At 41.0% G+C, this 144,179-nt stretch overlaps 2 protein-coding genes across 2 annotated transcripts; one reads left to right on the top strand and one right to left on the bottom strand.

Annotated features, from left to right (window-relative positions):
• The first annotated feature begins 6,144 nt into the window (after nt 1-6,144).
• On the top strand, nt 6,145-17,485 carry LOC115797371 (cysteine and histidine-rich domain-containing protein 1). The gene is made up of 11 exons (XM_030753936.1): nt 6,145-6,425; nt 7,052-7,101; nt 7,193-7,249; nt 8,330-8,484; nt 8,749-8,849; nt 11,783-11,835; nt 14,176-14,246; nt 14,705-14,807; nt 15,295-15,414; nt 16,510-16,572; nt 16,910-17,485. Exons 1-11 carry the CDS (start codon nt 6,362-6,364, stop codon nt 17,336-17,338), a joined length of 1,266 nt encoding a protein of 421 aa, XP_030609796.1. The 5' UTR covers nt 6,145-6,361; the 3' UTR covers nt 17,339-17,485.
• Nucleotides 17,486-26,046: 8,561 nt separating this feature from the next.
• On the bottom strand, nt 26,047-122,834 carry LOC115797367 (diacylglycerol kinase eta). The gene is made up of 30 exons (XM_030753933.1): nt 122,711-122,834; nt 120,777-120,881; nt 61,577-61,687; nt 61,370-61,450; nt 60,360-60,464; nt 59,652-59,784; nt 57,937-58,043; nt 57,668-57,793; nt 54,440-54,542; nt 54,005-54,164; nt 53,748-53,856; nt 51,453-51,592; nt 47,925-48,012; nt 44,431-44,522; nt 41,866-41,965; nt 40,068-40,133; nt 37,854-38,025; nt 37,660-37,758; nt 37,399-37,483; nt 36,049-36,156; nt 35,192-35,288; nt 34,973-35,080; nt 34,770-34,883; nt 33,869-34,003; nt 32,977-33,140; nt 31,191-31,296; nt 30,761-30,850; nt 28,920-29,033; nt 28,609-28,723; nt 26,047-26,227 (listed from the first exon to the last, which is right to left on the bottom strand). Exons 1-30 carry the CDS (start codon nt 122,798-122,800, stop codon nt 26,175-26,177), a joined length of 3,276 nt encoding a protein of 1,091 aa, XP_030609793.1. The 5' UTR covers nt 122,801-122,834; the 3' UTR covers nt 26,047-26,174.
• Nucleotides 122,835-144,179: the final 21,345 nt, after the last annotated feature.

The following is a 144,179-nucleotide window of genomic DNA, read 5'->3' as shown; positions in this document are numbered from 1 at the left end:
CTTTCTGTGGACATTGGCTGCTTTTTCACTCATTTTCAGTCCATGTAACTGACTATATTCAGAAAAATTTTTTGTTTAAGCCACTTAAAGCTGACCTATGAATCATTCAAGCATAAAAATGGTTCCTAACTCAAGGGATGAAGCAATGTTGTTTCTATACATAACAGACAACTTAGCAAAGAACCTATTTTATTATTGTTTAAGCACTTAATGTTACTAGCAGCGTGTCACAAAAACACATTAATTCCCATTTATTTAGTTGAATCTATGAATAATGCTAAAGATAACAGTTTGGCTGGCATAAAATAGTATTTGCAGCAACAAGGTGATTCCCAAAGAGCTGTTATTCAAAAACGTGTCATATCTCAGCATGCTAGTGTATCCAGTGTATCTTCAAAAAAAAACTTGAGGAAGCTGGACAAGTGAAGGACAAAAAAAAAAAAATGAGTCAAACCTAAAAAGCTGTAGATGAACAATATGTGAAAGTCATGTCTTTAAGAAACCAGAACAAATCCAACAAAGGCAGGACCTGAGAGATGCATTTGGACCTTCAGCTAATCCATCTACTCTTCACTGAAGCTTCATCAGAAATGGTCTCAGTGGAAGGGTGGCTGTCAGGAAGCCATTCTTAAGGAAGGGAAACAGGCTGAGGTATGCCAAACTACACAAGAACTGAACTGAATATCAGCGGCAACAGGTCTGATGGAGTGATGAATCCATATTTGAAATTTTTGGTTATAGTCCTCAGCAGGAGGAGGTCAGGAGAGCGGAACAGCAGTGAGTGTCCACAGCCATCTGTAAAACACGGTGGAGGCTCTGTCATGGTTTGGGGCTGCATTTCAGCCAGTGGTGTTGGAGATCTTTTCAAAAGTGATGTAATTATGACTGCAGAAAAGTACCATGAGTTTGATCCACCATGCAGTACCATCTGGAAAACATCTGATTGTCAGCAGCTTTAGTTTTTAGCATGATGATGATCACAAACACACTGCCAGTACAGTAAAAGGTGCTGTCATAAAATTAGAATATCATGAAAAAGTTGATTTATTTCAGTAATTCCATTCAAAAAGTGAAACTTGTATATTATATTCATTCATTACACACAGACTGATGTTTATTTTAATTTTGATAATTATAACTGACAACTAATGAAAACCCCAAATTCAGTATCTCAGAAAATTAGAATATTGTGAAAAGGTCAAATATTGAAGACACCTGGTGCCACACTCTAATCAGCTAATTAACTCAAAACACCTGCAAAGGCCTTTAAATGGTCTCTCAGTCTAGTTCTGTAGGCTAAACAATCATGGGGAAGACTGCTGACATGACAGTTGTCCAAAAGACGACCTTTGACACCTTGCACAAGGAGGGCAAGACACCAAAGGTCATTGCTAAAGAGGCTGGCTGTTCACAGAGCTCTGTGTCCAAGCACATTAATAGAGAGGCGAAGGGAAGGAAAAGATGTGGTAGCAAAAAGTGTACAAGCAATAGTAATAGCTGCACCCTGGAGAGGATTGTGAAACAAAACCCATTCAAAAATGTGGGGGAGATTCACAAAGAGTGGACTGCAGCTGGAGTTAGTGCTTCAAGAACCACCACGCACAGACGTATGCAGACATGGGTTTCAGCTGTCGCAGTCCTCGTGTCGAGCCACTCTTGAACAAGAGACAGCTTCAGAAGCGTCTCGCCTGGGCTAAAGACAGAAAGGACTGGACTGCTGCTGAGTGCTCCAAAGTTATGTTGTCTGATCAAAGTCAATTTTGCATTTCCTTTGGAAATCAAGGTCCCAGAGTCTGGAGGAAGAGAGGAGAGGCACAGAATCCACGTTGGCTGAGGTCCAGTGTAAGGTTTCCACAGTCAGTGATGGTTTGGGGTGCCATGTGATCTGCTGGTGTTGGTCCACTGTGTTTTCTGAGGTCCAAGGTCAATGCACCCGTCTACCAGGAAGTTTTAAGAAGAAGAAGAAACAGCCTTTATTGTCCCACAGAGGGGAAATTTGGGTGTAACAGCAGCCGCAGTTATTATAAATATAAATAAAGATATAATAATTCACACTATTAAGAAAAGAATATATATAAAATCAACAAACAATATTAACCTTAATACTACTAATAATAATAACACTATATACAATGTGCATGATGTGCCGGACTATTTACAGTATATTATATATTATCCTACATTGTGTAGGCTATTGTGGTTTTTGTTGGGAGCAGTGATGGTTATAAAGTCTTACAGCTGCTGGGAGGAAGGATCTGCGGTAACGCTCCTTTGTGCATTTAGGATGCAGCAGTCTGTCACTGAAGGAGCTCTCCAGCTCAGCAACAGTTTCATGCATGGGATGGGAGACCTTGTCCATCAGTGATGTTATTTTGGTTAGAGTCCTTCTGTCTCCCACCACCTGCACTGAGTCGAGAGGACATCCTAGGACAGAGCTGGCTTTCCTGATGAGCTTGTCTATCCTCTTCCTCTCAGCTGTAGACAAGCTGCTGCTCCAACATACTGCTGCATAGAAGATGGCTGATGCCACCACAGAGTCATAGAAGGTCTTCAGGAGTGTCCCCTGCACTCCAAAAGACCTCAGCCTTCTCAGCAGGTAGAGTCTGCTCTGACCCTTCCTGTAGAGCGCATCAGTGTTATGAGTCCAGTCCAGTCCAGTCCAGTCCAGTTTTAGAGCTGCTGACCAACTTTATGGAGATGCAGATTTCATTTTCCAACAGGACCTGGCACCTGCACACAGTGCCAAAGCTACCAGTACCTGCTTTAAGGACCATGGTATCCCTGTTCTTAATTGGCCAGCAAACTCGCCTGACCTTAACCCCATAGAAAATCTGTGGGCTATTGTGAAGAGGAAGATCTGATACGTCAGACCCAACAATTCAGAAGAGCTGAAGGCCACTATCAGAGCAACCTGGGCTGTCATAACACCTGAGCAGTGCCACAGACTGATCGACTCCATGCCACTCCACATTGCTGCAGTAATCCAGGCAAAAGGAGCCCCAACTAAGTATTGAGTGCTGTACATGCTCATACTTTTCAGTTGGCCAACATTTCTAAAAATCCTTTTTTTTTTTTTTTTTTTTTTTTATTGGTCTTAAGTAATGTTCCAATTTTGTGAGATACTGAATTTGGGGTTTTCATTAGTTGTCAGTTATAATCATCAAAATTAAAAGAAATAAACATTTGAAATATATCAGTCTGTGTGTAATGAATGAATATAATATACAAGTTTCACTTTTTTGAATGGAATTACTGAAATAAGTCAACTTTTTCATGATATTCTAATTTTATGACCCACACCTGTACAGAGTGGAACAAAACAAACTTTGTAAATATGTGGCTATTGTTCACACTGCTGCAGTTCCTCTAGTGGCCTCTTGAGGCTCGCTCCAAAAGTGAGTGAATCACCGCAGACTCCCATGTAAAAATACTCAAACTACAGCAGAAATAAACATGATTACAGCACTTCTGGTCTCTATAACTATATGTATAACTCACTCATTTAAACTGTTTAAGCCTAAAAGTTGAGCATGATTAAGTCGTGTTGCCTTCGCTAACAGTTACTGAAATGAGCCATGTTTGCTATGCCTCTTGGAGCATTTTTAATACATTTATATGTTTTTTCCCCTCCTTTCTATTCGCAGCTGGACTCCAGCTAACCAAGCTCAATACAGCTACATTTTCTGCATTTCAGTCTGCAGCATCCTCACTTCTTAGCTTTGCTTAATTTTCCATCTGCAGTGTGCTTTCATTATATACCCGTGAGAAAAACCCATGAATTCCCGTGAGAAAAACATTTACCACACCGTCCAAATGTCCGTCACAGAAACAGGATTCACAATAATAAAACGCCTTCTGAGTCATTATTCTTGTAAATATACGCTTATGCTTGAACCTCATTGAAAAGATGCAAACAAACTTAAGCAAAGCCTTCAAAAGATCCCCAAACCGTGGGAAACCTTCAGTCACTGCTCATCTCCAGTTCCTATAGTTACTGTTTTTTATTTTTGTTTACATCTGATTACAGTCTATACCTCTAATCTCCTCTTGTTGATACATGTCGGCCTGAAATGCATCTGATTTGCTCTGCTATTGTCTGCTATTACATCAACACTCCCACAGTGAAGGATTTAGAAACAGGCTCCCACCTCCTGACTCCTGCTGAGCTCTGAATAATGAAACTGTTTGCGCACATTTGTCCCACAATCACATCGAGGGCTGCTCGCTGATGCCGCCGGTGATACATTGGGTCATATTTCAGTTTTTTTTTTCTTCCTGATCCTTAGTAGGAAATAAATCACTTAAAAAGTCAGACAAACAGCAGTGTTTTGTCTTGAGTGAATAATTTATTGTTGCCTGCAGTTGCTGGCAGTTTGTCTCCGCGTGCTCAGGATGAAAGATATTTTAGGAGCAAACTACAAAAGGCCAGCATATAAAATAAATGCCTTCCTGCACCATGTTAGCCAAGGCTACAGGGAATTAACTGTCCTCTTAGGAGATGTGAGTTTAGAAAGCAGGCTGTGCTGCCACGTGTGTACAGTTAGGTCCATAAGTATGTGTGTGGACAGTGACACATTTTGTTTGCAGCTTAGCCACCACAGTGGATTTTCAAACAATCAAGATGTGACTGAAGTGCACTTCCAGCTTCAGTTCAAGAGGTTTAACAAAAGTGTTGCATTGCTGACTGGACTCAAAACTAATTGGATAAACTGAATAATTTTAAATGTAAGGACTGGTTCCACTGGCAGCCATAATGCTCCCTCCACCATGTTTGTTAGATATGCTTCAGATCATGTTTCTCTCCTTCTGCATACTTTTCTCTTCACATCATTCTGGTACATCTTGGTTTCATCTTGTCCAAAGATATTTTTTCTGTGCCGGCGCTTTTAGACGTTTTCTGGCAAAGTCTAATCTGGCCTTCTTGTTCTTGAGTGTAACCAGTGGCTTGCACCTTCTTGTAAACTCTCAGTATTTCTATTCATGAAGGCGTCTCTTGATTTGTAGACTTCCTGTGAAGTTCTAATTCTGTCATCATCCACTTTAATTGTCTTCTGCGGCCTTTCAGGCTTTTTGGTGTTGCAGACCGGTCAGTGCATTCATTCCTTTCAACAATGAACCAGATTGCCTGAACTTTTACTTTGAAGATGAACAGCTCGTGTTGCACGTTCCACAGTTTCACTGCAGCTCAGAGAGCAGCTGAACAGTGTTTGCAGACAAGTCCGTCACGTCCATTCAATCTATGATCTCTGCAATATGCCAGCAACCAAAGCACTCACAAAGAGGTTTTTGCCAACTGGTTGGTGAATACACATTTTTCCTTATTGAAAGGTGAGTTGCTAGGTAAAAAATGGGGGTCACTGACCAGTCTGTAGACCTGTGTGACTGGGACTTCAGCAATCATTATTCCAGGGACTGCCATCAACTTCCAGCAAACACAACCAATTGGGGAATACTCATTTTTCCCTCCTGACCCGTGGTTGCCAGATGGTTGCAGATCGGTCTCTAGGCCTGTGTGACTTGGGCCATACTCACTTGTTCCTACACTGTCACCATGACTGGCACATCCAAAATGGTGGACAAGTTGTTGGCAGTCACAAATATTGAAGCAGGCATGGCATTGGGACACATTGGGATTTGGTCTTCCTATCTTATGGCTTCAGATCACATGTGGTTTAGAGCCCCTGGAGCTGGGCTCCAAAATGTGTTGGACAATCTTCCTAGAAGAGTACTAGCTGTGGTCAGCACTCTTCTTTAATGGTCACTGAGAGGCTCTACAGTCACACATGAAACACAACCACCTTAAAAATGTTCAGTGAGTTGTAGCACGTGTGTGTCACTGCACGTGGTGGAATTAAAATGTCTCACAGCATCTTGAGCATCTTTCAGGGAAACCGACCACTGATTCGCCCTCTCCGCAGTGGATCCAGCAGCACAAAGTGACAGAAAATCCAGGAACTGTCAGCCCCATTGTGGTGGCTGCCAGGCTGCACCAGGCCTGTTTGTGACAGGCGACACTCACCAGGAGGAATGTCAGCCCCCACCTTCAGATAAGTTTTGACAGCTGTAAATTGAGAGGGGGGGGATAGGAGGGAGGTGAGCTGCTATTTTTATCTTTCATTCAGCCAGGCCTGAACCAGAGAGAAAGGAAGACCCCCCTCTCTCTTTCTCTCCCTTCTCCAGAAGGCGACGAGTCCTTCTGGATCTCTCTTTCCTGCCTGACGGGAGAAACTTCTGGAGGCCCAACCGAGGCATTAAGACCGGGCGACACAGCCAGTTTGGAGGAAGATATCCAAACACAAGCGATCAAGAACAGACTGCAGAGTGACGAAGAGAAGAAGGAGACATCCACCACAAGGCCAACATGACTCTGCTGTGCTATAACAAAGGCTGTGGACAGAATTTTGACCCCGACAAGAACAAGGAAGGTAAGATCCTCCTGCATGTTTCTGCTCCATTACTTTAAACCTATTATAGAGGCACTGATTGGAGCTTTTCTTATTTTATCAGCAAGGTCCTAAAGCCTCAGTGGAAATAGAAGAAATAGGTTGTGAAATAAAAGGTTCAAATAAAGCCATTGATGGTGATGATGATGACGATGATGTCTAAAATGTATCTGAAATTAAGAAAAATGGTAGATTTTTCAGATACATTTTCCCAAAGACTTCAAAGCAGCTCTGAACTTTTATTTTGAAAGGGAGCACTCATGAATAGTTTAATGGAGTGTTTTGGCCTTGATGTGCAAATTAAATTCAAATTACGCGTGCAAAATATGAACAGCGTAGTGGTGGCGATATTAATCTGTGACCAAGGTGGATCGATAGATTAAATGGAGGTTGTGTCCATGTGAGAGAGGCAGTCTAGTCTGAGATAGCGTGGCTTTATCAGCCACGTTTCTCTGGGAGGATGACTGAGTGAGACAGCCACCCTCCTTCCTTATAAGGGACACACAGCACATCCAGACTGCAGCGACCCTGTGAACAGCTGGGACACCCTGCTGACTGTGTGCGTGTCTATATGCAGACTCATGCTGTCTTTCTCTCCCCTCTAAAAGATTCCTGCCTCTTCCACCCGGGAGTCCCCATCTTCCACGATGCACTGAAGGTAAACAGATCAAGCCCTCCTCTTAGTGTCTGATTCGATTGGGAGCCTAAAGCTCAACACTGATCGCATGTTTGTTTGTTTGTGTCTCCAGGGTTGGTCCTGCTGTAGGAAAAGGACGACAGACTTCTCTGAGTTTCTCTCCATCAAGGTAACACAACTCGGAGTCCAACCCTGCAGGAGTGTTTGTGGTAATAAATTACAAAAAACTGAGAATAAATTAGGTGAAAATATGCAGCTCCTTTGACGAATCTTTAATCAGGTGGAAGTAAAAAGCAGTGGAGTAAAACCTATTTCATGTAAAATGCACTCAGAGTTAATGCAAGGCAATACCAATATTTAATTTAAACCAACTAAAATCAGAGGACTGTAATGAAGTATGATACTTTTCCTGTGCAGGAGAGAGAGGTGAGCTCTGACTGATCAGGTGAGGACTTAATTAGAGGGAAATGTATGTTTATTTTATTTTAAAAAACAGTGTTAACCACTTAACCACAGCCCGTGCTGAAATTTGAACTTAACGATTGCAAAAAAAAAATTAAATTTTCCCCCCAGTGGCAGAAACAAGCTTCCATTCATTAAAGACCAATTACAAAGCTCAATACCATAACCCACAAACACAGTTACAAAAACTTAACACCCCAAATGGTATGGATAAGCAGAAGGAGATGGATGGATGGATAAAAGAACGATTAATGTGATTGTAGATAAAAGTAAAATATGTCCTGCCAGAGCATTGTAGAGGCTTGTTTCTGCCACCGGGAAACAAACAAACAAGAAAAAAACCCTTCATAAGTCAAAGTATTGGATTATTGTCTCGAAAGGTTATTAAGTCAAAATGTAGAGAAGATGACCCCAGCTGGGCCCCCCCCCCTCTGCTGGTCATTAGAAAGAATACAGGTTTAAGGCACTGAAGCCTTAAGTCTATCCGAACAACACAGAAACTGCATTAATTATGTTTTTATTGTTGGAGTTCACAAGACAAAAAGGTGAGAACCACTGGATTAAGCTTAAATGGGCTCAGACAGTGGAAGCCTAAACTAGGATGGCATGAACTCAAAGTACAAACTGACTGCTGAAACTGAGGATAGTGAAGTATTAGAGGTTTGTTTTTTTGTTTTTTTTGCAGGAAATACTTTATTATGTGTGAGATCCGGAATTGCATCCAAAGCTTCCGTCTCTGATCAGGGCTTCAACCGGACTGAAGTGACCTCTGTTGTTTTAAACACAGGGCTGCACCCGCGGGCGCCACAGCAACGTGAAACCCCAGGAGCCTCTGAGGCCGGAGGTGTCATCAGATAAGGGCGAGATTAAGAACGCCGACAGCCAGGAGATAATCTATCAGGGCCCCAAATCTGCAGAGACACTTCAGAGAGAGAGACCCAGGTGTGTGCTTGAGATCCACAGTCACCTCTCATTTATATCAGTTTTCTTCTGTTTCTAATACACAGTTTGCCAGTTTGCATGTACGTTCCTGTTAGTTACATCTGTGCACCTCCCACCTGCACATGTACTCATTCCCGGGGTTCAGGGTGAGGGCGGCTGCAGCGTAGCTGGAATAAATAATTCAGTGCGTAACTCTTTGTGTCAGTCTGCGGATGCTTCCATGTGTTCATTTTTCTGTTAACCCGAGTGTTTGTGTGTGCACAGCTCAGACGAGCCAATGACCAAACTCCCCCAAAAAGTGTCGCCGTCGCTGACTCAGGCGCTGGAAAAACTGGACATCGGCAAGAGAGAGACCGAGAAGAAAGGTGCACAAATCTTCAGCATGGTTTCTGACTTTAGAAGAATCACAAAACATATTTTTTCTGAACTTTTGGGTGTGTTTTTGTTTAGGGGCAGAGAGGGAGGCGTGTGTATCTTAAAGATAAAATATGAATGATTTCAAAGATGACCATATTAGGCATATCCACTCTGAGTGACGTCATACAGAGCCAAGAGTAGAAAATGGTGCCTGAAACCGAGTGTTTAGAGCAGTCTGACCTTTTCTCTCACACAGATTTAAACATTTAAATGTTTACAATGTTTAATATACACTCACTAGCCACTTTTTTGGTACCTTGCTCGTACCAAGTTGGATCCCCTTTTTGCCTTCAGAGCTGCTTTAATTCTTCATTGCACAGATTCAACAAGGTGCTGAAAACATTCCTCAGAATTTTTGCTCCACATTGACATGACAGCATCACACAGTTGCTGCAGATTTGTCGGCGACAAATCCATGATGTGAATTCACCATTCCACCACATCCCAAAGGTGCTGTAGTGGACTGAGATCTGGTCACTGTGGAGGTCATTAAAGCCGAGTTTCCATACGGGATGACTCGGCACAGGTCAACTCGGTCAACACAACTCGGCACGGTCATGTTGTGTTTTCACTGCAATTGAGGACCACCACAGTGTGGGTGGAGTCAATATAGCAGTGCGGGTAGTAGTCTCATGACGTGACTCGTGTGCGGCTCAAAACACAACACAACAATAGATGAGATAGAGGCAAGCTAACAGCTAATGCCAGTTTAATATCATCATCATGCATAAGTCCCCGTACAATGTGTTAATGGATGAAGGTTATCATTAAGTATAACCCTATACCCCTGAACACAATCAGCTCAGTGTACTTCAAAAGAGCCGCCGTACGCAGACTTACGGCAACAATTACCGTAATAACGCCGCAGTAATACCCTATGTTGGTTGTGAAGTGCAGTTTCTCAGTTTTCAGAAACTGCTTGAATTTTTCCGACAGGGCAAACGGTCGCGTTATTACGGTAATTCAAAGTTCCTTTGATCAGCCCTCCTGCCGGCTCTGTGCTAACCAGCTGTTCGGCTATTAGGGGCAGGTAACGGTGCTTCAGCGGCGATCGCCCGGCAGTATAGGGTTATAAATATGTATGCTGTGTGAGCGTTTCAGATGGCTCTCATGTTGCAAACCTACTGCTGCAAACTGTCGGTCTGGGGATTCAACCGGTGCTTTGCATGCCTCCAGTTTCTTGCTGTCCGGTTTTAAAAATGGCACGCTTGATTCTGGTGAAGGAGTTGCTCTCATGCCTCCGATAGTGACGACACTCCCTGGCCAATCAGTGGCATGCTGTCCTCCGCGTCACAGTTTTGTATCGCCTCCTATCGCTCAGAACCTCGGGTGAGTGGGTACGAAAAAGTACCTGCAAACTTGTACCAGTTACTCGAGGCGACCCGTGCCGAGCCGTCCCATATGGAAACATGGCTTAGGGTACAATGATCTCACCGACATGTTCAAGAAACCAGTTTGAGATGATCTGAGCTTTGTGACATGTTTTAGTATTTTTCTTTTTATGCTTAGTTGTAATGAGTGGTTATTTGAGTTATTGTTGCCTTCCTGTCACTCTGACCTCTGACATCAACAAGGCATTTTCACCCAGAGAGCTGCCGCTCACTGGATATTGTCTCTTCCTCAGACTGTTCTCTGAGATGTTTGTGTGGGAAAATCACAGCAGATCAGGAGTTTCTGTAACACTCAGACCAGCACGTCCGGCACCAACAACCACACCAGGTTCAATTCACTTAAATCACCTTTCTCCCATGCTCTGATGCTCAGCTTGAACTTAAGCTAGATTTGAGCTGCTGCCATGTGATTGGCTGATCAGATATTTGCATTATTGAGCAGCTGAACAGGTGTATCTATCAAAGTGGCCAGTGATTGTATATGAAGCATGCTAGGTCCATTTTAAGCAATGTTCAACACCATCTTAAAAAAAAAAAATAGAAGCTACTTTCAGTTGCTCCTTTGTCGCTGTACGTTTGACTTGAGTTTTACACTGGATGCCCTTCCTGATGCAAGATTTATGTCTCCAGCTGGAATTAAACCAGTGACCTTTTGTTTGCCAAATGAACGTGTAATCCACTACACTACAGCCACCTGTTCCAAGACATCTTAATGTTATGTATAATTAAGTCTCAAACCTTTTTGTATTTTACTGAAAACAAGTCAAAACAATCAGTGTCCCACAGACGTCAGCTTGCATTAAGAGTTTTCTGAAATTGTGCGTCTATATCTTTAAACTAGGCAAAATAAGGCAAGGTGTTGCACTGAGATCAGTAACAGTGAGAAACCCAGTTTATTTGTATTGGAAACACTGACGGTGCACTAGCAGGTGTAAAAGTCAACTTTTCAGAGTCAAGTAAAGATAAAATGGTAAGCAGAGTTTTGCAGAGCATGTTGTCCATCATTGCAGTGTGCAGGGTTTTGTGTTTGCTAATGCACACGGCTTCAGGAGTAAATGTGTCTTCCACTTACTTACCTTTGAAATCTGGCGCAGTGTGATACAGCAGCTCTTAATGGGGTGTTCAAAACATTAGCAGTGCTACCACCTCAACAGCAGCCGTATAAGCTTCATAGCAGAGCTGTTGTATTGGCTTTGATTGCACAGTGCACTGTGAGTGTAGCCTTTTAAGTGTGTGCTACACAATTCCCTGTCTTAAGATGTTTCTGTTTAAAAGTGTTTTTTAAAAATCAGTAGGGGTAAAAAAAAAAAACAACAATCTGTCAGTGCACTGAGAACCGTGTGACCTCTGCGCAGCAGAATTCGACACATCAGAGACACTGATTTCAAAACTATGTATTCTCGCTGCTCTGCTAGATCTTCTCAGGGAACAAAACTTGGATAAAACTGACTTGTTGGTTCTTCATGTTTTTTTTTTTATAAATCCAACAGAGAGCCAGTCTGTTATACATGGGACCCGCTGCAAAAACACAGGGTGCAAAACAGTAAGTGTCTGTTTGTCATTTGAGTATTTGTCTTTTTCTACGTGGATGTGTGTTTGTGGGTGGCTTCTTTGGCAGTTCTGCTGAGGTCCAAAAGCAGCTGATCGTCTGACATCAGCAGAAGTCGGCAGATTCATCATCCACACTGATGGGTGCGGCCTGCACGCCCCCCTCAGCGATCACTGCCTCAGTCTGAACCCCAAACCAGGTCTTAACCCCTTTAAAGTTCGTCCCCTTAGAATTATAAGGTTCTATCTGCATTCTGACCCATTTTGAGATATTAAATAACAGAACCTTATAATACCAAGTTAAAGCTTGATTTTGCAGATAGAACCTTTGTGAGTAAAATAGCCAAAGTTGTATATAATTTAAAAAAAAATCTCTTACATATTGTTGATTAGTGGTCAACGAATAAGAATATGACAATAAGTCAACTTCGTCAAAAATGTCAGATAGAACCTTATAATTCTAAGGGACGAGTTGTATTCAAACTGAGGCAGTAATCATATTTGAATGTGGGGATGAATCCCTCCCTCCAATGTTTAAGCCTTCCATTTATTCAACTAGAGTCACAGTGGGGTTGGAGCCTTGTAATATAAAAGGTTGTTGAAACACCCTAAAACTCAAATGGGGTCCTCCCAAAGGCAGCCATGCAATAACACACACACACACTTCTGTGCTTCCCTCAACCCTCTGCTTTGTTCTCTGTAAACCTTATTAAGAGCTCCATCTAGTGGACAAAGCAGAAAACAACACATTTGAGCCGTTCCTAAATTTGCCACTTCTTCTAACTTATTTGGCTCTTTGTTTCCTCTAATGTACAGAAAATATACAAAAGCAAAGCAGACAAACATGTGACTGGCTTATGAAATATGATGCTGAAAAAAACGTGCTGCTTCCTTATGAATACAGGTACAGGAGGCGCTTTCTGCCTAATGATTGATTTTTGAGTTTTTAATGGAGAAGTGAATTCAAGACTTTTACTCACAGTTAAGTGTGTGCGTTTTTTTCTTTTACAATATTAGAAGATGAGCACATATGGAGTTACTATTGTATTTTTTGCAATCAAAAATTTGAGCACCTAAATGTAGATGCTGTGCTCGAAAAACGGTTTTATTGCAAATAAAATGTGATTAAGATATGAACTGAATCTCTTCACGATGGTCACAGTCGGTAATGCTACAGTCACAAAACAGTGGCTGCCTTGGTTTCTTCAAAGACAGGGACCAGGTCTGCAACCGGTCGCAGTCAGTCACTGTCTTCAAGACGGCGTTGGTCAGTTGTTATCAAGCTGGCAGTCACACGCAATCTGTTGGTGATAATACGGCAATTAACTGTGATGATTCGGTGAAAATTGCAAATCTGTTGCCATCTGCATGCACAGAAATCTGTTTATTTCTAAATTATACAGCAGTTATTTGCAAACCTTCACCAAATCTGTCTGAGATTAATCTGCAATCAGTCCGAGTGGAACCACAATTGTTTGGAGATGGGTTGCCTCCCACCAGACAACTTGTGCAATAGTCTTGTGATTGGTCGCCCAGAGGATGACGGTGCTGCAATCTCAAGATGTTGCCATCCTATTTATTTATTTTAACTCTAGTGTGAGGGAGCCAGTGGAGAAACAGAGAAGTCAGCGCTCCCAAAGCTTCTGTATTTCATATTATTTTGTCAGCCTGTAGCAGATAATATGACCTTTAACCCCTTAGTTACTGTACAACACCACAGTTCATGCACCAGATCAAACATTTGCATTCACATTTTATTCTTTAATCTTTCAATAAAACATTTTATAAGTATCTCTAATTTTACTTTCAAATAAGTTTTGGATTTTAAACCCATTCAGTTTGATCGCAGGATAAAAGCACATAAATTACTCTGTACTTAGTACTATTAATACTTCAACCACATTGCTTAATCTCAGCTCTTGTTTTATTTGATTTATTTTGCAGAGATATGTTTAAATTTAAAAGATTTTTTTTTAAGTCTTGAATCTCATCCAGCATTTTCTCTGTAAAAGTAAAACATACACACAGGCAGCAACTCCAGTTTAAAGAAAAAAAAAATTCCTTATTTAATATTTAACAAGCGTTAACAAAAAAAAAACAAAACATCCTGTTGATCTGATCTGCCAACAATGCTGACATAACAGAGAGCCCCTTCACATCACTGTCATTGCCTTTTCACTGAACTCTGGTCGGTGCACAGAAAATATCACCACTCTTTAAATATCATCACCCTTTAAAAATTACAAAGAGCTTTTGTGCATAAATCTCCAAACCGCTTTGAAAAAACAAAATCGTCTTTACATTGTGATCGTTTGCGCTGTTTTTGTGTGTTTAGAGCTATCAAGGCCCACAGACCGACATGGAGGTCTGCATCCACCACCCTGGAGCGCCAGTCTTCCATGAGGGGTAAGAATAAAAACTTTACCCTGCCACTTGTTTACCCAAGATATTAAAAAGAAAACAGGCCTAATCCACTATAACAAAACCATAATTACATTCTTTATTTGCATAGCTCTTATCAAAAATGACAATTAGTCGACTTCTACAAAGGAGGAATATAAACAAAACAAAACTGAAGGCCATGCACGCAACGCAAGAAACATAAAAGCTTCAAGATAAGAGAGTTAATTAAAGATTGGTAATTAAAGCAAATCTGCAACATTAGGAACAGACTTTAGGAGCAAATTAAACTGCAAGCGCTCCTTAAATCACATTAAGTGTAACTCTGGGCTTCAGACTGCTGGGCAGCTTTCCTAACAAAACCTGAATTAGTCTCATTTCACGGGGATCAGTTAGGTTGTTGTTTCCCAAATAACACCTCTTGTTAAAAACTGTGACCTTTTTCTTTTTTTTTTTTGGTTTAGGTACAAGTACTGGAGCTGCTGCTGCATCAAGACAACAGATTTCAACGCCTTCCTGGACCAGAAGGGCTGCACCACAGGGAAACACCGCTGGATCCCAAAGCAGGTACATGCATCACCTGGAGAATGTACTAGAGAAACGGCAGGTGGGACATCGGGGATCGGATCAAAGTTTGCAGAGAAAAAGAAAAACAGATCTCAAGGGCTGGAAAAAAAAAAAAAAAAAAGCTTTAAAGTGACCTACTTTTGTGTGCATGGTTCACTTGTTTGTGGCAGGAAACCTTTTGATCGCTTAAAAAAAAAAAAACTCCACCGGGACGAATTATCTGTGATAGATGAAAAGAAGTCAAACTTCAGTGGGTACAAATCATGTTTACCACAAATTCAAATGGCCTCGAAGAGAGCTAAAGTAATCCAAACCATCAAATCAGGACAGGAGTAAGGTTTCTCTCATTCTGGGTTATTTTGCTGTACATTTCATATACTGTCAACAACATCAGCTTTTGAGCAACTTGGTCACGTTGCGGTACAGTCTGGCCACACATATCTCAGCGCAGCTCACTGTTGTATGCGTTCATACGCGTGTTTTGCAGGACAAGAAGAAGGTGGCGTGTCGATATGACTGGCATCAGACTGGCAACAGCGTTGTCGTGTCCATTTACGCCAAGAACGCAAACCCGGACTTTTGCAGTATAGAGGCCAACCGGACAGTGGTGAGTATAATGAAAATAGACTGAATACTGTGTATAAGGCAGCAACCTTTAGAAGCAGTTTATGCTAGTACTCAGTGGCTTTATTAATAATTAATTAATAAATCACTTTTCATCACAGGAACAGACATCAATAAGAAGACAGTTTGGGTTTAGCTCAACTTTCAGTTGAGTTACAAGAATTAGTAATCTATTACAACACTGCAAGCCCTTCCCAGAGGGTAAGCTGTAATAAAAGCTACAAAGAGGACACAACCATCTGTTGACATCTACATAATTCACAAGAACTACTTACATTCAGAGTCCAGCCAGAATCTCAGAGATTTGAAACTGAAATCTCTTCACAAATAGTGATGCAGTTGCTACAGGATGGTGATTGAAGTGCAAAATGTAATTCACTTTAATTCATTTTTAATTCACAACAACAGTCACCTCAAGGTGCTTTATATCGTAACTTAAAGACCCTGAAATTTTAGAAAGAAATTCCAACAATCAGATGAACCCCTATGAGCAAGTACTTGGCAACAGTGGGAAGGAAAAACTCCCTTTTAACAGGACGATACCTCCAGCAGAACCAGGCTCAGGGAGGGGAATTTGTCCCTCTATGTCCCATGCTGGCTGTTCACTGTTGATATACTTAATGTGGCTTAAAAGGAAAAAGAGTTAATTTTGTTTAATCACATGTTGTTAGCCAGTGAAGAACAATACAAAGACTGGCAGCAACGTAGCAACCAGAGAGCATCGAAAGTCAATGAAATTCAGTGACTTGTAGCAACAGCAGGTGAAATAACCGTTAGTAACACAAAGTGGGCGGGTACCCAGTAACCGCTATATGTGGACAGGGCTGTACGCACTTTGCTTCAGGAAGTTGAAATGTTCTAAAAGGAGAAACGGTTAGCAAAATAGGCATGTCAAGCTTCTTCAAATCATTACAAGGATTTTTAAAATTCTTTAAAAAAAATTTTGATTTTTAACCTCAGGTAAGTTCAAGTACTAATTAACATGTTTTAACTCAACAGATTTTTCTCAAAAGTCAACACAACAACTATTTATGCAATAAAACCTACATTGTTTCTTTTTTTTCCATCCTCTCTGTAGGTCTCATGTCAAATCCAGTTTGAGAACAGTAAGATTTTCAAGAGAGACTTCCACCTCTGGGGGGTAAGTATCTGCTCTCTGCTAGAAATTACCTTTCCCATTTTGCACTTCAGCTGGTTATTAAGAAGCAGTGAATGAATCACTGCACTGAGGTTGGAGGACGGTGGGTTCATAAAGCTCATGACTCCTATTTGGCAGGTTTTGCATCCACACTTTTTGCCTGTGGTTAGAAAACACGTTTGAGAAAGAAAGAAGTAGATAGAGACTCTGAATCCGAGTAACTGTGGACGTTTTCTGTGCTAGACAAGATGATGAGTTTGCAGGTTTTATGACGGTTACGTTTAAACGAGAACGTGCTTGGATTTCTTCCATTCGACGTTTTGATTTCTCTTACCTTTAGGTGATCGATGTGAAGCACAGCTCAGTCAGCATGGTCCCGTCTAAACTGGAGATCAACCTCTGCAAGGCCGACCAGGTGGCCTGGGGCAAACTGGAGGACCCAAACTACAAACCTGAGCCAGAGCCTGTAGATGACGACTTCATCGAATCCAATGAGACGCAACAGCCCGACTGGGACATCGACGACGACGACATTAGCGACGAGGAGTGGGCCTACGACACGCCGGAGAATAAAAAGAAGGAGGAGGTCGCCGGAAATCAGGAGGAGAACAAGGAGGAAGAGGCGTCGAAGTTAAAAAGGAAGGAGGTGGAGGAGGAGATGAAGAAGGTGCTGGAAGAGCGGTTGAAGGCAGAGGAGGAGAAGATGAAGCTAGAAGAGCAGAGGAGACAGGAGGAAGAAGGATACGAAGACATGCCAGATCTCGAGTGAAAAGGAGCTGATTTTTAGAAATAGAAAATGAGAAGACAGATTTTTATAATGTAGAAGGACATATTTATTTCTGAAATAATTAGATTTTAACTCTGTTTTTGAGCTTTTCAGATGTGAAGACAAAGATGTACCTTCGGTAAACGAAATAAAGAGTCCATTTCTATGTCCTGTGTCCGTTTCTACTTATGGACATCTGTTGTTTTCTTCTCTTGTACAGACTGATGGCATTTTACCACCGCTGACTCAAATCATCACAGATAAATAGCTGGATCAATGATATAAAGACTTGATATCCATCGCAGGCCCCCCGGGCAATAAGCAGAAAGATTAATGATTTATTTAAAAGCCTGTAATGAATCATTAGCTTATCCACTGGTGCTGTAAACAAAACAGTTTAGGTTGGACTAGCCTGAGTCATGCTGATATTCTCACACTTTGTTTTCATTATTATAAGCCTATTGTACAGCTGTGAGAACAGCCTACACAGTATTACTCACTGACCTGCTTTACTACAGCCAAACAAAGAACATACAGCATGTGGGCTAATTGTTTTAAAGCAAGCATGGCTAGTAAACATGACTGAAACTGTAGTCTTAAATCCTCAGTGTTTAAAGCCTGATATTTGATGGAAAGGGTTCAATGGAGCCTTGCATTAATGACATTCCCCACAGTAATTAACAGTTGCTGTGTTTAGTTTCATATTTTGATATGTAGGGGGACTTGCCTAACTGAAGAGGGGGGTGATATGTGAAGATTTATTGAGGATGTTACCTTTTCTCAGAATTCATGGACTGTACAGCATCTGTTGCCATTTCAAAATGTATTTCCCATTTTGAAACGTGTCAGTCTTGGCACAGCTATAGCAAGTGATGCTTCAGACAGCTCAGTGTGGAGCAACGGTGCTGACTATGTCTCATTGTGTCAGATGATTCAGCAAGCAATCGTGTATTAAATACTAAGGATAATCATAATCAGACTGAATGGTGAGTATGAGGGCTTTCGCCATTAGATTTTTGCTCAATAGCTATTTGTGGGGTCATAGTGAATTCTGATGGTGCAGGGTGTCAAAATATGGATGACAAAAATGACAAATAATGCAAAAATAAAAAAACAAATATACAGTCAGCAGCCTCTTCGTTAAGTACAACTGCTTGTTAACACAAATATCTAATCAGCCAAATGCATCTATTCACATAGACGTGGTTATAACCCACTGAAGTTCAAGCCGAGTATCAGAAAGGTGATTTACAGTTGTGTTCAAAATAATAGCAGTCCAATATGACTAACCAGATCAATCAATATTTTTGGTAGAAATCATATTACTACATGGCAAATAATTTACCAGTAGGTGTAGTAGAGTCCTAGAAAACCAACAGACCCAACATTCATGAGATGGATGCTCCTGAGTCTGTGTAATTGAATAATTAATTGAAAGGGGCGTGTTCAAAAAAATAGCAGTATAGAGTCCAATCAGCGAGGTCATTGATTCTGTGAAAAAACAGGTGTCAATCAGGTGGCCCTTATTTAAGGATGAAGCCAACACATGTTGTACATGTACGTGTCTCACTGAAAACCTGAGAAAAATGGGCCGTTCCAGACATTGTTCAAAAAAACAGTGTTCTTTGATTAAAATGTTGATTGGAAAACATATAAAGAAGTGCAGAAAACAATAGGCTGCTCGGCTAAAATGATCTCCAGTGCTCTAAAATGAAAAGCAAAGCCAGAGAGACGTGGACGAAAACGGAAGACTACCATTCGAATGGATCGAAGAATACCCAGGATGGGAAAGACTCCAGGGCGATCAGAGACAGTCTGATGTTACCTGTGAGTACTGTGACAATTAGAAGACGCCTGTGTGAAGCTAATCTGCCGGCAAGAAGCCCCCATAAAATCCCACTGTTAAAAAAAAAAAAGGCATGTGCTGAAGAGGTAGCAGTTTGCCAAAGAACACATCGACTGGCCTGTAGAGAAATGTAGAAACTAGAGCTGCAGCTATCGATTATTTTAGTAATCGAGTATTCTATCGATTATTTCATCGATTACTCGAGTAATCGGATAAGAAATACTTATCTGCACTTTAACTGTACTGCAGTTTTCCCCTGTGTGAAACAAACAGGGTGGATGAAGCAGCTACAAAGTTCTCTTTTCTTCACTTACTGATCAGGTGGTTGATGAAGGACCTCCAGCTGTTTCCCAGTAAAGGTTTAATGGTGGTTACAGGGGGAAAAAGTTTCTTTTGGAAGCTTCTTTCCATCTGAACTCGCCGTCTCCGGCAGACTGCACGTAGAACAGCTGACTGCTGTCGTTGTATTATCAATGTTTATGCTGAAAAACTGGGGGCTGCAAGAGCGCAATGTTGTAATGTTTTGTATTCACAAGCATTATCCTAAACACGTTTCTACTGCAGGTCTACATTTAGTCACTGATGAGGGATTAAAGTATGATGGGGGAAGGGGTCCTTCCGGTACCGGACGTTCGCTAGTGCTAATGGCGGCACTCGCTAAACCGCGGTTAAACTGGAAGCTGAAGTAGAGAAAAAAAACAACAGCGAGCACAACACACAAACATGGTAGAGAGCGGTGGAGGCGTGGAAAACCATGTCAGCCATGATCCACTTTAAGTGTCAAAGGTTAATCCGTCGCAGCGACTGAGAGTTTTTTAGAATCTGTTTTTTTTAAACGCCTGATTCACACTCCAGTCCAGTAGGTGGCGGTAACGCAGCTCTAAGCTGGGTTGTCTACCGCCATTAAACCCACAAGAAGAAAAAGACAACTACGGAGAACTGTAATGGTGCTGATGCGGGTGAAGCGCTCCATTTACACGGAGATACCTGAGCGCTGCAGAGTTTAAACGAAGCGTCGAAGCAGAAAATTTGAGTCGAGGATTTGTTTTATAATCGAGTTACTTGATGAATCGTTGCAGCCCTAGTAGTAACATTTTGTGGACTGATGTAAGTAAGATTGTTCTTTTTGGGTCCAAGGGCCCCAGACAGTTTGTCAGATGACCCCTAAACACTGAATTCAAGCCACAGTACACAGTGAAGCATGGTGGTGCAAGCATCATGATATGGGGATGTTTCTCTTACTATGGTGTCGGGCCTATTTATCACATACCAGGGATCATGGATCAGTTTGCATATATCAAAATACTTGAAGAGGAAATGCCCTTGAAATGGGTGTTTCATCAAGACAAAGACCCCAAACACACCAGTAAGCAAGCGGCATCTTGATTCCAGACCAACAAAATTAAAGTTATGGAGTGGTCAGCCCAATCCCCGGACCTTAATCCAATAGAAAACTTGTGGGGTGACATCAAAAATGCTGTTTCTGATGCAAAACCAAGAAATGCAGAGGAATTGTGGAGAGTTGTCAAATCATCCTGGGCTGGAATACCTGTTCACAGGTGCCAGAAGTTGCAGAACAGCCCAACATTAATTTTTCTTAATTTCCTGTAAAGTAGTTGGAAAATTTATACATTTTTCTACACGTTTTGATTAAGAATATAATGCGCAGTGTCCCCAATGCCTGTAAATGAAAACTATTATAAGGATTCTGAGCTTTATTCATGTTTTTGAATGCACTGCTGTTATTTTGAACACAACTGTAAGTGACTTTGAATGTGGCGCGGTTGTTGATGCCAGATTCGCTGGTCTGAGTATTTCAAAAACCGCTAATCTGGTGGGATTTCTACATACGGTCATCTATAGGGTTTACAGAGAATGGCCAGAAAAAGAGAAAATGTCCAGTGAACAGCAGTTCTCTGGGAGAAAATTCCTCATTGATGTCAGAGGAGAATAACCAGACTGTTTCAGGCTGATAGGAAACCAACAGCAACTCAAATAATCACGTTACATCCCAGGTATGCAGAAGAGCAAAAAATACTATTAACTGTGTTTCTCCCCCCCCAAAAAATTAATAAACTGCTCCACAAACTAAAGGAGATCACTTCATTTATCCAGAGATATCAAAGTGATTTTGCAACTATAAAAATACACACACACACACACACACACACACACACACACACACACACACACACACACACACACACACACACACACACACACACACACACACACACACAGAAAGCAGTCATCCTCTAATACAGTACTCAAAAATTCAGTGGTTACACAACAGTGAAAAAACAAACTACCTTAAGTTGTGACCTATTTTGAATAAAGCCCACTGTGGCCTTTACTCTTCTCTCACCTGTAAGAGAAACACTTGAAGCAATAAGAGCAACAAAATTCATACAGTTACAAAAAATTAACCAACAAACTGCACGCGCACACACAGACACACGCACACACACACACACGAGCGTCACACTTTGATAATTCATTTAATCTCCAGAGGGTTGCACTGACTTTGTCTTTGTTACAAACTGCACACGATAACACAATAAAACACCTCGCAACATACAAGGTCGTGCAACATCTAGTCTGGCTTCCAGCACTGCGCACACAGTCTCAGGCTGTTCAGAATCAGGGGTGCGTTCACAAATGTCATCTATGGAATACTGTTGCACAAACATGGTTGAGTGTTTGTAATCTGTGGATTCATTTTAGCTCCTCGGTTAGCATTTTTCTTCTCAGCTCCACAGAACTCCTCAGGAAGAGTTTCAGTCTGTGACATTTGAAAAACAAACAAAAGAAAAACCCCAACAACAAACAAATGCTTTTAAAAGAAGAAAAAAGTTAGGAAATATTTGATTAAAAGAGCAATAAATAAGCAATTACTTGTCCCAAAATGGCTTCCATATATTATGTTCCCCAATAATTTTCAGCACAACAAACACAAATCCAAACATTATACACAAAAATTTCACCAAAAAAAAAAAAAAAAAGCCTTCACACAAGCTGAAGATCTCTTTTTGTGTCTGTATGTAAATAACACTGGAGAATCTAAATAACTTTGGTTTAAAGTTAGAATAAATTTAATATTACTTATTTTCTTTGTTGGGGACGGCATACAATTTGTGTAAGGATGTTTTAATGACTCCTCTGTGATGGTAAAATGACACAACCACATAGAATAACATTTAGGTCAAATGGCAGGTGTCACACTGCTGTTGGAGGAATTGTACATTTACGAATGCAATTTGTGTATACATCTCCGTATATGTCATCACTTTTTTATGACTGGTTACATATATTAGTTACACTTTATCAGAACACTTGTGGCCGTACACATTTGTTATAAATAAAAAGATTCCATTCATTAAATCAATTTAAAAAAAAAAAAGAAAAACCTTGTAAACACACAAAATATTACACACACACACACACACAAGTACACGTGACCCCCCCCCCCCCCCCAATCAAGTTAACTTCTTGATAAAGTGCAAGGCAAGAGACAGTAAACTTTGAAATGTATGACATAACTTCTGCATCTGAAGCACACGTAAGCTCTCTCGCTCTCTCACGTGCACCTTAATGTATGTCTCGTAACCCACAAAAGTACAAACTTGGCACAACACCACAAAAGCCTCTAAGGTGTAGAGCGTAAAGCTGGCACACTATGGATACAGTAGCACAATCCTACATCTACAACGCCTCACAGTTACTCTGTCTAGTTAAGGATTAGTTTGATAAATGTGAAAATAATGTCCAAACTCAACAATCAACCACTTATATGAATATGAAGAAGTGTAAATGAAAGCTTTAGCCTAGTTCGCGGATGTGATTTCTGAGGCGATGCTCAAAACAACTTTAACAGACCTGAGTCAAAATGAATGTAAATGTTTGTCCCTTATTTACTTTTCAAAGTACTTAAGTTGTATCACAAATGAGCATTATGGAAGCTGCATATGAAAACACATTTAACAACCACTGCATCATAACATTAGCTTGCATTAAAAAAAGGCTAGTATGAGCTAGCATTAGCTAGTATTTCATTTAAATTTAATTTTTAGAATTTTGCCTTACTTCCTCATTACAATCTCTCAGTAAAATATTTGACGGTTACTATGGCCCATGGTATGGTTTAACTAACGAAATATAAAAATAATGGTTTCATTTAAGAATCAAATATTTGATACCTGAAACAACTTTGTTCTCCATTTTTAACAGACCTGAGTCTAAGTGAATTTATGAAAGCTCTTTTTTTCCCTCCTGCCCTTTCTTCAGTTATGTCATAATATCTTCTAACTATATAAGCTGCTTATGAAAAGATGTTTTACAACTGTGTAGCTAATTTGCGCCACATTTTTAAAAGCTAATATTAGCTTAAACTTACACTAAAAGTTGTGTAAAGTTTGGCTAGTGAATGTTGCTCCATTAAATTCTGGTTATAAAATTATTAAATTAACAGACTGACATTTTATGAAATTGATCTTTTTGCTATGTTATAGAGCTGTTTTTCAGTACAATTAGCTTCATGACAAATTTAGCCTAGCTTCTGACAAAGATTGTAAAAAAAGTAAAAGAACCAAGCTCTGCCAAAAAAAAAATAACGTTTTTTTTCTAATGTATTTGAATACTTAACACAAAGAAAATGTTTAAGTAGCAAAAATCTGAGCCACTACTGCTGTATCTTGTACAGATGTATGCGACTAGACATTTAAATGGTACTTGCCTTGCTAACAGGTGCCAGAAATACTAGTGTGTTAAATGGATTATTCATTTTCTTAATGCACAATAGCGCCCGAACGAGTATTTTTCCACACTCATACCATGATTGAGGAGCATTTCTCCCATCACTCCTTTTTTTTTTTTTTTTTTTTTTTTTAAATTTTCACGTATGAGCCATTATAACTGCTGATACTAACATACTTGCAAATGCCTAATAGATAGCCATTCTACAGTAGCTACATCATCCAGGCTCTAATATACAGCAGCAGTTACTAGTTGAATACAAGGTTGCACTCCCTCTGTCTGTCTGTAAGATGGAGATAGTAAACAGATGTCAGCTGTTCTGCAGAACTTTGATGGAAAAGGAACATCCATAGTTTTGGGACAGCAGACACAAAACTCCAGATCATAAAATACATGCAAATAACAGATTTTTGGTGTTGCTAAATAATGCATTTTACTTTTTAGGCTACTACGAAAGAATGTTTTCCAGTTTACTGCCAATGTTAAACGCGTTCTCAGTTTCACTCCCATAATCTTCTAAGCTGACTCAAATTAAAATAGCAAATGAGTGAACTTCTGTTGGTATATTGCAAAGGAAATACTTTAGATTTTAGGGATTTACAAAAAGCAGAACAAGAATTTATGTACTCACTTTGGCACTAGTTTGATCAAATATTACATTATTGATATACTGCTAAGAGTAACTTTACAATATGCAGGATGTAAGTATCTGACTAGTGTTTTATTTGCTAAATTACCTCCTGATTTGCAGCTAAAACCCAAGTAGTCTGGTTTAAAACAAAACCAACATTCATAAATGTTGCTGGTCAGAACAAACATGCAATAACTTAATAAAAAAAAAAAAAAAACTTTTATGAGGCAATATCCACTGTGAGGCGAAGGAAGGCTAAGTATGCATGCAGGGACACGCGTAACGATAGTAATTGGCTTTGATTATATGTATGGTGGCCAAAGAGTTTGTCAAAGGGGGAAGCAACAAAGCCAGAACAGCTTCACAGATTACCATTGGGAAAATAAGATATACAAAAAAATAGATATACATTTGTAATGTTAATAACAATAATAGCTTTTAACCACGACAAGGCAAAGTCAAATATCCACCGACTCATATATTACATATACAATCATGAATATGGCAAAGTATTCATAATATACTGAGTAGCTGTAATGTTTTGTTTGTGTGTGTCCTTGATGCTTCCTCCTTCTGTAAACGCATTTACCAGACACTGCCAAAAATATTTCATCTTATTGAGTCACTTCATCTAGTACCGTCCCTCACAGTGGTTCACAGAACAACTGAAAAGCTGCACAGTGGGAAGAAATATTTAACGCCTACATAAGCCACATTTTAGACCTTGATAATAACTGAGTGAGCGTACTTTTAAAGTCCCACAGTCGGATCTTTTCACAGGGCTGAATGCCAGATGAAATGACTCACGGTAAAGTTCATTATTTTTTTTTTTTTGCAGCGTTGCTGCATAGCCTCGGACCACACAAGTCACACGACAGCCTATTAAGAACCACTTTAGAACCACGACAATAGAACCTCTGTAAAATCATATACGATTTATCATTTAACATTATCATTATTCACAGGTTAATACAAGTCCACACAAGTACATTCCTTTTTTTTTTTTTTTGCAACATAGAAGAGATTCTCCAGTTCAGTAGACGATCAGGTCGAGATGTTTCAGTTTGTTCATTTTGCTGATTTGTTGCGTTGGAGTTCTCATGGCAGTAGCAACACGGGATAAATATTCAGTCTTACTCGAGGTCTAAAGGCGATTCGAGAAGTTCGGAAATAAAACGATTTAAGTTAAAAGATTGTTACAACTTATGCTCAAACATATAAAATAATATGGCTGCACTCAGCATGCAAGGAGAGCACCACATAAAAACATTTCTTGGTCACAAACAAACAAAAAAAAAAAAAGAAACATAAGCGAGGAAGGACGTCGTTGCTCCGCGCCTGCCTTGCTTTCAGTTTGATTCGCTGCCGGCCACATCTACAGAACCAAAAGCAGAACGCCAGAGGTGACGCAATGCGAGGAAAATCCTTTGAAAAACAAAAATTAAAAAAAAAAAAAAAAAAAAAAAAAAAAGATGACTAAGATGTAAAACAGCGAGGACACCTCTGTCAAGCCACTGGGCCTTGCGGTTAGAGAGAAGGACAGGAGGGGTGCTCCTCACACCTGGTTTTCAGGGTATCGGCATCAGTGATAAAGCACCTCATGCAGATCTTCAGTTGCCGGAAGAATCTGCCTCAGCGGCCGCACCTTTGATATCCCAGGCTCCTGTGGAAGAGACAGAAAACAATAAAAATACCAAACTGTACCTGCAGACAAAAGCACATAATTCCACTTTATCAAATTAAAAAGAGGCTCTGAACGGACTAACGCCTCTTCTTTTAGATAGTTCTTGGAGTAAACAAGGCTCTCTGCCTCTCTTTTTGTTACCCACTGATGTGTATTGAAGGAACACGCTAGCTGCTGTTTGTTTTGCAAACTTGATCCTTTGTGGTATGGTTCCAGTGTCAGACAGAGTTAGATTATGTGGTTAAAAACAATTAAAGGGTTTGCACAGCAGGAGTCACCACAGAGAACAGAAAGTAAATGGCATGAATCCGACTCCATAACCGATCCGCCAGAAAATGAGCCGAGCCCCGCAGACTTGCAGACCTTTCTCCTTCTTGTGAAAACAGAAGTTTTATAGTTTGCTTAGTTACGGTGACTTTGAGACATGACTACAGAACATAATGAGTGAAACGCCCAAAGCAAAGAGAACTGAACATGGATTAGGTTCAGTGTAAACTGATACCAAGCAAAGAAAAAGATTAACAGCTCATTTTAATTGCAACACAAAAACACATCCGTTTTTCAGATCTGCCTCACAATAGACAGAACCTGTTCACTACTGTACTGTGTGCATTATTATGCTTAAAAGGTCACCTTTTTTTGTGGTGAATAAAGAAGAAAAACTGGAGTACCGCAGTTACTCCACTCCTCTACTACTTTGTGGTTTTGGCTCAGCACCTGGAGTGCTTTTTTTTTTTTTTGTTTTTTTTGGTGTGTATGTGCTGTTCTAGTTTGCATTAATACTAGACAATTAATAAATGTCTGGACTGGACTAGAAGATCAACTCAGGACATCATATTGAACTTTATTTTTGATCAATGATTATGAAAAGATAATAGCGATAAATGATGGATTCATTTTGTACCTTTTTTCTTTACCTACTCCTTAAAAGCCTGAAGTCAGTGACTGTTTATTTCACCTCAAGCCAAGATAATAAAACAAGAGTGTTCCAGAGAACCAAGGTTATGGTTCTTGTGCTCTGCAGTTCTCTTCAATATGTATCTATCCTCCAAGTTTGAAGTCAACATGTTGCAGTTACTGCGATACTGAAAGTGTGACGGACAGACAGATGGACGGATGAGTGTCTCCCTGGTTTCCATGCACGTCCCCTGAAGTGACAGACTTGACAGTCACAAACACCCCTTCTCTGGGTCTCTCCCCAAGCCCGAGGAGTCTTTTGCCTCTTTTCCATTAGTACCTACTCAGCACGACGGGCAGAAGTCACTTGATGTAACCATGGTGTGGGTTTGTTTGTCTCTGTTTCCCTTGCTGTCGGGGTTTAAAAATGACACGTTTGCTTCTGGCGAAGGAGTCGCTCTCATGACTCAGCTAGTGACGACACTCCCTGGGCAATCAGGGGCATGCTGTTCTTCGACGTGACATTTTCAGATTGCCTCAGATCGCTTGGAACCCCAGCTGAGCGGGTACTAAAAAAGTACCTGGACCAAATGGGAAATCCTACAACCTGTGTCGAGTCGAGTCGCACTGAGTAGGTACTAGTGGAAATGTGGCATTTGTGCTCCACCTCATCTTTTGGTTACTTTATTAACTTATTTTTCTGTTGAATTGTATTTGAAGTTCATGGAATTCCACTGTTAAAAAAAAAAGAAAGATCTTTTTTTGTCAAAATTATCTTGACTATATATGTATTTTTTTTTCTTTTACCATAATTGAGAAGTGCTACATCGTAAAATCAACTGTTTGCTGTTATTGACAAAGGACAGGAAAGCACGAGCCTTACTGCACAACACACTGAGGACTATTTATATTCTAGTTTTAGTCCTATATAAAAGCAAGGTTACAGAGCACACACGTCATTTTGCAATTAAATCATTATCCTATGTCATTATTTGCGATTATTTAGGAATTTCCAAATATCTGAAATTTAAGAGGTTCTGAACTGTTATGTTAGTAAATGTGAATGGAGACAGAAACATATTTGCGGTTTTTGATGATTCATTGCAGTTAATCAACAATCATCAAAAACAGACTGCATGTACCTGCCAATAACACCATTCAATCGCACACTCACACTGTCTCATCACCGTCTCGACGCACAAACATCACTTTGAAGATGGCAGCTGACAGCGAGTGGTCACAAACCTACTCCCCATTTTCAAAGTAACCATTGCAAAGACAAGGATATGTGAAATGGTCGCACACGGTCACAATAATTTTGTTCGTGCTGCAGTCTCTAACCACTGTTTTCCCAAGTGTGACTGCAGCAGAAGCTAACCGTCCTTCATCCTTTCGTTAAAAGGGGTCATATGATTTGCATAGAGTGGAGCTAAAGCATGACTGGAGATGCTGAGATCTTTTACCTGAGAGGGAACTGTTGGACTTCTGCTTGTGAAGCTTCTCTCTCTCCTTCTTCCCCTTAGGTATGATCTTTAGCTTCATGCTGCTGCTGCTCTTACTGCTGCTCCTCACAGAGTCCTAAAAATACAAGCAGAGATTGCTGGGTACACAATGAGGAATATTTTGATATTTCAAAGTTGTCAGTGAGGGCAGATGGGCTGCTATGAGTTAGGACTGAGCAACAGAAGTGACACTGTGGCACTTTGCTGGTTGTTAGTCTGCCATAATGCCATAGCTTCTCTCTGAGACAAACAAACACAGCATCCCATCCCACCTCCTCAGTGCACTGCATGAGCGGGCAGATCCAGTGGATGTCATCCAGCTTGTGGAGCTCAGCGCTGAGGCTGTTCAAAGTCGAGCGAAGCTCCTCTCGCTCCGGAGACTCCGACTAAGAGAGAAGGGGAACAGGAGATGAATTATAATCAGAATCTGACATGCGATCATATAGACAGCTACTGTTGTGCAATATTTTTCCTACAGACTGACATTAAACATCTGTAAGCCAACATCTGTTCTGTGTTGATATCCATTTTGACCCCTTCTGAATATTGTGTATATTCACAGTTGCGTGAATACCTGTTAACGTGTCAACAGTGGTTATTTTCTTTGAAATTAATTTTGCATGTTATGCTAATACATCCTCTTTGCTGCACTGCTTAATCTGCGTGATCATCACATTTCATTTCATCTCTCTCATCAAAAAAAGTTTAAGGAAGTAAAACCACTACCTGTGGTTCACCATTCACTGTTAAAGGAAGTGAAAGTCACACCCTGTTTATTAACTATACTTCAAAACAGGAAGCAGATAAAATGCATCTCCCTGTTATCACGATTCCCTTTTGGTCGATTTTAGAAACATCCATCAGATAAAAATAGCTCAAAACATTTTGGTCATTTTTCATAAAATTCTCTTCATCTGATGAGCTGATAAGTGGATAATAAAATACAAGTGTTAAGTGAACTAAAATAGCTTAAAAGTGCTTTATGTAAGATTTGCCAAAAGGATGTGCAGAAGGCTATCATCTGAGCCATTGGCCATTGCAGTCTGATAGAAGCTGTTATTAGCCGATTTACTAAAAATGCAGGAGAGTTTGGAGCTTCGTTTTGGATCATTTTCCAGTTGTAGGAGGAAACTGGCACTTCCACAGGGTACGGCTCACGTTGAAATATGGAGCATTACCCTTCCTTGTTCAAAATTCATTTATCTTATACAAACCGTCCTCCTTACCACAACCAAACCATCATATTTCTCCACCATGCTTTATAGTTATTGTTAGGCCGCCTCCATCACCTATTTGGTTTCTTCTACATCTCACAAATGCTCTTGTTTTTGAACATAACACCGCAAACTTTAGATTGATGCGTCCATAAAGCTGTTTTCCAGTCTTCCTCCATTCAGTGTTTTTGAAACTATTTATTTATGGGAACTATTTACTGAAGCTGCCACTTGAGTCACTTCTTTCTGTTCTTGTTAGAGCTCGTATGCATGTTTCTGTGAAGGGATTCCTACCTTCCATTTTTTTATCAATTTCCAGCATGCTGCAGTCTTTATATCTTAGCTGGTTGCACACAGGAAAAGCAATATAGTGACCAGAGAACATGCAATGTCAAAAAAAAAAAAAACTTCTAGCAATTCCAGGCAAAATAAGTAACGTCCACTTTAAAGCTACATCCACAGTGGAAGTGATGTGACTGCAGTGACGTAGTGACCAGAGACCACAGAAACTATGACAATGAGCGAAACAAGCGCCACAACGGGAGGTGGGCGGGGCCTGAGATAAACTTTTCTTTACTTCCAGGTGAGTGACTGAAGAGACTACCAATGAGAGTGAAGGATACCTTAGCCTAGACTGTCTGGAAGCGATCAGACATGAGCTTCCAATCAAATGAGCTCTCATTAATTTGCTCTTCTGCACTGCTGAAAAAGGTAGATTCCCTTACAGAGTAAGTAAAGTTGACAGCAAACACAAAACTGAACAAATACGCTGAACGGCAGAAGCTGAAATGTAAGATGTGAATGTTCGAACAGCTTTGGGAGAAACGAAGGAACGAACACAAACAAGATGTATGCAAAGAAAACAACAGAGAAGAGAGGGATAAACCGTCGGGGTGTACCAGCAGTTTTCCATCGAGCAGCATCCTGGTCTCAGCCTGGAGGACTTTACTGCTGTTGACAATTTCCACCGCCGTGCTGCGACTCAGACACTAAAACAAACAAACAAAAAAAATCATGTGGGGTTTTTAATCATCTAATGTCCTGTGATGAAACACGGGGATTAAGCAACGTACTGCAATAAAACTGTACATTTCATCCCTCTAATATGTAATAATTTCAAAATGACTCTTATGAAGACATACAGTGTCCTTGCAGAGACATCACTGATGCACTTCAGGTTAACAGGCTGCAAATGTAACAGCCTCTAAACTGACATGAAACCCGAGCATACTGCTGAAAATCTGGACGTTTTACTTCTTCAATCAACTCGCCCATCTGCCCATTCATCTGTCCCTGTTTCTTCCTCTGCTCTCCGCCTCGGTTTCTTACCTCGGGGCTGGACAGTTTGGCCTCCGTGAGCACCAGGGCGGTGGCGTTGACGGCGTGAGCCAACTCCTGCTCTACCAGCTTGTGGGTTTTGGCTGCCTCGCGGATTCTGAGGAGGATAAGGCAGGAAATCATCAACTTGAAAGAGCCGTAATTATTTTTTCGACATGTTGAAAAAGCACAATTATGGTAGTTGTTCAAATAAGTCACTGTAACCTGTTGATAGGGCGGAAGGTGCATTTACACCGCTCTTCTTATCCCACCTTTAACTTCAGTTTCAAATCTTCATCATAATGAAAATAAAACAAAAATCCTCACTTTAAGTTAACATTCAAACTTTCTCTTCTCAGATATAATGGCAGCAGGTAGAAGCGTTCACATCTTCTATCGCGCTCTTAAATTATTTGTAACAAATCTCCCGAAAAGAAATTCCCTTTATGAGCATTTCTCCACATCTGAGGCAAGTTTACAAGTGTAATTAAAATATTTATCATCCTGAAAGGAAGGCAGTTTTTAAGACATAACTGAAGACATCATCATAATCCAAGCAAACTGAGGCAGGTAGAGGAAGCTGCAGAGGGACACTACCTGTTTCTAAATGTGAAAAAAAAAGAAGATGGACTGGCTCATCGTGCAGCAGAGACAAACTTAGACCAACTTTGCAGATAAACTAGTTAATTGCAGTGGGATGAGAGAAATACCCCTTAATGAGCTTCACACAGATCAAACAGCCTGCTTTTCTGTCCTGTAAGATGGAGATTATTCGAAGCTGTTCTTAAAACAAATAATCAACCATGCCTTAACATATTTGAGGCAAACTTATTATATATTAGATACCAGAATCTATGGTATTTTAAGACAAACAGCAGACCTTACAGAGTGTTTACATCAACAACAAAAACCAAACAAGAATGATACCCCCCCCATTTGAATCTTTCCTTTCCTACAGGTATTTAGCCTTCAAATGGTGCCTTCTCGTTTTTTTTAAAGGGTTATAATCTGAAGGAAGAGAGTTTTTTTTTTTTTTTTTCCCACTGAGCTTTAGAAAGAATGATAAGTAGAAACTGCTGATCCTACACAGCCATCTCTAGGGTTTACAGAGAACGATCAGAAAATATCCAGTGGGCGGCAGTTCTCTGGGTGAAAATTCCTCACTGATGTCAGAGGTCAGAAGAAAACGGACAGACTATATATGTATAGTCAGGAGGGAAACAATCGCTCAAATAACAACCTGTTACAACCAAGGTATGCAGAAGAGCATCTGTGAACACACAGCAGCAGAAGACCACACCAGGTGTGACTCCTGTCAGCTACGAACAGGAAACTTGGGCTAAAATTCACACAGGCTGGTGAAGACTGGACAACAGAAACTTGAAAAAAATGTTGCCTAATATGAAAAGTCTCAGTTTCTGCAGCAGCATTTGGATGGTAAGGTCAGAATTTGGTGTTAACAACATGAAGGCATGGATCCATCCTGCCTTGTATCAACGGTTCAGGCTGGTGGAGGTGATGTAACGTCTATCCCTTTATGACCACAGTCATAAAGAAAAACAAGTTAAAAAAAAACAAAAAAAAAAAAAAAAATGCCCTACTGTGTGGTACAGCCTGTCCAGGAAGCCTGCGCTCCAGTTTTGGAGGGCAAAATTTTTATTCTGGTGAAAAAAAAACCAAGATGGCAACAACATCCAACTTTTCTAAAAGGTGTGTGAAATCAACACACAGTTAGGCTGATTATCCAAGAACTGTAGAACAGTTAAGACAATGAGAGACAAGATAAAGTGCCGCCTACTTGTTGATGAGCGTGTCAGCCACGATGCCCAGCTGCTGAACCTGAGCGCACTCTTCCTCGGTCAGGTACTCCATTGACTGCTGGGAGTTAAGGCGGGGCCTCGTGGCACGGTAGCTGTCAATCTTCCTCTTGTCCTCCCACGACTTTAGCGTGCTCTCAAACGCCTGGTTGTAAAGAGATGGAAAAGATCTTTTGAACATCTAGGAAAACACATCTAATAAACCTCTAGTGCTGCTGAGCCCATCTCAGTCCGTAATTCAAAACAAAATCAAATCCACGAGCCACCTGACGTCTGATTTGAGGGGTTTCCCTCTCAGGTATTGTGCGTGTTGTGGGAATAAATCTCAGGGTGCGTTTCAGCTCATGTCTAGACTAATATGCATGAGGAAAATCATCTTTTTTTTTATCTCACGAAGGAGCAAAGAAAGAAAAGCGTTTCATTATGAACTTAATTTAACAACCTGCCAATGATCATGCCTCAAGCCGGCATCCAGCAGGGAAAACATTTACCCGAGGCATAACTGTCACTATTTCACTGAATAAAAGCCAGATTTAGGAGGATAAAACCAGCGAGCCAACTCTGTGGTGCTTAAGGAGGGGAAACCATGGAAACAAACTGCCCAAATGTGCTTGGCTCAAGAGAGCTCTCAGAGGTTTGAGCAGCATGAAGGGAGAACAAACAGTGGGTATGGATGTGATTTAAGAAATCCCAAAATAGAAAGAGTCAACAACAGAGGCAGAGAGCTGAAGCTGAGGATCTGAGGGCGGATTTTCAGCTGCAATGTTTCTGAAAGGGAGAGCATTTTAAGCCAGTGCTGGTTTTCACATGCACACAGCAGACATATGTATGCAAACTGTCAGATAGCAGTTTACTGTGTGTGTCGGAGCTTACTCTGTCTCTCGTGAGCATCTGCGCACGGTTCTTGTGGACGATCTTGACGATGCCGGGCGGTTGGATCCACGCTTCCCCGTCCACCTGCACGGGAACCCCCTCCTCCCCCAGGATGGTGATCTTCACCTGGCGGCACTGAGAAGCGGCAGAGCGCAAAACAGCAGCTGTCAGATGGAAGGTTTTTGAGTGCTTTTTACCAGCTAACCCCTTCACTTCACCTCCCTCTGTCATCTACAGAAACACCGAGCAATTCATGTGAAAACCTGCAATTTGAAGAATTAGGAGCGAGGCATACTGGGTGTTGATCTTGAATTTTCTTTTTATTACTAAGGCATGGCTCTGCTTCTGGGCCTCATCTTGAATGCTTTGAGAGTCGGTGTGTCTGAACCAAGTGACCGCCCCTCCAGGCTCGGAGTGAAGTACTCTTAACTCTTAGTAAATCAAGAGATTTTCACAGCTTAACAAGACTTTGTGACCAATCACAAGCCAGTTCTCCTTTTCTAAATCACCAAGACCGTACAATCTGTGTTAACCAGGAAACCTGACCAACCAAGAAAGAGCTGTTTTTCATCAATCATAATAACAGTATGTTATTTATTAACTTTAATTGACATTTCCTGAGAGGAGGAGCGTCTACAACACACTGTCTTTTTTCCCTACAGGATCTAAAAGTCTCTCAAACTGGTGAGCTAAGATTCTTTTTTGTATGTAGCTTGTCTTTCATCTCCGACATAATTTTGACTTTGGTTGTAGATAGCTATTGAGTTACAGCTACTGATGCCTTTGAAAGAGGATAATAAAAAAAAAAAAAGATGCTGATGTAAACCAAAGCAAGAAAGTGGTTTTAAAAACAGTCTATCAGATATTATGAAGGTAAAAGCGTTGTATGCGTGCGCGGTACCTGTGCAATGCGATGGTGCTGCAGGTTGATGACTCTGGAAACAGCCATCTGCATGCTGCCGAACACCGCCACCACCTCCAGCTTCTTATCGTCAAAAGACGGCGCGCCAAAGTTCTGGAGGTGAAATCTTACATCAGCAAATTTGCTTGTTTGTTTTTTTAAATTGAGGATGTGTCTTGAAGGGCCCGTTGCACAACACTCACATTGTCCTCCTTGGTGCCTCCCCAGAAGTTGATACCGCCTGCATAGCTGGGGATGTTGAGGACGGCCAAGCCCTGCAGACTCGGCAGAGACATGGGAACCCCGTCACACTGTGGAGAGAGGAGAGGGAAGCTTACACGGCAGGTTTGAGGGAAACAGCTGATAGCTATTTGTTTCCCAAAACAGAACCTGTTAAGAGTGTGTGTGTGTGTGTATTTTACCTCCAGCTGAACTCTCTGCTCCAGGTTCTTGTACGTCTTCTGGACCAGCTCTTTGGTTCCCAGGACTCCGTACCACATCATGTTCTTGGTGCGACTACTGCAGAGGGAAAACGAAACCAGTCAGGACTGAACACGATTCTTGTTTACCACATTTTATCCATCAGTAATAAATATTACTGAGTGAACTAATTTGTCACTTGACAAATTGTATGAATAAATAACATAAAATCCCAAACTGAGTTCAGTTTGGGATTTTATGTTATTTATTTTTATTTTATACAATAACAGCTATTCATACAACAACCAGCTAGTTTTTTGCTTCCACCATTAGTAGGGCATTATTGGTGGGCGTTTAAGATCTCTGACTGGATGTTTCTCGCTGAAAAACACCTTTATTTACAATTATTAAGGGTGGCTGTAGCTCAGGAGGTAGAGCAGGTCATCTACTAATTGAAAGGTTGGTGGTTTGATCTCTGGCTGCTCCAGTCTGCAAAGTATCTTTGGGCAAGATGTCGAACCCCCGAGTTGCTCTCCGATGCATCCACTGGATGTTAGATAGAAAGCACTCTGAGTGCTCAAAGTAGAGTAGGAAAGCGCTATACAAGAACCATCCCATTTACCATTTACCAAGTATTGCTGAGAATATCATTGATTAATAGGTCGTATATGGTGTATGTGACATTAAACTAATGAAGGAACAAATGAAGCGCACAGAATGATTACCTTCACCTTAAACTCCGAACAATAAAAATCTTACAGTAAGTGTTGCAGTGAAAAGGTAATAAGAGGTAAAGAATATAACTGCACATGAGGAAGGCTCTGTGAACATGTCAGGGTTGTGTGTCTGTGTGTGTTACCTGCATTTCTTCGGGTGCTCGTCTCTCTTGTTGTTGAACTCAAGGGAGATTTTGGCGTCTAGGCCGATGCCGAAGTAGTTGTTCATCACGCACTTCTCTGAGCACTGCCTGCAGACACAAAGCATGTGGACTAGAGGTGTCAAACTCAGTCACAGGACGGGCCAAAATTGAAGACACAGTCTGAGTTGCCCAACAGTATTAAAAATAATAATTTTTATCAGCAATATGAATCTGAATGGCCAGAATACAACAACTTTTTCCAACACATTAAATAAAATATAAAATAATATTTTTCTTCAAAAATAGCATCAGGAAAAATGAATATATTTAAAGCAGATGAAAATTTGCAAATTTTTAAGGTAAAAACTGAATTTCTGCACTTTACAGTCAGAAAAACTCAGCAAAAAGCGCAGCTGGAAACACAGCGGTGGAGACCTGATCTAATTTTTTTTTTTGTTTTTTGGGCAATCACTCGCGCGATCATGCACTCCCATCCCTGAAGCTGCACGGACGTATGAAGATGTTTCATTACGTCGCAGAGAAAGGCCGACTCACACAGCCACCTTTCATCCCGGAGCCCTGCTGAGACTTTTACTTTACTTTTCATGAAGTTGACAGATATCCTCGGGCAGCTCATGGCACCTGTGTGATAAGGCACGTCGCCAAATTCAGAAGTTATTTCCTCCAAAACCACCAGTGATTTAAACCTTTGCCTCTTAAAAAGTTCACTGTCTGTGTTACGGTGCTCATGACGGGTTCTGTCTTCGGGACTTTGCTGCGCAGCGTTTCCTCGTGTGTGACGCAGTGATGCACTGTCAGCTCACCTGTGCAGGCCTCCCTCTGCATCTTCTACCGTATCCGTCCCACCAATCTGCACTTTTCCCTGAACATCGCAGGCGAGGAAAAGAAGTACGGTTTACCCCCGATGTCAGCGTTCAGGTCCTCTGCCTCCCACCCGTTTGGAAAATCCCTATTTCCACTTTTCATTTGGCCATTTTTGGGGGTCAGGCAGCTTAAATGTCACTGTAAAAAGTGCTGACCGCTGTTTTTATCCACTGATCACTGATCAATGTGTCATTGGCAACAGGGAAAACAGGTTAGTGCGCAGGTCTTGGCCTGTGCGGCAGCTGCAGTGCATTGTGGGATTTGTGGTATAAGTGGTGGGAGCGCTATTTACCCGTGGGCCATTAATAATAGCTATATGAAATCATCTTGCGGGCCTTGAGTCTGACACGTGGTGTAGACAGTTTAATGCCTGCCTCTGTGTGTGTGTGTGTGTGTGTGTGTGTGTGTGTGTGTGTGTGTGTTCAATCCTCCTTGCGCTGTGCTTCTGTTAATGTGCAGACTTACACAGAGTCCTCGCTGAAGGTGACTGTGTTCAGGCTCTCTGCCTTCTCCAGGACGATGGGAGAGGTTGGACTCAAACTTCCTTGACCTGGACAGAACCGAGATAGTAAAAACATTTTTTTTTTCCTCTTCAGTTTTTGTTTTATGGTGTGACTAAACTTCAAAGCTTTTCAGACAAAATACAGCGGTTTTGAATATATGACGTGTGAACCGACAGCATTCTGGCGTCCCTTCTCCTCGTATCCCTGCTGTGTTCAAACTTACGTGGCTCGGCATCCTTCAGCTCCTCGCTGTTTTCTCTTTTGATGGAGGTTGAAGACGACATCCTCTGGACCTGCGTGTGCCGGTTCTGCTCGTCGACCACTGAAAGGATGAGCGATTGATGAACTGCATGCGGCGTGGTCATTTTTATAAATCAAGCCGGCCCTGATGTGCATTAAATGACGATAGCAGCTCACCTTTCTCGGCCTGCTCGATGATCTGCCTGAGCGCTTTCTTCAGACTGTTCGCCCTGAGCATCAGCTGCTCTTTGGACCGGTACGTTTTGCCCACAGATCCCAACTCACTGCCACTTTCACTAGGGCTCGAGCCGCCGCTCTCCTGAGTGGGCACTGTACCTGCCGGAACCATCTGCATGAAAGCACAAATAAAAAACCTATGAAACCTGTAAAGATATACCCTGGTATTCTGCTGTTTAGTGGCTTTTTTTGTGGAATGTTACCCAACTTCCCCACATAATCTATTACATTTTAGGAGCAGCAGTAGCCCTGCAGCACCATCAAAATATCACCAAAGCAGCAGTATTCAACCTGAAAATGTCTCCTCATTCATAAATTTTTACAATTCCTGCTTTGCACACTCGATAGTGGTGCAACAGCGACAGAGGCAGCAGGGCAGCAGTTATTATCCGTTTAACGGCAGAACTGTGGATACACACAGAACCTTCAATCAAAGGTAAAATTCAATGCACTTCCTCTTTTACTGAGCAGAAAGTTTAAATCATGCTGACAGTTTGAGGGCTGTGCTGTTTCTTCTAAAGCAATAACATCAATCTGTGGATAAAAGACTCCATAGGGTGCAGAGAAACAGAAAGGTAAATGATGTTTTGCTTTTTAGCTCCTGTGAGGAAACTTGGCATGTGTGCAAAGCCTTCTTTTTTTTTTATTTTTTTTTTTTTACTTGAGCTCATGTAAAGAATCAGGTCGGTATGGAGGAACGGGGCTGTACTTTCAGGCCCCGACCCTGCACTGGTAGTGACTGCGCTCCGATGTCCTCCAAGCACTAGGAGATAAGAACAATTACTCCTCATCTATGGTGTCTGCAGCTGCTGGAAGATGGCCTGTCTAGTCGCAGGGATGGATGTTCATAGGATATAAAGGCAGGTGGTGCTGCCTGGAAGCTGCACTTGGAGCAGGAAGAAGCAGTCTACGACCTCACCTCAGCTCTGGGCCTCTACAGATGCTGCTTTTATGTTTCGGACAATCCTTAGTTCATCTTTGTAATCCTTATTTTCAGTTTAGTCTGAATCCCTGGACACTGTGTGTGTTTATTACTTGAAATAACTTTTAATTGCTTTATTTATTTGAACAACTCCCTGGGTGGGTTGCATCAGGAAGAGCCTGCATACACGCCCCCCCCCCAACCAGCCATGGCAGATGTCTGCGCCTCCCTGAGCCTGGTTCTGCTGGAGGTTTCTTCCTGTTTGAAAGAGGAGTTCTTCCTTCACACCATCACCAAATGCTTTCTCATAGGGGATTGTCTGAACATTGGGCTTCTCTCTCTAATACTGGGTCACCTTACAATATAAAGCATCTTGAGAAGAGTGTTGTTGTGAACTGGTGCAATATAAACAGAACTGAATTGAACTTTTAACACTATGTAGATTCCAATGACAGCTACTTATGAATTATAACTGGCCCTGTATCAGGTGCCTCTCAGTTTGAGGACAGAAGAGAACAGAAGACACTGATTATTTCACAGCTTTAATTGTGCGAGCAGACTATCATTTCCACACTGCTGTGTCTGCTTCATGTAACAGCAGGGTGACACACTGGATCTATACACCGAGCACCCCCCGGCATAAAAAAAAACAAAAAACGACTGGATTGGTATTTTCTCTAATTTCTTTCACTTGATGGTTTTTTTTATACTTCCATGCTTCGTATTTCTTATCCTTGGAACATTAAGTCGGGGGCTGTATTATTCTGTTCTGTTTCTGGCATGAACTTTTGGCTTTGATGAGCTGCTTAGCTTTTGTGTTTTCTCACAGCTGTCACACCTTAAAAAAAAAAATGTGCATCTGCCCTGGCAGTTTTTAATTTTTGTAACATTAAAGTGGTCTGTGTTTCTTTTTTCTCTCTTTTTTGATTAAGAAATTTAAAAAAAAGAAACATTTATAAAGCCAAAGCTGAAGATACAGAGAGAATACAGAGAGGAAAAATATAAGGATTAAACTCAAAGTAGTGCAGGAATGGCGGTGGATGAAAAGCTACATAAAGGAGAGGAACTGGTTTAACCTACAAGAACCCACACGCATGTTATTCAACTATTAAACTAGTGAGAACTGCACACACGATCTGGGTCGACTCATTGGCTTTGTTATATCTTTGTCATTGTGGAAATGTTGGTCTGTTTACACAGTTTAAGTCTCTTATGGCCAGTTTTGTCATTACCTGGGCTTCGGCTTCTTCACTTAAGGCCTTGACGAGGGAATCGAGCTTCTCATTCAGCAGTGCACACTGGGAGAGGAACAGAGAGGAAGAGATTTTTATTATCTCTGTTGCTTCCTTTCTCACTTCAAAATTACACGAGCAGAGTGTAAATTTGGCGGTGCAGAAAACATCAGTGCTGGGCAGAACCTCTGAAATTGTCACTCTGTGAGGCTGCAGCAACACCTCAAACCAGCGTGAAATCAATACTCCCTCTTATTCAGTGAACACAGGACTTTCATTTGAAGAAGTACAAGGCAAATTTCCTGCCAGGCATCAGCATCGCATCATATTATTTGGAAAATGACGGGTAAACAGGAAGGTTGGGTGGAAGTTGAAAAGATTTGTCTTATTTTTTTTTTTGAACTCTTTTGCCCCTCGGAGTGATTTTCTATGGAGTTTCAAACCTCAGCACCAATTTGTCCTGAATTCATGTCATTGTTGAAAATAAACCTTTATTAAAAAAAAAAAATAAATGAAAACATTAAACACTGAAACTCCTTGAAAAGTGACAGCAGCTGTTTTGTATTCCAGTTTTACAGTTACGTGACTGTTGGCAAGTGTTGCCAGGTGAAATCGTTCGCCAAGAGGGGACTGCACCTGTGGTTGCTTTGGTCACTAGCAGACTGCCGCAGTCATTGGTAGTTTGCATGAAAGACCGACAAACACTCACCAACTACTTGATGAGTTTGTGGCGACACAAACCGGAAATCAAGACTGTTCACCTGTGAAGTAAAAGTTGCTCATTTTGAAACATGTTGGTTGCAGCGATGAGGCATAGCTTTTACTTTGAAAGTGAACATTCTCTCTTTCCAGTGTGCATCACACTTGTTCCAGTTTCACTATAGCCTGAAGAAAGTTTGCAGACAAGTGAGTGTCTTCCATGCAAACTAAGGGCAACCAGAGCAATCTGCCATGGACCAGAAAAAGCAGAGGGAGGTTTCTGGCGCAGCACCCACTTTATGATTTCACCTAGCAACTGCGAGCAACCAGCAACCACTTGCCAACTGGTTGGGGAATACACATTTTTCCTTTAAGAGTAGAGGTTTGCAGATGGTCAGCGGCCGGTCTCTAAGCATGTATGGCTGAGGCCTAAGTGAGTGATAAACCTGCTAAACATTAAACATAAATTAGAAAGTATGACAACCATGTGTGAAAAAAACAAGTGCATATACCCTCAATAAGTCAAAAATTTGTATGCTTAGACTTTTGTGTGGTATACTGGATGTACAAGTATGCAACCTAACACCTGTGAGACCCGTAATATGTATGTTATTCAGTTATATATATATATATATATATATATACTGTATATATATATATATATATATATATATATATATATATATATATATATATATATATATATATATATATATATATATACTGTATATATATATATATATCCTGTTAGGAAATTAGTCCTAAAGTCATAAATAATTCAGAGAATAACAAGAATCAGTGTTTACCCACTAAAACAGAGTGACAGAGAGAGGAGTGACTCTGTCTCTGCCTCCCTTTAATGCTCGTATTCAAACTTCCAGCTTCAGTGTCTCTATTCAAATTCTAATGAAGAGTCAAATAACTCAGCAAGAAGAAAACATGAACCGCCAAAGGCGCAGAACACTAAAGGAGGGAGTGATAACACTGAACCTTCAACTATATTTCACACTTTCAATTATACACACACCTACACTTGCCCACTAGTTACTGTTATACAAGCTCTTACATAACCCACACGATTGCACACATAACCATTTACCTTCTTTGCCATGGCATCTGCCTCCTCCTTGTTCTCCGTGGCTCTCTCATACGCCTTCCCCACCTCCGCCACAAAATCATTCACCGTCCCACACAGAAACCTGAAAGGGAGGGGGTGGGGGGAAGAGAGGGAGAGAAAAAAAAAAAAAGGACGTGAAGGTGAAGGTTGACGTGATTAACACTGAGAGCGAATCAAATTATACGGCTAACAAGTTTCAGATTGGGTGATTCACTGTGCAGTTACTGTATTGAAGATTACACACACACACACACACACACACACACACACACACACACACACACACACACACACACACACACACACACACACACACACACACACACACACACACACACACGTAAGCAGACGCGCACACGCTCTTGTTTTATTGCCACCTACCTGCCCGTCAGCTACGTCGCCTCCACACAGTCACTATTTACTCACAGCTGTTACATTGCTGCTGCATGACTCAGCGGGGAGGCCTCTCCAAACACACACAGTCCTCGTGTTTTTTAGCAAATATTGGATACTGTAAAATCACCACTGCTCACTTTCTGCAGAAATGCACTGTCCTGTTTATGTCCTCCACTGCAGCTCAGAGAATTTATTTTTTATTTCCGTAGTAGATATCTGAAAATTACACGTCTCAGTGCACCTTTAATGAATTTTCGCTGGCTCTTTAAAGGCACAATTTAAAGCTGGTAGCGCTGCTGAGTATCATACAAATGTCCTTTCAGCATCAGCTGGGAGTAAAACAGCAGAAGTGCTACAATCAATCATGTACAATTGCTCAGCAGCTGCAGGAGCTGTTAGACAGTTAAGACAGCATGACGCAAGACTATTTTTGTTCTGGATACAAACTCACATTGTTATCTCTGAAAATCTAGCAACCAGTGATTCTAAAGTTGTCAATAAAGGATATAAGATAGACCTTACAAAAAAAGCTTGCAGATAAAACTGTAAATACTTTTATGTGATTAGGTCTTCAGGAATATTTCTTCATATATTTAGGGAGTATCTGGGAGTCATCCCACTTTTAAATTGTAGGAAACATTATGAATAGCATGCACATTAGATTGTGATATAGTTTTTTATTGAAGATTGTCATTATTCTTGGAGGTAGAACAAAGAGTTTTATTACACTACAATATCCTGGATTTATAGTATCTGTATGCAATGGCTTTTGGAAATGATCTTTAACATGGCAAATCTTTCCTCTCTCCCCATTTGTGTGGACAACAGCTTACACTTGATTCACCTGAGGCTCCAACAGGATGTTTGCCAGGTGGCAAGACTTGTTCCTAGAAGGATACAGTTCATAGATGTTGCCTCCCATTCACTACTGGCAGATTAACTTAAACTGATCAAGCATAACATTATGACCACTGACAGGTGAAGGATCACCATTCTGACACACTGGATGCGATCCGGCCTGCATTGAGGAGGTACAGCTACCACAAACACAGCTAGCAATGAACGGGAGTCAGAAGCGGACTTCGAGGGGGCGATCAGAGTCACACTGAAAGCAGTGCAGAGGTGCACAAAAAGAATGATAGTGAAGGGGAGACAGGCTAAGGTTTTTGATTTTTGTATGCTGATTCACAGAACTTTCTTTAATCTTCATCCTTAACCCAGCAGACGTGTGGCTATTTTAAAGTCACCTTTTAACAATAATAAATCTAGCTCACTTCCTTGTCTTTACCTTCCCTGGCATGTCAGTTGGAAATCATTGTTAATGTGTAAAGCGAGCCATTAGAGGGTGACAGCAGTCTTACATTACTTACTCCTCCTTTAATGTTTCGCTGGCAGAATGACACCACATTTTTCACATTAAACCACAGCCCTATAGAGGAGGTACACTAAACTAGATCTTTGTTTTCTGTCAGATTTCTCTGATACTAACTCCCAGTAACGAGCAGAGTCAGTTCAGTTAAAGAAAATGTATATCAGAGTAAAAGGGAGAACGGCATCGAGCTGAACTTCATGAATTAAATTTTAATGTTGTTTCATACTTGAATTCTGTTCATGCGTCGCGCTGTTCTCTCGACCCTTGGACAATTGAAACCTGTTAAAATTCTGTGAGCGGCTTTCACATTTTAAAAAAGCAGACACATTTTCTTTGTCAAGCACCAGTGTTGTGCTTATTAGAAAATCCACTTTGAATGTGTCCTAAAGCCCCCGAGGTTTTTTTTTAAATGTGCTGCAGGTCTGAACTACAATGAGCATTGTTTAAAAAAACAAAAAAACACATGCAGAGCGATGGAGGCGAGTCCCGCTGCGCTCCTCCCAAAGGGAGACTACAAAGGTAATAATGCACTTAAGATGACCCTTAAACATTGATTCATGTCTCTTTCACTCACAGACACACGCACACACTCGAGTGTATGTGTGTTCTTAGGATGATATATATAATTTATTTTTAAAAATATCTATAACCGTTGCACAGACAATCACTCTACATCCTTGTCTCATCTTCACCTCCTCTTTATAATCATTTAACCCTCCCTTCTCCTCCTTTCCTCCCCTTTTCTCATTCCTACTTTTGACAACATTCATGGCACGTACTTGGCAGAGGAAATGACATCACTGTGTTTGTCCGAGTCCAGGATCTTGGCGAGGTGGGAGGCCACAGAGTCTGCATACTGAGTGATGTGGACCTGAGAAGAAGCGAGGAAGGTTTTAGTTAACAAGAGCCAGAGAAACAAGACCTGTAGTAGTAATTATATTAAGATGACTTAATATAATTTGATCCACAGTTTAATCAAACTCAAAACACATGGTTTATTTTTTTTAAAAAGTGAAAAAATATATTTTTCTCTTTCGTCTGGAAACAATATGTTATTAGTATTAGCACTAATTATGTGAGCAAAAATGAACTTTTCTTTATTCTTCGTAATGGAGGGTGTAAAGAAAAAAAAAATCATCTACTAGCATATGCCTAAGTCGTTTTATTTTAATATCTTTTTATCTTTTTTAATTAGTTTAATTGGAAAAATATCAGTAACATGATTGGATATAAAAAGTGCATCTTGGAGAGGCAGAGGTTCTCTTCTGGTTCACCAATCTGCAAAAACCTGTGTCTACAGATTGCAGAACAATTTTAGAATAATGCTCCTTAGTGTAACTTTACAAGACTTTGAATATCTCATCATCTACAGTACACAACTTCATCAAAATATTCTGAAAAAGAAAAAAAAAAAAAGGCTGAAAATCAATATTGGATCTTCAGGCCCTCAGGTGGCACTGCATCAAAAACAGACATGACTGTCATGGAAATCTCAGGAACACTTCCAGAAATCATTGCCTGTGAACACAGCTCACTGTACCATCCACAAATGCAGGTTAAAGTTCAATCATGCAAAGAAGAAGCCACATGTGAACACAATCCAGAAACACTGCCGTCTTCTCACAGCCAAAGCTCATTTAAAATGGACTGAAGCAAAGTGGAAAACTGTTCTGTGGTCAGACGAATCAACAATTGAAAATTTTCTTTGGAAAATATAGACTAAAGAGGAGAGGGATCATTCAGCTTGTTATCAGTGCTCAGTTCAAAAGACTGCATCTCTGATGGTATGGAGGTGCATCAGTGCCTATGGAGTTGGCAGCATGCACATCTGCTAAGGCACCCACCATCAATGCTGAAAGACATACACAGGTTTTAGAGCAACATATGCTCCCATCCAGACGAGGTCTTGCATATGCAAGGCCTTCCCTGAAGGCCTTGCATATGCAAGACAATGCGACTGCATACAGCATCTATTACAACAGCATGACTTTGTAGGATTAGAGTCTGGGTGCTGAACTGGCCTGCCTGCAGTCCAGACCTTTCACCAAGTGAAAACATTTGGAGCATCATGAAACAAAAAAAAAACATTTGACAAAGCAGACCTGGGACTGCTGAGCAGCTCCACTATCAGACAATAATGGGGCAACATTCCTCCCCCAAAAGTCCAGCAGCTGCTCTCCTCAGTTCCCAGATGTTTACTGATTGTTGTCAAAAGAAGAGAGGATGCTGCACAGTGAGAAAAGTTATGATACAATGTCCCAATTTTTGAGACGTGTTGCTACCATCAAATTCATAGCTGATATCTTTCTTAAAGTGGTGCATTTTTCTGACTTTAAACATTTGATATGTTTTCTATGTTCTAAAATATGGGTGGATGTTGCACGATGGGCAAGGTATCCCTTTTCATATGTGCCTGCCTAACATAATTGACATGACAAGGCACAAATCACCCACTCATGTTAATCATCTAAAAACCTTCCCAGAATGCACAAGAAATTCAATCAAATTCTTCAGAAACAAAGTCAATCCAACAGATTTACAATTTGTACAACAAATCCTTCTCCAGAATGGGGCAAGAGAAGTGCACCCAATGATTCAGTAGCATGTAGAACCACCTTTAGCAGCAATAACATGAAGCAATCATTTTCTGTCACTTTATCAGTCTCTCACATACTGTGGAGTAAATTTGGTCTGCTCTTTTCCTCCCACAGTCCAAAGACATGCAGTTACTGGGGTTAGGTTAACTGGTCAATCTAAATTGCCCATAGGTGTGAATGAGAGCGTGAATGGTTGTCTTTTCTCTCTGTGTTGGCCCTGCGACAGGTTGGCGACCTGTACAGGGTGTACCCTGCCTCTCGCCCTATGACAGCTGGGATAGGCTCCCCCTGCGACCCCGAACAGGATAAGCGCAAGAGAATGGACGGATGGATGGTTGGATGGATCTTTACAAAGTTGCTTCAGTTCATTGAGGTTTGCGGACATCCGCTTATGCATCTCAACATTTCAGTCAGGTTGAGGTCTGGACTTTGATTCTTTTCTTTTTTTGCCATTCTGTTGTAGATTTGCTGCTGTGCTTGGGATCATTGTAGCATGACCCAATTTGAGCCAAGCCTTAGCTGTTGGAGACATGGCCTCTGTATACTTTAGTATACAGAGAAGTTTCATGGTTGCAGTCATTGAGTCATGGTTGACTCAATGACTGCAAGGTGCCTAGCTCCTGTGACAACAAAACAAGCCCAAATCATCCCCCCTCCATCATCGTGCTGACAGCTGGTATGAGGTGTGATTGGTTTTCTCCAAACATGTTGCTGTGCATTCTGGCCAAACATCTGCTCTTTGGTTTCATCTGTCCAAAGGACATTGTCCCAGAAGTCTCGAGGTTTGTTCAGCTGCAGCTTTGCATGTTCTTTATAGAGAGAAGAGGCTATCCCATATCAGTCCTGCCAGACAACCCACCCTTGTTCAGTCTTTTTCCAGTTGTGCTGTCATGAACTTGAACATTTAACATGCTAATTGAGGCCTGTGGTGCCTGAGATGGAGCTCTTGGGATTTTTGCATTGCACGATCTGACCTTGGTGTGTGTGTGTGTGTGTGCTTACACACACACACACACACACACACACACACACACACACACACACACACACACACACACACACACACACACACACACACACACAAATTCTCCAGATAACTGCAGATAAAATGCAGTTATCAATGATCAGCTAATCAATAGCAACTTATTAGCAGCACCTGGCTGCTACTTACCCTGTTAATTCTGAGGGAATCAGTAAGGGTGCTGGCCGACTGGAGTGAATCCCCATTTACTGATGAACAAAAACTCCCTTTTGCCTACCCAAGTCCACTCAAGCTGTCCACAGGATTATTAAAGTGGAACCAATGACATTTCTTTGGAATTTTACTAGAAATCGCAAAATAATTTAGTAAATTAAAAGAACTGATGTATGCAAGTGAAGATGATTTTAACACGTTAACCACCATCTACTGAATATCTGGCATTTGAGAAGCAGTGCTCAGCTTGAATTGAAAACACAGAGCTGCCCTCTGTCGATATCACCACCGCTCCCTGCGGCTTGAGTCTGATTGCTTTGGTTTCCAGCTGCCAGGCTCAATTGATTCTCAGCGGATGTTTTCCAAAATAATTTCTGAGAGCTTGTAAGTTCAGCCATTCATGGACACCAACTGTCGAGAGGCAGACAGCCTCTAAAAAAAAAATAAAATAAAATAAAAAGAGTTCTGCAGGGTAATTTACCTGTAGAGGAGAATCAAGGCAGTCCTCTTCCTTCACTATCGGTGTCTGTTTATTTGTGGTGGGCACCTCGTATGTCATCACGCTCCATCTAAGAAACACAGATACAAAAAACAAACTGTTATCAGATAATCAGACTGAGATAAGAGCCTTCTTATCCTGTTCAACCTGCAGATAAGCGGTCAGTGAAGAAATAACCTGCAGTTCAAGGTAAGGCCAAAGAAAAGTTTGACATCTGCTGCCCGTAAAAAAAAAAAAAAAAAAAAGTTTGCTTTACCACTTAAAGCTTCAAAGTCTTCACAGCAAGCAAAAATTGAAATCTTTGCAGCATGTGGTAAAGGCCATGCTGTCCATTAGTTGCCATTTACTCCAGAATTGTTTGTTTACTTGAAAGAAATAAAAAATAAATAAATAAAATCACAGCTGCAACAACAGCTGCGATAAGGGGCAACAATTTTCATCCTTCAAAAAAAAAAAAAAAAAAAAGCAACTACTCATACTGAGCAGTTTTAGCTTTTATTGGCTGCACCATTATTTGGCATAATGAGCTTTTTAAGTCTTTGACAGTGAATATATACTAAATGAGTCGCTGCCATGGATTTTTTTTTTTTCAGCATGTTGATGCTAAGTAATTAAACAAAATACACCCCACACACCTGGCTGAAGGAAGTAAGGCATTTTATCTACATCATCACCCACATGAAGAACGAGCCGTTGCAGAATGAGGAAGACGCTGACAGCTAACTGAAGACATATTTTCATGGGCTGTAATACACACCTGAACAGTTACGACCGGTTATGTAATCTATGCTCCATCAGTTTCACATTCCAATAGAAGTCCAATAAGCTTCAAGGTATTTGAAGTGGCAACAAGGGGTCGTGTCCACGTGGTGGCACCACCCACCCTGACATATGTTTGGTTCTTTATGGTGCCAGTGCGACCGGATGAGAGTGTGGATAGGATAGGGTCAACAGGTAGAACGTTACTTCATTATTTTACTAAATCATCATACACTCCCAAACCCTGACAGTGGCTAACAGCAGTGTGCATGTCAGATTTTCAAAGTAAAAGCTCTGTTTCTCAATGGAAGACCAGTGTGCTTTAAATTTTATAGAATTTTTAAAAAATAAATGCCTCATTTAAAGATAGGACGTTATTGGGCTCACTACAGCCATGTCTGATTTTCAAAGTAAAAAAATCTTCAATTATTGATTAGATGATATCGAGAGGCTTCAATGGTGGCTCCATAGTGTAGTGTTTACACATTCACCTAACAAGTTAGAGATCCACAGTTTGATCCTGGGAGGAGACATAAATTCATTGGGGGTTGCCTGATGAAGGGTATCCAGCATTTAAAAAAAATTTAACTCTGCCAAATCAAATATGCAGGGTTACCAAATATGGTGACCTCCTGTGTGACCTCCATAAATAGCATTTAGTGTTTTGAAATTTTCAAAATAAATGCCCTCAGTTAGTTATGGAGGAGTTTGTCACCATGCTTTCAACTGGTAGATTTTCAAAATAAAAGCCTACTATTTAGTTTTTTATTTCAAGTTTTTTATGCTGCTCTCTCCCTTCAGCTTTTAGGCCAGGGGTGCCCAAACTCGGCCTGCGGGCCGCTTCCGGCCCTGCCCCCTACTTCCGGTCCGTGAAATTAATGTCAAAAATAACATAATTTGGCCCTTAAATTACTTTTTTGACATTTCGCCTTCCTCTCCAATTAACAGGGTTAAGCGAAATGTCAAAAATGTAACTTAATGGGCCAAATTGTATGCTATTTTTGACATCAATTCGCGGACCAGAAAGGGGGTGGGGAAGCGGCCTGCGGGCCCCAAGTTTGGGCACCCCTGTTTTAGGCCAAACTATTCACCTCCAACCCTTTAGCAGCATAAACCAAGTCTGGCAGCAGCAACAATCTCACCACAAACACAGTCTAGTTAGTTTATTTAAATATAGTTTTATGTAGTTGCACTTTATTGAAGTATTTCTATATTATGCCATTTTCTTCTACTCCACAACATTTAGAAGTAAATATTTTACTTTGTAGTCCAAATCATTTATTTTAATACTCTAGTTACTTATTATTTTGCAGACTTTAAAATGTAAATGTTCTATATTATGCTATATTCTTATAGATAAAGTTAGCAGCGTATAACTAGCTGCAGGACTGAAGTGATACACAGATAAAAGAATATGATCCTATAATATAATATTACATATATGACTGAAAAAGGCTTTTTCTACAACTTTAGAAACCGTAACTTTCATTTTCTTTATGCTAAAACTTAAGTATGATAATGACTCCTAATTTTAAGTCTAAATTGTTGTTTGATCACTTTGAAAAACAGTTATTCAATAGAAAACTTGTGTTGTTTCACTTTCCATGCAATTCATCTGTATTAAATCACAGGGCCACCCAGGGGCCTAAAAATCACACTCCGTGTCTTCTATCCCAATTTTCTGATCACATATTCTGTTTCTTGCTCCTAGAAGCACCTCTGAGCAGCAAGTGAGGCCAAAATAAACATGTTTGCAGCCATAATTAAGTAACAGCTGTGCCAACACAGCCACACGAGCTGTCTGCTGGATGCCACCTTAGATAATTGGAGTCACTGAACCTTGAAGCTGTGTTTTAGTGTTGGTAATGCAATTATCTGACAAATAGCCCAACAATCTGTACTCACAAAATCTTAAAAATGTGATGTAGAAAGTAGAAAGGGACAGTTAGGAGGTCACTGTGGGATTGTTTAGATAGCTGAGGTTAAGAAATTCTGTGTTTGAATCACATGTGACCAACAAAGTGTAAAGAGCCAGCTGCAGCTCATTTTCTGGTTTTAATCAGGACTATATGAGGTGAACACACACACACACACACACACACAAAAAAAGACCTTGTCCAAAGGTAATATAAAAAGGTGTTTCCAATTTTGTGTGAGGCTCAGAGGGCTCTGCATAAATTTGTCCACACACAGACCCGTCTGCAGCTGATCATGTAGGAAATTACAAAACATCAGCAGCCAATTGTGCACTCAAGCCGTTTCATTTTGTGCCTATCGCTGCTGAACTCCATGGCATTAAAAGTTATTTTTAACTTTATAAATCTTTCTCAGGGGTACAGACAGAAATGAATAGCCTGTAGGACTTTCATTCAATTATTTTTATTGCTTTCAGTACTGGCTGCTCCTGCCTGCTGCCCTTCAATGAACCTAATGTAGTGAAATGTAAAAACCTAACAGGACCAGATCTGTTTTGCCATTAATTCATTCATCTGGGACTTCCTCCTCCAGCAACCTATTTCAAGAAAACACCCTGAGCTGCTCTCGTCTCCGTCTCAGAGCCAAAACAGATAAATTAAACCTCACATACTTTACACCAGCAGTGACAGGGAAAAGCACTTCAGTCTGGATTTTGCAAGTATGAGTTACATGAAACAAACATTGACTTGGTTTGACGCTGAATTTTAAAGTGACAAAACAGCTCAAACCAAAATGCTGCCCAAAGTTTTCCACCCTCCTTCCCTCTGGTCCTACCGGTCCAGCATTTTGGTGGTGGCTCTCTCCAGCTTCTCCAGGATCTGTAGGAGCTGAGCATCATCATCACAGAGGCCACCCCAGCCCAGAACACGAGCCAGGTCGTTACCTGTGCCCAGAGGCAGCACGCCCAGCTGGCACTACAGAAACACAGAGAAGTGAGCCTTAGAAAAACTGCTGCAAAACACAATGCGATAAAAAGCAAACAAACTGATTACTATAACTGAGTCTAGACCACTTTAGCCCACTGCAATAATTAGTTTTTACAGTATGGAACCTCCTCACCCTTCCTTGTGCATTTATGGAAAGGCTAAGGTGGGAGAACAGCACCAACTGTGTGCACAAGTTTGAATTTATTTTGGGTTTTCTCCAATCCACACAGGGCCAAATATGCATACAGGCTCAAATATATACACACACCCCCCACTAGTGTCTCTTAGCAAGCTGTACCTCAACCAGATGCTTTTGGTAGCCATCAACAAGCTTCTGGCATGATTCTGGCTGGATGTCTTACCACTCTTCTTGCTTCATGACAGAATTGGTAAAGTTCATTTAAATTGGTCCAAACTCAGCTTTTAAGTACAGTCCACAAATTCTCAATAGAGTTCAGGTTGGAGCTTTGGGAAGACCATTCCAGAAGCTTAACATCAGCCTGCTTTATCCATTCAAAAACCAGTTTGGATGTGTGTTTGGGATCATTGTCCTGCTGGGACACCCAACTGTGTCCAAGTTTCAACATCTAGCTGTTGATTTGAGGTGGAGTTAAAGAATTTGGAGGTAGTCCTCCTTCTTCATTATTCCATTGTATCAATGTACCAGTAACACTGGCAGCAAGACAGCCCCAGAGCATGATGTTACCACCACCATGCTTGACAGCTGTACAATGTCCTTAGGTTTGAAAGCCTCACCTTTACTCCTCCAAACAAACCTCTTGTCATTGTGGCCAAATAGCTCAATCTTTGTCTCATCTGACCATAAAGCTTTTCACCAGAAGGCATTTGGCTTGTCCATGTGGGCAGCTGTGAGATATCCAGGAAGAATTATGCCAGCAACTTGTGCATACATTTGAGCCTGTATGTATAATTTTGACCCTGCATGCATTAGAGAAAATCCAAAATAAATTCAAACCTGTGCACCCAAATCTTGTTTTTAAAGTAATTTGAGGTGTGTGCTGTACAATCACTAAACCCTGGAAAAAGAACAGTTTAAAAAAAATCATTAAAAGCCCCAAATTACCATGACATTCATGCCCATGATGAGTGGATGTAAACTTCTGACCACGACAACAGACAAGAATAAATGATGTTCCTTCTGTGCCAATAATAAAGATCTGTCTGGAGTCAATCTGTTACATGTATGTTAGTGATCAATAAATCAATTATCCACTAAAAATCAGGTTTAGGTTACAAAAATTACGATTCCCTGATTTCTACAGCACAGGCTGGAGGCAGAAGATCACTCTAACATGCTAAAGCTGACCGCTGTCTTAAGTGGTTAATCTTTTCCATTTAACAAATTAATCTGGAACAAAACAGATTAGACATGACACTTTGTATAAAATGAATATCAATTTAACATAAAAACCATGTTAATCTGCCACATCATTAATTTATGTAGATTAATTACATAAAATTAATGAATTAGTTCAGGTGAGGACAGCTGCATTGCTGTTTCCACCATGTCTTGACCCTCATCTCTCTGATATCCTACCCTTCTCTTTACCATGAAACACTTCCACTTGCGTCAGCATGAATGTTATATTAGACAAATGGGAGATTTCATATACAGACTTAAGTATGGAAAACCCAGGGGACCTGTAGTTCAGGAGGTAGCGCAGGTCACCTACTGATCAGAAGGTCAGCGGTTCGATTCCTGGATACTTCAGGCTGCATGCCAATGTATCCTGGGGCAAGATACTGAACCCCAAGTTGCTCTCCAATGCAACCTTTGGAGTGTGAATGTGTATGAATGTTAGATAATAAAAGCACTTAGCTTAGTTAATCATGGAAGTGCTTGTACGCATGGGTAAATGTAAACGTGTTGTATAAGTGCTTTGAGTGCTCAGACTGAGTAGAAAAGCGCTGTATAAGAACTAGTCCATTTACCTCAGATAAAAAATAACGATTTATCTTCAGTGTTTCTTCTGAAAGCACTTCTCACCAGCACCGACACTTTTCCGCGACATTAACACAACAGGTATCTCGCTGCTTTCTCCTACCCATCAGCATTACCCTGGACATGAGGATTACATCATGAGCAACATCCACTCCTCCTCGTCCACCTCGTTGTTCTCACCTGTTTATGGAGGTTGAGTTTATCCAGCTCTGAGAGCACCCAGCCCACGCTGCCATCTCCTCCGCACACCAGAATACGAAATGTCACAAACTTCTGGAAGAGGCGCAGGCTGAGGGGAGGAGGAGCAGCAAACACGAGGCAGGTGTTTACAACAGTGAGTGAAGTTTTTAACTAATTGTTAATCATTTTTCTGCAGAACGACCTGCTAGCCAATTTTCAAATTTATTACAAGGATTCAGAAAAAAGCTCTTGAGTACCCGAGCTCTGGTCCTCCGTTCATCAGGTCGAAGACCTGTGCTGGGTTGAGAAGCTGCTTGAACTTGCGGAGGAACTTCACCCCCTGGTTGTCGCCACTTTTTGAGTTGACTAGGACCAGAAGAGGGCTGGAGCACGATGCTGAGGTGGCCTTCCAGAAGCCTGCAAATGAACAGAAACGTGTTTTTATAGCTCACAGGTTCAAGTTCAAATGCCACTGGGAATGTGCTGAAACTCTAAACTGCTCATGATAGATGTCCAAAGTCCAGGAATAAGGGTTAGGAACTTGGAATTACAAATTGTCAGTGTCATTAGAAAAATGACAATGACAAAGTTCAGACATGCAATTTCATTGCATGTCTGAACTTTAAAACCTACTGTATATGAAATACTGTGTGTGCATGTGGGTGGGTAGGCGGGTGTAAGAGGTGTCTCACCGTCTGAGTCGATGCTGTTAAGTGCAGTTGGAGGGATGATTGACACTCGACACTGGCCCAAGGGACACACCTTCCCCATTTGTTCCTTACAGCTGTTATGGACCTATACACACACACACACACACACAGTCAGTGGTCTCCAGTAATTCTATATTTCAGTAGAAGCAGAAAGGTCATTACATCCCTCTGAAACCCACCAAAATGCCAGTTCTGTAACCTTTACAAATGCCACTGTGATTCCAGTGTGTGAGCCTGTGTATACGTGTCTTTGTATACCAAAGATTAGACTTTGCATTATGGGTGCCCGTTTACCCTGAATGCTCAAAAACAATGTAGTTCTTGCTAAATGGAACAAGGGGAAAGTGTAAAGTTACATCTGTCGAGCTGAGTGTGTCTGATAGGGCGTTTCCACTGGACTTTTCTGTGTTTTAAACCCACTTTAAACACCACAACTGCTGTTGTGCCCTCCTTGTTAAGTAAAGGGCAACTGTTCTGCACAATCCGGCAGACAGACAGTAAAAACATGGAAGTAGCTTCCTGGTCAGAAAAATTAAGACGACGCAGAAGAGTTTTAAACCTGCATTCTATCTGATAGCCACCAGATGGCGATAACTGTGGCTGGAAAAAAGACTTCCGGTCCTGTTGAGGTTTCTCACGTGATGTCATGCACACATTGCTCAAAAGTTGTCCATACTGGATGTGATACAATTACCAATTGCTAGGGAAACATGTATTCGCTAGGTGAAATCAGTTGCAAAGAAGGTGCTGCACCAGAAACCTCTTAGTGATTGCTTTGGTTGCTAGCAGACTGCCAAAGTTGCCTGTAGTTTTTCAGGTTTGTCTGCAAATACTTGCTAACTACTAGCCCATCAGTAATTTTGAAAGTGCAACACAAACCGTAAATCAGAAAGGTTCAAACTAGAACCAGTGGTTGCGGTCCGGTCTCCAAACCTTTCTTCCTGGAGCTTTAGTCACTTGATCTGTGATATTTACCATAAGCTCAGTGGGTAAGGACTTGTCAATCACAAGGCCTAGCTGATGAGTATGTGGTTTCACAGTCAGACCCCTCCTCATCACATCCAGTGTTTTGCAACTAACGCATCAAAACGACACCGTTTCCACTGGAAACGATGTGTAAACGAGGCCTGAGACGACAACAGTGGAAATGCTCATCTCGAGGCTTCAAAACGGGACTTCAACGGCTGACGTGATGGTAGCTACGTCCATCTTTCATACTGTATGACTGGAGACGTGTAACATATTAACACATTATATTTTTTATAAACAAATTGATGTTTATTGAAGAAAACAGGTTCACATGGAACAAAACAATCATTCACTTACTCCAAGTGAATGATTGTTTTGTTCCATGTGAACCTGTTTTCTCCTCTTGATGAACACCTGTTTTGTCCTCTTGATGAACATAACCCTAATATTCACTTTCCGTTTAGCACCGTTTTAGTGTTCATCTAAAACCTGGATTATTATATGAATTATTATTTAATGATGAGCCTAGAATATGAATTTTTATGGCCACAACACATTAGAGAGGCTCCATAGTTGAAAACAAAGCAAAAAAAGAACTTTGTTAGACTGTTGTAAAACAATCCAATTAAATTCTGTGTTGAATTTTCAATATGCATTTTTACCACTTGGATGAAATTTGTATGCAATGCTTCGTTTTATTGATTTGTTTTTTTGGGTTGCGGTTACATTGTTTTGGTTTAAGGATGTCGAGGGCTAGACTGAAATGGCTCACCTGCCTGTGTTTTGTGATCTGCCTGAAGCTCAGTCAGAATGGTTTGTTGGAAACGACGCAGCAGTTGTGTTTTTGGTAAATGTGACTGCTGTTTCTTTTTGTTCCAGTGTTTTGTTTTGTTTTTTCCTGTTTGTTTGTTTAAAATACATTCTTGAAAGAAAAAGAGCAGACAAAGGAAGTGACGAACAAAAGTCCCTCGAGACCAAAGAAGTGAACCATAGCACAACTACTGCAATAAGAAATGGAAGGTTGCCAGCCATAAAACCAAAACAATGAGCTGAAAGGCAATAAAGGAGTTGCAGAGTTGAGGGACACCTCTCTGTAAGATTGTAGGTAAAACTTTCATATTAGGCTATATATGATCCATTTTATTTGTAAAAGTACTACATTATGATAATGCATGCGGAAATTAAAAAGTATGAACAATTTGCTACGTTTTTTACATATTTTATGCACAATTTTTACATATTTTATGTTAAAGTGCTGTTGGTCCTTGTGCCATTTCCTTTGCAGGATTATTACCAGCCTGTCAGGGCCCTTCAAAATATTATTAATACTCCCCCACACACGAAAAAATTATTCTCCTCATCTTGCTCGAGGCGGTCAAACCGTCGGGTCAGTTTCAGCAGCCCTGGAGCTGACAGGAATTTATCAGCCCTTGTTCCATTTCTCATTTTAACCTGCCCTCCTATTCCTCCTCCCCTCGGGGATCTCTGCTGCCAATCTAAGTGCCGTCCCATTATGCTGATGACACCGGTGAACTTTTCAGACCTCGGGGCTTCGAGGGGTAAGAGAGGGAAGTCAAGGACAATAAAAAAAGTTTTGGGGGGAACGTCTCATCTGGAGAATCGCAATTTCCTGAATCAACATGTCCCACAGGCAGACAAACAAATAAAGAGAGATTTGAATCTTAATGAATTTATCTGAATTTGATCTCTCTGTTCTCTGTGGAGTCCCTCACAATTCACATGGTTCTGGATAATAAGTAATAATAATAATGCTGTCAATAAATACAGTAAAATACATATATACTAGGCCATCAGTAATTTTATATATATATATATATATATATATATATATATATATATATATATATATATATATATTAATACGGTTATACTTTACTGTGACAAATGTTGCACTTTTGTTTTGCTGACACAATCACATCACCTCTTGAGTTATTCCAGTAAGCTTATTGGATGGAGCCGCTTTGAGTTTGGTGGAAGTTTGAATCCACATTTGGGAATTTTAGAACAAAGTTTTGGCTCTCAGGAGCAGACAGTTTCCCAATGCACTCACTTCTACTATGACTCTATTTCCATAAACATCGATGCATTTGCAAGACAGTAATTCAAATAAGAACGGCTGAAAATAACTCGCAGCTAAAAGCAATGCCCCAGATAAATGCTAATATTGATTCAGCGTGACAGTTTTTGATGGGCTTGAGGCTAAACTCAATCCCCACTTACGATGGCCTTGCACCAGAGGCAGCGCCAGTCCTGCAGTCGCCTCACGCTGCCACAGTTCTTATCACACACCACACATTTGGCGCTGACAGGCAGGTTGCCTTCCAGCCACTGGTGGGGCATGGACACCTGGAAAAAATAAATAAATAAAATGTGAAATCATCAACTAAAGCGCTTTTGCTCTAAAAACAAATCCAAGGTATGCAAGTCAAGCAAAAATGATTTGCATGACAAAAATCAACTGCAATCCATGAAACAGCTTCAGCTCATACCCCATCCTCATCCTCAATGATGTCATTTCCTATGGAGGCCAGCGTGGTCCACTTGCAGTTGTTAGTGGAGCGAACAGCACATCGCTTGTGAGCCTTGAACTTACAGACTGCAGAGGAAAGATGAACAAACATCATGTCAGGCACACTGAAATTCTTTAACTGAGCTCCACTTTTAGGCTCTTTTACAGTTGTGATACAGTTGTGCAAGACTGTGTGATAACATGAGACTTTACATGTTGGCTTTACATGTTGACTAGAGAACTGCTAGAAACCTCTGGAGATGAACAAATAAGCCAACACGCAAGTGCCAAAAACTGCAGTTCCTCTACTGGCCACTTGAGGCTCGCTCCAAAAGGGCCAGTCCCCATAGACTCCCATGTTAAAATGCCCAACTTTACAGCAGAAACAATCATGTTTACAGCTTGCTGGAAAAATCTGTTTGAGTCTATTAAACATATTTCCTCTTTTATGATAACTGTACACTTTTTTTTTCTATTACTTGCTGATTTAAATTTTAACCCCTTTAACACCAAGCTTATCATCGCCAACACGTTTAAAATACATGTCGGGAGAAAGGAGTGGATTTGCCAGCTTCCTGCAACAGTGTGAATAAAATTACCATCATAACCACATGTTAGATGTGAAGTGCAATTTCTCAGCTTTCGGAAACCCTTTGAATTTCTCTAATAGGACAAACCGCTGCATCATCACATTAATACAAAGTGCGCTTGCACAAACGTGTCAGCCACAAAACACGACGATTTGCCTGGTGTTAGAGTTAACAAGAATTAAGCTTATTCATAATAATCGATGGTTGTGGTTTGGAGCTTTGTGTGGTTTTTATCTTTATACTTATGACACCTTTATGAAGCTCAAAATTTTGCTTATTCGGGGTATTCTCTTTGAGTGACAGTCACAGTAAAATCTGTACGCTAGTTGTGGTTACTCAAGTTATAATACTTTATTTCTAGGTTATTAGACGCATCCATACATACAGATTTATCTGTTAACTATGATTGCTGGCTTTAGCTGATATGATAGCACTCCGCCCTCTTACTGTAGGATCTTTGAGATTGTTGTGAGTTTTATATAAGTAACATTTAAATTGACTCCAAATACAGTAACTTCAGACTCCAAAAACAAAGTTCTTGTGGGCCAAACTGCTAAACTCACTGCTTTAAAGAAGTAATCCGCACATTAACGAGTGGCATAATGTTGCTGTCTTTTATATACAGTCTATGGTAAATGTGCATGTAGTTTTTTAAAGCATAACAACAAGTCCTTGAACATCTTCTGTACCTGGTATAAAAGGAACAGTGAACTGACTAATCAGAGTTAATCAGGAGGGTCACTGACCAGTCTCTAAGCCTGTGCGACTGTATGAGTGTGATCTGATTTTTACCTCTGATGTGAGAGGTGAGGAAATTTGTACAACTGTTCCCAATGTCAGCGCATAAAACCTGCTGTGAAATCTGCCTCACCTTGCAGTAAAGAGCTATAAACCAGCTTCTTTACTTTCATTATTGCATATCAAGAGCAGACAGAGAGAACTTTGTCACATATGCAACATACTGGTGATGCAATTTCTCTGGTTAGGCCAAAAATGTTAGTACTAAGCTTCATTAATTAATGCACGACTGACTCGATGTTACAGTGACTTCAAACACAGATGCAGAGTGCAGTTTGTCTGTGCGTTTGTGTGTGTGTTTACATGCCTTCACAGGACAGGCCATGGGAGGTGACACCTGGCAGCGCCTCTCTGCAGACGTTGCAGAAAGTTGGTCTGGCGTGTGAGCAGGCGTACCAGTTATGCATCCCAGAGAAATGCTCCATGTTGAACTGACTGGCCTGAGGGAAGGAGAAATATTGAGGGGAAGGCACATCAGCACTTCTCTTCAGAAGAGGAAACACAAAAGGATGAAACAAGAACCTTCACAGCAAGACAATTAAAAATAAGCAGCCTGGTTGTCTGTATATATGGACTTTTTGTCACTTGCTGAAAATCTACACCACAAGCTTGAACCTTCAACATCCAATGAATAACTAGAGAAGAGATGGCAAAAACTTAAACCCCAAATGCACTTTTATGAAAAGGTGAGGAAGCCCAAAATCAAAGAATATAAGCTCATAAAATCAGAGCCTCAAATAAGAGCCTGAAATCAGAGGCAGATAAGAGAAAAGGAGAGAATTAAAAGGAAGCGAGGAAGGCAGTGTTTCCGTGGAAAAAAAAAAAAAGTCAAGGTGGATCATTTCTGTGAAGAACAGATGGAAGAAGAACTGAGGTGTGAAGCCTGGTCTCATCAAAATTAATTACACACTCATGACTAGCTATTATCTAATGATAATTTGGCCCAGTTTATTCTTATGTCAGCCAAGAGAATAAACAACGAGGCTCAAGCATAAGAGAGATGAGAAACACCAACCTCGTAGGTTTCCCACTTTTGGACGGATTTGAGCGACGTGATCCAGTCCTCCATTTCCTTCCTGCTCTCAGCACACAACATTAGTTTGCGAAAAGGAGTGATGACCTGAGAAAGAAAGATCGAAAGTCTGAGCTGAGCAGTGGAAGGTTCATAAAAGAACAGAAAAATGACTCTAATCTTTGAACTTCTTTTATTTGTCGGTCTGAACAACTACTTGACCATTGGGTTAGCTGTCTGTGTCTGCATCGAAGTATAATCTAGACTTAAGGACTCAGTCACACAGGCCTAGAGACTGGTATGCGATGCCCTGGCAACCACTGGTTGATAGGAGAAAAGTGTGTGGTCCCAATTGGTTGGTGAGTGGTTGCTGGAGGTTGCTAGCTGTCGCTGAGTGAAATTGGTCACACAGGGGGTGTGACCAATTTGTGATTGTTTGGGTCTCTAGCATTTTGCCGCAGTCACCCGTAGTTTACACAGAAGATGTAAATTTGTCTGCAAACACTTGCTAGCTAACCACCAAGCGGTAGTAAAATTTGAAGAAATGTGACACAAACTGGAAATGGAGAACGTTTGCCTTCAAAGTAAAAGTTGTGCCTTTTGAAATGTGTTGGTTGCAGCGGTAAGGTGCAACTTTTACTTTGAAGGTGGACATCCTTTGTTTCTGGTTTGTGTCACACGTTCTTCCAGATTTACTGCAGCTCAGTAGTTAGCTAGCAAGTGTTTGTAGACAAGTTGGCGTTTTTCATGTTAACTACTTTTGTACACATACGGTCACATCAACATCAAAAGGCTGAGCTGCAGGCTTCAAAAGGGACATCCATCTTTACAAAGTCGCGTTATCATAGAAATGTTTTGGACTGATTGACCAATATAGCCATAAAAGGGTCCATTTCTGACCTGACTTTAGTCTAGGACTGTAAGTATTTTGTCGTGATTTGCCCTTAGAAAAGTGTACAAAGTTTTTAAAAATACCGCCTTGTAGTCATTTATGAGGACCATCTTGTACTTACTGTGAAGCTGTTGTTGATGTTCTTGGTGCTGGTCTCAGCCACACTGGCATCTGATAGGTCCACTTCATCAAATATTAGAGACTAATGGGGGGGTTAAAATCAACAGCTTATATTGTCTGTATGTTACCCAGTTTTATCAAAACTTTACAATACGTTTTCAACAGCTCTGACAGTAAAATGTTTAATATACTTCACACAGTTCTGTACCTTGCAGTCTTTGGCATAGTAGAGGGTCCTTCCTCTGAGTTTAAAGTACCTCCTCTTCCACCTCTGGAAGGAGCTTGTTTGCTTTAACAGGATTCCCTCCTTCACACTTTTCTGTAGTGAAAGAGACAGAGGGGAGAAAAAGGGTTGGTGAGGGGAAATAAAACAGCACATCAAGAACCTCTGAATATCAGACGTGACAGCTATTCTTCTCAGAGTTCACACGTAAACAGAAGGAGATCGGTTTGGATAGTGTCACTTGGATGACTTGCTTTTGTCAAACAAAGACAGAGAGAGAGCTGCACACATGAGCAGATGGGTGTTGACTGAATCTGTCACGATAAAACAGAAGCACAGAAGCATCAACCTAAAGGCTGTGCTGGGGTTTTTGTGCATTTTCACCCTTTGGTGATTTTTCTGACATGTATGATAGAGTGTGAGGGGGGGAAAAATAAATAAATAAATAAATAAATCAGGGTTCCTCATGTTTCCAAAAACAGCACACTGATTTGTTAAAACAGTAAAAAAGGATGTTAAATTTGGTTGCTTATTGGTATGCAGTATGCTCGTAGTAGCATTGAAGTCACGTAGTGAAGAGATGGAGCGATGCAGCAAGTGTGAGATGCAGCCATCCATGGCTACATGGAAAGTATTAAGACGGTCAGAATGCATGATGCGATTGTATCATGCATTCTGACCTCATTTGACACGATCGATCCGCGTGGCTGAAACTCACCACTGATTCTACCACAGTGGCATTTATTGTCCTTCATTCTTATCTGTGCTTAACGTGTGCTCATTCCCTCTTCCTCTGTTTATGAGTATATGCTCTGAGAGGGCTGAATGCCCCATGGGTAATCAATTTGAGACACGACATCCCTGGGGGGGGGGGGGGGGGGGGGGGGGGGGGTTTAAGATAGGATCTTAAAACTCGCATCCTGCATACAACCCTGCATACCTGCACATCCATCGCCAAATGCAGCAACATTCCTGCACAAATCACTCGCTCTGCCTCTGTAACAGTCCAGAGGCTTTCACGTAAAGATATGCACCTGCATGAGTCACCTGGATACTGTCATGACAGAAAACATCAGCTGTATCAGGGGTTTACACACACATGTGTGATAAAACTGGAAAGGCTTCACTGGATTTTTGTGTGGCAACATCTAACATGTCTGCGAAAACTGCCACAAACTTCTATTTAATGTTTGTTTTTTTCACCTTAAGAAAATACAGTAATTTTTGCTATATTTCTACTCTTCTCCATCAATCAGGGCAGCAGTCTGCTCCTGAGTGAGGACTCCTCTCTCCCTTCTAAATGCATTGACTTGGTTGTGGCTTGTTCCTATGCAAAGCCTGCAAAAAATGGGTAGCTGAATAACTGCTAAAGAACTTATTTGTAGTGAAGTGAAAGCGAGTGTTAAAAAAAACCAACAAAAACGCTGCAGTTTTTCCCTATGGAATACCAAGAGTGCCAAAGTGAACTAAATAAATGCGCAATGAAATAATTAATGTTCCAATTCATTAACACTGGAAATAAATCAACAATTTATTAAATACACATAACGTACTGATGCGTTCGACGTGGGGAAACACGGTATCCTGAATGCATTTGAAACAAAATCACATGCAGCAGTGGTAGAGGAAAGCGCCCCAAACTGTAAGTTGTTTCTAATTTTAACTAATAAATGTGTAGTGATAGTGATAACATTAGTGATAACATTGGAAATAAACAAATAAATAAAATTAATTCATGATATTTAACTAACTAATGATGTAGGGATTTATTTCATTTTGGCACTCCATACTTCCCATGCAGCTTTTTTGTTTTTCTCTGCCATGTTTCCTCCTCTTCATGAAGAACTTTGCCATTCTCTGCTCCCTTTCCTGTTCAAGGAAACTTTTCAGCCATTCAGCCAAATAGGAGAACTGCAGGTAAGCGCTTCTTTATAGGTTGCATGCCCTAAATCCTTCTCTCTGTGTAGCCAAAAACTTATGCAAACGGTTACAAACGAATGTGCCATGAATTCTGATTCATCATTTGAGAGTTGGAGCAGGTACACCGATCGACCGGTCAATCGGCAGTCTCGCCTCACTTGCGAACACGATTCTTTTCCACTTGCAGCAGCAACTCATCCTCAACCTGGAGCAAACCCTCCTTTAGCGCCTCAGAGGTGCTAATGGTCATTTGAGCCACTGCACATTCATATGCAAAACACCTCAGTGCAAGCTGCCACTGAACTACCTGCTGGCTGTGCCTAGAAATTCTGTCCACAAAAGTTCGGAACAGAGCTGGTGAGAGGGCAGCACTGGCGGAGTAACCTGAAAACGACTAATCATAGAACGCTTTCATAATAGCCTCCTGCACGAATGTCTGTGTTGCCATCAGGAAGTTGTAAGATGCTTACAGTCATCTTCAGCAAACAGACTTGCACAACCAGCCGGTTATGCCAGGAGCTGTGTGCAAAGATAAATCATGTGTGTAAGTATGTAAACTTCCATCCAAGAGGTTTTTCATTGCTTGAGGATACTTTCTGAAGATATTCTGCAGCAGAATGTTTCACAGTGAAATGAGTGGGTTTCACTGACTGGTTATAATGCACCTTCAAATTGAACGTGTTAATCTGACAGAAATTTTCGAGTAGTATGATTTTTTTTTTTTTTAAGTTTCTTGCATGACAGATTAGTGGAGGATCTTTGGTTTGTTTTGCGTCACACTTAGAACAACAACTGGCTTAAATCTGGATACAATTAACACTAAACATAAGAGGTTTGAGCTTTCATTGACAGGTAATACCATATTGCAGACATACACTGATACTGTATGACAAAGAATTGTAAAAAGGAAAGTAAGAAAGACCCAGAGAGGATACTGTTCTAGTTATCTCCATATCAACATGAGATGGCTGACAAGCACCATGGAGGAGGGTGGAAAAACAGACCTTTTGGGTGCTTTTCAGAATATATGTATATTACTTTCCTAGCGAAAGCTAATAAACTTCTCCACTTAGTCAGGGTTGCCTGACAGCAGCTGGCTCAGCAGGGACTTGGCAGGGTTTCCAGTTTGGAGCGGAAGTCTGCCCTAAAGGAAAATTCAAGTCTCAGACAGGAACTCTGGAATGTGAAAGCATTCAGACTTGATATCATCTCGTAGAGCAGGTAGTTAGTTGGAGAATTTTATCTTGCATTTTATCCAACAGTAGCTGGCATGTCTTTCATTGTCTAAATTTATGACTAGAAAGGAATGAACGGAAACGAACATCCGCCAATAAGAGGAAAATGGAAGAACATTAATATGCCGGTGAAGAAAGGGTGAAAGATTTTTAGTGAGTGGCCTTAGCTTTTTATAATTCTTCCTCATTCGATCCTTAGATTTTACCTTAGCATCGACCACTGTCCTAACTGTTTGCCTCTGTCTTTTTCTCATTCTCTGTCCCTCTGCTAAATGGTGTCAATGTTACTTATTATGGAGAATCGAAACTGCTAGAATTAAAAAAAAAAAAAAAAAACATTAAATAAAAATGAGTGAACTAACTGATGATGTCTTAATTTGCTTCTATTAGGATTGTCCAAAAAATTTTTTAAAAAAACCCCTCAGATACTAACTGAACAAAAAATTAATAAATAACAGTACTGATAGCTTATACACAACTTCACACAGCCCCTCCCCACGCTACTAGCTGAAGTAGCTGACATTCACAACACTAAATGTCACTTTATGAGGAATTTTGTGAGGTCAGAGAACTTCCCATTTCAACAACACTTAAATATTACGGTAAACAGATTTCAGTTATGTTTACCTGGCAGACACAAACTGTAGCATTAGCCGTTTAACTATTAGCAATTACCCAACAGCCACATTAGCCACCTGTTAAATTATGATTAATTCAATTCAATTTTATTTATACAGTCCCAAAACACAACAACAGTCACCACAAGGCACTTTATATTGTAAGGTAAAGACTGTACAATAAGTAATTAAGGTAGCAGCTAGTGGCTATGGCTAATAATAAAATGGCAGCGTTAATGTGGGATGCAGACAGCAAACATGATTAGTCCCGCCCTCTGTAGCCAACAGCATTAATTTAACAGGAAAAAACATTTATTTGTTTTGTTTCTCTTTAAGCCAGCCTTCACAACTCCATTTGATCAGCAATGAAATATGGAGCAAAGTCACCAGAAGCACAGCCGCTAGCTAAGAGAATCTTAAAATACTTGCAGTATCTTACGTTTTGTTACTGCATTTTTGCTCGGTGTTAGACAACTTAAAAATAGTGTTGTCACTGATGTTATTGTTTATATTGTTTTACTCTTTAGAAAAAAAATAATGCCTCTTGCCCACGTGATATTGAAAATGGTCCCGAACACATTCCTGTGTATCGCTATTGAATTTGAAAGTCCAGTATCATGACAGCCCCTAGCTTTGATGTTAACTATTTGTTATTTATCTCTTCTATTCTCTGTTTAATTCTTTAGTTTATTCTTACTTATTGAAATACATTTCTGTCATTCAGTGTCTGTCACGGGGTTAACATTGTGCATACCAGCCAAATGATGCCAGGCTCATAACAAAAATGACTGCCTTCATCATTAGCACACTAGGACATTGAGCAAACCTGGATTTAAAAAAAAAATACTCAGCCACTACTGTTAAATAGGACTAATCAATACAAATATTAAAAAAAAAAATAGCAAAATGAAATAAAAATAGCACTTTGCCACATTCTATATATTAATTGCATATATATTTACTGAGGCTTTATGATTTTTTCGCAGTTTCAGTCCTCCATAGATGCTGTTACAGCTTACATTTATTCTGGTCTTCCTTCTTCATCTTATGCGACTTTTGTATTACTTTCTCCGGCCGTTTCTCTTTGTCCTTGGCTGTGTGAACAGTGGGAGTAATACAAAGCAGAGGCACTGCCGAGCCAGTGATAAATCTAATTCATCGCTCCGTCACAATCTCATTTCTCTCTTGCAGTGAGCATGTGTGTCTGCCTGTCTGTCTATGTCAATGTGCGACCATGAGATATCCCGCAGTGTAATGGCGCATACAGCTGCTTGTGCTCTCAGTGTGCATGTTTTTTTCTTAGAATAAATGTGCTTTCATACCCTGCAGGAGAGAAAATCTCATATTGTCACCATGTGAGAGAGAAAGACGGAGAGAAAAGGAAGCAGAAAGGAAAGGATGGATGGTGGGAACAATGATAGATAGGCTCATGGTATGGATCATTAGCAAGAGGAGATTTGGGGGAAAGAAAGAGGCAGAAGTATAGCTGTGACAATGGCAAGGAACAACACAAAAAGAGAGATGCAAAAACTACAACAAATACAGGCTCTGGAGAGTCGACATGACTCGTTGAGTTGACTAAAGAATAGTCACTAGAGGAGGAAGAAGAAAAAACAAAATATGCAAACGGGAATGTGTAAAGGTCTCGTTTCAGTGAACTATTTCACACTTTCGAGATAACGATGTTGTGTAACCACCCTGTTCCACCAATCAATCTTATCTGTGGCTGCCACGCCGCCGCCGACAGAAGCCATCCATCAAGAAATGAATCAGAGTGGTTTTTGTTTGACGGAAGCAGCCAATGGCACTGCAACCAAAGATATCACTAAAGGACGCAGTCAGACCCAACTCAGAGAAAATTATTAAGGCTGGTGGCTGCACACTTACACTAGTGTTTCAACATCACGAACTGAGCTGATCCAACTTTTCATCCACCTCTCTGAGTTCAAGGTGAAAGCCTACAAGGCCAAACAGCTAAATGCTTGAACAACCAGTGGCACTTATTGCTGAAGTTGGCAGTGAGTTTAATTTATTGTATATAAAGGTGAATTGTGCAAGTATTCCTGGTCTTCAAACTGTAATAGGAGCCATGAATCAATGTTCACATACTGCTACTGTTTTCAATCCACATGCTCACACTGCACTGAGACTTAATTACTGTATGATCACTGTGCATCAGAAACTAATCACTACATTACAACAATATAGAGCCCTACAATTTATCAACAGGCTGAAATTATCAGATGATATTAGCAATCTGAAATTCTACTGGTATGCTCATTTATAATGGCTGATAAATGAAAATAAAGTGAAGAGATGGGCGAAACACCCTTCAACCATGTTATTAGTGTTGATGTTGCATAATTTGTCCACCAGAGGGCACTCTGCAACTTATTATTGGAAGTGGTCTTAAAAATCCTTCATCGGTCAGGCTCTACGACAATTAGATCTGGCCAAGAAACAATGTGCTACTCAAAATTAGACATAAAAAAATAAACTAATAATAATAACGATAATATTGATAATGAAAATAAAGTGGAGTTGCACAAAACCTAAGCAATATTCTCAGCTCGGCCCTATTCATTTTTCTGGCTTTGATTAGTCACACCTACATAAAACTACAGTTGCCCTGTGACCAGCACCTCAAACCAAAGCTTCCAAAATTTGCATCAACACATCTGTGAAACTATTTAAAAAAAAAGAAATCAAAACAAAAAAAACTTCTAACTAATTATAAGCAAGGACCAAATACTTCTGTGGCTAATTCTCAGAGGTGGGAAGTAACGAAGTACAAATACTTCGTTACTGTACTTAAGTAGATTTTTCAGGTATCTGTACTTTACTTAAGTATTTATTTTTCTGACTACTTTTTACTTTTACTCCCTACATTTTTACACAAGTATCGGTACTTTCTACTTCTTACATTTTCAAACAGACTCGTTACTTTTTAACACGTCAGAGAGAAGTTTGCATTTCCGGTCAGTGCGCCGTCAAACATCAAACGATCTGAGCCTAAATGGAGGAATAATAACACATTAGAGACAATCGTACTGGCGTATCCTCCATCATCGGGGCTTATCTCATACAAAGGGATTAAATACGCAAACCCATATAATTAATGTCTCATTTATAGCGCTATAATCAGGGGTCACAGCGGGCCGGACCGAGTCCGTAAGTTGCGCTGCGGCACATAAACAGCTTAGCTAGCGCTACTGAAGAGGAGCGAGCATGAAGGAAGTAACGTGTGGCAGGTAAATACAACGTTTTTAAATGCTCAACAAATATAAGCAAACACACAAAGTGTGTGCAGTTTGTTACACAGTGTGTCTGCTAGCTAAAAGAAGAGCTGCTGTATTTCAGGGAGAGCAAAGAGAGAGAAGTTCACTCAGAGATGTTTAGGTTAGCTTGTTGTACTGTATTTACAGTAAAGCTCTGTGTTGGACTGGAGCACAGTGTTTGTGTTCATGGTCAGAGTTACAGGTTACATCAGTGCAGCAGAGATGAGTTTGAATCAAAGCTGCTGATGCTGAGATTCATTCACTGAGTCCAACATTTATGCAGCCTGTATGCTGTCAGTGTAGGGGATGGAGATCAGCTCAGAGAGCTGTGAAATACTGGCTTACATCTTTGTGAATTCAGTTCATCCACACAGAGCAGTAAACCTCAGAGCAGCAGCAGCAGCAGGTCAGCTGATCACAGCCTGCACACCAACATCATTTACTGGAGCTCACAATAGAAAGTTGTGATTCTCCTCCCCATGCAGAGCCACTACAGCTGATCTTAGGGTTCCTCCAGCTTCTGAATCCCACTGTAACCCCTGAGTATCCTTATGTTGGTGTTTAGGTGGAGGCACAGTCACCCTCTGCTATGGAGGACACAGAGAATAGAGCTGTGTTTAAATTCCCTTTCACAGTTTGTGTCCTACATAAGCTGAGTGCACTCATTAGGATTAAAATTTAGATTGGAATAACGTTTGTATTCTCACGTAATATTATTTTATATTATTACAATAATATATAATGAGGTTCGGTTTGTTTTACACAAAAATAGCAGGTAGAAACATCCTCCAAAGAACTTCTTTTTCCTTATTACTTTGAGTACATTTCAGAGCTTGTACTTTTTTACTTTTACTTAAGTAGAGAAGTTGAACCAGTACTTTGACTTTTACTAAAGTATTTTTTAACATAAGTACTTGTACTTCTACTTAAGTACAGAATGTCAGTACTTTTGCCACCTCTGCTAATTCTACAAAGCACTGCAGACACAATGCCAGTTTGAGCTTTTTAATTTAATTTATTAAATTTGTATCCAACAATCTGGTCAGATTGTCAAAGTGCTGCTGCTCCTACGCTTCCTCCTGTTCATTGCTTTATCCAGGTAAGGTTTTAACCAAGCATCTAAGTACAGAGCGTGTCATAGATGTCATAAAGCCTCTTCAAGCTAATTTGTTATATAGGCTATATTACATTGCGCACAGGGGCTTATCAGCAGAGCAAACAGCCCACGTGTACTGTACATATAAACGCGACAAATGTGATATTCAAGGGTCAGTGTCTGCACCGCACTGTGGTCACGACGTACCCACACCCCGACAGTCTCTACAGCTGAGAGATGCTGTCAGACAGATCAGTGTATTCATTAGAGCAAGACTAATCACATCACAACAATCATCGCAACGTGCACACACACACTCACACTCAGAGAAGGGCAGTGAAGTGGATACGCACACCAAAGCACATTAACACATATACTTACTCATCTGCAAAATGCACACACACATAGACAAACAGAACTTTGAAGGGCGCCCACACACACACACACACACACACACACACACACACACATCTGAGTGAATCAACCCTGATTTATTTCTCCCTTCATTTAATTCTCTAACAGACTACACACACACACACACACTCGTCTGCCAGCCTCCGTCCTGCATGAAAGACTGACCTTCAGTGTTCAGTGTAAACACTCAATCAACAAATCACTGAAATTTGGACTTTCTCCCAGACAGCAGAGCGACACAGGCGACTTGACCAGCATGCGGATGCACACACAGATTGCAGGCTGAGGAAAAAGCAGAACTTCCTGCAGTTTAGTTCGACTCGGTGAAGCGAGCAATACCTGCACCTGACAGACGGGATCGACACGGCTAGTCCAAACCACCCACTGCTCTATGAACTCCAAACAGAAACACCGATGCCTGAACAAACAGTCACGCCTATTGTTGGAGTTAACAGTTAGCTTCGTTTCTCCATTTAAATGCAGCACAGCCATAAAAGGCGATCCACAAACAGGATCTCTTGGGCAGTTTGTGCTAGAAACCAGGAGCCGTTAAAGCCAGACTTGCATCTATAAAGACCAACAATCTGTCTATTGTGGGTTGTTTTTTTTGTTTTTTTTTAATAACTAGATTTGTCATTTCACCTTTCTAATGGGCACAAATAGAGACAGAGTGATATATTTGTTCTCTATCAAACATTAAAATTAAATACAGTTAAAAGTCCAACATTTTTATGCCTCCTTCATATTTTCCAAAGCCGTCCAGTGGGCTGGATTGCAGTCTTTTCAGGGGCCAGCCTCATGTTTGAAACCCTTATGTGGCCAGGCCTTGTGAGTTTGAGTAAAGGTTTGTCGAGCAACTACAGCACCAGCTTTTCAAGGAGTCTTTTTGAGTCTTCTTAAGTTGGAACCAATGTGTTTGAAGCTGGAGGTCCATATAAGGAAAAGTTTGTACTTTTAAACAAGCGGCAAAGAAAATGGCAAAACAAGAAACTACCTGACAGACTTTACTAGAGCAAAACTGCCTTTACACAACCATAAAACCACCACACACACACACACACACACACACACACACACACACACACACACACACACACACACACACACACACACACACAGGACTCTGACCTTCCCATGATATAGACGCACCAACTGTTCAAACTGCAATATCACCCTGCAGTTCGGAGGCCATTAAGATGTTAATTAACCTCATGTTTTCTGCGGCTTATCTGGATGTTGCTTTGTGTCTCTCACACTGACCTCCTCCACCAGCCGGCTCTCTTGTGGCTTCCTAGTGTGAGCGGACTCCAGCTGGTCCTCATGGCTGAGCCACTTGTCATCCTCCTCCTTCCCTTCTCTGAATAACAGGGGGGCAATGCAGCACCCGTTGGACCGGCAGAACCCGAACATCTAACTTAGACACCGAAATTAATCTTATCTTCAGGACGGATGTGGGAGTTGGGGAGGAAGTTTGCCTCTTAACTTCTCTACCTGGATTGGTTTTCCCCCATCTTTCTTTATTCTTTTCCTAATTAAAAAATAAACAAAGCTCTTCTTTCCTCTCTACATGAAAGTTTCACTAAACTCGCTCCCTCACTCTCACTACCTCAGCCGTGTAACTCCTATCGCGCTAGCGGTTCCTTCAGACAACGCAATCCTACTTCCTCTCACAAACGTCCCTCGGCAGGTAGCCACGCCCCCTTCAGGTGTGCACTCGGAGGTGCCTCCTTCATGTGTTTGATTAACTCCCCCACCCCCGCCTCAGATAGAAATCCTGAGGGAATGAGGTGGAGCATGCAACAAAGCTCTTCCTGCACCCTGTATGACACACCTGTGAGAAGCAGTGCGTGTCTGTGTGCTCATGTACGGACCAGCCGACTTCCTTGAGGCTACAAATAGAACTGGAAGAACCTGTTTGGTTGGCAATGGGAGCACACACACACACACGGGAATGGCTACTGCTGCTGATTTAAGGCATAAAATACATTTCTTTTTTATACACACACAGCCACATGCCGAAATGACGGGGAGGTTAATGACACACCGCTGTGCTTAAGAGCTGGAAACGTCACTGTGATCACACAAACTCACGAGCTGCCAGGAGCTGCCCTGACTGTGTGTTGCGCTCTGCTGCCTACACACTGTCATCGGACCGCTTTCAGTGTCAGATCAGCGTCTCATCTGCCAGGCAAATTCCAGCGTGTGCGCGCATGTGTGTGTGTGTGTGCATGTTTTCTGTCACTCGGCATACCGTGGTGTCGTTAATGAGCAGCACGCTGTTTCCCGCAGACTGACTCACTCAGAAACAACTCTCTCTCTCTCTGTGTCGCTGGCTGTCTCTCTTTCTCTGTTCGGTCTTTTTGCCCTTTACAAAATATTTTTTCGTCATTCTCTGCTGTTGAACTAATTCAGCATCAGGTTAAATAACTTCATTAGCGACTTTAACAAGTCACACTAAAGTCACGAATGTAAAATGACTGCGATTAAGGCGCATTATCCCTGACTAGTCCTTTCGAGCCGGACCATTTCCCCTGATCCAGAACAGGGCAGATAGAAACCCGAAAGCAGCGTGGGCTCAACAGTTGTGCAGCACTTGTTAAGTGATGACGTAGGATTCCATTTCCGGGTCCAAACTGTCACGTGATCAATATGCCACGCTGTGTCCCTGGTTGTTTTAACCTATCCGACTCGAAAAAGAAAAAAAAACACACTCAGCTGTGATTTTACTGATGAGAAAGAGAAGCGAAAATGGCTGCAATTGATAAGGTATGTTACAATCATCTTTAATGGTGAACAGTCGTTGGTTATGCCATTGCTGTTTATTTAGGAGCATTTGGACCCGGAAATGACGTCGGACTTAAAGCTCGGTCGGCCAAAAGTATTCGCCCCTCTGCCTTCGAACTTGAGTGACGTCCCATTTTTATTCCACAGCGTTTAATATGATGTCGGCCCATTCTTTGCAGCTATAACAGCTTCACCTCTTCTGGGAGTGCTCTCCACAGGGTTTAGGAATGTGTTTATGGGAATTTTGACAAAGTTGGGAGAATGAAGTTGTTCAAAATGTCTAGTGTGTTGATGCATTAGGAGTTCCTTTCACTGTTTGAGCCCAACTCTTGAAAAACAACCCTACACCATAATCCCCCCCTCCACCAAACTTTACACTTGGCACAGTGCAGTCAGACAAGTATCGTTCTCCTGGCAACTGCCAAACCCAGACTCGCCAGATGGAGAAATGTGATTCATCACTCCAGAGAACACATCTCCACTGCTCTAGAGTCCAGTGGCGATGGGCTTTACACCACTGCATCTAATGTTTTGCGTTGTGCTTGGTGATGTAAGGCTCAACCGTGGAAACCCATTTCATGAAGCTCTTTACACACTGAGCTAATCTGAAGGCCACATGAAGTTTGGAGGTCTGCAGAAAGTTGGTGACCTCTGTTTACTATGCACCTCAGCATCTGCTGACCCCTCTCTGTGATTTTAAATGGCATACCACTTCATGGCTGAGTTGCTGTCATACCCAATTGCTTCCACTTTGTTATAATCCTACTAACAATTGACTGTGGAATATTGAGTTGTGAGTAAATTTTATGACTGGAATTGTTGCACAAGTAGCATCCTATCACAGTACCACGCTGGAACTCACTGAGCTCCTGAGAGCGACCCATTCTTTCACTAATATTTGTAGAAGCAGTCTGCATGCTACAGTAGGCGCTTGGTTTGATACACCTGAGGCCATGGAAGTGATTGGAACACTTGAATTCAACAATTTAGATGGGTGATTGAATACTTTTGGGAAGATAGTGTGCCTGTCTCCACTGAGTGTTAAATTTTCAGAGTTCCTTTTTTGAATCTGACAAAAAAAATAATTAAGGTGATGATCTGATGCCATAAAAATCAGCTACAAAAAGAAAATATTTTTTCTGCAGCAGCAGCAACAAAAAAAAAAAAAAGACTTTAATGCCAATGGAAAATAGAACAGCTGTGTTCTTAAATCTAATATAAAAAAGAAATCAAGGGTAGAAAGGAGCAGAAAGACAGATAGAAAATCCTCTTTTATGACTTTACTGCAATAAGCACTGATAGGATTAAATATATAAATAATTATACTAAAAAACAAACCAAAACAGCAGTCATGCTGCAAATACTGTTTTAAACTATGAACAAAAGCTGTGGTCTTCCTTCCAGTTAAGCAGCTTGTATGCAGCCTGAGAGACACAGACCAGGGTTAATCTTGCTCTGGCTTTCTCCCAGCGTTCCTGTCTTATCTGCATTGTCCTGTTGCAATAAAGGCTAAAAATCACAAAACATATATTAAAAATAGATGCACTATATGGAAAAAAAAAAGCACTCGGCCAGCTACACATTACACCTCCAGGAGCTTTATGGAAAGCCATGCCACGTAGCTCCCGGTGCAGTTTTTTGTGCTGATTTTTATGCCAGAGGAGGTTCTGGAGTCGATAACTGTAACTTTTCGTCGTCTGTCACTTTGTGGCTGAGCTGCTTATTTTCCTGCATATATAAAGAGATTTTGGCCTTCCCCTAAAAGAAACCCCCCATGACTGGAATAAAAATATTTTGTATTATTATTTTACTTAGGCATAAAATGCAATTTTGCTCATCACACGGCCAGAAATAATAGGAAAACACGCTGTCTTCTGTTAAGTACTGTAACACTGACTCATCGTCTTAATTATGAAGAGCCCTCATGCTTATGTGTGTAGTTAAGGGCCATTTTGAGCCAGGAAAAAGCCCTGCAGACATTTAAATGTTAGGCTTATCAACTCATGTATGCCACTCTCTGAGCAACATGAACAGGATTCCCATTTATTTCAGTAAAACCACTGAGTTGGTAATGCTCAAGTGCCCTAAGGTTGAACCTGGCTCAGATGCCTTGCCATCTGGCATTGCAGTGCCACTGAGTAGTTTGAATAGATCATTGAGACAAAGGATAACAAATGGAATCTGCATTTACATTGCACTTTCCCAGTTTTACTGACCACACAAAGCACTTTAAACTACAAGCCACATTTAACTGCACATTCGAACAGGCTGCATCTCCTTCACATCCATCGCCAGTTTAATCAGCAGCTAGCATAACATGCATGTCTTTGGTCTGTGGGACGAAGCTGGACTGCCCAGAGGAAATCCACACAGACACAGGACGAACATGCAGACTCCCCACAGAAGGACCTCAGGCCGGGTTCGAACCAGGAAGCCTCTTGCTGTGAGGTGACAGTGCTAACCACTAAATTAGCATCTTCAGCTTAAGAACTCATGGGTGGACAGTATTATTCTTGTCTCATGCAAAGCTCACATTAACAACCCACAATGACATGGGCTATAATATTTTGCTTAAAAACTGCAAGTAGGTTCATTTGTAACAGCTTCAGTGTGACACTTCAATATGACAGCTTCTACTTTTCCTTTTGCTACCAAAACACCCCTGGCCCATCAATGCATGGACTTCACTAGTCTCCTGATGGTGTGCTGTGGTATCTGCTGTTAGCAACAGATTCTTTAATACTGTTTCCACGAATGGGTAAACATGGTCTGCTACAATGCTTAGGTAGGTGGTACATGTCACAGTAACATCCACATGGATGGCAGGACCCAAGGTTTCCCGGAAGAACATTCCCGAAAGCATCACACTGCCTAATGCATCCTCATGCCAGGTGTTCCCCAGCTAAGTGACACACACACACACACACACACACACACACACACACACACACACACACACACACACACACACACACACACACACACACACACACACACACACCAGCCATCCATGTGATGTAAAAGAAAATGTAATTCATCAGACCAGCCCACCTTCTTCCATTGCTCCACGGTCCAGTTCTGATCACGTGCCCATGTGCATGGGCACCCTGACTGATCTATGGCTATGCAACCCCATACACAAAAACTGTGATACACTGTGTAGTCTGACAACTTTTTCAGCAATTTGAGCTAAAGTAGCTTGCCTGTTGGATCAGACCACATGGGCCAGCCCCACTCCCCACGTGTATCATTGAGCCATTGTGCTTCTAACACATCACCTTTGAGGACAAAATGTTCACTTGCTCCCTAACATATCCCAATCACTAACAGGTACCATGATGAAGAGATAATCAGTGTTATTCATTTGACCTGTCAGTGGTCTTGTTATGTCTGATTGGCACAGTATGTATATAAACCTTGCCCTACTGAAAAAACAATGCATTCACTGAACCAGCCATCACAGTTGCAAAGCCTAAGTAACATTACATAGACGCCTTTTAATTTATGTTTTTTTTTTTTCCCTCAGGTCATTTACTCATTCATTTCCTTTTTTCTATTATTATCTATTATTATCAATTACTTTATTTTAACTATTCTTATTATCTTCTTATTAATGTATAATTGATCATACTTTTGTAAATACCACAGTAGGTTTGGTGCAGAAGAGTCAAAAGAGCTTTTTATGGGTAAAATTGTTGCTTTAAATCCATCCATCCATCCATCCTCTTCCGCTTATCCTGTTCAGGGTCAGGTGTGTGTGTGTGTGTGTGTGTGCTGGAGCCTATCCTATCTGTCATAAGGCGAGAGGCAGGGTACACCCTGTACAGGTCACCAGCCTGTTGCAGGGCAAACACAGAAAGACAGACAGCCATTTACACTCACATCCACACCTATGGGCAATTTAGAATCACCAATTAACTTAACCCCAGTAACTGCACATCTTTGGACTGTGGATCATCATTAAAATAATTTATTTTTAAAACAGTCCTGGTTTGAGATGATAAATGTAAAGATTATGCAGTTGTGTTTTTTTCTAAACACTGATCAGCAGCTGTTTATTCATGAATAAACAGAAACACAGACACTTTCGGGTGTGTCTTTCCCCAGAACTAATTAGAACAGACGCATGCTGGCTCCAGCAGACTCTGAACCACCTGGCCTTTCAAATATGGCCATGTTTTTGTAATCATGAGGCCACGCTGTCCCCGGACAGACATCGTTGGAATGCCAAGTGCAGCTCGCCTCCAATGTCACTAGCTGTGATTTGGACACACTGCGGTTATTTTTCTTCTCCAGCAGATGGCAGACTGAGAAAGAGATGATGGGGTGGGAAAACAGTGAGGAGGAAAAGTTGACAGGGTGCACGGGGAGCAAAACTGCAGAGGGTTTGGAGAAAAGACAAAATAGAAATGTTGAAGATGACAGAAAGAGAATCAAAAGAGGAGGGAGGAACGGAGCAATGCAGTAATTTGTGGCACATTTGGCAGGACTTTAACTCCTCACAGAATCCCAGCTGTTTGTGTTGGTTTTTTTTAATACACGGACACAGGGTTTCCCATGCAGACATTCAAATCCCCCTGTGCACCCGATAAACTCATGTTTCTGGCACCACACAGGTGGAGTTTAACACACATCCAAAGCAACTGAGAAACGCATCCATGAGCATGTTTAAAGCTGCATTTCACGACAGAGACAGAAGCAGACCTCTATGGAAGACAGAAACTGCCAAATAAAAAGAAAATAATGAAGAAATAATGAAAAATCTCAACAGATAAATTAACATACAATGAAAAGCACTGAAACATTTAACATAGTAATGTAAATTAGTTCTGTTTTAATTTGCTTCTGTACTTATTTGTTTTATATGACAATAAATTAATACGTAATGAAATGCATAAAAAAACAATATGATTTAAATTTCTGTTTAAATTATTTTAACCTTTCTATTAATTCACCTATTTTTACTGTTTATTTTAACAGAATTTATATAACTACAATTTGAGTGCAAAGGGAAAAATACAGGATTAATTTATGCAAAGATATATGTATGAAAAATAAATACATACAAAGATAAATAAATATATCATGTATACATATATATTTTAAGTATTTTAAAGAATATGCTGACCTGTTCAACTGCTCATCAACACAAATATTTAATTAGCCAATCACATGGCAGCAATACAATGCATTTAAGCAAGACGAAATGGTCAAGATGAGCTGCTAAAGTTCGAGCCAGCATCAGAATGGGGAAGAAAGGTGATTTACAGTAAATGACTTTGAAGGTGGCATGATTGTTGGTGCCAGACGGGGCTGGTCTGAGTATTTAAGAAACCGCTGATCTGCTGGGATTTTCCCCACACAAACGTCTCTAGGGTTTACAGAGAATGGTCTGAAAAAGAAAAAAATATCTGGATGAAAATGCAACTGTGTGATGCTACCATGTCAATAAGGACCAAGAATCTCTGAGGAATGTTTCCAGCACCTTGCTGAATCTCTTCCACAAAGAATTAAAGCAGTTCTGAAGGCAAAAGAGCGTCCAACAATGTTACCAGCAAGTTGTACCTAATGAAGAGGCTAATGAGTGTAAATTTATTTTTTGTAGTTGTAAGTCATGTATTTATTTCCATATTTATTTTTTGGCAGCTATGGCTCTCCATAGCCCACCTGGATCAGCCTGATGCTGTAAAACTCCACCCAACTGGCGCCCAGAGTTCACTAAAACAAATGCAACGTATCATTAGCACATAATAGCCGACCCGGGTCTGTTGTTGTAAATTACACTTATTTTCTGTCTCTCTCGCTCTCTTTGTTTTTTGCTTTGTGACATTTGAAGTTGGTGATGCAAAGGCATGTGAGGTTGCCATGGTAACCGTTCGACTTTCAAATCAACCTTCAGCGTTGGAAATTTAAGGACACGCGCGCAAACAGAAAACAGAGCTCACACTCCTTTTCACCTGGATGATTTCTGTTAAATCAAACAGGAAGTAAACTAGGCTTCCTATGTGTGTGAGTGTACGTAACGTGTGTGTGTGTGCCTTTTGTGTCTGTAGGGGAGAGTTATCTCGCCGCCCTTGATAACTTTTATTATGCAAGCAATTTTATTAAACGGTACAAAGAAACACGATGAAACAGATAATTTGAAATAGAACAGCTTGCATCATCTGTCATGCATTTTAAAAAAAAAAACATCTGACCACACACACATGCGCACACACACACACACACAGACACACACGCACTGACACAGAGGGAGAGTCAGAACAAGGCGTGGGAGGACTTTGCACCATGGCGACCACATCCTGTCTCATGTACCTCTGTGTGTTTATTAATAGACACAAACACGCCAGTGATATGTGCAGAAAGCAGCCAGAGCGAAACGGATGACACTCTGTCGTACTTTAGATGGACAGATGGAGAGAGCCAGCCAGACACAACACACACACACACGCACTTCTTCAGGTTTAGTTCCCGTTTGTATGTTAATGTGTCTGAAATATCATCCAATTTTTGCCTTCTGCCCGTCAGGTTTATGCACTGAAGGGCACATAATCTGCTGGTAGTGGTGGTGGTGGTGGTGGGGGGTGTTCCTGGGAGCATACGGACTAAATCTGGCCCTCATGCCGCATAATCCTTGCAAACACACACACACACACACACACACACACACACACACACACACACACACACACACACACACACACACACACACACACACACACACACACACACACACACACAAGTGAATAGACAGGTCTCACAGCCAGAAATAGACAGTGAGAGAGAGGTGGAAAAAGGTGCAAGGTTCTCATAATGTGCTGATGCAATTAGCATGTTCTTCCTGTTGTTTAGATTGGTAATGTTAATCACTCTGGTGATGTTTTTCTTTTTTCTTCTTCTTTTTTTTTTTTGCACCATTAGATAGCAACCATGCAAATAAAAGTTTTTGTGTTTGGTTGAAGCAGAGATGAAGGAAATGAGGAAAGGAAAAGAACTCAGGAGGCAAGAGGAGAGGAGGTTAGGATGTAATGCAGGTAGGGGAGGAAAAAGAGGAGTGTAAAGATGGGAGGGGATAAGCCAAGATTATGTATATGGCCATGCGTGTGTGTGTGTGTCTGTGTGTGTGGGGCCAGTGATTATCCCCGATGATCACACTGTGCTGTTTAATCTTGTCTCAAAGCATCCACAAACATCAGCTTGTGGGGTGCACGCGCCTTTGTGTGTCAGTGTGCGTGTGCTGACCAACTACAACAGTCTCCGAGGGACGCAGTGTGCTAGCAAATGTGATGCATTTGTGATACAGAAATAAATTAAAATAAATTTTCAATACATCTAGATTAATCTGTGCGTCCATGTGAAGATGTGCGTGAGCGCTCTGCAATATTCTTGCTTTTATCGTTTTGTCTGAGATTTTCAACTCAACACACACACACACACATGCACACACGCATGCACGCACGCGCACACACACACAGAGTAGACATTACACTGACTTCCCTAACACCAAACCACACCTTCACCCTTTAATTTAATGATTTGAATTAATTTAAAGAAGGAAGCAAAGTCCCCACAGCTTGAATGAGTTGGTTTTGTGCGTACCTGCGCTGACATGATGAATTATTCAGCCTAACCTTCATTTTCAGTGCATTCAAACCAAAACCGAAGCAACGTTTGTCTCTGCAAAGTCTATGCAGAGGCACCACCAGGCCACAGCATACAGGTGAATGTACGCCCACTTGACCTGAAAAGATTTCAATCATGGAATTCGCCTGTTGCTGTGTCTCCAAAGTCTATCAGCTGAGATTCCCCCGACAGACAAGCACCATCAACAATCAGCAATGGAGACCAAGAACCAGAGCTGTATGATCCAGCTTTGCTTTTACACAGAGACTGGGAAAAACTAAATGAAACTGTAGACATCCTATTAAGTTCTAAAAGTTTGTTACTATTGATTGATTCCAGCTATGGGCTGCACTTTGAAAGGAGGCAGTCCCCCCTTGTTGTTTGTTAGGGGCAAATATTTGTGGGTTGCAAAATAGTCCAAAAACACTAGAGTGAATGGATCTGTGTGAGTAATGAAAGCAAACTTTGCTTCATGTTTGGTCTGAGCAAACCATAAACTAAATCTTCTTTTAACCTGAAATCTTAAGCAAAGTCTGAACCGGAGCTTAAACCTGAAGCTAACTTGAAAAAGGTACAAAATGCAGTTCCTCTAATGGCCACTCCAGGCTTGTTACAAAATCCCCATAGACTCCAGTGTTAATATGCCCCAAATTACAGCAGAAATAAACATAGGGAAAAACGCAATTCCCAACCAGTTGCGAATCATTTCTGGAGTTTGTTAGCTGCTTAAGCCCCATTCATTCAGGCCTACAGACCAGGCAGTAACACTAGAGAGAAGTGTGTATTTACAAGTTGGGGAATGGTTGCTAGAGACTGCTGGCTGTCACTGAGTGAAATTGGTCACAAAGAGGTATACGATGTTGCATTCGATACTTGGATGTTGGATGTAGCAGTGAGGCACAACTTTTACTTTGAAGGTGATTGTTTCCAGCTTTGCTACATCTTGGTGGTTAGTCAGCAAGTCTTTGCAGACAAATCAGTGTTTTCCATGTAAACTATAAGCAACTGTGGGAATCTGCCAGCAACCAAAGCAATCACAGGGTTTCTGGTCACCTTCTTTGCAACTGATTTTACAGCCAGCAACTACTTGCCAACCAGTCGGGGAGTATTCATTTTTGCTAGGGGGCCACCAACCGGTCTCTAGGCCTGTGTGACTGAGGCTTTACTTAGCATTAATTACCAGGTATCTGTTCAATGAAACAACAAAGTCTAAGCTTGCCAGCATTAGCTGATAACTTAGCAATCCGCCCTGTCATTCAAATATGGTCACTTCTGTTTCCAAAAAAAAAAAAAAATGAGATGGCAGTGGCCAGTGGCTTCAAACTGAACTGTCACCTGAAGCTGTGTCTCAAAGTGAAGGCCACTGAAATATCCTCACATCCCAAAATATGTCCTGGAACTCACAGTGATCCTCCCAAAGACAGACAGATACAGGCACACGCTCACAGATCAGTAATCAGACAGAGATGGAGGCAAAAACTAAACCGTCTAGCTTTCTCTCTCTGAGCCACCGGCCGTGTTGTCGTCATGGGAGATGAGTGATTTCCAACCCATGGGGGTTTTTCCTGTCCTCTTCACTCATTTCCCAACAGTCTCATTCAGAACATAATTGCTGCAGTAAACTGAATCGTGCTGTGCTCCAGCAAACACTGCTGACAGCTATTAAAAATCACTTTAATTTCACAATTAGGATCAAATCCAGATCTGAATTCTTCTGCCTCATGGTAACAGTTTAAAACTGATAGTACAGATATTACTCCAGGAGTACAGAAAGACTGCATTCCTGTGTAAGTAATAAGTTTTTAATTTCTTTGTGTCTGATGAAAGTAACCCATTCTATTTCATATATGAAAACATGATCATACAACATTTCTAAAGTGCTTTTCCAGTACAATTTACTGAATCTTTACTGTGCTCAACATTTACATGCACCCAAATATTGACTGCCATACTAAAAACAGACTTTACCCACATTATGCTTTTTTATCGGGCTTTCCCTACAAGCTAAAAGTTCAAGATTTGAGTGTGGATTGCATTCATAAAATTCTGTGATAAGAGAGTTCCATTTAAGTAATGTTTTTACTCAATATCCTTTTAAGAGTTGACACAAAGCACTGAATGAACTTCTCATTGCCCGGAATGACTAAAAACAAAACTTATGCAGACTTTTCCAGAACAGAAATATGAACTGAAAAAGCATTCTGTTTACTTTTGTAATCTGAGGTTTTGATGAAGGGCATTTTGGGTATCTCTTTTTGTTAAATCAGGTTCTATAAATCAGGTCCAAATGACATCTAAATAACCCCCTCAAACAGAAATGCACAGAACACAGTAAGAAGTATCTAAGAGGATATTTGTGCTGTATAAGAAAAAAAAAAGAGGATAAATCTGCATTTAAAGCTATGTTTTGTAAAATTTAATACAATTTTACTGGCAACTATAACAATATATTGTTAAAAGATAAAAATGTAACAAAGTAACAAAATGTATATTATTAATATTAAATGATATATCATTTATTATATATAAAGAGACTGTATTGGAAGACATGTAGTGGAATCACGGCTATATGACTGTTTTTGAAGGTGGTCGCGGGTATCCAGAGAAATGGTCAAAAAATCCAGGTAGGTTGATATCTCCTGTAGGCCCTTAGGACCATGCACCTTAATTTAATCAAAACAAACTAAGCAAAACTCCCCCCAACTCTAACTCCTGGCAATGTGAATATGTGATTTTGTTTTCATTAAATTCTCCTCTTAGATTTTGGCAATCGAGGCACAAATGAAAAAAAAAAAATCTTAGATGGATCCCCTATAATGTTAAAATGATAAGACAATTACTTTTTTGTAATGCACATTTCACTGACATTTTATAATTAAATATGCAAATGAGTTGGGGCGGCTTATTTGAGCAATTGTCCAACAAACAGCGTATTAATCAAACACCTAAACTTTTGTAAATGTGTTTTTGTCGGTAACGTGTCGCCTAAGTGTTTCTGATTCATCCTAAAACTCTTAAACATTTCTCTCTTAGGTCATGAGAGTTTGTGAATTCTTCATAAATATTAATTTGCATCTTGAATTAGTATGCACATACCATAATGCAGTAATTATAATAGCTGCAGGTAATGCCTGCATGATCTGACTTTTGACTTTATATTCCAGCCATGCCTGGTGTCACAGCAGCCAAAGGACCTGATACTTTTTATTCTGCGCAACCTTTTATTCTCTAGACGCATTGTTGAAATACAAAGGCCTGCATATGTGAAGTGGCAGGTGGGATGACTGCATAAACACAGGCTGTAAGACGTGTACGATTAGAGCACTTGTTTGTGCAGCTCCAATTCCTCCGCACAGCTAAGTGTGATAAAAGAGCTCCGAGCCTCTGCACCGGTTCTGTGACGGTGGACCAGGGTCAAGTCACTCCGAATCAAGTCAAACAACATGAATCAGAGGGTTTGTCCTGTCACTGCAACATGTGCCTGTGTCCTTGCTGCTGATGGGGCTTCAGTCAGTCTCTCTAAAAAAAAAAAAACCCAAAAAAACAAGGATACCACTTTCCCTTTGGGTCTCATAAAAATTCACAGCAGAGTGAGTTTGTTCCTTTTCAATGCAGATTTGATACATATTTACAGAAGACGGTTTTAATGTCTGCAGCTGGTGCTGCAGTCCAAAAAGAAAATTGTTTATTTTTCTGTTTACTCTGCTAAAAAGAAAATTTTATGCAAGTTGAATTCAAGGTTCTAAAAGCTGGAACTCATAAATTTCCTTAGAAACACATCTAAAGAAAAGACAAAAGAAAAGTACACAAAAGTGATTCATAATGTCAATAGCCTGGGAAAGAGAAACCTGACAACAGAAAACTGAGACATGGGACCTTTCTGAAAATTTTCCATGAATCAGAATTGATAAAAACTGATACAGCCTTCACTTCCTTTTGCCACCATATGGACAAGCATGGTTAGAATAGAAGGCTTTGGTTTAGTAAAGTGTCACCTTACTGGGTCATCAGACATTAGCAATGTCACCATCTCAGTGGTGCTCTGTTTATGAGGCCAAAGTGCAAAAATGTTCCTCAGTCCTTTCTTTCTTGCTCAAGTTTCAGGAAAGCAAATATTTCAACAGCCTGGAAATCAGATAGGATGCTTGTGGGTGCCAATGTGTGTCACTGTGTGTGTGTGTGTGTGTGTGTGTGTGTGTGTAAGAGAAATAGTAATGATGTAAATGCATTCCTGTCAAACCACCATAGAGATATGACCACCAGATGTAGAGCTCCTGTAAGCTTTTAAAAGAAAAACATAGATGTAAATCAGCTAGTGGTTAAGATATCTATTTTAAAATAAAACATCCATCTTTCCAAAATAAAAACAATTAAATTGGCTGGCCATCAACTGTGTCTAAAAGATAGATGTAGCCACTGTGATGTCACCTACTTGTGAAGCCCTGTTTTTGAAGCCTCAAGTTGAGCATTTTTGCATTTTAAAAACCACTCCATGCTAAATGACAGTAACTGGTCAATCACAAGGTAGCCATACACCAAAGTATACCCTGGATTATTATCTATTTTACACTGAGTTGGACCATAATTTAAAAAAATAGACACTAAAAAACTCATCATGGTCATTTTCTGATCGACCTCAAACAGAAGAGTTGCCCCCTGCTGGCCATTAGAAAGAATTCAGGTTTAAGACACCGCCTTTTCATGCTCGGAGGCTACGTCCATCTTTTATAGACAGTCTATGGCAAGGACTCTCAGAAGTCACTCAGTAGGTCAGCTTGCTTATGGAGCCAACCATTTCAGTCACTACAATGTGAATTGAAAGAAAATGTATTGAAAACATGAACTCACTGGATGGTGATGCATAGTGGCTTCTAAGGTGTTCAAATCAGCATGAAATATCTGTTTTGGGAAAAAGCACAAATTTACCTCGAAGTCTATTTTAGTAACTGGTCAAGAGGTTTCAGTGTTATTTATTAGCACAGGGAGAAACGTTTGATAGTCAACTGCTGTTTCCAAGGTTAATAATTAACTTTGAAACTCAACTACTAAACATAGATTAGACGTCCTTGAAGAGTTCATATGGAAAACAAGTGTAAACACCTTCAACATTGTGGCAAACAAGAAAATTGCATATGAAGACGTTCATGAAATATCAGCAAAAGCAGCAACTAACCTGGAATATTACTGTTATTACCATTATTACCCTTAGTTTCAAGATCTCTTTTGCTGGACAACATTATCTACATTTTCCAACCACTTAATTGAGTATATCACTTCAACTGCTCTTTAATATACATATCTAATCAGCCAATCACATGGCAGCAACTCAATGCATTTAATGGTATATGGACTGGTTCTTAAACAGCACTTTTCTATTCTACTTGAGCACGCAAAGTGCTTAATAAAACATTCCTCATTCATACAAGCACTTTTTTCTACGCCTAAGTGCTTTCTATCTAACATTCACACACATTCACACTCCAACGAATGCATTCAGTATCTTGCCCAAGGATACTTTGGCATGCAGATTGGAGCAGTAGTAGTATGTGAACTACCCTACCTCCTGAGCTACAGCCAGTATTTAGGCATGTAGACATGCTCAAGACGACTTGCTTAAGCTCAAACCAGGCATCAGAATTGGGAAGAAACATGATTTAAGTGACCGAACGTGGCATCATTGTTGGTGCCAGATAGGATGGTCTGAGTATTTCAGAAACTGCTGATCTTCTGGGATTTTCCCTCACAATTATCTCTAGGGTTTACAGAGAATGGCCTGAAAAAGAGAAAATATTCAGTGCGAAGCAGTTCTTTGGGTGAAAAATGAGGAGAATGGCCAGCCTGCTTTGAGCTGATATGAAGGCAACACTAACTCAAATAACCACTCACTACAATCAAGGTCTGCAGAAGAGCATCTCTGAACATCAGCAGAAGACCATACCGACTGCCACTCCTATCATCTAAGATCCTTGTAGAGTTAGCAAAATTGGAAATAGAAGAGTGCAAGAATGTTGGATGGCCTGATGAGTCTTGATTTCTGCTGACATTCAGACTCTGGGGCACAACTAAATTGGCATAACATGAAAATATGGATCCATTCGGCCTTGTATCAATGATTCAAGCTAGCGGTAGTGATGTAATGGTGTGAGGGATATTTACTGGCTCATTTGCATCATGGATGTCCAGTCAGCAAATCTGCAGGAACTGGATGCATCGCTGAGGAATGTTTACAGCATCTTGTTGAATCTGTGCCATGAAGAATTGAGGCAGTTCTGAAGGCAAAAGATGGTCCAACCCGGTACTAGAAGGTGTAACTAATGCAGTGGCCGGCAACTGTAAAAGTGGTAGTGCTATAGCATGGATTCAGCATAATATAGTATCATAATCTGTAGGCAAGAGTCCAGTCTTGCTTTCCATAAAGGTGGAAGAAAAGCTTCCTAAACATAGCTATTCCTTCTCTGCCCCCCCGCTCTGTTTCTACCTCTTACTTTCGTTTTTCCTGCTGTTTAAAGCTCTTTTTCTTCCTGTCTCTTCCTCTCACTCCATTAACTCTCATTCTTTGACTTGGATCAATATCGTGCTTCCATCTCATCCCCCTAAACCATTCCTCCTCTATCCAGGCCTTCTGTTTACTACCCAAATCGATACCTCCTCCTCTTCATCCTTTTTTTCACTCTGATTTCTTTCTTATGCCACCTCCAGCTCTCCAGCTTTTTCCCTATTTTTAATCGCCTACAGTCTTCAGCCAATTTTGATTCATCTTTCACGTCATCTGCTTCATAAGACGCCCCTTCTGCAGTCATTTCTACACCTCTCCGTCAGTGTTTTTCCTCCTTTCATCATCTGTACTTTCTCCTCCATCAAACAAGCATTTCTTCCTCTGCTTGTCTCATTTTAAGATTTGTGAGGCCACCTTTCATTTCTTTGTTTGCTTTGATTGTAGATCTTTTTATCTGTCACCACACGATAAAAATCTAAATTAATACTTGTTGCACATTTCACTTTATCACAGCATAGGTGAAACACTAATGATCAAATACAAATACAGTAAGAGTCAAGCTGTTTGCTAAGCTTGAAACACTGAACCACCAGTTCAGGATTAGACTATGGGGTTGCATTTGAATAAAGCTGAATAACTTACAACTAAGGTAATGTCTCAAACTTCACCTTCAGCTGTGTTTATTAGATTGAAGTAGCTGTAGGGGACATAAATGCAAACATCATTTTTACACATAATGGCAGAAATTTTCAGTAGAGCGGATATATGATGATCTCAGGACTTTGGCTGATAGTATTCAAATGCACTCTTAAGTTTATTGTAGCTATGGCTTTGGTTACGATGGCAGCTGTGGGCATTGTGTGACGAGCCTTGCTACAACAGATGCGGCTGTTGCTAATATAAAGTTAACCAATGAAAGTAACCAGTGCACTGCCATCCCAAGGGGTCTTAAAATGCCCCTTTCTTAGATGCTTCCTGTGTCTTACCATTACCACAAAGTCTCCTTTGGCATTAGAGCCAGGACACACCAGCCTTGGCTAGCTTGGCTTTCGCAGGTCATTCATCCCAACAGTAGTTAGACTGTATAACACATCATAATGTCTTGAGTCACTTGGACACTTTACCTACACTGCCATCACTTTATCCATACAGTCAGATACATTTTATTTATTACACTCACCCATATAATGCATACCGTGTATGCTGTGTACCTTACCGGCTACAAATGTATATAATATTTTGATATCTTTATATAGTGTTTGACGTGTGTGTATATGTGTGTATATGTAAATGTGGGTATTGACACTGATATATATATTTATGTATATAGTGCTTATGTATATGTGTATAGTTTTTTGCTATTTTATTTTATTCTATTGAATTTTAGTTTTTAGTTTTTAGTTTAGTTATTTGTTCTTACTCATCCTTTTCATTTTTTCTCTGTATTGAGCTGCTGTAATGCACAAATTTCCCCGTCGTGGGATCATTAAAGTTTTATCTTATCTTATCTTATCTTATCTTATGCTGAAGATAGATACCTTTAGATATCTTTAAATAGACCTTTACTGAGGTCATGCCACCAGATACCTTGTGGCCACTTCGGTACTGCAGTGTTAACTTAGCACATTTGCCGGAGGTTTTTGAGGGCAACAAACCTCTGCCAAAACAAACAAAATCAACCTCCCAGAGACACCTTATTGGCCTGGTTTTAGCTGGCTAGCACATAAAAGCAGCTGGTAAAGCTGAACTCAGTATTAGATGAGTTTGTACAGTTATTTCTGGAGAGGAACATTTAGATGCTGGTGCTGCCCTTAAGCAAACTGGTCAATAAAGGCTGTTGTCTTACTTCCTGTTTCAGCATCTGATATTTATGAAGATGATGGCCTTGGTTTAAAGAAATCAGTGGATTCATTCTGTCTATTAAAAGTAATTTAGCAAATAAAGTAACTAATTTGATTTGTTGTAAGCTTCAATTCAGTTCAATTCAATTTTATTTATATAGTGCCAAATCACAACAGTCACCTCCAAAGCTGTTTTTTTTTTAGAATACTGCTAATAACCTTAAAACACTTTTTTTAGATGGCAATATGTTAAAAATGATCAATCAACTTACTTTAATTTTATTGATAACCGAGGAAAACACACTTTGCTCAAATAACATTAATGATTAAAAACTGATTTTTAAAGTTAATTTTCTATTATTCATGTTCACTGCATATTTTTTTCTGACGCTCTACTGCTTTATAACGTGAAACCTTCCTAGGTAAAAATAAATAAATAAAAAGATTCTCAGTACGGAGTCTTCAGAAACAGTGAAATTCCCACTGACAAACAGAAATAGATAAAATCTTTCGGGGAGTTAACACACCTTCACCACAAAGCTAAGATTGCCGATAGTGCCGCTGGTCTTCTCAGTTAAGCCATTTAGACCACCAGACTGTGCAGGACGGAGCACAGCTGGAAAGTCATCACAGTGAAAAAGCTGATTATGTGGTCTAGACATGCGGAGGTCTGCTCCATCCATCACAATACAAAACCTGCCAAAACGAGACGTGGAGGAGAGGGGTGGAGAGCAGGGGCACCTCAATTCCTGCAGTTTAATTTTACTTTTATGAGACAAACAGTCGATCACCTCTTAAGTCTGACACAAACTCATAGTACACATCCAACTTAGTGGCACTGCACTGATGAAGATGTATCAGTGCCCTCATTTTAACAAGTTAGGATAAAACTGTAAAGGTCATGATGCATTTTCTTTCCTTTTTTTGGCAAAGTTTTATGATAACGTCCAAATGGATTAAAATATTAACAGGATGGTGCCACAAGAAGGGATATTAACTTGCATGAAGTACTCTGTTCATTGCTGATTGAAGTTTTCAACAGACTTCTGTGCTTTAAACTGGGCCTAATAAAATTAATCATCAGGAACACATGGATACTTGGCATTACATAAAAAAAACCAAAAAAAAAAACCAGACAACTAGTGAGTGAAAGTGAAAGTGTAAGCAAACTGAGTAGAAAACATAATAATGCAGAACAAAGAGCAAAAAAAACTCCTGATCTCCAACATGGACTTTATAGTGGACAGCTATCTTTACTGTAGCCAAGGCTGGAGCACCACAGTGCCAACGCCAAAGGAGACCTTGTGAGTAATGGTAAGACACAGACAGCATCTGACAAAAGCCTGTTATGATCACTGATCGGTTTCATTGGTTAACTTCATATTAACAACAGTTGCATCCATCTGTGAATCAGAGGGAGACAGGTGTAACAGTGAAGATCCAAGCAGTGGAGATAGGGGAGGTAGATGAGTTTAAATACCTGGGGACAACCATCCAAAGCAATGGACAGTTAGCTGGGTTTGTGGAAACGAGTGTCAGGGGTGTTTTGTGACAGAAGGACAGCATCAGGAGTGAAAGGGAAGGGTTACAAGATGGTAGCTAGACCTGCTATGATGTAGGGTTTAGAGACAGTGGCACTGACAAGACTGGAGATCGAGCTGGAGATGCTCAGAGCAGAATGGACAAGATTAGAAATGAGTACATGAGAGGGATTGCTCAGGTTGGAGACAAAGGTAGAGAGGCAAGGCTGAGATGGTTTGGACATGTGCAGAGGAGGGATAGTGGATATACTGGACAAAGGACACTGAAGATGGAGCTGCCAGGCAGAGGAAACGACATCAGAGGAGGTTCATGGATGTAGTGAAGGAGGAGATGCAGAGGGTTGGTATGTCAACGGAGGATGCTAGGGATAGGGTGAGCTAGAGGCCACCCCTAAAGGGAGCAGCCAATTGAAGAAGAAGAAGCTGCAATTACACAATGTCCTCAGAAGCTAAAGTTCACATCACAGCTCTCAACCATCCATGTGTCCATCCATTTATCAGGATTCAGGGGGCTGGAGCCTATCCCAGCTGCCACTGGCCACCTGTTCATTGCAAGGCTCTCTGATATCAAATCTTTACCAAACCCAGGAAAACAGTAAAAAGTTCAAACTCCAAAATGTCAAAATAACCAAGAAATGCTGCCGTTAGCATCTGAGAAAGAAAAGCTTTACTGAACTATGATGGTGACAGTGCAGCAGCATAAGACAGTTACATTTACGCTGTTTCACCATGAAACAGGCAGAAACATTACACAACCAAGCCCTTCGACCAGGTTGGCAAACGAGCTGCAAAGGCAAAGTGTTGAAATACTGCACTGGTGAGGACGAGTTGCGCTTAAGGGATTTACACAAGCAGAACAGCCGCTATTGCAAAATACATGCATGTTCATGTAAAAGTGTGTATGGGTTCATCGTTTCAAGAGGGCTCCTCTCCTATCTGTCATGCTAATGAAACTGAACTCCACCCACGCCACTCCAAAATTACACTACTGCACCCGCTCACCTTTCCCTCCCTCTCCCGCCATTACTCTCACTTTGAGGTTCGCTGTTTACATAAAATGTTAAGTTAAAGCAGCCCCAGTCTGCACGCGCATGAAACGTCCACAAGAAGATAAATCTACGCACATAAACACACGCTGATGGAAACACATGGCCGGCATGTTTTGACAGTCTTCAAGCATGCTGATGCTGTATTTGTTTAACAAAATGACCTTCTAAATATAGACTCCATCTCCCAGAGAAGGCTCTAAAAATGGAGACAAGCCCGTGTGTGTGTGTGTGTGTGTGTGTGTGTATGTGTGTGCGTGCGTCCCTGCTTTTATCACATGAATATGAGTGCACGGCTTGTGGCTACGACAGAAATTCCTCTGGCTTGGAGTGTTTTAAGTAAACTCAATAACAGCGCCTGTGGTCTTCTGTCGGACACTTGGACGTGAGAAAAGGAGCACTCCTTACTCAAGTGTTTGGTTATGAAACGCAAATACACGGTGCTGGATACACCCTTATTGATGCTGCTGTTTTCTCTCTCTCTCTTTGTCAAGCTAAAACACTTGTTCAGGTGGTTTATCAGCCTCGGTAGTGGAGGTGCAAAAAGCCAAGGATTACAGTATGCTGTTTTAATACGTAGGCGGCCTGCTCTATGCGTTTATGTGGGCGGATGGCTGCTGCACATAACAGGGGACGATTTCAGCTTTTCCCGGTCGCTTCATGCGGAAATGCGTTGTGTAACCGGACAGGAAGTGATGCTTGTTCCACGTAGCATATGCAAAAGCGATGATGCTCTGAAACAATTTCTTTTCACTGCATTCAAATGTAAGTTCTTTTTTTTTTTTTTTTTTCTTTTTAGGTTTAAAGTCCTCCCCGGGCTAAAATCTGTTTGTTCTGCTATTGTTGCCTCATGTGGACGTTCGAATGATACTGAAGCACAGAAAGCTGTCTTTTCAGTGAGGGAAGAACATGATGTGACTTGATTCTGAACTTTTTTGGCTAAGCTCACGCTGCAAGCAACGGTGGGCCAAACTCACTTGCATATGTGGTACTAAATATACAAGTATGATTTTTGCCTCACTTTAAAAAGTGAGACCAGAATTCATTTGACTTGTGACTTGAGCGTCTTCCACTGAGAGTCTTTAGGGGAGGCACTGCTAGATGTAGTTAAAAGTACATTATGGAGGAAATCTGTTTCTGTGAAGCTCTTCATGTCCCAGTCCCACCGCTCCTGACTCTACAGTTGCATCCACGCTGGAAGCGATTTGCTGGTTGCATATTGCAGCTATTATTATCCTAACAGAGCAGTCTGCTCTCATGCTGCAGGCTTGCTTGAGATTCCTCATGTTTTAAAAGGGTCTTTACCCTACAACATAAAGCATCTTGAGGAAACTGTTGTGAATTCTTACTGTCTTCTTATTGTCTGTTGTCTATGTTTGTTTTGAAAATGTGCATGTGAGGATGGATGACTCATTCACTGCAGGCAAATCTATATACAGTTACAAATAATGTAACCTGAACCAGAACCTGAACCAATGGGTGGCTACAGGAGAAAGGGTCAAAGTGGGTCAAAGTCCACAACACAGCAGTGTATCTACTTTTGCTGCTTCAGCACTACAAACATCTGTCCGATAAGCGGGCTGAACGTTCTCACGTGGTCTGCAGTGATGCATTTTGGTCTGCTTGCAGTTTTCTGTGTGAAAAGAAACCAAACTGCAGGAAACAGCTCCAAGCTTAGAAACCCGTCGACTGAATCAGACCAGAGTCAACAAACTGTAGGCGTTCTGTTGCCTTTGATTATGGATTTTTAGTTGTATTCACTAATTTGTCCTTTGCAAGCTACAATAAGCTACAAGCTACAATAGAAAGTTATACATCTTAATTATCGCAGTATAAGAACAACAAACTTATCAACTATTTTAACACCTTAAAGTAGACATTTGCAACCTTTTCATCCTGTGAATTTCAATTTGATGGCTAATTAAAACTCAAACAAACTCATCTTTGTTATTGGGTGTTAGCCACGTTACTCGTGTTCACTTCAACGTGACGTCTGGTGAGATGTCTGCACTTCAATGTTGTGCTGCAGGAAAGCTTCAAATAGGAACACAAACATTCAAAAATAAGACAGAAATAAATTTATCGGGTGAAAAATATAAGAAAATTCAAGTTTTGGAAAATCAGCCCACACTGACTACACATTGGTGTGATACAAGACGAAGACGAAGAAGAAGAAGAAGAAGAAGAAGAAGAAGAGTTGTGTTTGACCCCATTAGAAGAAGAAAGAAAACAAAGCTCAAAGAAAAGACGTTCCTTTCTTTGAGAGGTGCGCTGAACTTTGCCTCTCTGCGGTAAAAACAAGGTCTCTTCCTCTTCTCTTGCTTTCATGACAGGTGGGGGTGAGAGCTCGCGTGGGTGTTTGTGCGATGTTACGCTTAATAACTGGGTGTTCACACGCATGTACTCGTATGTGCGTTCATGTGACGAGCACCAGATTGCCACGCAGCGCGCCTGTAGACTCATACTGACAGACTTCTGCAGGGCCGAAAGAGGACTGAACAAAGGCAGACACGAAGGGAGAGTAAAATTTAAAAAAGCAAGCCAGAAAATGGGATTTAAAAAAAAAAATTAAAATGCACTTTTTGAAGCAAGAAAGGGAATAAAAATGAAAGAAACAAGAAGAGGTTAGAAAGAGCAAATGAAAGAGAAGAAAAGCAAAGAACGGAAATGAAAGTAAAGAAAGAAAAAGCTAACAACAGGCAAAAAGAGGAACACAACAAAGAAAAAAAAGCCAAGAGAGCAGTAGGGAAAAAAGGAAGAACTTGATGCATAAACAAAGACAGAGAGGACGGTTGGGGATTTACCAAATACAGTAAGAGCCTGTTTCTAGAATAAGCTCAGCTTCTCAAACATAGACACGGGGATGACAAAAATAGACTTTCTACAAAGAGTTTGCTGAGTGGTTAGTGGTGGTGCAGAAAGCATGACAAACTTGTGTGCGTGCGTGCATGTGTGTGTGTGCGCGTGTGGCTTTTCACAGAAGCAGGAGCCCCAGCGCTCCATCTGTGTCTCAGATTCCTGCGTCTATTCGTCAGACTGAAGGGAATCCTGCGCTTCGGCAACAATAACACGCTGCTGATCTTATCATCTACAGACACGTTGCACAGACATGCGTGCTTGAGCTAAAAAAAAAAAAAAAACACACACACACACACACCACACACTTTATGTGCTACTGTAAATAATAATTTTTCAGTTACAACATGAGAAACTCCTGCTACGGGTTAAGCTTATGGTTCTACTGTTGCTTTACGTATTGTAAACAAACACAATAATTCTGTCATTTTTCAACGGTGTTTAATTAAAGAGTCAACTATATTTTCATGTGTTAAATTCAGAAATGAATTTACAACCTTTCTCCTCACATGAAAAATTTTATTTTCAAGCCCCGTCTTATCTTAAAGACCTCATAGTACCGTATCATCCTACCAGAGCACTTCGCTCTCAGACTGCTGGCTTACTTGCTCCTCGGATACTTAAGAGTAGAATGGGAGGCAGAGCCTTCAGCTTTCAGGCCCCTCTTCTGTGGAACCAGCTCCCAGTTTGGATTTGGGAGACAGACACCCTCTCTGTTTTTAAGATTAGGCTTAAAACTTTCCTTTTTGATCAAGCTTATAATTTAGCCTGGATCAGGTGACCCTGAACCACCCCTTAGTTATAGGCCTTGGCTGTCAGGGGGCCACTCTCTTTGTGTTTATACACCACTCTGAATTTAATTATTAGCAATTATTCATCTCTGTCTCTCTTCCACAGCATGTCTTTTGTCCTGTCTCCCTAGGGTTGGGGTCATCATCACCTCTGACGACTTCAACATTGGACGGTTAAAATGAAATGCCAGAAATGAAGCATCAGAAGCCACAATAACCTGATTTTCCAGTCCCTAACTCAAGGTCACCCAACACTGTTCACACCCCGTGGATGTGCAGCCAAAAAAGTCTGCAGCAACTGTGTGAATGTTTCTAGAAACTTGTTGAATCTATGCCATAAAGAATTAAGGCAGTTCTGAATCAACAAGGGGGACTGACCCGGTACTAGCAAGGTGTACCTAATATGTGTGTGTGTGGATTGTTTTGAAACTGTGATGGTTATTTTTCACCTTTTTCTCAAAATATAACCCATGGGATAATCAAAAATGAAAAGAGAACTTCTTATAAAAACTTTGACATAACGGGTGCTTTCATTATTGTGAAAGCACCCCCACGTGTTCATGGGAAACGTGGTTTTAAGTCTGAGCAGTAACAAATCCACTGCTAAATATGATTACGGCCGTGTTTGTTTATTTCATGCAACAATGATGAACTCCCTTCTAAAACGATGACACAGTGGCGTAAATGCAGCCTTCCCATATTGTTTGTTTTGCTGCTATTTTTAACCCGTACAAGCATGTGGGATAAATCATGTTGATACATTTACATGTATGCACACTTATTTGCACTTCCACAGCAGACACATTCAGGAAGCCGCATGCAGGCTGGCTGCCATCTTTCTCTGCCTTCACCTACAGATTTATCACACTGCTCTTCCACTAAAGTGTGTGTGTGTGTGCATGTGTGCATGTGTGCGTGTGTGTGTGTTTTGGCCCATGTACACATGCATGTGCATGTACACATGCACATGCAGGGATTTTTTTTTCACTGTTAAAGATGAAATTCCAGGCGACGATCCTGCCTGATGTTTTTTTTTTTCTTTTTCTATTCTTAGCCTCACTCACTCACACACACACACACACACACACACACACACACACACACACACACACACACACACACACACACACACACACACACACACAGACCTACTTTGAATACAAAAAGGAGTCTGGACTAAGCAGACACACCGTAACCCAGTAAATGCACCTATTCACACCCTTTCCTCGGCACTTCCTCTAGTCTCCTTTCCATCACTCTCCTTGTTCTTCCTTTTCTTTCTATCTTTGTCCTCTCCATTTCTTCCTCATTGTTAACAGCGATATTCAATCAGGACTCTGTTGAGAAGCCCTTCAACCCTGCCGTGCTTTTCAAAGGTTATGGTTTTTCTTCTGCAAAACAGCTACTTTCCTGGTAGACCTCTCTGTGCACATCAGTTCTTTCGGAGTGTTTGAGTACATGTATGTCTTTTGAGTGTTTTGGTGCACATATGAGGCCAATCTGCATTAGCTGGACTCAAAAGCTTAAAATAAGACCAAAAAAAAAAAGTGAGAGAGAGAGAAAGAGAGAGAGAGAGGAACAGGGGTATCTTCTCTCTTTCTGATAACTTGCCAATACCTCGAACTCTAATATGATTCAGTGTCTGGCTCAGCCGCAAGCTTGGTGACTAAGGGGAGAGAGTGGCAGAGGCAGTGAGATCCAAAAGGCCGAGTCAGAGAATGAGACAGAGATGGAAATGGAGTGAAATTGGCATCTGTGCGACTTCAGGCTGGGTAAGCGCTCCTTCCTAATATGATTATAAATTGTCTTGTCCTCATCTTTTGTGCCAGTGATGTCCTTGGGAGGAAGTCTCGTTCCAAGCCTGGAAAGCCTCTGCAGGCAACAAAGCTAAGTGCCCGGTCAAAAATAAAAATAACGCTGGTGGATAAAGGTTAAAAGGACACTTAAATAAAAAACAAAACAAAACAAAAAAAAAACAGGAAGGCATCAGCAATTAGAGTAAATGCAACAGGGTGAATCAACAAAATGAAGCCTTTAAAAGCTGGTGTAAGCAAGCTTCGTGTGATAAAATCTGCCAGCCTCCGTCGCTCGATTCACAAAGCAGACCTGGATCCCCACGGCAGCGTCCCATCTTCACTAATTGAGATGCTGTTGATTTGCGGGATGTGCCTAAATTGAATTAAGGTGCAGCGGGCGGACACTGGCAGGAAGTCGGGAAGCCTAACATACACAAGAAGAACACGCGCTACGGGAGCTGAGAGTCAGCGTGACTCGTCAGTACTGAGAAACAAAATGAGTCGATGGACACTGAGTTTGATTGTTTGTTTGTTTGTTTGTTGTTTTAAGCAAGAAAGTCTAATTTTTTTCAGTTTCAGCATCAGTGCAAGGATGTGTTTCTTTGAGTCCTGCACAACAAGCCACCTCTGCCCCTTAAAAATGAAGCCAGGATTCACAAACTGAGGAGCCTCCAATGACCACTTAATTCTGCTTAATTCATAGCCCCGTACACTTCAAAATGAAGATATTTACACTAGAAATAACTATGTTTACATCGTAGTACAACAAAATGGGTCTGGTCTCTGGATAGTTTCTCCCTTCATGAAGGGAGTGAAGTCTTTTAGAACCATTCAAAGGTAATGGCTGCTTTGAGTCACAGGTGGGTGCTGCTAGCTGTATGATCACATTTGCTGAGAAAAACACAATTTGATCCTCTCATCAGCCACAGCAGGGGACTGATCCTCCAAAAACAACCCTCCTTCTCGCCCTCTATTGGAGACGTGTGAACGCAAACATTTTATTGCAAACACGGGTCTCTGCACAGAAAGCACTTTCCTTCAGCCGTGTCTGGCTGTACACCTGCACCAGGAAGAGCTGGAGTTTACCTCACATGAGAAGGGGAGAATCAGTGGAATGAATATTCTAGCCTGTGCGCGCCAAATGTAAATGGAGAAAAGGAGCCAGTCTGGGTTTTATTTATGCTATATCAACTTCAACGCTGAACTCTTGTAAAAGTCTCGGGTCTTTTTCTGCACGTGTTCACACGTGCAGTCAAATTAGCACCAGAGAGAAAATAAGCTAACATGCTTTAAGAGCCGAATGTGTGAAAAGCTGCTGAGTGTTTACACGGGAAACGCTGTGCCAAGTCCTTAAGAAACTACACGTGAAACGCTAACAGCAAAGCCACAAGCAAGTCTTCAGTCCTGTTTAGGACATGGACCAATTTTTTTTGGGAAATTTCAACCATATAGTGGATGTGCGTCAGTCACACAGTGTGGAAGCTTGTTTCCACCACTGAATTATTATTATTATTTTTTTTTTGCCATTGATAAGTCAAAATTTTGGGTTACAGTGCTTAACAAATTTATTAGACCCACCCAATGTAAGATTTAAGCCAAAGTGGCCCTAAATTAGCAGTTTTATTTTAGGGCCCGAGCACGAACTGTGCGAAGGCCCTATTGTAATTGCTTCGTTTATTATTATTATTATTATTATTTTTTTTTTTTTTTTTTTTTTTTATTATTATTATTATTATTATTATTCAGGCAAATGAATTGGCTTTTTGGGGGCTTTATCATATTCAAAAACTCATGAAACTTGGCACATGCGTCACACCTGGTGAAAATTTAAGTATTTTAATGGGCTCGGGCAAGGGGCGCGCCCAAATGGCTCGCTAGCGCCCCCTAAACTGGAGCCCCACCGCTGTGTTTCACGTACATGAATGAAACTTCATACACATGTATATCATGTCCAGGCGCACAAAAAATCCTCTTGGAGCCATGCCCTAACCCAACAGGAAGTCCGCCATTTTTAATTAATTATGCAAATTTGGCGATTTGCAGCCCTCACAACTTTTTCTAATAACTCAGAGGTTTTAGACGTTATCATCTTCATATTTGGTTTGTCTAACCTACACCCCCAGGGGAATCTAAATCTCGAAAATGGTGAGTTTTTGCCAAGGGGGAGGGGTCCTTATGCCCCTTTGAACTTTGATCATTCGCCATGAAATTTTGATTGCCTCTCATTCATACCTACATGATCCAATGTGCATCAAACTTCTCCAGTAGGATGAGGGTGCCCCCCTGAACACATACATATGACAATATTTAATATCAGTCGCAGCGCCACCTAGTGGGAAACAGGAAATGTCATATTTTACACTTGGAGGTCCAGCTCCAAGGTGGTTTAGCAGAACCATCTCAAATTTCACCTGGAAAGCCTTAAGAAGTTGGACTTACTGTGTTTTCAAAACTGTGAGTTTTTGACAAAAGGGCGTGACCCTTATGGGACGGCAAAGTTCGATGATTCGCCATGAACACAAAAATGGCTGTAACTCAAAGCCAACTTGCCCAATCTGGCTCAAACTTCAGTGGTGTGATAAGCATGCTGCCCTGAACACATTCATATGCATAAAGTCCATAAACGTTAGAGCGCCGCCTAGTGGCAGCTCGGAATATCTTAAAATAGCAGTTTTTTGAGTAGCCCCGGAGCTACGTTTTATCTACATGTATGAAAATGTACAGGCTCATGTAACATACTAAGACGTACAAAAAGTCTCTTGGACCCATACCCCAAACCCTACAGGAAGTCGGCCATCTTCAATTGAAGGTGTCAATTTTTGCGATTTCCACGCCTGCTATTTGAACGAACTCGTCCTAGGGCATTTCACCCACTGACACCAAATTGGCTCCAGATCATCTACACAAGTAGCCCATCAAATATTGTGGAAATCTTTACAAAATATTAAACGGCCTTGTCACACCAGGCCATTACATTTGGCCTTTGTTTTTCTCCCTCACCACCAAAATTGTTTGTGCACTTGTTCGCACATGCTTTGTCTGATCAGGCTGAAAATTTAATCACTCATGTACACACCCAGGCTGAATCCATAACTACACATTCAAGACTGTACGCGCAATAGCGCCCCCTACAGAAGCAAATGAAAATTTGTATGACCGTCCACAGAATTAGTTTTGCTCTGAAATACATGAAATATCTTTCACCATTCCTTACAAAATCCTCATCTATTTGATAAGCCTCCTGCCCTGAACACATTGATATGCATAAAGTCCATAACGTTAGAGCGCCCCCTACTGGCAGCTTAAATATCATAATATACCATGTTTTTTAGCTAGCCCCTGAGTTACATTTTATCTACAGCTCTGGAAATTTTGCACAGTCATGTAACATCCTAAGACATACAAAAAAGTCTCTTGGAGCCATACTCCAAACCCCACAGGAAGTCCAGCATCTTCAATTGAAAGTGTCAATTTTGCCATTTTCAGGCCTGCTATTTGAATGAACTCCTCCTAGGGCATTTCACCCAGTGAGACCAAATTGGCTCCACATCATCTAGACAAACAGCCCATCAAAAAGTCAATCAGACCCATGCCCTATTTTGCATGCTGGAGCCGTGACCACACCCCAAATATTCCATTGCGTCTATGCCGAGAGCAAAAGATACCTTTTCCTATAAAAGAATTCAACTTTCTAGAGACCCATCACGATCACAAAACCTCCGAGTGCGGCACGGGTCGACGAGCGCCACAGGTCGACGCGCGCGGAGTGCGAGGGCCCGATATCACCGCTTGCGGTTTTAATATTTTAATTACTTTTTTTTTTTTTTTTTCAAAAAGGCAGAAAAATAGTAAAACACATTATTTCTTCACAGAATAAATTGTTTTAGTGGTGAATGTTATGCTTATCAATTTCTGACTTCTCAGAGTCAAATTTGGGTATAAAGACATGAATTCAGTTATTTCCCTAACAAATAAGTTTTTAGTTTTAAGCACAGTTTTGACAGATTTCTAAAATATGTGTTTTCTTGTTTTTAATGACAGGTGGTCTAATAAATTTGTTAAGCACTATCTTAAAATTTCAACATACTCAGAGCCTGAGCCACTAAGGTCAACTTAGAGAGAATAACTAAGATGATAGCATGAAATTTTACTTAGCTCTGCTTGGCAAAAAGTTGAATTTTTTTGTTTGTTTTGTTTTCAGTGCCAGAAACAAGAAAACAATGAATATTCCTCAGCTGGTTACAAGCAGCAGTCGCTAGGATGAAATCGGTCATAGAGAGGGTACACGGTGCTCCTTGTTATTGCTTTGGTTGCCAGCAGACTGCCGTGGTCGAATGCATGAAAGGTGCCGACTTGTCTGCAAAAACTTGCCAACTACTCACCAAGCAGAAGCAAAACTGGGAAAGGTACGCTGCAAACCCAAAATGGAGAACGTTTGCCTCAACTTTATACCCCTTGAAATGTGTTGTTGCGGCAGTAAGGCTTTTACTTTGAAGGTGAATGTTATCTGTTTCCAGGTTGCATCTTACTTTTTCAAGTTTCATTAAGTGACAAGTGTTTGCAGACAAGCCTTCCACACAAATGACGGTGATCGGCAATCTGCTAGTGACCAAAGCAGTTACAACAAGATTTCTGGTGCAGCAAATTTCCCCAAGCAATAGTCAACAACCTCCAGCAACCACTTGTCAACGGTTGGGGAATATACATTTACCACGGACTGCCAGGGGGTCCCCGACTGGCGTCTAGGCCTGTGTGACTGAGGCCTTACAGGAACACCTTTGGGTTTTTTTTTTTTAACATTCAGCGTCACCCACAGACAGTGTAAAAGGTGGATGTAGCCACCATGCTATCACCTATTAGTTTTAGGCACTATATTTGAAACCCTTAGTCTTAGCATTTTGGCCACCACTATGTATGGAGCAAGAAGTTGCCATATTTGAATAAGTGGGTAGAGTTATCAGCTAATGCACCATGTTAGCACATATACACAGACTCAACACAGTCCAAAGCTCCTGTTCAATGGGTCCAATCAGCAGAGGTTGCGGCCTGGCAGATGCTAACCAGCTACTGTTGCCTGAGTCAGGAAGCCTGTCAATCAAAGTGACTATGCCCCTAACTCTAGTATCCAGGTAGATGAATAAAAAATAAACAAATAAATAAAATCAATCTTATTTACTTTTCTTCCCACAGGCTTAAACCTACTTTTTAATCCTGTAACGCTTTGAAGTCAGCCTCAAGTGGCCACTAGAGGAACTGCAGTTTTTTTTTTTTTATTTCCACCATGGCCTAATTTTTCAGCCCTGGGTGGGTACACCCTTCAGAATGCAACCGAAGGCACAAATAAATGTTCTAGCAGGCAAATCTTTGTTGCTGTGAGTTTATTGCTACTGGTAAAAAAAAATCAAAAAAAAAATCAGTATTTACCATTGAGCTAGTATTATTTAGTCAAAGTACGACTTCTAAGGTCAACACTGAACTTGATTTATGGATGTGATCATTATCAGCTTACATGCTGTGGCATCTCCATTATAACTGAGCAAATCTGATTGCTGTAAAAATTTCTCACACATACTTTTATTGAGTTGTCTAATCATATCAGTTTTAAACAGATTCTGTACTTTTTGTCCATATGAGTCATTCGGTGCTACAGTAGTGTTACTGTAAACTCGGGGAGGAAACTCAAGAGAGAACAAAGGTGAGAATAAAGAAAAGAGGAAAAAATGAGATCGGGGGAATTACTGTATGTGACAGATTTACTACTGATAATCTGAAATCAAAGTAGAAATACCAAGGAAGGAAGTTTATTTCATATTTCACCCCCCCCCCCCCCTCTGTTTGGTAAACAATTTACAACACAATTATCCAATCAAGTCAATCAACCAATTTATCTGTCTGCTTCAACTACCTATCTGTGTCAGTCTATCATGTCTCTGTCCTTCTTTGTACCTTTCTTTCATTATGAAAGATTCTTCCTCTGTTACTAATGCATACACACACACGCACGCAGCTGTGTAAAAATAAGATGTGCTGTTTTTAGAAGGGAAGCCACATCCTTCCAGTACAGTCAACCCGACTGCCAGCGTACTCTACTTCTTTGTCTATCTCTTTCTCGATTTTACTCACTGTTTCAGTAAGATCCGCTAATATCTAAGGACTGGTTTTTTTTTTGTTTTTTTTGCAATCAAAGACCTTCTTTAAACTTGAGATTTTAACAGTTGACTAATTGAATCTCTAATATCTGATCTTTTTTTCCCCCCCTACCATTATCATTGCTGAATGTCTGCGGTGCACTAAAGCTGGTCTTGTTTTAGGTTGTAATGCGCGGTCATGGTGCGGGTTAGATAATCAAAGTATCAGCATACGGAAGCACACCACATATCAGCTCAAATGCCTCATTTGGCAGCATTTTTTAATCCTCTTCAGCCCTGAAACTGCATTTTAATTACGCACTCAAGCAACGTGCTCGATGAACTCTTTAAGAACCAAAATTCATCTGAGATCGACCTTTAAAAACAAACACTCTTGCAGACTATCATTACTGTTTACATTTAAGTAATTGCACTCTTTCAAAATGACTATTACATGAATATTAATTAGGGCTAATAACAGCCATAGCTGCCATAGCTGAGTGAGAATTAAGTATCCATGCTTGTGTGTTATCAGTAACATGTTTCTGAGTAATTCAAATCCAGAGCATTACACATATTACTGCCACTTTCTAAATAATCCACAGGGAACAGAGAGGGGAGCCCTCCTGTGCAACACACTGCGCAGGAAGTAAGAGCACACACCTACACAGGTTCATGACACACTAAAAGGTGTCTTCTCACATCAAAGGACTTTCCTTCAGCCCTAACAGACTCAGGAACTATGAATCTCCCCAGAGAGAAGCACCGAATGCTACAGGAAATGATGCACATCTATCAAGACATACTGTTGACAAAGATGACAAAAGTTGCACAATTTTGGATCCAAAACTAACTCCTAAAAAGACACTAGACTGTAGATTTTCTTCAAGTTTCATTCAGGCACTGTCCACATGTAAGTGCGTAATTTAGGTCACTGAAAACAGAGCTTTTGGGAATCAAAAGTGTGCGCTTTCGTCTCCATTTGTGATGTCAGACTGTACTCTGTGTCACTGTTTGCATGGCACAATTTTCTGCAGTGGTGGACGCAGACAAAACACTGCGGTCATTGCTCTAGAAAACTGAAGAAAGAAAAGAGCGTGGATGTTGGAGCATGTCCCCTCGCAAGTCTCCCAGTCCAGGTTTCCTTGTGTTTTTGTACTTTTACAGTTCAGTGTGATGTTGATGTACTGTCCAACAGTAAGACCCACTTTTTGCACCACCTTTGTTGGGATTATAACGCTGAAAATACCCATTTAAAAACAAATTGCTGTATACATGTGTACGCAGCCTTAATATATCACCTTATTGCGCAACATACCACAAAGATGATGAGTCAAAGGATTATTCATTTTTAAAGTTGTCCTACTGCTGAAAATATTGTTTGTTATCAGAACAAGTAATAATTATCTTCTCTGTTTAATTCTGGGGTGCCTTCTGTCTATGGGCAACGACCTCAGTGCCACACGCTGTCTCCAGCTCCGTCTTACTGTCTCAGAAAGCGTAGTGTAAAGGTCTGCTTGAAATCAGGTGTCATCTGGCCACCTTCAAAGGTGGGGCAAAAGCCTGCCAGTGGAGTGAGGAAGCAACACGACACTCACTACAAACTTTCCTACCGACCTTTCCTCAAAACGAGTCGTGGCACTGCCGCCATCTTTAAAACGTACAACACAAGGCATTCCTGCCAGTTTTTCCCAGAGAAGGGTCAGGGCTAACTGGTTAGCAGCTACTCAACTTTCAAATTAAGAGCGAAGAAAGAGAGAGGGACGAAAGAAGAATAAAAAGCACTAAAATAAGTTGCCAGATGTGCTTGGGTAGCCTGCCCCAAGTACAGTTTGTGTGTGGGAAACACTGGTGCACGACAGAACACCCAGAACTGCAACTGAACTTTATTTCTTTCTAGATGATAAAAACCAAGCTGTGTAATAATTGTTTTTAAACCAAGAAAAGCAGTTTTATGATTCTGATGCAGTGGGCTCAGCAACCTGGAGGAAAGAGGGATGCAAACAACAGCTGACAGGCTGTCAGAGGAGGACAAATTAATGATCACGACATTGTTATAATGAAAGTACTTCAGCACAGCAGGTAAGGCAATAGCATTAGTAAGAGTAATAATTCTAATTACTGTAATTGTAGGAATGTACTCATGAATATGATGAATAGAACCTTTTCTCTTTGTCACTCTCTCTCTCTCTCTCTCTCTCTCACACACACACACTTTATTTCAAGTGTCATTAACACATGTGTTTTTTATGCTGCTGACTCAGTCTCTTTCTCTTCATGTGGTACTTAAAGTCAAGGCGGGTAACAGTGGATGGGCTCACAGGCGCTTTTACACATGCATGTATATATATACACACACTGACTCACATCTACACACACACACACACACACACACACACCACACACACACACACACACACACACACAGACGCACTAACACATTAGCAGGTCAGAAAAGAAATCTGAAAAATCTTTTTTGCAGTGCAAGCTGTAGTCAAAAAGAATAAACTGAATCACTAAATATATCTGACTTCTCAGGACAGCAGTATTGCAAAAGCAGTATGTTTGTGTGCTTTTGTGTGTGTGTGTGTGTGGTGTGTGTGTGCTTTTGTGTGTGTGTGTGTGTGTGTGTGTGTGTGGTGTGCGCTTGAGTGCTGTGGTGGCTGTCTCTTGCTTCCTGTTGAAGGGGTTTTAAGAGAGAGAGACGCTGACAAAAAACCCAGAGAGAGAGTCTATTTTTGGCTCCAGAGAGACAAAAAACACGATGAAGAGATAGCAGCAGGGTAAATAAAAATGAGGCGCACAGAGGCGTGAAAGCAAAACAGAAAAAAAAAAAAGAAACACTAAAGTTTAGCGACAAAAGGGGAAACGGGGAAATAAGATAGAAGTGTGAAACTGCCCTCATGCTTGTTGTCTTCTTTTAAAGGCCAACACCCTGACAGGACAAGTTGTACTCAGAGAGCAGCAGTGACGCATCAGAGGAAATGTTGTGGCCTCTATGTCTCGCTAATAGAAGCAGGCTGTTGAGTTGCCTAATTTTTAAAAAATTAGTTCTCTTTTCTTTGCAGCCGTCATTGTTGCACTTGCACAAAACCCACATAAATCCACTTAAAGCCAAATGTGATATACTAGACCTCAGATGAAGCTAATCTTTACCTTACTTCACTTACTACAAGCCATTAGCTTTCCAGGCTCATGTAAATCCCTCTTACTCTATGGGGTACTGTGCTTCTAAAAACAGCTGCACACTCATGATTTACAGAGTCAGAGAAAAACAACTGAAAATAACCAAACCTCAAACCTAAAAAAAAAAAAACAAAAAAACCCAAAACCCTCAAAATGCAATCAGCTAACAAAAGATCTAATTTTCAAACTTTCAGGCCTTTTTGTTTCTGGCTGTAGCAGTCTGTCGAGTTTCCACCGAAATTAAAAGCCAAATTTAAAGCAAATTCACTGAATAACGCGAAGGAACCTGCAAATTACCGTGCACTTCCATCTGTTACATAAATATTAGGACCTGGGTATACTGAGCTAAACCGCTGCTGCTGGTGCTGAAAAAGAAGTGGTAACAAAAGTAAGGATGGAAATATGATTTTCTGATTTATTCATGTGCATATTTAAAGAATGTTACAGTGCTCCACACTGCTTCATACTGACTGAAAATCGACCAGCAAAGGCTGGTATGGGAGTAGAAACGGCAGCGGACATCCACGCCTTAATTTTCATGGACGTCTTTTTTTTTTGTCAGTTCTGCTTCTGTTGCACCAACTCTCCATTTCAGCCAAGAAAAAACTTTTTTTGTTTTGGCAGTTTTTGACCTTATTCCATTTTTAATGTGGAGAAAAAACTGCTGGATGGAAATCCACAGAGACTATAGACAGACTGCCTGTTTAACCACGTATACCAGGTTGCAGCCTCACTGTGGACCGAGTCATGCTTGAGTTTGCTGGCAATGTTTTAAAATGTCATTGAATAAAAAAGCTTTATCCACAAAGGACACAAAGCTGTGTAAGATGCAAATACAAACATTAACAAGAGCGGCCTATAGAGAACTTATAGAGCTCTTGTTGAAAAAGCAAATATGTTTGGCACAACAGTGCATTTAGATCATGATTCCAATGGCGAAAACTGCCAGACATGACAGCCCAAAAAAAAAAAAACAGAAATAAAGAAAATAGTATTCAGACAGCTTATCAAATGTTGAAATTGAGAAAAGTTGTTTTTTGAAAAAGGGAAAAAAAAGCTCATTTTTGATATGATGCCAGCAATCTTGTGAAGGCAACATTAATCATACATAACATGCTGACATTCAGGGAAAGCCTGGCTGAAATAAGCAAGCCCAGCCTCATAACAAAATGTAAAATAGCCACAAAAAAAAAAGTCATTGATTAGTTTGTTTTAATTAACACAAATTTTCACATCACGTCTGTGTTAAGGAAATCAATAAAGATTGCATCTGTTTCACTGAGATTTATTTTGACAAGACAATACTAAACCGCATTCTCTTTGTTGAACTCGCACAGCATCAACTTTTAAAACGAGCAACTGACGCTTTTCAGTTGCGACAGTTGATATGCTGTCTTATAGGATCAGGATGACTTGCAAATGATTTCATACTTATTTACACTTCTCACGGTGTCGCAGTTTTTATTTATTTATTCTTTTGAAAAATGCGGTTGTAAAATGTTAAAACACCACGTGTAGCACCTTTACCTGCAGGTGTTATGAGAAAAAAGAAAAAGCAGACACATTTGCAGATGTATCAGAAACCTGTGAGAAAATGAAGTCAAACTGCGCAGCTCGGGCGAACTGAACCCGATGAGGGCATATTATCCGTCAGTCACTGACAGACAGAGATATCAGTTCAGAAGCGTGAGACAAATGCGCTAAAACTCGTGCTTTGTGTTGTCAGTCTCCGGTAATGAGCAGAGAAACGCAAGGAAATGATGAGCGGTGCCTGCGGACACACACGTTTCACTGATTGATAACGTACATTAGCACACAAATGCACACCTGTCGAGACTGAAACGCCCATTAGTGATGACACAAATACACTGCTGCTAATGACTGTGAGCACACACAAACACACACACACACACACACACACACGATATTGTTCTCTCTTCATCAGCAGCACATTTCCAAAGTGAGTGCCAACACGTTAGACACAGCCGCTGCAGATAACTCATCAGTTTTGTCTCTCTGTCTCTCTCTCACACACACACACACACACACACACACACACACACACACACACACACACACACACACACACACACACACACACACATACACACACTTTCTTTAACAGCCTGTTGCAGACTGAAGACTGATGATGGTCTGGACTTTGCAGATACTGAAAGACGGAGCAAAATGGAGACAAGAACAGTGAAAATAAATGAAAAGAGAAAGAGGAGAGAGGAGAGAGATCAATACGGAGATGTTAGAACGAGGAATTGCACCTGAAGTTAACCAAATCTTTGTGATGTTTATGCTCACCTCAGATCATTGCAAGGAAAATGCTGCAGCTTTAGAGGTGGGTGGGGGGGGAGTGAGCGTTTGACAAGACGAATCAAGCTGATGTGACACAACATGCTCCCAAAATGATGTTAAAACATGGAGGGGAAAAAAACATGAAAAAGTGCAGTGAAACATGAGAGATGTGAAGAGGAAACCTCTGTGCACAGCATGTGCTGCAGTGAGTGAAGACAAAGATGGCAACCACAATAAGCATGTAATCAGGAAGAAAATAACCACAAGTAGTACAATATCAAGACTATAAAAATAGAATCAAAGCTCGACAATGTTTTTTCTAATGCGTGCTTCATTCAGGCTCAGTGGATTATTTTTGCGGAATCAAAACAATCTCAACTCCGCTAACTTCTGCTTCCACAGTGTTTCAGCCACTCTGCACAGTCTTCATTCAGGCTTTACCTAGAAAACAATACTTTAAGGACCCTTTGAGTCCTTATAGGAGAAGAAGCTGAGCTTGGCCAGCTATTCTTGACCTGTCGAGTTAGCTCAACAGCAGAGCATATTAGCTCGGGAACAGGCTCTCTCAAACGCCAGCTCACGATTCATCGCAATCCACAAGCTGCTGCCTGTAAGATGACAAATGTGACCTTGAGCACAGTTTGGGTGAAGAGCCACCAGGTGATCCCTGTGTTCAAGTTGGATTCAGTTCTAATCAATGATCAATTGTGAACTGCGGACGGGTGGACAGATGACACACGCCTCGCCACATCACGAGGTCATATGGCCCCCCTGTGACTTTTTGCCTAGGGCCCCAACAGACTATCTAGAGTCGCCACTGCCGGTGGCAATGAGCCGATCCACTGTCAGATTCATTAGTTTCAGGTCTGTGTTGTTCTGTATTTACTTAGGTCATGCAATGGCCACAGCTAGCAGCTGAGCCAGTGTAGCATGGACTAAGCCGCAGCAACAAAGGCTCAGCGTTCTGGAGGTATTTCAAGTATGCTGCACTAGCAGCTTCTTTTTTATGTTTCTTAAGTGTAGACTATCGTCAAAATGAGTTGGTACGACTCATTTACTTTCACTGGTTTTGTACAGTCAGAAACCTAAATGTAAACGTAGATGCTAGAAGGCCTTTGGGTTCGGTTTTGGGAAGCTTACGATTAAACTGGGTTTAAACTTTCTGCACCTTCGAGTACAGCAGGGTCCGCTTGGGTCCAAGCGATGTAAACTTTGTCACTGGACGGTGAACGCAAGGGTCCGTGTGGATTTCCGTGTGTCTGCCTGATTTTTTTTGTTTGTTTTTGTGACCACGAGGACTTATCCAACAGTGTTTCCAGCTCCTTAGTAAGGAAAGTAGCTGACACCGATTCCCCTATAGTATTTTTTTATCTTTCAAAAGCATCTTTCACTGATTTAATCACAAATGATACAAAAAAAATATTAGCAACGTATGTCGTACAGTCTGGATCGACAGATGAAGAGGCTTGAAAAAAAAAAAAGAGCGGTTTTACAAAACAGACGACTGGATGAAAGGAAAGGAAGGGTGAGATGATGAACGATGGGGCCGGGGAAGAGAAAGAGAGAGGGCGCATGTAGAGATCAAGGTAGGAGAAAGAAAGACCAACCAGGCTGTGGCAATGAAAGAGTTAATTTAAGAATGACCGCAAAACATACAATGAGCAGTTTTGCTGCTTATGTGAAAAGAGGGCATAAACAGCGACAGGAAGCAAAGGGAGGAATGAGGCCATACTACAGAAGGAGGTTACCTTATTTTAAAAATAATGCAGAAAAGGAAGTCAAATATGTTTTCCTTGCCGCAAATTCACCAGGGCCAAAAAAAGTTTTGGTTTCTCACCTTTTGCATTTTACTCTTCTTTATTATAATGAATCTAAAATATGTCACCTCGTTGAGACTTTCACTAACAAAATTAGATTTAATACCTTTTCTGTTATGTAAAAATGACTTTAAAAGTGTTGATTTTCCTCCTAAACCCACAACCAAGCTTGTTTCTTCATATCTTTTAAAATGATTTCTTTAAGTGCAAGTCAAGAGTTTTCTAGCGTCTTCTTCTTCTTCCCTCGACTGTAAAGAGTCATCCTGTCAGACAGCCTGACATTTCGGGGAAACGTGAGGTCAAATCAATAGAAACTGAGTTGGACGGCTCCAATTAACCAACACCGGTGACGTCAGGACAGAACGACTCAGCGTTAGACCCTGTGTGTGTGTGTGTGTGTTCCTGCATGTATCATAAACAGCCTATGTAGAGTAATTTCATCAGAGCAGATCAATAATACACATTTGTACCCTTTGCGGCTCCTGGAGTTGGACGATTTATCATAGATGACCGATGAATTAGGAGCAGTAATATTTTAAAGTGCTTTAGAGAATGATGCAACTGTAAATCAAGAAAGAAGCTTTTAAGGGAAGAAAAAAAAAAATGTTTATTCGCTTTTCAAACAACTTTTAAAATGTCACCATTAATACTCTGAAAGCGTTACACAATCACTCCTTTGTGCATCGTTGTTTTGTAACTGGAGACCGTCACAAAGTATTTCTGTGCCTCTGTGCCTGCTGCAGGTACAGCAAAATACCACCAAGAAACTTTTTAACCATCGATCCTTTTATTGATTTGAAACGTACATCATGATAGCACAAGTCAAAAAAAGCTTCACGCTTATAAACTGAAAATGAAATTAACCTGTTACAGGCAGATCTTGGGCTTGGGTACTAAAGAACAGGTGACCAATCAGGAGGCTGAAAGAGCACTGTTTATTATTTTGATGATCGATCTTAAAGATTAGTCAGAATCAGTGTGGGGAATCAAACAGCTGAGAAACAACCACACATAATTAAAGACGTGAACTCTGATCGTATGCAGAAATGATTGCTCCTTTCCCGCCTTTGTTCACAAAGCTATACATTAAAAGGAATCGCTATCAATGTGTCGCTACCGAGGTTTCTCACGCGACAACATGTGCGCGTTGCTCAAAAGTCATCCACCGTATTGCATGTGATTCAACCGCCGGTTGCTGGGAAAGTTTCACTGCCGCTCGGAGAGTAGCTGGATAGGGTTTGTGGACAAATCCTTCACTTCCATTCAAACTATGATCACAGCAGTATGTTAACGACCGGAGCTAAGTTAACATCACATGTCTGCAAAACCTCAATAGGCCATGACTGGGTCCAAAATATTGTTGTGATGGACCTTCTTCCACAGCAGACTTGGACTTTCTACAGTAGGGGAGGTTTAGGCGTATTTATGATACTGTAGCTGTGCTTCTTTTGCCATGGCGCAGGCCTCAGTCCCACAGGCCGAGGGAAGAGTCAGCCTTTTAGTAAGCGGGATTAAATAAACATAAAAAGAGCAGTCGTGCTGAGCTGTGTTTTAGGGAGGAAGGATGGTTATCAACTTGGTAAGTCAAACAAGGTTCTGGCTACGAGTGCTTTCATCTGGTACCGAAAAGCCAACTGCAAGTATGAACAATCCCTAAACAAATCTGAACAAGCAAATATATAATCCAGGCTAAATCCAGACTAAAAAGCAACACATTTGCTGGATTCATAACAAAACAAAAATGCAAACTGTGTGTAAAATTAAGAGGCTTATGGATATAATTGCCCCATCATTACGGCACAGGTAGATCTCATTATATTTCTTGTTGCTTAGACACAGCCAGCTGAGTTAAAAGGTACAAGAAAAATCTCCATCTAATAAATAGGGTTTGATAATCCGGTATATTATAAATAAGTGGCCTGCAAGGATTTATTCTAGACTATAGAACAAACTGCTTTGAAATTTCTTGCAGATAAAAGCAGAAGGAAATAAATCAACAAATAAAGGTCAAAGGTTAAGACAGTCCTGCTATCTGTACACCGAGGAAATGTGACGGCATTCACCAAGCGAAACGATTGGACAGTACGTGCTCCTGTTATCCTTTTTTCTTAATCTTTTACCTCACTGAAACCTTGCAGTACAGGATTTAGGATTGATAGCTAACAGGGGCAGGCACATCGAGAAGAAAACGGTATCAGTAAGCCAAAAAAAAAAAAAAAGGAGAAGAAAACCGAAGCCATGTTGAGAAATTCTAAATACAAAGAACTTTTCAAATGTTGTAAATGTCGAGGCAGATAATGCAACGAGCGTGTTTTTTTTAAGCCTTAAGGACACAAACAATGTGTTTTGAGCAATCTTTGTACCAGTGACTGAATAACACATTTTAAATAGTCAAGCCGCCTCCTCACCAGTCCTGCCAACCTGTTGTAATGGTAAATATGGATATTAGAGCCTGCTGTTTGCTGTGTGGATTTCTTATATAACCAACTCTGGATGTGTTTCTTTGCTACTTTCCACTCTGCCTCCACTGCTCTCCCTCTTCCACTCGCTAATTCTCTCCCCTTTGTCCATCTTCATATCTCTCTCTCCTCCATCTTTTTTTTCTATCTCTCCCTCTCTTTCGTATTGACCCACACACATCTGCAGCTGTATCACATCAAGCCAAGGGCATAAATCAAAGCACAGCACACAGACACACAACACCGGCCATCCCACACACTCGTGCACTCTCCTCAAGCCATGTCTGTCACCCCCATCCATCCGCACACATCTATAACTCGTCCTCATCTCCATTGCAGTGAACACCCACACAGATTTCTGCACTGGGAGCGAGATGCAGATAAAAAAGAACAAATATAGTGGGTTTGATTCCAGCAAAGCATCGTGCAGGAAATCCACAGAAATAGGAGGGGGAAAAAAAAAAAGAAAGAGAAGTGTTACCTGTTAATCACCACTCTAAAAGCCAGAAATACAACTGGTTACATAATCTGAAGTGGTGCTGCTGCTATTTTCGAAGGAAAGGGTTTTGGTTGGGAAGTTTACATCTTTAAAAGAAAAAAAAAAGGGGGGGGGGGTGCATGTGAAATTCAGGAAAATATTTGGACGTCAGGAAAAGAACAGGATATGAGATGATCAATACACAGGAGGGGAAGTCATGCTGAGAAAATTAAGGAACTGAGAACAAACATGATGACAACGAAGAGGAAGTTGGAGGAAGGAGTCTCGTGGAGAAAAGGCTGAAAGAAACAAAGAAAGAAAGAAAGGGAAGGCGATGCCTGGTTCACGCATAATGAAGGGAATGGCCTTTTCTTTGCGTGCTTGTGAGTGCGTGTGTGCGCACGTCCATAACGGTTTGCAACCTACTCAAAACTCAAGCGGTGGTGCCACATACACACAAACACACAATTCACAGAAGGTTTTAATGCCTCTTTCTCTTCCTGTGTCTCCTTTATTTTCCACACAGTAAATGAGAGTACAGTGAAGAGGAGGAGGAGGAGGAGGAGGAGGAGGACAGGATGGGAAAAAAGAGGAGAGTAAAGAAAGAGTGTGAAAGCTTACATAATTGAGCCTGGATGTAGAGAAGTACAAAAAAAAAGAAGGAAAGACAAAAAGAAAGTAAGAAAATCAGCGGTCACTCATAAAAGGAGATACACAGAGTCACAAGCAGAACTTCTGCGACAACATGTGACAAAAACTACAGAGAGCAAAACTTAAAAGCCACCATGTCCGGCAATTTTTGCGTTGCGCATTTTAACATCACATGTCAATTTCCCCACAAGCAAACTGCTCCCTGTGGCAAAGAATCTACTGCACGAGCTTCCCTTTAGAAAAGCAGAAATCCATTACACAGCAGTGCGAGAGCCCAATCACACTGCAGTCATATCAGAGGAATCTGGCAAATCAAGTAAATCTGTGGTGCTAAACAGTTCATTTGTGGCTCTAACCACTAGCACAACATCTCAATAGTGCTCTCTTTTGAGTGAAAGGAGGCCAGACAGAAAAAGAGGGAGAAAGGTGAGGTGAAAGAAACAGGTTAGTTAGCTGGCAAGCTTAACTGTCTCTTTCCTGTATCTGTCTTTTTTTTCCTTTTCCCTCTGCCTGTCATGGATACACAGTATAGACAGTACAAAAGATGGGCATAACTTCCAGAGAGGAGCCTATCCCAGCTGTCATAGGCTGAGAGGCAGGGCTAACACAGAGAGACAGACAACCATTCACACTCACATTCACGCCTGTGGGCAATTTAGAACCACCAGTTAACCTAACCCCACTAACTGCATGTTTTTGGACTGTGGGAAGAAACCCACGCACACACGGGGAGGACACCCAAACTTCACACAGAAAGGCCCCAAACAGTTGGTGGATTTGAACCCAGGACCTTCTTGCTGTGAGGCAACACTGTGAGGCAATCACACCACTGTGCTGCCCAGTTCAAGTCTATATGGGGAAAAATATTAATATTAATTTTACATGACATAAGTAACATTATATAAAGATAAATGTGTGTCAGTGTGGATAAATCTGACTTAAGCCATAATAGAATATATGGTGAACATTATTTTACATGAAAAGATAACACTTTGTGAAAATAAAGTAAGTTACTATCTTAAGCCATTTGTATACTACTTAATATATTTCTCTTGATTTTTTTTTTAGGACACATTTACAGTGCAGCTCAGTGACAAAATGCATGCTATTTATATCTATTTTCTCTTCTAAAATTGTGTTTTACAATTTTTTTTACTGCCTATTTGTCAACTATGCTGTCTACTATGCATGTAATACCATTTTAAGGTACACTGCTCGTGTCCAGTGTACCGCTTGCCTAACCTTTGCAAATGCTCTTGTGAAGCTTGTGCTTTGTTTTTGTTTTAATTTTTGCCACCAGAAAATGCCAAGCAAAGCAGCCGGTGTTCAAGACACAACACGTTGGACAATCCTCGGCATCTAGCGTAATTTAGTTCAGTTTTTAATCACGATCTCAAACGAGCCACTGCCCTGCAGCAGCCGGGATGGCAACCATGTAGCCACTTAAGTGTTTTCAACAACTTGCCACGATAACTAACAATTCTCAATAAATCGCTCTCCTCTGAGAAGAGGTCTCATCGAGATTACGGTTGCAGAAATGCCTGCATGCACGCTGCTCTGCAGCTGAAATAAAATGAAAACAGTTCCTGTTTTTTTTTTTGTTTTTTTTTTAGTGAAAACAGTCATCTTATACCCATACAGTTAAGGGCCACAAATTCAGACTGAAAAAAAGCTTTTAAGATGTTAATTGGAAGCAATTATTTGCCTTAAAATAGATAAATGACTATATGAAGCATGCTCAAAATGTGGCTTTTTTTTCATTATCAGATGCTTCACAGTATTGACGACCTATACTGAACTGTTACCATACGCTGTGCTCAATAATGCATCGTGTATCTGGATCTAATTTATGCTGCTGGCTGGCTGAAATATGTAAAGCTGCAGTATGTTCTCTGAATTGTTTATCTGACACCACGGCAGACAGACTTACTAAATACAGCACCAGAACTGTTATAGTGAAGAAATAAAGAGAAAAGTCAAGCAGGATGACCTCAGGCAGCTAATATTGGTCCTAACCCTTGTGGTAAACACTTCTAAATAAAGTCTGTTTCTATTTTAGTCAGATAGTTGGTTGAATAAATTGAACATCACTAAAATTAGAAACCATCATCTTTACTCTCAAGGGTTGGATGTTAAGTACTGTAGAAATGAAAGCCACGACCTACTTAGAGGTTGAAGATTTTGGTTTTGTTTGAAGGGGATTTGAGTGTGTCATTCTACAGATATAAATGTGCCATTTGCCAATAATTGATGCAAGAGATGAGAACTGAAGCCCGAGGAGCACAGGAAATGGAGGAACAGGACATGACATGTAAGAAGCACTCAAACTGTGGTTTATGTAGTACACGTCTTTGCACCCGGGCCACTTTCACATCTCAAAAAAAACAACTTTCGTGTTATAAAAATAAATAATTGCTTGGGCTGAAAAAGAAAAAAACTGAAGCCAAATTCAGAAAGACATCAAAACAGGATCAGGCAAGTCCAGCAAATCAGTCGCCGTCAGTCTTAAAATCCGCCCCAGTCAGCCGTCTGACCTGACCGGCATCCTGATCTGTTCAAAGAATTCAAGCTGAGCAACTTTCGATTCACAGTAACAACATTCAGAGTAATGTTAAGAAATACATGTGACCCTTTCGTTTGAGACAGCCGGCACTGTGATCACAGATCAGTGTGAGATCACAGGCTGAGATGTTTGCAGTGACTAACATTAAATGCTTAGGCTAATGTAATGTACCTGTAACATTAATAGTCTGTGTCCTGTCAACAAAATATAATGTTAACAATTCAAATAAATGATCTGCCAACAAGTCAGTGTTTTCAAAAAAGGAGTTTATGTTTAAGTACATGAGATGACGTGTAATTCTACTCAGATTGGTACTGACTACTCAATTTCTGATATCCCTAATTAGCATATTCATTTGTTAAGTTACGGCTATTTCTTTTTTTCCAAAGCTGCAGTGAAATTAACCTGTAAGCATCACTTACATATCAAATTTAAGAAATTGCTGGTGCAAGTTGATTCTGATGCACAGACTTCATGACTGTGACCTTGACCCTTGATCACTGATTTAGCCGCTGTGCCTAACCCAGTGGTTCTCAAATCCAGGCCTCATGGCCCAGTGTCCTGCAGGTTTTAGATGTGTCCCTGATCCAACACACCTGAATCAAATGGCTGAATTACCTCCTCAGTCAAGTTCTCCAGAGTCCTGCTAATGACTTCTATACATGACTCAGGTGTGTTGGATCAGGGACACATCTAAAACCTGCAGGACACTGGGCCACGAGGCCTGGATTTGAGAATCACTGGCCTAACCAAAATGTGTCATGTGGTTGCAGCACGCCGAGGGAGCTGGTGTCACCTTGGTTATCATAGTTTTTACAAGCCACCATAAATGGCACAAACCGAAACAGCTCTGTGAGATGAGAGACACACACCAAGGACTTCTGATTTTACTGCAACTGATGAACATGTACCTGATTTAAATGTACTTTTTAAGCTCCTCTACTAACTTGTTTTTTTTATGTGTAAAAATGGTGGTACCATGAGGCTAATAATATACATGCAGCGTAGAAAATGATATAAGCCAGCTTACATAAGAAAAGCTCCCCGGTGTCTAGGCCCCGCGCTGAGTCAACTTAGACTCTGCTGCCCACCCGGCTTGTAAAACAGTGGTAAAAACCACGAGTTAATATAGAATACAAATTAATGCCTGTGCCAAATCTGAATAAATTCCTTCCAGGTATTTCAGACGTTGGAATCCCTCGAATGAGATGGAAGTCATTGCCATGTAGAGCCATAAATATCAGGGTTTGTCCTGTGTGTGTAGTGTGGAGTGTGTCCAAACTTTTGACTGGTACTGCACCCACCAAAAAGCGAAGGAAATGAATTTTTTAACCTCATCTTGTTAATTGGGCTATTATTGTTTCAGATGTAGTACAGTCAAACAGCCAGAGATGGCAAGAAAATGCACATATTTCTGCAAAACATGTCAGTGTTACACAGAACTATGGTGAGAAAATGCATAGTTAACAACCAAAGAATTACTGGGAGCCCTGATTGTGTAGGTTTAGTTTGAAAACTTCATGAAATCAGAGAATTAACTGCCAAACAAGAGCCAGCATGTCCCCCAGAGTGTCCATAAGCTTGTCTCTAAACCCAAACATATTTAATTAACACCACAGCCTCCACAGTGAAATGGAAACGACCCGCCCCGTGTTTCTGACAGATACCACAACATCTGTACAATTATTTAGCGACTCACCACTGAGGAACTGAATTAACCTAATGGTGTCAGGATGTCATGTCACAGTTGATAAGAATTAGCATCTCCTTAACAAGTGCACCAACAGACTGCAGCTCTAACAAGGAAGGTAACAGGCAGGGGACAAAATGAGGTGAGGCAAATAACAAAGAGGACAAAGAAGCGCTGATGCAGCGATGACGTTCAGCAGCAACCACACGCAAAAGACAAAAAAAAAAAAAACATACACACAAACATTAACATGTCAATACACACACCTGCATGTACTCAGGCAAATAAAGGGACACACAAATGCATTAATCCGCTCAAGCCATTGTTGTCGCTGAACCATAATCCTGAAGTCGATAACTAGTTTAATCTACAGCAAGTCACATGACTGTAGTTACACAAACTCTAATCATCTCACACTTACACACACACACACACACACACACACACACAAACAACCATCAGCCAACTGAGCCTAGCCAGCAGCAGCTTCTTTCAATGAGAAGGCAGCTACATGATGGCGCTAGTGGATGGAAGCAGGGGACTAAAAGCCCTTAATTATTGAGTTTGTCTATAAAATTATTCAAGTTTTTTTCTGTGCCAGCCATGAAACCTATACATCTCTAGAAATGAACCTGAACAGCTCAACACCCGTTTCTTTTCAATTCTAACATTAAAGCCAATCCTTGAGCACACCTGCTAGCTAGTTTGGGGAGGGGGGGGGGGGTATTCTCACACTGGTTGGCGGGTGGTTGCTGGCGGACGCTGGGTGGAATCGGTCACAAAGAAGGTGCTGCAATAAAAACGTCCTTGTGGTCGCATGTAGTTTGCACGCATACACTCTCCATTTACTCTCCGAGCTGCAGTGAAACACTGAAAAGTGAGACGCAAACTGGAAATGGAGACCGATCGCCTTCAAAGCACAAGTTGCACCTTTTGAAACACTTTTTTTTTTCCAAGTAGCTGAGTGTTTGCATACAACAATGTGCCTGCCATGGGCAACCTTTGCACTCTGTTAGCAACCAAAGCATTTTCACGTAGCCAACAGCCTGCAACCACTCACCGACTGTTTTCCCTAGCAACCTTGTTGTTAAACTGGTTGCCAGGAGATTGCCAAATGATGTCTTTTCAGGAAAAAATCTAAAATAACATAGGATATGTATTTAGATAGGTTTATGATATACACATGTAAGGATGGGTGTGTAAGCTCATATATGAGAAGTGATTTAAGAATTTAAATATTAGGAACAATTCTTAGTTGTCTCTCTCTACTTCTGGAAGTTAAAAATAACACTGAAAAGAAATACGTGTACGTATCTGTTACAACATGTAATTTAAACTATAACGTTAATACTATTCTTTTTTCATGGTTTTTAAGCGATTGTTTCCATCTTTTGTGGTCTATATATATATATATTAGTGTTCGGTGAGATCAGCCAATCAATACCAGACTGATATCTGATCCCAGAAACAAATCAGGCATTATGGGATGCTATCCCCATGACGACAGGGATTGCAGGTATCCTGTGTCTTCTATTGATCTGACTGTGTTTTACAGCTGCTGGTCAATACAGGCAATAGGTAATGATTTACACACACACACACACACATGGAATAATAATTTGGACATTTATTACTCTGTTTCCACTTATAACAATGTATTTCTCTTTATGGCTATTAGCTCATCACTAACTGATGGCTCACACTTGTTTGTGTGTGTTTAAATGCCAGTAACAGGATACTATCAAGCCATAAATATCTTACAGTAAAACCGGGTCCAGAGGCCAATAAGCATCTACCAGAAGTCCAGTAAGAAAGGGAGCTGTTACTGCTACTACTGTCAGAGATTTGAACACCGCTCATCATCACAGTGGCGGTAAGAGAGGAAAATGACGCAGGCAGGAAACAGACCAGGCGTGAGTAGGAAGTCAGCTGACCTCAGACGAGAGGTCGGATCAGATCAAAAGTCTGATTCAAGCGTTGATAAAGAGAGCCAGTCACACAGAGAAAAAAGCTTATAAAGGTTCTTCAGCGAGCTGATTGAGGTAAGTTAGCGGTTCACACAACTGTGAGAGGCCTCCAAAAAACAAGTGTCCTTCAGACCCACAGGCACACACCCATATTTTCAGTGAGATGTTTAAAATTTGTGCAGGCTCTTAAATAACTAAGCAGCTCAAATGTTTAATCAGGATTCCCATCATGAACCTGATAAGAAATTCCATGACTTTTCCATGATTTTCCCCAGCTGACCGAGGAGCCCCTGCCTGAGTCTAAAAACGCTATCGCACCCTGGTTAGCTAATGATGCTTTTTACCTCGGAGGATTCAGGTTGAATATGCATAAAGTTCAGAAAAGCTCTTAAAAGCACTGCACCATGTCAAGAAAGGTTTTTAAAACAAAAAGCAGCTGAATCCTTCATCTATCATACAATTTGCTGATATCTGTCTGTGTTGAAAACCAGCTCTCAGCTTCTTCCTGCTATATTCCCGCCTTCACACACACACACACACACACACACACACACACACACACACACACACACACACACACACACACACACACACTCTCCTCCTACCTTGGCCCTTATCTGTCCCGAGGTCGACACTTTGCGGATCAGCTTGTGTGACGTCTCTTCTTGTTCTCCGTCGCTGTCTGAGGACTCTTCACCTGCTTCGCCGGGCTGGAAGAAGAGGAGATAAAATTAGTGAAAATAGATGTGAGATCAGGAACCGTAAAATGTCCTCATTTTAAACCGTAGTGGAACAGTTCAGCCACTGATTCAGCAGTTTGGATGATGGGCACAATGTTATTGTGACCTCACATAAACTCACACCTAACTAGCACTAAGAAGGTAAAATAAATAGAAATTGGGCCTGTAATAGTGAATAAATGCTTTGATTTTTACTAATAATCTGCACAAAGAGTCAAGATTTTTTAAGCCAGGATTTTGAAAACGCTGATGTCATATCCTCAAGTAGGTCCTAAAGCTCTTTGCAGTTCATTTTTATAAGTTTTGAATCATTTTTTTAAGCAGCTGCAGATTCAAAAATGCCTCTACATTCTAATTGGACATTTTAAGCCATTTAAAAATGTTTTGTGCACAAATATTTTCAAAATAAAAGATGCTATCTGTAAGAGATATATCCATCTAACTAGATTATATGAGTTAAACTGCACTTTAGGCCCTCACTGCTCTGAATAAAAAGGCATCTACATGTAAACAGCAGTAACTGTAAGCAAGCTGCAAGATTTTTGGTACCGGAAGATTTCTGGTTTGTAGCCGGAGTCCTGCTGACCAATCACATTTGAGCAGGATGTAGCTGCAGGCAAGTAAACAGTCTGTGGTGAACAAAAGAGGGTCTGCGTTCAACGAAATGCAATGAATGGGGGGGGGTGTCTGTTAATGGTTGAGCTTTTTATTTGCAGACATGTTTAATGAACACTAACCATGAGCAAACATCTGCTGACTACAGCACAAGTTATAACTTCTTCAAACTGGACCCCCAAAAACGAGCAAGAACATAACCTCTCCTTCCACAGTGTGAGCTCCGTCAATCAGTTTTAAGAAGTTGGGTCTTTCAAATCCAGCATATATAGTCACACTTTATAAATTATAAAATAAATCATGCTGTATGTCAAAAATCTTCTTCTTTCGGCCGCTCCCTTTAGGCCTCCATATCACACTATCCCTACTGTCCTCCTCTGTCACACCAGCCCTCTGCATGTCCTCCTTCACAGCATCCATGAACCTCCCTCTGTGGGCTTCCTCTTTTCCTCCTGCCTGGCAGCTCCATCTTCAGCATCCTTTGTCCAGTAGGACCAGGAGCATCTCAGCCTTGCCTCTCTAACTTTGTCTCCAAGCCGCTCAACCTGAGCCACACCTCTGATATACTCTTTTCAAAACACACATTTTTTAACTGGCTTTCCTGGTCACACACTTACTGGATCATGCATACTTACTTGAGCTTGTGGTTAATAAATGGACTTCTCAGAGTTTATCAGTCATGATCCCTGCAGGATGAACGTGTGGCTGCTTCCCTCCAAAATAACTTTGTCTAATATAGTGAAGTTTTATACTTCCAGTGTTGTCACGCCGCTCAAACGGGTTGTAAATAAATCCTCTGCCATTATTTAAATGCTGCTATATGCAGCAGCATTATCTTATTTAAAACCACGCACACACAGAGATACACAGGTGTAGTATTTCACCTGCAGGCTGAGATTAGCTGAAGCTTTAATAATCTCTGTAGGACCTGAGGTAAATGTCGCTCACAAAGAGATTGTATTACTTATAATTTGCCCATATAAGCTGACCAGTTGCTTTGTTTGAAGTGAATGCAAAATAATGTAGTTTTTTTTCCCTCCTTAAATTGCATCGAAAAAGAAAGGGAAAGAGAAAGGAGAGGAAAGTGGAAGTACAACCTACTGAAGAGCATGGATCTTTTTTTTTTCCCCACAATTTTTTTTTTTTTTAGCTTTAAACATAAACACAAAGTGTGTTGTACTCACAATATGAGTCCTATCGGAGTCTTGGGGCGACCCCAGCGACTCCCCAGGCCCAGCCACGTACAGGACGTTGGGGTTGAGTTTGGATGCCATGGCGAGTTTTTGCAGGGGAAGGCAAAGGGGGGGTGGGGGGTGGAACAGTGGTAAAAGGATACAAAGAAACAGAGACACAGGTGTGAAAGGGTGTGAGAGAGATGGGTGAAAAGTTGCAGAAGATGTGTGGGGAGGAAGGGTGGGGGGGGGGGGTGAAGGGTGGGGAATAAAAGAGGAGAAGAGGAAAGGAAAGGGTGGGGTTTGGCAGGTGAAAAAGCCTGGCGGAGAAGAGAGACAGAGGAGAGGATGACGAATGGGACAGCGGCAGGCTCTGGGACGCCACGCTCCTCTATCCAGGGCCAACTGTGGAAAAGATGGAGAAATGAATTATTGATTAGGAGAGAAAAGCTCACTGTAGAGGTTTTCTTTTTGGCAGGGGGGGGGGGGGGGGGGGGGGGGGGCATGGGTGTCTCTGCCTTGCTGGAAGTTTCCCAAACATATAAACAAGTGTCACTCTCACAGCTGATAATTTGCCTTCCTCCTTCAACTCTTTCAGTTAGAGAGCTACAGACACAATGCGGGCGCCCGCTTCTGCTTCTCAGTTCCCTTTTAGGTCTTCCTGCCTCGAGTGTCAACACTGCAGTTTTTGTTACCATTTTAGACGACTGACAAAAAGTCAGACAATCATAAAAATAAATATGGTCATAAAGATGATGCATACAAAACATGCAGCATCTTCAGATACCTACGGGAACTCCGCATGCTTCATTACCAACACAAGCCCCTGCATATCACACACACTAGAGACACACAAACACTGCTTGAGCCGACGTGTTTTGGCATGCAGCGGTTGCCAGGAACAGACACGAGTCAATATACGTCGGTTTTTGTGTGTGTGTGTGTGTGTGTGTGTGTGCGCGCGCGCGCGCGCGCCTGAACGCACGCGGTGCGCGTTTCCTTGATTACGATGTGAACACGTTATTCAAAAACCTGTCAGCTCATCTCACCTCTCCGCCGCCACCGGTGACACCAAAAAAAAAAACTTGCACACATAAACAGACTTCAGCACACTGGAAGTGTGTATGCGGGTTTTTGTTTTTAAGCCGATCAGCTGCGCTGATGTGGCTCACATGTTTATCAGAAAGAGTAATAAACGCAAACGGATGCACAACAGGCTGCCGCGCGCTTCAGCCAGCGTGATCATTCATTCCGGCCGAGTCTATCGCTGCTTACCGTGGGAGCTTTCCGCGGACACACGACACTAATATCAAAAGCCCGGTCAATTTATAACGCGTGCACATTTGTCAGCTGTGCTTCAGTCAGCTCAGCTGTCATAAAGGCGAAAACATCCATCTGCGACCTGCGGCCCCGTACCGCGCGGCCACCTCCTCTGCACACACACACACACACACACACATAAACCTCCTCTTGCGCTCTTATGTTGTCGATAAAATGTGGTTATTATTTACCTTCGCTAGTTGATTTCTTCCACCTTTATTTTTATTTTCTCCTCAAGCGGACTTTGATCAGGTGCGGTGCTTCCCCCTGCTCCGGTTGCCCTGAGTGGCTCGTCAGCCGGCGTTGGGGTGCTCGCGGGCGGGCGGCCGGCGGGCAGCAGCAGGAGGAGGAGGAGGAGCAGCGGCGGCGGCGGCGGCGTGCGGGTCTCTCCGGTGGTGCTCGCCTTGCAGAGAGAGCGGTCATACGCATAGCGTCGGAGCGGATCTGAATCAGGTAGGAAGAGGAGGAAGGGAGGGTGGGTGAGAAGGAGGGGAGGGAGGGAGCAGGGGGAGAGAGAGAGAGAGAGAGAGGAGAGAGAGAGAGGAGAGAGAGAGAGAGAGAGAGAGAGAGGAGAGAGGAGAGGAGGAGAGAGAGAGAGATTAAAAGCGGTTGTGTTGAGAGGCCTCAAATCGCCGTACCGGGGTTAAACAGAGAGCAAATAACGTGCGCACACAAACGCACGCGCGCAGGAAAAACAGACCTACTAAACACACTCAAGTAGACCTACATTAATTAACACAGACACACCACAGTGGACCGTTGAATAAGGAAAAAAATATTTAATCAAAATCATCCTGGGGTAAAAACGAAATGAGCTTTTACTGATTTTGCATTAGCACTTAACAATAAGTATGTAATTACAGCGCCGCCGAGCACTGATTTGAAAAGTAAAAGTCGATTAAGATGCCAGTAATCCTTTGTTGTTATGTGCACACAGTATAAATGCTGTTCTCAGACTCTGACGATGTGAATAAAGACAGTTTTGGTCTCTGTCCACCTGCAGGCAGCTGGAAAGAGTGAACCCAAATGATTGTTATTTTGTACTTATTATTTTTTTAACATCCATCCATCCATCCATCCATCCATCATCTTCCCTTATCCATAGTCGGGTTGTGGTGGCAGCAAGTAAGTAAGTACAATTTATCAAATTTATCAAAATGTTACTAGCTACTTTAATTAAGGCAGTTTCAGTGGACTACAATTTGCGGAAACCAGACTGAAAAATGTCCATAACATTGTTTTCTTCCAAGGAATAGTTAAGTTGTTGTGCTACCATTTTTTTTCCAAAATCTTTGACACAAAAGGCAATTTGGATATTAGCCTGTAACTGTTTGGAAGAGATGGGTGCAAATGAGGTTTCTTTAAAATTGGCTAGCCTGAGCCAGTTTAAAGAGAAGTAATAATCATTTCCACTATAGAGTCAAACACACCAATAAACAATGAAGTAGGGAGGATATCAAGGGGGCTTGAAGTCAGTTTTTACGACCGAGCAAAACACTGATGCCCTGTGAGGTAAGAGAAGCAAAAGAGGCCCAGGTGTCAGAAGTAAGCAAATTGCAAGCATGATATTGAGAGAATGAGGGAGAAATACTTGACCTGATGGCAGCAACTTTATTACAAAATATTTAAAAAACTTATTGCACTCAGACTTTGTATAGACTGGTGCATGAGGAATATCAGGTGAGACAATATTCTTAATTGTATCAAACAAGACTTTAGGATTTTTCTTTTTCAAAACTATAAGATTTGCAACCTTTCTGGCATTTTTCAACATGTCATTTAGTAAGAAAAATTGAATCTGTAAGATGTAACCTATGAACCTCAAGCTTGGAAGCCTTACATAAACAGGCAATAATATCTTCTAAAATTATGAATATTTTCATTTATCCAAGGACAACAATTTGAACATTGGGCCATGCTTTGTTTTCGAGGTGCCACTGTGTCTAAAGTAGAATTACTTGATTGTTTAAGGACAAAACAAATGCAGGGTATTCCAGACATCCTTGATCCCAACCATACTTTCCAGTTACTCCTGGGTGATCTTGAGGTGTTCCCAGGCCAGACGAGAAGTATAATCTCTCCAGTGGGTTTTGGAAGAAGTGTCTGCCCAGTTGGGCATGCCCAGAACACCTCCAAAGGGAGGCGCCCAGGAGGTATCTTAACCAGATGCTCAAACCACCTCAATTGGTTCCTTTTGACACACGGGAGCAGTGGTTCTACTGTGAGACCCCTCCAAATGTCTGAGCTCCTCACTCTGTCACTCAGGCTGAGGCCAACCACCCTGTGGAGGAAACTCATTTTGGCCACTTGTATTTGCGACCTTACGCTTTCAGTCATTATCTAGATTTCATGTCCATAAGTCAGGGTTGGGATGTAGATCCTACTTCCTTTTCACCTTCCCAAATAATGAATGAGATCCCAAAATGCTTGAACTCCCTTACTTGATGCAGCCCCTCTCCCCCAACCCAGAGGGAGTGTTCCATTTTGCAGCAAAGAACCACGGCTTCAGACTTGGAGGTTGCTGACTATTATCTCAGTCATTTCACACTTGGTTGCAAAACTGTTCCAGTGCATGCTGGAGGTTATGCTCTGATGAAGCCAACAGAACCACATCATCTGCAAAAACAGAGATGCTATTCTGAGGTTCCCAAAGCCGATGCCCTCCTTATCCTGGCTACACCTTGAGATCCTGTCCATGAAAATCAAGAACAGAATTGGAGAAAAGGAGCAAACCTGGCAAAATTTAACAACCACTGAAAACATGCTTGACTTTGTGCCAAGGACACGAAACAGCTCTCACTTATAGCTGTCCACTGCTGAGAACCCCGGGCCAACCAAGCCTGGAAATCCTCCATCTTCAGCTTGACCATTAACATGCCACATGAAAACGCTCATCATATTAAGGAATGTTTCCTGAATAGTATATGTGTACATATAGAGTCTATATCTAGTCTTCCTTATTTTATACTACAGGTAGTATTCACCCATTCACTCACATGCATACAGTGCTTTATTTATGTACTAGAAGACTTGAACTGTCAGTTTACCATCTCACCCAAAGACAATCGACGTCGGCCTTGGACGTGTGTGTGTGTGTGTGTGTGTGTGTGTGTGTGGGGGGGGGGGGGGGGGGGGGTGTTGAGTGTGTTTGGACAAACTGTAGCACTTGCTGATGCCATGAATTAGGGTCTTGCCTGAGAAATCAAAGTCAAGCTGAGTCATTCATTCATTGATTGAATAAATGCACCCTCCACAACTGGAGTTACAGGCTTTAAATGTTGCTCACAGCCAGCAAACAATCTCACCTTGAGGCTCATTTATCAGCCTCTCTGCAGCTTTTAGTCCTATTACATGATGTCCAGGTTTCATTTGTTTGTGGAAACTTGTGCATGGCTTAAAAAAAAAAAAAAAAAAATTTATATATAATTTTAAATCCAGAGCAACCCGTGACAAATCCAGAGGGCTCATAAAAGCTCATAAGAGAGAAAATAATGTTTTTTTCTTGCCTTTTCAAACTGCTTTGCCTTTCACGCTTCTTAAAGTGAAACCATGCGAAAAAGAGGATAACATACAGTTGAACTGCTCACAACTCATGCTGCACTAAATCTATAACCAGGAGCCCCCCCCTTTCAAAAAAAAAAAAAAATGCTTTAGACAAATAACGAAGCATGAGCTACACTTGAAAGCAGGTCGAGTCAAATCTTCTGCTTTTACGGTGTTTGATTTTTGAATAGTGCTTCTGGCTTAAAAACCTAGTGGCACAGCATTCCTCTTGCAGGCAATACGTATCTATTTTGCTCAAAGTGCTGCCCAGACATGCTCTCAAAATCCACCTCGTATTTAAGCGCCTGCTCTTCGGCTCTCTTAGATCTCGATCTGCTGACTGATTTGTGCTCAAATTTCAGCTCAGTCAATAAGGGGAGCCCACACATAATGGAGAGCTGAAGCTCCATTAGAGAGAGAGAGAGAGAGAGAGAGAGAGAGATCTGCATTAATAAGGCAGAGATGCAGAGGGAGCGACACGTGCACACTAACACAGATACAAGGACAGAGAAAGGCAGACATACACACACACACACACACACACACGCAAACACACTCACGCACTCAGTGCAATAGTAATTTGTTTACAGTTGATTAAATATTCATGCTGAATTAGTGGTGAACCTGCCAACAGTCACTTCATTTATGCCGCGTTTGTGCGTGCCCCTGTCAGCCTCCCTCCTCCACCCGTAAATTTGTGTGTGCATGTGTATATGTTTAGTTTTTGCTGTTGTTGTTTATTTGCTTGTGAAAAAAAAAAGACAGACAGTACAGCAACAGGCATGCACTCACACCTGATGAACTCCCCTGACGATCAGGTGATGGCCTTATTGTGTTCGACTCTTTCCTCCAGTTGCCCTTGACAACAGTGAGAGGGAAGGAAGGGCGAAAGGATGGAGATGAGGGAGGGAGAAAGATGACCAAGGGCACAAGAGAAAAAACATGATCAGTGCCAGTTAGCTGAGCTTAAACGACTTGTTTTATAGTATTGGTGAGGAATTGTTCTCGAGTTCAGGAAGGGGTACACACTGTACTGTGGAATTAAGCTGGTCAGTATTTTATTGATCAGTTAGTAGCATTTGAGCCTGTAGGCAGCCTCAGGTCCATGCTCAGAGGTCCTTTATCTGTTTCTCTGGCACAGCTAATAAAATTAAAGTGACGGAGCCCCACAGCTATGGAATGAACTGCCAGGGGTAATCAGATCAGCAGAGTCAGTGACTTCTTTTAAAACTCTTAAGACATACTTTCATTGGAGAGCCATTCCTGATTTCCTTTAAAAAAAAAAAAATTGATCTGTTTAAATGCTATCAGTTCAATTCTACTTTATTTACATAGCACCAGTTTACATCAACAGCAGGAGGCAGGACATTTATACTGTACAGTAAAGTCCCTGCAATACCATAGAGAACTCCAACAATCAGACAATCCCTCCGTGAGCATGCACTTGGTTGACAGCGGGGAGGAAGAACACCTTGTAAACACAGCTATTTAGCCTATAATAAACTGTTCTGCTGAAAAAATGATTAATGATTATCATAAAGAATCCATAAAATGTCAGAATATTGGGAAACACACCTATGTCTTCTTTTTTCCAGCAAACTGTTCCAAATACAGATATATTTGTATGTTTCTCTCTTCCACAGCATGCCTTTTCTCTCCCCTCAGCCCCAACCGGTCACAGCAGATGACCCCCCCCTCCCTGAGCCGGGTTCTGCTGGAGGTTTCTTCCTGTTAAAAGGGAGTTTTTCCTTCCCACTGTCGCCAAATGCTGCTCATAGGGGGTCGTTTTGACCGTTGGGTTTTCTCTGTATTATTGTAGGGTCTTTACCTTACGATATAAAGCGCCTTGAGGCGACTGTTTGTTGTGATTTGGTGCTATACAAATAAAATTGAAATGAATTGCAATATAAACATAAAAGGTTTGACCACTAATTAATATTTTTGCAGTATATGGCTCTGTTCTAGGACCCCCGTTCCAAGGCTTTGACGTGGAAACATGGAAAAGCACTGGGTCTATCTTTTACAAAAGCTGTGTCAAGCTGAACAGGAGCAGGAAGTCAAACACAGGAAAGGCATGGGGAATTTTGAATTTTCAAAAAGTGCCCAGGCAGTCCAAACACTCCACTTCTGAAATTATCCCAGTGTGGTATGGAAGTGTGGGAAGCTCAAAGATGCGGCATCAAAGACACGCACCTATAGTATTCTCATGGTAAGGCAGAACAGAGAAGACACCAATAACAACAGACCTAATAAACATGAAGGACCTGGGCATAAGGTGGGTTGCAAAGGTGCTTGCAGAGGAAGGAGTACCTATACTCAGGTTATAACAGCTTAAACTGCATACCCTATGTATGATTTATCAGTAGGTGCCATCTGAGCTATCAGATGATGTGGGCTGGCATCAAGATCAGCTATGATGTACTGGGACTGCGGGCGGAGTTTGACTCCATGGCCATGAACTGACACTATGCTCAAATTCTGCTTGGAAAATCTTACCCTAAAAATTCTGTGAAACAGTGAAATGTTGCTCACAGTCACCTGTGTAACAAGAGAAACCCAGTGATCTATGAGCAAACACTTGGCAGCAGCAGGGAAAAGAAAAAAAGAAAACGTGGCTCAGACCAGGCTCAAAGAGGGCCGCCATCTGCCTCCACCATTTGGGGTGAGCATAGAGGGGAAAGCCAAGCATAAAAACAGAAAAAGGTGGTTGATGGTGTTTTATCACTTGTTTACTTCAGTTGAGTAAAATTTTATCTATATAAACATATAACATTTTTTTTTTCCTTCTACCCATCATTTGGTTGTACTAATTGGAGCTTGGATTGAGATAAATCAGGCATTTGGTGTGCTTATTTTACTGGTCAGGCCAAAGAAAATACAATTCCTCCAGATTTGCAGAGAGGTTGGAAAAGCAGGAGGAGGCAGGAGAGAGCCAAGGTGGGCTAGGCCCTGGCTCCCCTTGGCTCTCTCTGTCACACAAAAACCCTCTCTCACCACTCTCTCTCTCACACACACACACCTCCTTCAAGGTCTCCCGGGGAGATGCTTACAGGTTGTCAAATTTCCTCTCTTCACTATCCAAGCGGCACGCAGCATGAGCAGCAATCAGAGGCGAGCAATAAAAGAAACTGATAACAGAGAGCTAATTAACGGTTCTGTGTTATGTATCAAACTGAAGGGCAAATTAGTGCACAATCATTATCATCATGCAACAGTGTGTCGCACTTCCTGCACTAATCTTTCACAAGCAGTTATACCCTCACACCCTGTATTTATCTCTTTAATAATGTGCAGCTAACACATTGCATGAACTGCTCGTGCTTTGTGTTCCCATGCTTTTTACTGCTGCAGTTTGCAGAGAAAATACACATTATTTAGTATTCTGGCAAACGCAGCGGTGCTGCTGTTGTCATCATGCCCATGTTTTGGGCTTTCCAGTTGCATGTAAAGCACTCATGAATACTCTTTTTATAGTTATTGAACTGCTGGTGCCTCTTGACGCATTTTAATTTAATTATCCAACAGTGGTTCTCAGCATGTGGGCCGCAGCCCCCTGGTGGGCCATGAAGGTACTGTGGGTGGGATTTTCTGTTTTGCATTTTTGGCCACAGCAGCTTTTATGAGCAGTGGAGGGAGACAGGAAATGGGGGGAAAGATACAGAGGAAGACACGTGGGAAAATTGGTAACAGGCCGGGACTCGAACCCGCACCACTCGCACCACAATGCAGCATATGTATGTGGTCGCCGGCTTCACCACTAAGCCACTTGGGCGTCCTGGAATTTCTGGTTTTTAAGTGGGCCGCAGCACTCTTGGTTTTGGGAACCACTGATCTAACATAATATGATTTGCTGTGCAGTTAACTGTACTAACAAACTATCCAACAAATCTGCGCTGTAGTTTAGGTGAGCGAAATGCTAGTGCTAACAGCGCTAGCAGGCACCCTGTCACTACCCGACAGGTACACGGAAACCTGATTTGCTGTACGCATGCATGAAAGTGTGTGCAGTTCCGTCACTGCTGCAGATTAAAAAGAATAATTTTCTTGATGGTGTTGAAATAAGGGTGAAGTGGTGGTTAGCACAGCTAGAAGGTCTGGGTTTGAATCTGCCTGGGCCTTTCTGTGTGGAGTTTGCATGTTCTCCCCGTGATTGCGCGGGTTTTCTCCGGGTACTCCGGTTTCCTCCCACAGTCCAAAGATGTGGGGTTAGGTTAATTGGTGATCCTAGATTGCCATAGGTATGAGTGTGAATATCTGTCTGTGCTGGCCCTGTGACAGGCTGGCAACCTCTACAGGGTGTACCCCCGACCTCGAAAAGAATGAGCGGAAGAGAATTGTTGGATAGTGTTGAAATAAAAGACTTCTTTTATTTCTGGATGTCTGTATATTGTGTTCACATCGATAACTGTGTTACAGAGTAACGTACACTATATAAGGCCTTCTTTAATCTGTTAAAGCTGATTTTATTGCTGAACACTCTCTTATCTCTTTGTGTGCATTTGCTTAAAAGCAGAAATTTGTAAAGGAAAGGGTGAATGAAGCTACACAATTTGTTAATTGGTTTATATCTTTAGAGATAAACACTTTTTAGAGTGACTTTTACAGTACCACTAAAATAATAAAATGTAAATTAATTAGGGGTGGGACTCGATTTAAAAAATTCATCAAATTAATTAGAGGCTTTGTAATTCATTAATTGAAATTAATCGCATTTTAATCAAATTTAAATGTTTAACATGAGAAATATTAATTTAAGTTTAGTTGATAAATGAATCAATATACATAAGCTTAAACTTCAAAATTTTGTATATTTTCCCACCAGTCTACTACACAGACCAATGAAGGGTGGAAGTGCTCCTGTGATAAGCAAACTCCTGAAATTAAAGTTAAGCATCATAACTGGATAGTTTTTTTCAACAAGCTGGAAATTAATCATTCTCTCAGCTGTATTCCTTGATGTTGAAATGTGTTATGCTTGTTTTAACAGCTTATTTTGAATTAAAGACTTAAATTAAACCACAAAAAGGAGAAAAAGTTCGTTCTCCGTTTAACCAGCTGCTTTTACACAGCTGTGCTTCGCACTCTCGGCTGCTAGGCGTCATGAGCTATGCAGAGGTGATGGCAGGTGACGCTGATATGAAGGATAGCCGCTCACTTCTGGCCTTTGCAGTCTACGTGGGCCGGGTCCTTCGAAGGATGCGGCCCCTGAATTTGGACATTGTGCGTCGATATAATCTGTATGCCTGGAACTCGTGCACTGAGAAACGTTCCACGGTGCAAAGTGCGATTAAAATGCGTTAAAAATGTTATCGTTATTTTCCCCGTAATTAATTAATCGAAATTAACGCGTTAAAGTCCCACCCCTAAAATTAATTAAACATTACATTAGATATTATTTTTATGCAAATGAAGGAATAATTACTTAAAAGTATTTTATTTATTTTTTTTACAGATAGGGAAGTTCTGTGTACAGCACACAGTGTAAATTTCAAGGGCTTTAATGTGAAAGGAAAGAACAAGAAGTTACCTTTTCATGCATTTGTTAAAAAAATTTATTTCTGTGTACAGATTGGACTGTGACCATAGACAATTAAAAAACATGAACGTTTCTTAAACCTGCATTCTATCTGAAGGCCACCAGATGGCGATAGCTGTGGTTTCAAGAAAGGCTTGCGGTCCTGTAGGGCAGGGGTATTCAAGTCCAGGCCTCGAGGGCCAGTGTCCTGCAGGTTTAGATGTGTCTCTGCTTCAACACACCTGAGTCAAATATAGAAGTCATTAGCAGGACTCTGGAGAACTTGACTGCATACTGAGGAGGTAATTCAACCATTTGATTCAGGCGTGTTGGATCAGGGACACATCTAAAACCTGCAGGACACCGGCCCTCGAGGCCTGACTTGAATACCCCTGCTGCAGGGAAAACAGCTACACGTCTTGAACTCTTTAAAAACTTTCCTATGCATTTATGGGCTCAGTCACACATTTTGGGTCATACAAAAAAAAATTAAGTCTATTTTGTAAATGTTGGTCATAATGTGTTTTTAAAAAAATCCATAATATTCTCATCGGCTGACAACTTGAGCAAGAAGTTTCACAATCAGACCTGCCCCGACCACTGACCAAGCTAGCTAACTTGAAATATAGCTCCAAAGAACAATACAACGGCAGCCAAAATGCTAAAATGAAGGCTTAAAAATGTGATGGTGGCTGTGTCTATCCTCTGTCTTTTCTTATTATCTTTAGAAAAACCTGAGGTGGTGCCTAGCAGACAGCTAGCACATTCAGTACCTGTGCCCTTAATCGTGTAAGTAGGCCCTATTACAGTTTAAGTGTGAGTTATATAAAAATTCACCTGTAGGCACTGGATTGTGTTTTGTGCTACACAGTAAATGGGTTTATTTCCGCTCCAAAACTGGGAGTTTTAACACGGCCATCAGAGGACTGACTGACTCTTGAAGCCACCCTCAAGTGGCCATTTGAGGAACTGCGGTCTGTGGCATTGGATTTGTTTTACAGCGCAGATGGTTGGATGCTCCTTTATGGTCAATTATGCTGTTATTACTTACGGACCTATAAATCATTAAATAATTGTTTAAATATACATTTCTTCATATTCTTGCAAAGGGTTAAGCAGGTTTATATTGCCTCACACATACGGATCTTCTATCAATCTCATATTTAACACTCTATAATAAAACAGATGGGTCACACATAAACAGGGAAGCCTGTCTGATGGCACAGACACATTCAGTGATACACATCTCAGATGGGAAATGCCATAATCCCAGTCCTAATCCTACTGTCATTCATGTTGTCACCACCCACAACTAAACCCACACACACACACACACACACACACACACACACACGTACGCATACAGTGCAAGGAATGGTTACATCAGATCTTAAAATAAGCCGGCCCACAAATATCGAATATGAGTCACATAAGAGAGTTCACAGAGGGCAGTTAACGGCTTCTGTGGAAGAAAAAAAATGTTTCCTTATGTATTTACTCAGCCATTACACAAGTGGCTTTTCACAGTTGTATTTTAAATCAACATTTCTTGCTTAAAGGCTAGAAAATTGCAGCTCTGTCTGACTAAACTGCAAAAATAAACAGGATTCAAGGCTTTGTTAACAAGCTCGCCCTTTCTATGCCCCGTAATGCTTCAAAACTCGTTACATTTTATACCAAAAAGTCACACTCAGGCCAAAATGTGTTCAAAATAAAATGTCCCTCTTACCAGTCTTAACTCTTAAGCTCTTGTGCCACAAATCAAGCAACTGTTGTGGCAACAGTATTAAAATCTTAAAGGACCGCTTCATGCTCTCAAATTATGTCTGCTTTTACTACTTTCATCCAAATAACAACAAACTCCATATTCAGGCTGATTGTGGTAACATTTTAAAAGCATTTCTCCTTAAAGCCAACCTAAAAATTGAGACTTTACAAACCTTTAAAGCCTTTACAGGTGTTTTGTAAGTGATCTCCTGATTAACCGTGGACAATGGAGGTTAATAAACTTGGCAAATAACCAATATGCTTCTAAAAGCTCCTTAATGAGTCAGAGGAACATTATTTAAATTGATCTGGAATCGACCCTGGGCTAATTAGAGAAATTTAGAGAAGCTGTGCAGCAGTATTTCTTTGCTAATCCTGGATCAAGCCCTCAGTACTGTGTCTTAGACAATTCAAAGCCCATATAATGCAGCTCCTGAAGCTCATTTACTGTGTGCACCCTCCTGCCCTGTCAATTGAATGCACCCTGCGCTACTATGCTGCACCTAGTGATTTCTTCCATTAAAAGAAATGAACCTGGGGTGTGCAGGAATGGACTCAGCACGCAGAGAAAATTTCAAGAAAAGAAAAAGGGGAAAGAAGAAAGAGGAAATGAGGGAAAAAAAGGAAGAGGAGTCTGACTTGTTCTTGGAGGCTGATAAGTGGTGGTGAAGTCAAACGATAAGCTCTTTAAGGCATTAATTATTAAGTGTAGTCTGCGATTTCTCCTTTGATCTGTGGGATGGGGTAATCACGGTTAAAGCTAATGAGGCCGTGTGCTGGGAGGAGGGGCGGTGTAGAGCAGCAGAATAGAAGAAAAGAGGATTGGATGAGAGACAGGTCCCTGGCAATATCGGGAAATGGTAAAGACAAGGATTAAAGGTATAGACGGCGAGAAAAGGGGAGAATATTTCATTATTCCTCGCCACGATGTCTGTCGGTGATAAGGATTAGAGTTCTTTGCTGAATCATTATTTTGGTTATCAGAAATTCAAATAAGATCCTCTCAGCATCATGTGTCTGCAGTGTAAGTATGAGCAGATAGAGTGTTTTTCTGCTCTGACAAGAAAAAACGCATTATCATAGCAGATTCTTTAGGCATTCTTCTATTAAATGCTGTGATTTAAAGGCTTCCTTGAACAGATGCAGGGTATAATAAATTTGAAAATGATTACATATAGTCTGAATTAAACAGAGATTGCTTGATGGTGAAGTATTCGGCCGATATGATGCAGTATTTAAAATGCCAATTTTGCAGAATGCCGGTACTAATACAGCACCCCGTGCATTCACCGATGTGAGCAGGTTCATCCTGAGCACATGTGACAGACGTGAAAGTGTCTGGAGAAGCTGTGGAGAACGTTATGCTGCCTGTAACATCGTTCAGCATGACCTGGTCGGTGATGGTCTGGGGAGGCATACTCATGGAGGGACGCACAGACCTCTACATGTTAGGCAACAGCACCATGACTGCCAGGTATGGGATGAAATCCTCGGACCCATGGTCAGACTCTATACTAATGCAGTGGGTCCTAGGTTCTGGTTCTGGGTTCCTCCTGGTGCACAACAATACCCGTGGCGAGAGTATGCAGGCAGTCCTGGAGGATGAAGGATTGATACCGTTGTCTGACCCCACACTCGCCTGACCTAACTCCAATAGAACACCTCTGGGACATTGTGTTTCCATCCGTCCGATGCCACCAGGCTGCACCTCAGGACTGTCCAGGAGTTCAGTGATGCCCTGGTCCAGATCTGGATGGAGACCCCCCAGGACCCATCTGTCATCTCATTAGGAGCATGTCCCGACATCGTCAGAGATGCATACAAGCATGTGGGAGCTACACCAACAACTGAGGACCATTTGAGTTGCTGCAATTACATTTCAGCAAATGAACCACCTGCCACAACAGTGTATTTTTGTTGTTACGTCTTCATTTGTGTTACGTTGTCCTCATATTATCCTTGAGCATTCAGCCAACATTGGTAAATATAATTTATCAGTCAACAAGTTGGTGGGGATTGACTCACTTTTGAGATAGACTCAAGTTGCTACTGGAGGAACTGCAGTTTTGCCTTTACGGTTTCATCCTTGGGGTTTGAAGCTGATGTTTCCTACATGCTGCTTCAGTTTCAAAATCTACCCTTTTTTACTAACCTATGAGTAATAAACAAAAAAAATTCTGACATTTTGTAAATACACTTCTTCATATTCTTGCCAAGAGTAAAATGTTTTTATATGCATCACTTGAAAAAAAAAAAAAGAACATATGAGTCACACATGAGGAAAGCCTTCAGTGACACACATCTCTGTGACTGTTAGCCCAGCTTAATGTAAGAACTTGAAACATCTGCATTAAGTACAGAATAGGAGGCCAATGCCTAGTTAGCTCAGCTTTGCGTAACAACCAAAACAGAGAGATAAACAGCTAGCCTGCATCATTTAAGTTGACAACCATACCAGCATTCTTACAGCTTAATAACTGAGACAGTGCAAAATGGACACACAAGCAATAAATCATTTTACAGATAATTATTTGCTGGACTAAAGCCTGGTCCTGACACCTCTTGATATCTCAGGTTGACCCAAGAAATAGTTTGGCACATAAACTTTTATTAAAAATAACAAATTCTCATTTGGAAAAAAAGATATTGAAAAAAAGATATAGAAATATGTTAATTAGCCAACTTCAGAGATTTTAGTTGGCTTCTGGTCAGTACTAAACACACAGACATTACCCTAAGATGAAAGATTATATTGTCCAAGAATACAAGTAATCTATATTATAAGAGGGAACCGTTATTTTTTTGTCTCACTCCATCCAGAGATCAGCCACGTGTACAGTATTGAAAACTGTGTGAATGGGGAGTTTATGTGTATGTACGTTTATGGTGCAGAAGAACAAATGGAAGTGCACGGGGAAAGTGTTTTAAAGGCATTTTAGCCCTCTAATTCCACAATCCAAATATAGATTTGTTTAGTATTTTGTTGACATCACAGGGATGGATTGGAGCCAGCCAAAGGTGAGTGAAACCTAAAAGAAATAAGTATTACTAACAAAAAAGTATAATTATCTGTTGCTCAGTTCCTTCAGTAATGTTTAGTGCCTTAGTATTCCCAAGCCTATATTTTTTAAGGGCTGTATATGATTCAAGTGTTCCAGCCACAGTGACTCTACAATGATGCATGCCCTAACAGTACATTAGGCTCAGGCTTATGTGCATGCACATCAACAATTACTGTGGTGGAGTGGACAGTGCCAGAAGGATCATCGATTGCTCAGTTCCTTGAGTAATGTTTAGTGCCTAATTATTGTCAAGCCTATGTTTTTTATGGGGTGTATGCAGCGTCAAGTGTCCCAGCCATGGTGACTCTACAACGATGCATCACTAACTGGTAAGCATAACTTTTCCATTACAAACACACACTGGGTACTAGTATTATATGCTTTGCGTTATGTCTCACTTGTATTCACACTCACACAGTCCATACAGTGCTTTATTTCTATGCCATTATATGCTTTCTAACTGTTATGCATACACTCAGTGGATGCACTGTGGGTGTTTTGGGGTTCAGTATCTTGCCCAAGGATGCTTCATGATGCAGACTGGATGAGCTGGGTATAAATATATAATAAAGCTGAAACATCCTCCCAAACCCATTCAAAAGCAAACAAGTTGGATAAAAAATACTTCCTGACATAGATCAGATTTTTTGGGGATTTTTTGCTGAGAAGGCTGAGGTCTTTTGGAGTGCAGGGGACACTCCTGAAGACCTTCTATGACTCTGTGGTGGCATCAGCCATCTTCTATGCAGCAGTATGTTGGAGCAGCAGCTTGTCTACAGCTGAGAGGAAGAGGATAGACAAGCTCATCAGGAAAGCCAGCTCTGTCCTAGGATGTCCTCTCGACTCAGTGCAGGTGGTGGGAGACAGAAGGACTCTGACCAAATAACATCACTGATGGACAAGGTCTCCCATCCCATGCATGAAACTGTTGCTGAGCTGGAGAGCTCCTTCAGTGACAGACTGCTGCATCCTAAATGCACAAAGGAGCGTTACCGTAGATCCTTCCTCCCAGCAGCTGTAAGACTGTATAACCATCACTGCTCCCAACAAAAACCACAATAGCCTACACAATGTAGGATAATATATAATATACTGTAAAGTCCGGCACATCATGCACATTGTATATAGTGTTATTATTATTAGTAGTATTAAGGTTAATATTGTTTGTTGATTTTATATATTCTTTTCTTAATAGTGTGAATTATTATATCTTTATTTATATTTATAATAACTGCGGCTGCTGTTACACCCAAATTTCCCCTCTGTGGGACAATAAAGGCTGTTTCTTCTTCTTCTTCTTCTTCTTTAAAGACTGATACCGATACTGATATTTGGTGATTAAAAATCTGATACATTGGCCGATATGTTTTTTTTTCAGACACATGAAACATGAAGAATTTTCCCCACCATCTCTTATTTGTAGTAATGTATGAGGCTTTGCTATGATAATATGACAACACAGTTTAAAAATAATCGTTTACAGTTTACCATTATGCTCTGCTCGACTCGCCTCTGTTGGCAGTGCGCCCCCTCGAGGACAAACAATGCAACATCAACACTCATCCCACAATTCAAGGGTGTTTATCCTATCTCTTCTTTACATTATTAATCATCATTTATTGACCGTTATAAATGGCGACACAATATGTAAGTAACTGCTGATACATCGGTAAGGCTCTAATTAAAAATGTTCACTTTAAAACTTTTTTGGTCAGGTCTGAAATATATGTGGCTTCATATGAGCTCATTTGAAATGTTAACTCAGTGGTGGTCATTAATGGTCATTACTGACCACAGGCAGAAAACAATCTCACCTCCAGTGCATTTAAAGTCGCTTTGATGGTCTCACATGTACAGTAAAAGCTCCAGAATAGCTATTGAATAGAAGTGAGGTCGGGCTCTGAATGCTATTTCTGCTCTCAGCTGGTGTCTCCTGTCTTGATGTGTTAGGCCTACTAATGCGGTTAATCAAATGGCAGATACATTTAATGAATGATACCTGATGGCAAAACCAAAAAAATACTGCACATAGACTCAGAGGGAGAAAGGTAGTTAAGCATGAACAATGGCAAAAAAGAGGGACGAAAACTAAAGGAAGATGAAGGAACATTCTTGGTTAAATATACTTTTAAATGCAAGAGAAATAAATGCAGGGAAGAGAGAGAGGTACAGTATACAAAGACAAAGAAAAAAAACTGAGTGCACCCCCCCCGCCGTGATCTATTGAAGCTATAAATACCTCTGTGGGATACATAGATCAGGAACATTTGAGTCATCTGCCATCTGAAGGTTGGTCTAATGCACCTGACTTGCTTTGAACACCCATGCTGAGCCACAAGTGCAGACTACACGTCAAACTTTAATAGCTCTGGTTGAAAATTACAGGTAAACATGAGAACTGGAAATTAGGTGAGTGCATCACGCGTCTAGTCAATAACGCAAGCAGGAGGAAAAAAACAAAAGGGCAAGGATGAATATAATCCATCCACAGACTGACAGACAGACACACGAGCGAGTGGAAAACAAAGAGACCATTGTGTGTTTGATTGGGTCCACTCCTGACCGTACTGGTTTCCATGAGAACACAAGACTGAGAGAGAGCGAACAGGTAGTAACCTCAAAGAGCACAGCAACGCATTGTGTTGGCTTCTACAACCAGGGACTGTACACGTCATACAACACAGAGCTGCTAATGAGGCAACAAACTGTGACTTACAAAAAAAACACGCCTTGACTATCCGCTTGTCACTGATATCAAAACCCTGTTGATTCACAGTACAAAAGATGAATTCTTGTTGAATGGATGAGAGCCAAAGGTAGTCAGCATAGTAACAAATCTGAACACAGTTGTTTTAAATAAATAGAAAACTTTCATTTTTCAACTAAATTTGTGGTTTGAAAAAATTGAAAACCTGAGATTTTAATAAAGATAAGGCGAAATTTAGCTCAAAAATGAAAACTACTCCTTCTTCCCTTTTAGGAGTCATCACAGTGGCTCATCTGCCTCCAGATCACCCTACCCCTAGCATCTTCCTCTGTCACACCAACCCTCTGCATGTCCTCCTTCCCTACATCCATGAATTTTCTCTGTGGTCTTCCTCGTTTCCTCCTGCCTGGTAGCTTCCGTCTTCATCATCCTTTGTCCAATATATCCACTATCCCTCCTTTGCACATGTGCAAACCATCTCAGCCTCTCTAACTTTGTCTCCAGCCTGAGCTATTCCTCTGATATCCTCATTTCTTATCATTTTTAAGCAATAATAAACAATGATAGATGTAGCAAAAGTGTTACCCATTTAAACTCAGATATGCAAATTGATACAATTTTAAATTGTCAAAAGATTTGACAAACACTCCAATTTCAAAAATTTGAGTTTTCTGGCAATTAGTTCATGGTTCAGACTTTACAAGGTTAAAACTTTGTCCTCAAATTCTTCAGAAATTACAGGGACAATAGCAACAGGCATGACCAACATTTTGAATCTTCATCTTTATTGGTGCTGGCCTTTAAGAAGGGCTCACTTTTTTTCCCATCCATCCATCCATCCATTCTATTTTACCCTTTTTTCTTGCTTTGAACAGATGTAACAAGTACATTTTCCATGTGTGAGATCAATAAATTATCTTTTGCTATTATTTTGCTTCTTGCAGAAAATTATTTTTATGATCCCCGATGACCCCAGTCGGTAGTCCATGTATGTTAAATATGTTGGTAGGATGAGGGTTAATATAATAACAACACAATGTACACTTCAAATAATGTTGTTCTTGGTTAGATATAACAATTTCAGAAGGAATGATGAAAAAATGCATTCACATGAGAATAAGTTTGATAATGTACACGTCACTGGCTGTAGAGTCATGTCAATGTCAATATCAATGCACTAACCAAGTTAAGAAATGCACTCAGCAGCTGTGTATGGCTCAAAGAATGAATAAAATGCATTTTGGGGAGAAACCACAAAACTTTGACTGTGATGCCAGTTAGTGAGATACTCATACTTGCACCAGAGGCATCAAGATAAGCACGCAGGTGTTAACCTCAAAGAGTGGTTTACTAAACCTCAGGCAACAAATTAATTTACCAAGAGACACAATAAACAGCGGAGGTGAATCAGCAGAAGCAGTACAGCAGCAGCAGCAGAGGAGCTGCCAGTGCTATTGTAAGAAGCACTAATAGTAACAACTGTATTAATCCCTGGAAATTTCACCTCTAAACAACAAAAACAGCAGCAGCAATGTGCTTGTGCAGTAAATTAAAATGTAATGTTGCTGTCTCAGCGCTGCAAAGATTACTCATTGTCATCACAAATCCAGCACACTGCACTGTGTTGCAGAAAATGACTTTACTTCCTCTAAATCTTTAGGTCAAAGCTATCTGCACATCTTGTGCGTGCTTCAAAATATGCACATCATCGTCTCACAGGGCAAATAAGTGAACACACACAAAAAAAGTCCTAGATGTAAAAAATAAGTAATGAAAAATTCATCAATCTGTTGGAGAGCCAATATGTTTACATTGATTACCTCATGGGATTGTGTTAATGTGACAGAGTCGGTTTACAGGCTGACATTTACCTGAACGTCCAATCAATCAGATCTGTCAGTGCTTAAGAAATCATTTCCCAGGCGACATTAGCACACGAATTAGCACTGAGCTGCAGGGAAACATGAAACTATCATTGACAGAGCTCAGTCTGTATCATGTGCACGGAAACTTAACCTATGAGGCTGTACATAATCTGAGGTGCTCCAAATCTCAGGCTAAGAAGAGTTTGCCTTCAGTAAATGTTGAATTCATCTTCCTTCCTTTCAGGGAAATACTCTAAAGCTAAATGAAGACTGAAGTGTTGCATACAAAACTACCTGAGTTCATCTTTTTTTTTTTTTTTTATTGCATGCATTGAAATCAAGTACTGTGCCACTAATCATTTGTCTGCTCAGGATAAGACCTCTGTGAATTTAACAAGCAAATCGAGGAAACAGCGCAAAAACCTATTGGAATTCAACACATTTTACACATCAACTTTTGTTAATGTATTGGAAGAGAATGTCTGCTGAGAAAAGGGTGTAGGGTCTTTACCTTACAATATAAAACGTCTTGAGGCAACTGTTTGTTGTGAATTGGCGCTAGATAAATAAAACTGAATTGAAAAAATACATAAAATCTTTTGTGTTTCCAGTGGAAGTCTGGTCAACATCTTTCTTCTCCTCATCCTCCTTGAGACTAAGAGCTCCTTTAGGGGTTCCATTAGCAACATCTGTCCAGTTATTGGGGTCACTTTGACAATGAAGAAGATGCTGTGAAATTTAAAAACAAGCCAAATTAATTTTTTATCTTTTTCTGAGCTAAACACAGGGGTTAAAGTCATCTTGAACAATCTGGAATAGGCAGAGTAATGCATAATGCTGTGGAGCGAGTTAATTTATTATGTGCTGCAGCCTGGAGTTGCTTCCAGCTGATGATGTGGAAATACTTGCTCAGTATTTCAAACAGCCCAATTAATATCAGCAAACACACAAACTGTTTCTGTGCAGTTTGTCACACACTGTGTCTTGGTAGCTAAATGTACAGTTGCTGTATTTCCCAGAGAGACAGAAACAGTGTGTGACTACAGATTTTAATCTGTGTCCTACATTATGTGTTGAAGTTATGTTATTTTATATTGTGAAACGTCTTGCAAAACAAATTAATGCATAATAATTTTGTGTTATTCAGAGGCTGCATGAAATACTAAGGGATCATTCACAATTGTCAACATTTTCCAAACATACAAACCGTACGACAGGGGGGAGGGGGTTAACAGCCAACGTACGCTTTTCAAATAGTTAGAAAATGTCGGTCAGAACTATATAAATTGAGCACTGTCGCCTGACCGCCACTGCCCAAGGCATCCATTCTCATTCATTTGTACACCACTGCACCATTGCGTGGTGGTGAGTGGGAGCTGGTTCCACAGAAGAGGGGTCTGAAAGCTGAAGGCTCTGCCTCCCATTCTACTCTTAAGTATCCTAGTAAGTAAGCCAGCAGTCTGAGAGCGAAGTGAAGTGATAAGGGTGATATTGGACTATAAGGTCTCTGAGATAAGATGGGGCCTGATTACTCAAGGCCTTCTATGTAACAAGAAGGATTTGAAATTCTATTTTAGATTCACAGGGAGCCAATGAGAGAAGCCAATATGGGAGAAATATGCTCTCTCTTTCTAGTCCCTGTCAGTACTTTAGCTGCAGCATTTTGGATCAGCTGAAGGCTTTCAGGGAGCTTTTAGGACAG

This window comes from Archocentrus centrarchus, chromosome 18 (assembly GCF_007364275.1).
Source record: "Archocentrus centrarchus isolate MPI-CPG fArcCen1 chromosome 18, fArcCen1, whole genome shotgun sequence".
Classification (NCBI taxonomy): Eukaryota; Metazoa; Chordata; class Actinopteri; order Cichliformes; family Cichlidae; genus Archocentrus; species Archocentrus centrarchus.
This window is presented reverse-complemented; position numbering and strand designations above follow the sequence as displayed.

Coding starts and splice junctions, on each gene's coding strand:
- LOC115797371 (XM_030753936.1), top strand. CDS start 6,362: ATGACTCTGCTGTGCTATAACAAAGGCTGTGGACAGAATTTTGACCCC. Junction 8,485..8,748: donor CTTCAGAGAGAGAGACCCAG/GTGTGTGCTTGA, acceptor GTGTGTGCACAG/CTCAGACGAGCCAATGACCA. Junction 15,415..16,509: donor TAGAGGCCAACCGGACAGTG/GTGAGTATAATG, acceptor TCCTCTCTGTAG/GTCTCATGTCAAATCCAGTT.
- LOC115797367 (XM_030753933.1), bottom strand. CDS start 122,800: ATGGCATCCAAACTCAACCCCAACGTCCTGTACGTGGCTGGGCCTGGG. Junction 57,794..57,936: donor TCATTGAGGATGAGGATGGG/GTATGAGCTGAA, acceptor TATTTTTTCCAG/GTGTCCATGCCCCACCAGTG. Junction 53,857..54,004: donor AACGGAGGACCAGAGCTCGG/GTACTCAAGAGC, acceptor TCCTCCCCTCAG/CCTGCGCCTCTTCCAGAAGT.